The 127,418-nt window shown below is 52.4% G+C and overlaps 4 protein-coding genes across 6 annotated transcripts; 2 read left to right on the forward strand and 2 right to left on the reverse strand.

Moving 5' to 3' along the window:
* The first annotated feature begins 50,329 nt into the window (after positions 1-50,329).
* cldn12 (claudin 12) lies at positions 50,330-54,002 on the forward strand. The gene is made up of 2 exons (XM_059956294.1): positions 50,330-50,511; positions 51,439-54,002. The coding sequence occupies exon 2, from the start codon at positions 51,468-51,470 to the stop codon at positions 52,242-52,244; it is 777 nt and encodes a 258-aa protein (XP_059812277.1). The 5' UTR covers positions 50,330-50,511; positions 51,439-51,467; the 3' UTR covers positions 52,245-54,002.
* A 695-nt stretch (positions 54,003-54,697) lies between these two features.
* LOC132384789 (cyclin-T1-like) lies at positions 54,698-85,706 on the reverse strand. The gene is made up of 9 exons (XM_059956295.1): positions 85,416-85,706; positions 73,231-73,312; positions 69,974-70,102; positions 66,058-66,118; positions 65,582-65,644; positions 61,077-61,122; positions 59,023-59,186; positions 58,276-58,346; positions 54,698-58,098 (listed from the first exon to the last, which is right to left on the reverse strand). Exons 1-9 carry the CDS (start codon positions 85,661-85,663, stop codon positions 57,421-57,423), a joined length of 1,542 nt encoding a protein of 513 aa, XP_059812278.1. The 5' UTR covers positions 85,664-85,706; the 3' UTR covers positions 54,698-57,420.
* Positions 85,707-86,843: 1,137 nt separating this feature from the next.
* On the forward strand, positions 86,844-106,459 carry kansl2 (KAT8 regulatory NSL complex subunit 2). 3 transcript variants are annotated; one of them, XM_059956296.1, is made up of 10 exons: positions 86,844-87,001; positions 90,995-91,279; positions 91,806-91,984; positions 93,797-93,911; positions 94,654-94,817; positions 100,477-100,631; positions 100,888-100,990; positions 101,195-101,448; positions 105,587-105,694; positions 106,031-106,459. In XM_059956296.1, the coding sequence occupies exons 2-10, from the start codon at positions 91,029-91,031 to the stop codon at positions 106,097-106,099; spliced, it is 1,398 nt and encodes a 465-aa protein (XP_059812279.1). In that variant the 5' UTR covers positions 86,844-87,001; positions 90,995-91,028; the 3' UTR covers positions 106,100-106,459. The 3 variants fall into 3 exon arrangements, with proteins under 3 accessions (XP_059812279.1, XP_059812280.1, XP_059812281.1); XM_059956297.1 differs by having other exon boundaries at positions 100,891-100,990; XM_059956298.1 differs by lacking the exon at positions 105,587-105,694.
* A 461-nt stretch (positions 106,460-106,920) lies between these two features.
* On the reverse strand, positions 106,921-116,404 carry tegt (testis enhanced gene transcript (BAX inhibitor 1)). The gene is made up of 10 exons (XM_059956299.1): positions 116,272-116,404; positions 115,686-115,798; positions 115,392-115,500; positions 114,415-114,535; positions 113,540-113,588; positions 112,996-113,093; positions 110,196-110,275; positions 109,950-110,050; positions 109,543-109,618; positions 106,921-107,678 (listed from the first exon to the last, which is right to left on the reverse strand). The coding sequence occupies exons 2-10, from the start codon at positions 115,739-115,741 to the stop codon at positions 107,649-107,651; spliced, it is 720 nt and encodes a 239-aa protein (XP_059812282.1). The 5' UTR covers positions 115,742-115,798; positions 116,272-116,404; the 3' UTR covers positions 106,921-107,648.
* Between the last annotated feature and the right edge of the window lie 11,014 nt (positions 116,405-127,418).

Consider the following 127,418-nt stretch of genomic DNA (forward strand, 5'->3'; position numbering starts at 1 on the left):
ACGTGAACTGTGAACGGTGCTCCCGGTGCATGTGTCATGTTGGGATAGGGAGACGGGAACTGTGCACGGTGCTCCCGGTGTGGGTCTGACCTAGATATAGGGAGAATGGATGCTTTCAATGTGCTCCCGTTGTCAGTCTGACCCAGGGATAGGGAGACGGGAACTGTCCACGGTGCTCCCGGTGTGGGTCTGACCCAGGGATAGGGAGACGGGAACTGTGCACGGCGCTCCCGGTATGGGTCTGACCCAGGGATAGGGAGACGGGAACTGTGAACGGTGCTCCCGGTGCATGTGTCATGTTGGGATAGGGAGACGGGAACTGTGCATGGTGCTCCTGGCGTGGGTCTGACCCACGGATAGGGAGACGGGAACTGTGTACGGTGCTCCTGGTGTGGGTCTGACCGCGGGATAGGGAGACGTGAACTGTGAACGGTGCTCCCGGTGCATGTGTCATGTTGGGATAGGGAGACGGGAACTGTGCATGGTGCTCCTGGCGTGGGTCTGACCCAGGAATAGGGAGACGGGAACTGTGCACAGTGCTCTCGGTGTGGGTCTGACACAGGAATAGGGAGACGGGAACTGTGCACGGTGCTCCCTGTGTGGATCTGCCCCAGGTATAGGGAGAATGGGACAGTGCACGATAGTCCTGGTGTGGGTCTGACGCAGGGATTCGGAGACTGGAACTGTGCACGGTGCTCCAAGTCTGGGTGTCACCCAAGAACAGGGAGACTGGAACTGTGCACGGTGATCCTATGTGGATCTGAACCAGGGATAGACAGATTGGAACTGTGCACGGTGCTCCCGTTGTGGGTCTCATGCAGTGATAGGGAGATGGGAAATGTGCACGGTTCTCCCGGTGTGGGTTTGGCCCAGGGATAGGGAGATGGGAACAGTGTACGGTGCTCCCGGTGTTGATCGGACCCAGGGATAGGGAGACGGGAACTGTGCATGGTGCTCCCGGTGTGTGGCTGACCCAGGGATAGGGAGATATAAACTTTGCACGGTTCTCCCGGTGTGTGGCTGACCCAGGGATAGGGAGATATAAACTTTGCACTTTTCTCCCGGTGTGGGTTTGGCCCAGGGATAGGGAGATGGGAACAGTGTACGGTGCTCCCGGTGTGGGTCTGACACAGGGATAGGGATACAGGAACTGTGCATGGTGCTCCCGGTGTGGCTCTGACCGAGATATAGGGAGAATGGATCCTTTCAATGTGCTCCCGTTGTCAGTCTGACCCAGGGATAGGGATACGGGAAATATGCACGATGCTCCCGGTGTGGGTACGACCCAGGGATAGGGTGACGGGAACTGTGAACGGTGCTCCCGGTGTCTGTCTGACCCAGTGATAGGGAGAAGCGAACTGTGCACAGTGCTCCCGGTGTGTGTCTGACCCAGGGATTGGGAGACGGGAAATGTGCACGGTGCTCCCGGTGTGGGTCTGACGCAGGGATAGGGATACGGGAACTGTGCACGGTGCTCCCGGTGTGGGTCTGACGCAGGGATAGGGATACGGGAACTGTGCACGGTACTCCAAGTGTGGGTGTCACTCAGGAACAGGGAGACTGGAACTGTGCGCGCTGATCCCGTGTGGAATTGACCCAGGGATCGGAAGATATAAACATTGCACGGTTCTCTCGGTCTGGGTTTGGCCCAGAGATAGGGAGATGGGAACTGCTCACGGTGCTCCCAGTCTGGGACTGACCCAGGGATAGGGAGACGGGAGCTGTGTATGGTGCTCTCGGTGTGCGTTTGACCCAGGGATAGGGAGACAGGAACTCAGCCCGATAGTCCCGGTGTGGGTCTGACACAGGGATACGGGGACGGGAACTGTGCACGGTGGTCCAAGTGTGGGTGTCACCCAGGAACAGGGAGACTGGAACTGCTCCCGGTGCTCCGGGTGAGGATCTAACCCAGGGATAGGGAGACGGGAGCTGTGCATGGTAGTCCCGAAGTGGGTCTGACGCAGTGATAGGGAGTCTGTAAGTGTGCACGGTGATGCTGTGTGGAATAGGAATGATCCAGGGATAGAAACATATAAACTTTGCACGATCCTCCCGGTGTGGGGTTGGCCCAGGGATGGGAGATGGGAACAGTGTACGGTGCTCCCAGTGTGGGTCTGATGCAGGGATAAGGAGATGGGAACTTCTCACGGTGCTCCCACTCTGGGTCCGACACAGGGATAGGGAGACACAAGCTGTGCACGGTGCTCCTATTTAGGGTCCGACCCAGGGATAGAGATACGGGAACTGTGCACGGTGCTCCCGGTGAGGGTCTGACCCAGGGATAGGGAGACGGGAACTGTGCACGGTGCTCCTGGTGACGGCCTGACCCAGGGATAGGGAGACGGGAACTGTGCACGGTGCTCCCTGTGTGGGTCTGACCCAGGTATAGGAAGACTGGGAGAGGGCACGATAGTCCTGGTGTGGGTCTAATGCAGTGATACGGAGACGGGAACTCTGCACTGTGCTCCAAGTCTGCGTGTCACCCAAGAACAGGGAGACTGGAACTGTGCACGGTGATCCTATGTGGATCTGACCCAGAGATACGGACACGGGAACTGTGCGCGGTGATCCTGTGTGGAATTGACACAGGAATAGGAAGATATAAACTTTGCACGATCCTCCCGGTGTGGGTTTGGCCCAGGGATAGGGATATGGGAACAGTGTACGGTGATCCCAGTGTGGCTCTGACCCAGGGATTGGGAGATGGGAACTGCTCACGGTGCTCCCAGTCTGGGTCTGACCCAGGGATAGGGAGACGGGTATTGTGCACGGTGCTTCTGGTGTGTGTACGACCCAGGGATAGAGATACGGGAACTGTGCTCGGTGCTCCCGGTGAGGGTCTGACCAAGGGATAGGGAGACGGGAACTGTGCACGATAGTCCCGGTGTGGGTCTGACGCAGGGATAGGGAGACGGGAACTGTGCACGGTGCTCCAAGTGTGGGTGTCACTCAGGAACAGGAAGACTGGAACTGTGCGCGCTGATCTTGTGTGGAATTGACCCAGGGATAGGAAGATATAAACTTTGCACGGTCCTCCCGGTGCGGGTTTGGCCCAGGGATAGGGAGATGGGAACAGTGTACGGTGCTCCCAGTGTGGCTCTGACCCAGGGATTGGGAGATGGGAACTGCTCACGGTGCTTCCAGTCTGGGTCTGACCCAGGGATTGGGAGATGGGAACTGCTCACGGTGCTTCCAGTCTGGGTCTGACCCAGGGATAGGGAGACACAAACTGTGCACGGTGCTCCTATTGTGATTCCGAACCAGGGATAGGGAGACGGGAACTGCGCACGATGCTCCTGGTGTGGATCTGACCCAGGGATAGACAGATTCGATCTGTGCACGGTGCTCCCGTTGTGGGTCTCATGCAGTGATAGGGAGATGGGAACTGCGCACGGTTCTCTCGGTGTGTGCCTGACCCAGGGATAGGTAGCCGGCAACTGCGCACGATGCTCCTGGTTTTGGATTTTTCCCCGGGATAGGGAGATGGGAACAGTGCACGGTGTTCCAAGTGTGGGTGTCACCCAGGAACACGGAGACTGGAACTGAGCGCGGTGATCCTGTGTGGAATAGTCCCAGGGATAGGAAGATATGAACTTTGCACGGTCCTCCCGGTGTGGGTTTGGCGCAGGGATAGGGACATGGGAACAGTGTTCGGTGCTCCCGGTGTTGATCGGACCCAGGGAGAGAGATACTTGAACTATGCACGGTCCTCCTAGTGTGAGTACGACACACGAATAGAGAGATGGGAACTGTCCACGGTGCTCCCGGTGTGGGTCTGACGCAGGGAAAGGGAGATGGTAACTTCTCACGGTGCTCCCAGTCTGGGTCTGACCCAGGGATAGGGAAAGACAAACTGTGCACGGAGCTCCTATTTTGGGACGACCCAGGGATAGAGATACGGTAACTGTGCACGGTGCTCCCGGTGAGGCTCTGACCCAGGCATAGGGACACGGGAGCTGTGCATGGTAGTCCCGATATGGATCTGACGCAGTGATAGGGAGTCTGTAAGTGTGCACGGTGATCCTGTGTGGAATAGCCCCAGGGATAGGATGATATGAACATTGCACGGTCCTCCCGGTGTGTGCATGACCCAGGGATGGGGAGCCGGGAACTTTGCACGGTGCTCCCGGTGTGGGTCTGACCCAGGGATAGTGAGAAAGGATCTGCGCACAGTGCTCCCGGTGTGGGTCTGACCTAGATATAGGGAGAATGGATGCATTCAATGTGCTCCCGTTGTCAGTCTGACCCAGGGATAGGGAGACGGGAACTGTGCACGGTGCTCCCGGTGTGGGTCTGACACAGGGATAGGGATACAGGAACTGTGCATGGTGCTCCGGTGTGTGTCTGACCCAGGGATAGGGAGACGGGAACTGTGCACGATAGTCTCGGTGTGTGTCTGACCCCGGGATAGGGAGACGGGAACTGTGCAAGGTGCTCCAAGTCTGGGTGTCACCCAAGAACAGGGAGACTGTAACTGTGCACGGTGATCCTATGTGGATCTGACCCAGGGATAGACAGATTCGATCTGTGCACGGTGCTCCCGTTGTGGGTCTCATGCAGTAATTGGGAGATGGGAACTGTGCACGGTTCTCCCGGTGTGTGCCTGACCCAGGGATAGTGAGACGGGGAACTGTGCACGGTGCTCCCGGTGTGTGTCTGACCCAGGGATAGGGAGACGGGATCTGTGCACGGTGCTCCCGGTGTGGCACTGACACAGGGATAGGGAGACGGGAACTGTGCACGGTGCTCCTGGTGTCTGTCTGACCCAGGGATAGGGAGACGGGACCTGTGTACGGTGCTCCCGGTGTGGGTCTGACCCAGGGATAGGGAGACGGGACCTGTGTACGGTGCTGCCGGTGTGTGTCTGACCCAGGATAGGGAGACGGGACCTGTGTACGGTGCTCCCTGTGTGAGTCTGACCCAGGTATAGGGAGACGGGATGTGTGCACGGTGCTCCCTACTCAGGGATACCAACACGGGAACAGTGCGCGGTAATCCTGTGTGGAATTGACCCAGGGATAGGAAGACTTAAACTTTGCACGGTCCTCCCAGTGCGGGTTTGGCCCAGGGATGGGGAGATGGGAACAGTGTACGCTGCTCCCAGTGTGGGTCTGACACAGGGATTGGGAGACACAAACTGGGCACGGTGCTCCTATTTTGGGTCGACCCAGGGATAGAGATACGGGAACTGTGCACGGTGCTCCCGGTGAGGGTCTGACCCAGGGATAGGGAGCCGGGAACTGTGCACGGTGCTCCACGTCTGGGTGTTACCCAAGAACAGGGAGACTGGAACTGTGCACGGTGATCCTATGTAGATCTGACCCAGGGATAGACAGATTCGATCTGTGCACGGTGCTCCCGTTGTGGGTCTCATGCAGTAATAGGGAGATGGGAACTGCGCACGGTTCTCTCGGTGTGTTCCTGTCCCAGGGATAGGGAGACGGGAACTGCACACGATGCTCCTGGTGTTGTATTTTTCCCCGGGATAGGGAGATGGGAACAGTGCACGGTGTTCCAAGTGTGGGTGTCACCCAGGAACACGGAGACTGGAACTGTGCGCGGTGATCCTGTGTGGAATAGTCCCAGGGATAGGAAGATATGAACTTTGCACGGTCCTCCCGGTGTGGGTTTGGCGCAGGGATAGGGACATGGGAACAGTGTTCGGTGCTCCCGGTGTTGATCGGACCCAGGGAGAGAGAGACTTGAACTATGCACGGTCCTCCTGGTGTGGGTACGACACACGGATAGAAAGATGGGAACTGTCCACGGTGCTCCCGGTGTGGGTCTGACCCAGGGATAGGGAGACGGGAACTGTGAACGGTGCTCCCGGTGCATGTGTCATGTTGGGATAGGGAGACGGGAACTGTGCACGGTGCTCCCGGTGTGGGTCTGACCCAGGGATAGGGAGACGGGAACTGTGCACGGCGCTCCCGGTATGGGTCTGACCCAGGGATAGGGAGACGGGAACTGTGAACGGTGCTCCCGGTGCATGTGTCATGTTGGGATAGGGAGACGGGAACTGTGCATGGTGCTCCTGGCGTGGGTCTGACCCACGGATAGGGAGACGGGAACTGTGTACGGTGCTCCTGGTGTGGGTCTGACCGCGGGATAGGGAGACGTGAACTGTGAACGGTGCTCCCGGTGCATGTGTCATGTTGGGATAGGGAGACGGGAACTGTGCATGGTGCTCCTGGCGTGGGTCTGACCCAGGAATAGGGAGACGGGAACTGTGCACAGTGCTCTCGGTGTGGGTCTGACACAGGAATAGGGAGACGGGAACTGTGCACGGTGCTCCCTGTGTGGATCTGCCCCAGGTATAGGGAGAATGGGACAGTGCACGATAGTCCTGGTGTGGGTCTGACGCAGGGATTCGGAGACTGGAACTGTGCACGGTGCTCCAAGTCTGGGTGTCACCCAAGAACAGGGAGACTGGAACTGTGCACGGTGATCCTATGTGGATCTGAACCAGGGATAGACAGATTGGAACTGTGCACGGTGCTCCCGTTGTGGGTCTCATGCAGTGATAGGGAGATGGGAAATGTGCACGGTTCTCCCGGTGTGTGGCTGACCCAGGGATAGGGAGACGGGAACTGTGCGCGCTGATACTGTGTGGAATTGACCCAGGGATAGGGAGATATAAACTTTGCACGGTTCTCCCGGTGTGGGTTTGGCCCAGGGATAGGGAGATGGGAACAGTGTACGGTGCTCCCGGTGTTGATCGGACCCAGGGAGAGAGAGAGACTTGAACTGTGTACGGTGCTCCCGGTGTGGGTCTGACCCAGGGATAGGGAGACGGGAACTGTGCATGGTGCTCCCGGTGTGTGGCTGACCCAGGGATAGGGAGATATAAACTTTGCACGGTTCTCCCGGTGTGTGGCTGATCCAGGGATAGGGAGATATAAACTTTGCACTTTTCTCCCGGTGTGGGTTTGGCCCAGGGATAGGGAGATGGGAACAGTGTACGGTGCTCCCGGTGTGGGTCTGACACAGGGATAGGGATACAGGAACTGTGCATGGTGCTCCCGGTGTGGCTCTGACCGAGATATAGGGAGAATGGATCCTTTCAATGTGCTCCCGTTGTCAGTCTGACCCAGGGATAGGGATACGGGAAATATGCACGATGCTCCCGGTGTGAGTACGACCCAGGGATAGGGTGACGGGAACTGTGAACGGTGCTCCCGGTGTCTGTCTGACCCAGTGATAGGGAGAAGCGAACTGTGCACAGTGCTCCCGGTGTGTGTCTGACCCAGGGATAGGGAGACGGGAAATGTGCACGGTGCTCCCGGTGTGGGTCTGACGCAGGGATAGGGATACGGGAACTGTGCACGGTGCTCCTGGTGTGGGTCTGACCGCGGGATAGGGAGACGTGAACTGTGAACGGTGCTCCCGGTGCATGTGTCATGTTGGGATAGGGAGACGGGAACTGTGCACGGTGCTCCCGGTGTGGGTCTGACCTAGATATAGGGAGAATGGATGCTTTCAATGTGCTCCCGTTGTCAGTCTGACCCAGGGATAGGGAGACGGGAACTGTGCACGGTGCTCCCGGTGTGGGTCTGACCCAGGGATAGGGAGACGGGAACTGTGCACGGCGCTCCCGGTATGGGTCTGACCCAGGGATAGGGAGACGGGAACTGTGAACGGTGCTCCCGGTGCATGTGTCATGTTGGGATAGGGAGACGGGAACTGTGCATGGTGCTCCTGGCGTGGGTCTGACCCACGGATAGGGAGACGGGAACTGTGTACGGTGCTCCTGGTGTGGGTCTGACCGCGGGATAGGGAGACGTGAACTGTGAACGGTGCTCCCGGTGCATGTGTCATGTTGGGATAGGGAGACGGGAACTGTGCATGGTGCTCCTGGCGTGGGTCTGACCCAGGAATAGGGAGACGGGAACTGTGCACAGTGCTCTCGGTGTGGGTCTGACACAGGAATAGGGAGACGGGAACTGTGCACGGTGCTCCCTGTGTGGATCTGCCCCAGGTATAGGGAGAATGGGACAGTGCACGATAGTCCTGGTGTGGGTCTGACGCAGGGATTCGGAGACTGGAACTGTGCACGGTGCTCCAAGTCTGGGTGTCACCCAAGAACAGGGAGACTGGAACTGTGCACGGTGATCCTATGTGGATCTGAACCAGGGATAGACAGATTGGAACTGTGCACGGTGCTCCCGTTGTGGGTCTCATGGAGTGATAGGGAGATGGGAAATGTGCACGGTTCTCCCGGTGTGTGGCTGACCCAGGGATAGGGAGACGGGAACTGTGCGCGCTGATCCTGTGTGGAATTGACCCAGGGATAGGGAGATATAAACTTTGCACGGTTCTCCCGGTGTGGGTTTGGCCCAGGGATAGGGAGATGGGAACAGTGTACGGTGCTCCCGGTGTTGATCGGACCCAGGGAGAGAGAGAGACTTGAACTGTGTACGGTGCTCCCGGTGTGGGTCTGACCCAGGGATAGGGAGACGGGAACTGTGCATGGTGCTCCCGGTGTGTGGCTGACCCAGGGATAGGGAGATATAAACTTTGCACGGTTCTCCCGGTGTGTGGCTGACCCAGGGATAGGGAGATATAAACTTTGCACTTTTCTCCCGGTGTGGGTTTGGCCCAGGGATAGGGAGATGGGAACAGTGTACGGTGCTCCCGGTGTGGGTCTGACACAGGGATAGGGATACAGGAACTGTGCATGGTGCTCCCGGTGTGGCTCTGACCGAGATATAGGGAGAATGGATCCTTTCAATGTGCTCCCGTTGTCAGTCTGACCCAGGGATAGGGATACGGGAAATATGCACGATGCTCCCGGTGTGGGTACGACCCAGGGATAGGGTGACGGGAACTGTGAACGGTGCTCCCGGTGTCTGTCTGACCCAGTGATAGGGAGAAGCGAACTGTGCACAGTGCTCCCGGTGTGTGTCTGACCCAGGGATTGGGAGACGGGAAATGTGCACGGTGCTCCCGGTGTGGGTCTGACGCAGGGATAGGGATACGGGAACTGTGCACGGTACTCCAAGTGTGGGTGTCACTCAGGAACAGGGAGACTGGAACTGTGCGCGCTGATCCTGTGTGGAATTGACCCAGGGATCGGAAGATATAAACATTGCACGGTTCTCTCGGTCTGGGTTTGGCCCAGAGATAGGGAGATGGGAACTGCTCACGGTGCTCCCAGTCTGGGACTGACCCAGGAATAGGGAGACGGGAGCTGTGTATGGTGCTCTCGGTGTGCGTTTGACCCAGGGATAGGGAGACAGGAACTCAGCCCGATAGTCCCGGTGTGGGTCTGACACAGGGATACGGGGACGGGAACTGTGCACGGTGGTCCAAGTGTGGGTGTCACCCAGGAACAGGGAGACTGGAACTGCTCCCGGTGCTCCGGGTGAGGATCTAACCCAGGGATAGGGAGACGGGAGCTGTGCATGGTAGTCCCGAAGTGGGTCTGACGCAGTGATAGGGAGTCTGTAAGTGTGCACGGTGATGCTGTGTGGAATAGGAATGATCCAGGGATAGAAACATATAAACTTTGCACGATCCTCCCGGTGTGGGGTTGGCCCAGGGATGGGAGATGGGAACAGTGTACGGTGCTCCCAGTGTGGGTCTGATGCAGGGATAAGGAGATGGGAACTTCTCACGGTGCTCCCACTCTGGGTCCGACACAGGGATAGGGAGACACAAGCTGTGCACGGTGCTCCTATTTAGGGTCCGACCCAGGGATAGAGATACGGGAACTGTGCACGGTGCTCCCGGTGAGGGTCTGACCCAGGGATAGGGAGACGGGAACTGTGCACGGTGCTCCTGGTGACGGCCTGACCCAGGGATAGGGAGACGGGAACTGTGCACGGTGCTCCCTGTGTGGGTCTGACCCAGGTATAGGAAGACTGGGAGAGGGCACGATAGTCCTGGTGTGGGTCTAATGCAGTGATACGGAGACGGGAACTCTGCACTGTGCTCCAAGTCTGCGTGTCACCCAAGAACAGGGAGACTGGAACTGTGCACGGTGATCCTATGTGGATCTGACCCAGAGATACGGACACGGGAACTGTGCGCGGTGATCCTGTGTGGAATTGACACAGGAATAGGAAGATATAAACTTTGCACGATCCTCCCGGTGTGGGTTTGGCCCAGGGATAGGGATATGGGAACAGTGTACGGTGATCCCAGTGTGGCTCTGACCCAGGGATTGGGAGATGGGAACTGCTCACGGTGCTCCCAGTCTGGGTCTGACCCAGGGATAGGGAGACGGGTATTGTGCACGGTGCTTCTGGTGTGTGTACGACCCAGGGATAGAGATACGGGAACTGTGCTCGGTGCTCCCGGTGAGGGTCTGACCAAGGGATAGGGAGACGGGAACTGTGCACGATAGTCCCGGTGTGGGTCTGACGCAGGGATAGGGAGACGGGAACTGTGCACGGTGCTCCAAGTGTGGGTGTCACTCAGGAACAGGAAGACTGGAACTGTGCGCGCTGATCTTGTGTGGAATTGACCCAGGGATAGGAAGATATAAACTTTGCACGGTCCTCCCGGTGCGGGTTTGGCCCAGGGATAGGGAGATGGGAACAGTGTACGGTGCTCCCAGTGTGGCTCTGACCCAGGGATTGGGAGATGGGAACTGCTCACGGTGCTTCCAGTCTGGGTCTGACCCAGGGATTGGGAGATGGGAACTGCTCACGGTGCTTCCAGTCTGGGTCTGACCCAGGGATAGGGAGACACAAACTGTGCACGGTGCTCCTATTGTGGGTCCGAACCAGGGATAGGGAGACGGGAACTGCTCACGATGCTCCTGGTGTGGATCTGACCCAGGGATAGACAGATTCGATCTGTGCACGGTGCTCCCGTTGTGGGTCTCATGCAGTGATAGGGAGATGGGAACTGCGCACGGTTCTCTCGGTGTGTGCCTGACCCAGGGATAGGTAGCCAGCAACTGCGCACGATGCTCCTGGTTTTGGATTTTTCCCCGGGATAGGGAGATGGGAACAGTGCACGGTGTTCCAAGTGTGGGTGTCACCCAGGAACACGGAGACTGGAACTGAGCGCGGTGATCCTGTGTGGAATAGTCCCAGGGATAGGAAGATATGAACTTTGCACGGTCCTCCCGGTGTGGGTTTGGCGCAGGGATAGGGACATGGGAACAGTGTTCGGTGCTCCCGGTGTTGATCGGACCCAGGGAGAGAGATACTTGAACTATGCACGGTCCTCCTAGTGTGAGTACGACACACGAATAGAGAGATGGGAACTGTCCACGGTGCTCCCGGTGTGGGTCTGACGCAGGGAAAGGGAGATGGTAACTTCTCACGGTGCTCCCAGTCTGGGTCTGACCCAGGGATAGGGAAAGACAAACTGTGCACGGAGCTCCTATTTTGGGACGACCCAGGGATAGAGATACGGTAACTGTGCACGGTGCTCCCGGTGAGGCTCTGACCCAGGCATAGGGACACGGGAGCTGTGCATGGTAGTCCCGATATGGATCTGACGCAGTGATAGGGAGTCTGTAAGTGTGCACGGTGATCCTGTGTGGAATAGCCCCAGGGATAGGATGATATGAACATTGCACGGTCCTCCCGGTGTGTGCATGACCCAGGGATGGGGAGCCGGGAACTTTGCACGGTGCTCCCGGTGTGGGTCTGACCCAGGGATAGTGAGAAAGGATCTGCGCACAGTGCTCCCGGTGTGGGTCTGACCTAGATATAGGGAGAATGGATGCATTCAATGTGCTCCCGTTGTCAGTCTGACCCAGGGATAGGGAGACGGGAACTGTGCACGGTGCTCCCGGTGTGGGTCTGACACAGGGATAGGGATACAGGAACTGTGCATGGTGCTCCGGTGTGTGTCTGACCCAGGGATAGGGAGACGGGAACTGTGCACGATAGTCTCGGTGTGTGTCTGACCCCGGGATAGGGAGACGGGAACTGTGCAAGGTGCTCCAAGTCTGGGTGTCACCCAAGAACAGGGAGACTGTAACTGTGCACGGTGATCCTATGTGGATCTGACCCAGGGATAGACAGATTCGATCTGTGCACGGTTCTCCCGGTGTGTGCCTGACCCAGGGATAGTGAGACGGGGAACTGTGCACGGTGCTCCCGGTGTGTGTCTGACCCAGGGATAGGGAGACGGGATCTGTGCACGGTGCTCCCGGTGTGGCACTGACACAGGGATAGGGAGACGGGAACTGTGCACGGTGCTCCTGGTGTCTGTCTGACCCAGGGATAGGGAGACGGGACCTGTGTACGGTGCTCCCGGTGTGGGTCTGACCCAGGGATAGGGAGACGGGACCTGTGTACGGTGCTGCCGGTGTGGGTCTGACCCAGTGATAGGGAGACGGGACCTGTGTACGGTGCTCCCTGTGTGAGTCTGACCCAGGTATAGGGAGACGGGATGTGTGCACGGTGCTCCCTACTCAGGGATACCAACACGGGAACAGTGCGCGGTAATCCTGTGTGGAATTGACCCAGGGATAGGAAGACTTAAACTTTGCACGGTCCTCCCAGTGCGGGTTTGGCCCAGGGATGGGGAGATGGGAACAGTGTACGCTGCTCCCAGTGTGGGTCTGACACAGGGATTGGGAGACACAAACTGGGCACGGTGCTCCTATTTTGGGTCGACCCAGGGATAGAGATACGGGAACTGTGCACGGTGCTCCCGGTGAGGGTCTGACCCAGGGATAGGGAGCCGGGAACTGTGCACGGTGCTCCACGTCTGGGTGTTACCCAAGAACAGGGAGACTGGAACTGTGCACGGTGATCCTATGTAGATCTGACCCAGGGATAGACAGATTCGATCTGTGCACGGTGCTCCCGTTGTGGGTCTCATGCAGTAATAGGGAGATGGGAACTGCGCACGGTTCTCTCGGTGTGTTCCTGTCCCAGGGATAGGGAGACGGGAACTGCACACGATGCTCCTGGTGTTGTATTTTTCCCCGGGATAGGGAGATGGGAACAGTGCACGGTGTTCCAAGTGTGGGTGTCACCCAGGAACACGGAGACTGGAACTGTGCGCGGTGATCCTGTGTGGAATAGTCCCAGGGATAGGAAGATATGAACTTTGCACGGTCCTCCCGGTGTGGGTTTGGCGCAGAGATAGGGACATGGGAACAGTGTTCGGTGCTCCCGGTGTTGATCGGACCCAGGGAGAGAGAGACTTGAACTATGCACGGTCCTCCTGGTGTGGGTACGACACACGGATAGAAAGATGGGAACTGTCCACGGTGCTCCCGGTGTGGGTCTGACCCAGGGATAGGGAGACGGGAACTGTGCACGATAGTCTCGGTGTGTGCCTGACCCAGGGATAGGGAGCCGGGAACTTTGCACGGTGATCCTGGTGTGGGTATGACCCAGGGATAGGAAGATATGAACTTTCCACTGTCCTCCCCGTGTGGGTCTGTCCCAGGGAGAGGGAGATGGGAACTGTCCACGGTGATCGTGGTGTTGGTCTGACGCAGGGATAGGGAGCCGGGAGCTGTGCACAGTGGTCCCGAAGTGGGAATGACGCAGGGATAGTGAGACAGGAACTGTGCACAGTGCTTCCGGTGTGGGTCAGACCTAGGGATAGGGAGCCGGGAACTGTACACGGTGCTCCTGGTGTGGGTCTGTCCCAGGGAGAGGGAGATGGGAACTGTGCACGGTGATCCTGGTTTGGGTCTGACCCAGGGATAGGGAGACGGGAACTCTGCACGATTGTTCCGGTGTGGGTCTGACGCGGTCATACGGAGACGGGAACTGTGCACGGTTCTCCCGGTGTGTGTATCATGTTGGGATAGGGAGGTGGGAACTGTTCACGGTGCTCCCGTAGAGGGTCTGACCCCAGGAATTGGGAGACGGGCACTATGGACGAAGCTCATGGTGTGGGTACGACACAGAATTAGAGAGACAGGAACTGTGTACGGTTATCCTGTGTGGGTATGACCCAGTGATAGGGATACGGGAACTGTGCACGCTGCTCCCGGTGAGGGTCTGACCCACGGATAGGGAGACGGGAACTGTGCATGGCAGTCCCGATGTGGGTCTGACGCAGGGATAGGGAGTCTGTAACTGTGCACGGTGATCCTGTGTGGAATTGACCCAGGGATAGGAAGATATAAACTTTGCACTGTCCTCCCGGTGTGGGTCTGGCCCAGGGATAGCGAGATGGGAGCAGTGTACGGTGATCCTGGTGTAGGTCTGACCCAGGGATAGGGAGACGGGAGCTGTGCACAGTAGTCCCGAAGTGGGACTGACGCAGGGATACTGAGACAAGAACTGTGTATGGTGCTCCTGGTGTCGGCCTGACCCAGGGATAGGGAGACGGGAACTGTGCACGGTGCTCCCTGAGTGAGTCTGACCAAGGGATAGGGAGACGGGAACTGTGCACAGTGCTCCCGGTGTGGGTCTGACCCAGGTATAGGGAGACTGGGACAGTGCACGATAGTCCGGGTGTGGGTCTGACACAGGGATACGGTGACGGGAACTGTGCACGGTGCTCCAAGTCTGGGTGACACCCAAGAACAGGGAGACTGGAACTGTGCACGGTGATCCTATGTGGATCTGACCCAAAGATACGGACACGGGAACTGTGCGCGGTGATCCTGTGTGGAATTGACACAGGAATAGGAAGATATAAACTTTGCACGGTCCTCCCGGTGCGGGTTTGGCCCAGGGATAGGGATATGGGAACAGTGTACGGTGATCCCGGTGTGTGTCTGACCCAGGGATTGGGATATGGGAACTGTGTACGGTGCTCCCGGTGTGTGTCTGACCCAGGGATAGGGAGACGGGAACTGTGCACAGCGCTCCCGGTGTGGGTCCGACCCAGGGATAGGGAGACGGGAACTGTGCACGGTGCTCCCGGCGAGGGTCTCATGCAGTGACAGGGAGATGGGAACTGCGCACGGTTCTCTCGGTGTGTTCCTGTCCCAGGGATAGGTAGCCGGCAACTGCACACGATGCTCCTGGTTTTGGATTTTTCCCCGGGATAGGGAGATTTGAACAGTGCACGTTGCTCCCAGTCTGGGTCTGACCCAGGGATAGGGAGAGACAAACTGTGCACGGTGCTCCTATTTTGGGTCGACCCAGGTATAGAGATACGGGAACTGTGCACGGTGCTCCCGGTGAGGCTCTGACCAAGGGATAGGGAGACGGGAGCTCTGCATGGTAGTCCCGATGTGGGTCTGACCCAGGGATGGGGAGACGGGAAGTGTGCACGGTGCTCCTGGTGTGGGCCTGACCCAGGGATAGGGATATGGGAACTTTGCACGATGCTCCCGGTGTGTGCCAGACCCAGGCATAGGGAGACGGGAACTGTGCGCGGTGATCCTGTGTGGAATTGACACAGGAATAGGAAGATATAATCTTTGCACGGTCCTCCCGGTGCGGGTTTGGCCCACGGATAGGGAGATGGGAACAGTGTACGGTGATCCCGGTGTGTGTCTGACCCAGGGATTCGGATATGGGAACTGTGTACGGTGTTCCCGGTGTGTGTCTGACCCAGGGATAGGGAGACGGGAACTGTGCACAGCGCTCCCGGCGTGGGTCTGACCCAGGGATAGGGAGACGGGAACGGTGCACGGTGCTCCCTGTGTGGGTCTGACCCAGGGATAGGGAGACAAGAACTGTGCACGGCGCTCCTGGTGTGGGTCTGACCCAGGGATAGGGAGACGGGAACTGTGTACGGTGCTCCCGGTGTGGGTCTGACCCAGGGACAGGGAGACGGGAACTGTGTACGGTGCTCCCGGTGTGGGTCTGACCCAGGGAAAGGGAGACGCGAACTGTGCACGGCGCTCCCGGTGTGGGTCTGACCAAGAGATAGGGAGACGGGAACTGTACACGATAGTCCCGGTGTGTGTCTGACCCAGGGATAGGGTGACGGGAACTGTGCACGGCGCTCCCGGTGTGGGCCTGACCCAGGGATAAGGAGACGGGAACTGTGCACGATAGTCCCGGTGTGGGTCTGACCAAGGGATAAGGAGACGGGAACTGTGCACGATAGTCCCGGTGTGGGTATGACGCAGGGATACGGAGACGGGAACTGTGCACGGCGCTCCCGGTGTGGGTCTGACCCAGGGAAAGGGAGACGGGATCTGTGCACGGTGTTCCCGGTGTGGGTCTGACCCAGGGATAGGGAGACGGGAACTGTGCGCGATGTTCCCGGTGTGGGAATGACCCAGGGATAGGGAGATGGGAACTGTGTCCGGTGCTCCCGGTGTGGGTCTGACCCAGGGATTGGGATATGGGAACTGTGCACGTTGATCCCAGTGTGTGTCTGACCCAGGGATAGAGAGACGGGAACTGTGCACGGCGCTCCCGGTGTGTGTCTGACCCAGGGAAAGGGAGACGGGAACTGTGCACGATGCTCCCGGAGTGGGTCTGACCCAGGGATAGGGAGACGGGAACTGTGCACAGCGCTCCCGGTGTGGGTCTGACCCAGGGATAGAGATACGGGAACTGTGCACGGTACTCCCGGTGAGGGTCTGACCAAGGGATAGGGAGACGGGAACTGTGCACGATAGTCCCGGTGTGGGTCTGACGCAGGGATACGGAGACGGGAACTGTGTACGGTGCTCCCGGTGTGGGTCTGACCCAGGGAAAGGGAGACGGGAACTGTGCACGGCGCTCCCGGTGTGTGTCTGACCCAGGGAAAGGGAGACGGGAACTGTGCACGATAGTCCCGGTGTGTGTCTGACCCAGGGATAGGGTGACGGGAACTGTGCACGGTGCTCCCGGTGTGGGTCTGACCCAGGGATATGGAGACGGGAACTGTGCACGATAGTCCCGGTGTGGGTCTGACCCAGGGATAGGGAGATGGGAACTGTGCATGGTGATTCCGGTGCGGGTCTGACCCAGGGATATGGAGACGGGAACTGTCCACGGCGCTCCCGGTGTGGGTCTGACCCAGGGAAAGGGAGACGGGATCTGTGCACTGTGTTCCCGGTGTGGGTCTGACCCAGGGATAGGGAGACGGGAACTGTGCGCGATGCTCCCGGTGTGGGTCTGACCCAGCGAAAGGGAGACGGGAACTGTGTACGGTGCTCCCGGTGTGGGTCTGACCCAGGGAAAGGGAGACGGGAACTGTGCACGATAGTCCCGGTGTGTGTCTGACCCAGGGATGGGGTGACGGGAACTGTGCACGGTGCTCCCGGTGTGGGTCTGACCCAAGGATATGGAGACGGGAACTGTGCACGGTGCTCCCGGTGTGGGTCTGACCGAGGGATATGTAGACGGGAACAGTGCACGGCGCTCCCGGTGTGGGTCTGACCCAGGGAAAGGGAGACTGGATCTGTGCACGGTGTTCCCGGTGTGGGTCTGACCCAGGGATAGGGAGACGGGAACTGTGCACGATGCTCCCGGTGTGGGTCTGACCCAGGGACTGGGATATGGGAACTGTGCACGGTGATCCCAGTGTGGGTCTGACCCATGGATAGGGAGACGGGAACTGTGCACGGCGCTCCCGGTGTGTGTCTGACCCAGGGAAAGGGAGACGGGAACTGTGCACGATGCTCCCGGAGCGGGTCTGACCCAGGGATAGGGAGACGGGAACTGTGCACAGCGCTCCCGGTGTGGGTCTGACCCAGGGATAGAGATACGGGAACTGTGCACGGTGCTCCCGGTGAGGGTCTGACCAAGGGATAGGGAGACGGGAACTGTGCACGATAGTCCCGGTGTGGGTCTGACGCAGGGATACGGAGACGGGAACTGTGCACGGTGCTCCAAGTGTGGGTCTGACCCAGGAATAGGGAGATGGGAACTGTGCACGGTGCTCCCGGTGTGGGTCTGACCCAGGAATAGGGAGACGGGAACTGTGCACGGTGCTCCCGGTGTGGGACTGACCCAGGGATAGGGAGATGGGAACTGTGCACGGTGCTCCCGGTGTGGGTCTGACCCAGGGATAGGGAGATGGGAACTGTGCACGGTGCTCCCGGTGTGGGTCTGACCCAGGGATAGGGAGATGGGAACTGTGCACGGTGCTCCCGGTGTGTGTCTGACCCAGGGATTGGGATATGGGAACTGTGTACGGTGCTCCCGGTGTGTGTCTGACCCAGGGAAAGGGAGACGGGAACTGTGCATGTTGCTTCCGGTGTGGGTCTGACCCAGGGATAGGGAGACGGGAACTGTGCACGGCGCTCCCGGTGTGGGTCTGACCCAGGGATAGGGAGATGTGAACTGTGCACTGCGCTCCCTGTGTTGGTATGACCCAGGTATAGGGAGACAGGAACTGTGCACGGTGATCCCGGTGTGTGTCTGACCCAGGGATTGGGATATGGGAACTGTGTACGGTGCTCCCGGTGTGTGTCTGACCCAGGGATAGGGAGACGGGAACTGTGCACAGCGCTCCCGGTGTGGGTCTGACCCAGGGATTGGGATATGGGAACTGTGCACGGTGCTCCCGGTGTGGGTTTGACCCAGGGATAGGGAGACGGGAACTGTGCACGGTGCTCCCGGTGTGGGTCTGACCCAGGGATAGGGAGACGGGAACTGTGCACGGTGATCCTGGTGTGGGTCTGACCCAGGGATAGGGAGACGGGAACTGTGCACGGTGCTGCCGGTGTGGGTCTGAACCAGGGATAGGGAGACGGGAACTGTGCACAGCGCTCCCGGTGTGGGTCTGACCAGGGATAGAGAGACGGGAACTGTGCACGGTACTGCCGGTGTGGGTCTGACCTAGGGATAGGGAGACGGGAACTGTGCACAGCGCTCCCGGTGTGGGTCTGACCAGGGATAGAGAGACGGGAACTGTGCACGGTGCTCCTGGTGTGGGTCTGATCCAGGTATAGGGAGACGGGAACTGTGCACGGTGCGCCAGGTGTGGGTGTCACTCAGGAACAGCGACACTGGAACTGCGCGCGCTGATCCTGTGTGGAATTGACCCAGGAATAGGAAGATATGAACTTTGCACGGTCCTCCCGGTGTGGGTTTGGCCCAGGGATAGGGAGATCGGAACAGTGTACGGTGCTCCCAGTGTGGGTCTGACACAGGGATTGGGAGACACAAACTGGGCACGGTGCTCCTATTTTGGGTCGACCCAGGGGTAGAGATACGGGAACTGTGCATGGTGCTCCACGTCTGGGTGTTACCCAAGAACAGGGAGACTGGAACTGTGCACGGTGATCCTATGTGGATCTGACCCAAAGATACGGACACGGGAACTGTGCGCGGTGATCCTGTGTGGAATTGACACAGGAATAGGAAGATATAAACTTTGCACGGTCCTCCCGGTGCGGGTTTGGCCCAGGGATAGGGATATGGGAACAGTGTACGGTGATCCCGGTGTGTGTCTGACCCAGGGATTGGGATATGGGAACTGTGTACGGTGCTCCCGGTGTGTGTCTGACCCAGGGATAGGGAGACGGGAACTGTGCACAGCGCTCCCGGTGTGGGTCCGACCCAGGGATAGGGAGACGGGAATTGTGCACGGTGCTCCCGGCGAGTGTCTCATGCAGTGACAGGGAGATGGGAACTGCGCACGGTTCTCTCGGTGTGTTCCTGTCCCAGGGATAGGTAGCCGGCAACTGCACACGATGCTCCTGGTTTTGGATTTTTCCCCGGGATAGGGAGATTTGAACAGTGCACGTTGCTCCCAGTCTGGGTCTGACCCAGGGATAGGGAGAGACAAACTGTGCACGGTGCTCCTATTTTGGGTCGACCCAGGTATAGAGATACGGGAACTGTGCACGGTGCTCCCGGTGAGGCTCTGACCAAGGGATAGGGAGACGGGAGCTCTGCATGGTAGTCCCGATGTGGGTCTGACCCAGGGATGGGGAGACGGGAAGTGTGCACGGTGCTCCTGGTGTGGGCCTGACCCAGGGATAGGGAGACTGGGACAGTGCACGATAGTCTTGGTGTGGGTCTGACCCAGGGATAGGGAGATGGGAACTGTGCACGGTTCTCCCGGTGTGTGCCAGACCCAGGCATAGGGAGACGGGAACTGTGCGCGGTGATCCTGTGTGGAATTGACACAGGAATAGGAAGATATAATCTTTGCACGGTCCTCCCGGTGCGGGTTTGGCCCACGGATAGGGAGATGGGATCAGTGTACGGTGATCCCGGTGTGTGTCTGACCCAGGGATTGGGATATGGGAACTGTGTACGGTGCTCCCGGTGTGTGTCTGACGCAGGGATAGGGAGACGGGAACTGTGCACAGCGCTCCCGGCGTGGGTCTGACCCAGGGATAGGGAGACGGGAACGGTGCACGATGCTCCTGGTGTCGGCCTGCCCAGGGATAGGGAGACGGGAACTGTGCACGGTGCTCCCTGTGTGGGTCTGACCCAGGGATAGGGAGACAAGAACTGTGCACGGCGCTCCTGGTGTGGGTCTGACCCAGGGATAGGGAGACGTGAACTGTGTACGGTGCTCCCGGTGTGGGTCTGACCCAGGGACAGGGAGACGGGAACTGTGTACGGTGCTCCCGGTGTGGGTCTGACCCAGGGAAAGGGAGACGCGAACTGTGCACGGCGCTCCCGGTGTGGGTCTGACCAAGGGATAGGGAGACGGGAACTGTGCACGATAGTCCCGGTGTGTGTCTGACCCAGGGATAGGGTGACGGGAACTGTGCACGGTGCTCCCTGTGTGGGTCTGACCCAGGGATAAGGAGACGGGAACTGTGCACGATAGTCCCGGTGTGGGTCTGACCCAGGGATATGGAGACGGGACCTGTGTACGGCGCTCCCGGTGTGGGTCTGACCCAGGGAAAGGGAGACGGGAACTGTGCACGATAGTCCCGGTGTGGGTCTGACCCAGGGATATGGAGACGGGAACTGTGCACGGTGCTCCCGGTGTGGGTCTGACCCAGGGATAGGGAGATGGGAACTGAGCACGGTGCTGCCGTTGTGGGTCTGACACAGGGATAGGGAGACGGGAACTGCGCACGGTGCTCCCGGTGAGGGTCTGACCAAGGGATATGGAGACGGGAACTGTGCACGATAGTCCCGGTGTGGGTCTGAAGCAGGGATACGGAGACGGGAACTGTGCACGGTGCGCCAGGTGTGGGTGTCACTCAGGAACAGGGAGACTGGAACTGCGCGCGCTGATCCTGTGTGGAATTGGCCCAGGGATCGGAAGATATGAACTTTGCACGGTCCTCCCGGTGTGTGTTTGGCCCAGGGATAGGGAGATCGGAACAGTGTACGGTGCTCCCAGTGTGGGTCTGACACAGGGATTGGGAGACACAAACTGGGCACGGTGCTCCTATTTTGGGTCGACCCAGGGGTAGAGATACGGGAACTGTGCATGGTGCTCCACGTCTGGGTGTTACCCAAGAACAGGGAGACTGGAACTGTGCACGGTGATCCTATGTAGATCTGACCCAGGGATAGACAGATTCGATCTGTGCACGGTGCTCCCGTTGTGGGACAGGATGGGAACTGTGCATGGTGTTCCAAGTGTGGGTGTCACCCAGGAACACGGAGACTGGAACTGTGCGCGGTGATCCTGTGTGGAATAGTCCCAGGTTTAGTGTTAGGAATAGGAAGATATAAACTTTGCACGGTCCTCCCAGTGCGGGTTTGGCCCAGGGATGGGGAGATGGGAACAGTGTACGCTGCTCCCAGTGTGGGTCTGATGCAGGGATAAGGAGATGGGAACTTCTCACGGTGTACCCAGTCTGGGTCCGACACAGGGATAGGGAGACACAAACTGTGCACGGTGCTCCTATTTTGGGTCGACCCAGGGATAGAGATACGGGAACTGTGCACGGTGCTCCCGGTGAGGGTCTGACCCAGGGATAGGGAGACGGGAGCTCTGTATGGTAGTCCCGATGTGGGTCTGACGCAGTGACAGGGAGTGTGTAACTGTGCACGGTGATGCTGTGTGGGTATGACCCTGGGATACGGAGACGGGAAATGTGCACGGTGATCCTGGTGTGGGACTGCCCACTGATAGAGAAACAGGAACTGTGCACTCTGCTTCTGGTGTGGGTCTCAACCAGGGATAGGGAGACGGGAACTGTGCACGGTGCTCCCATTGTGTCTGTCATGTTGGGATAGGGAGATGGGAACTGTGCATGGTACTCCTGGTGTGGGCCTGACCCAGGGATTGGGATATGGGAACTGTGCACGGTGATCCCAGTGTGGGTCTGACCCAGGGATAGGGAGACGGGAACTGTGCACGATAGTCTCGGTGTGTGTCTGACCCAGGGATTGGGAGACGGGAACTGTGCACGGTGCTCCCGGTGTGGGTCTGACCCAGGGAAAGGGAGACGGGAACTGTGCACGGCGCTCCCGGTGTGGGTCTGACCCAGGGATAGGGAGACGGGAACTGTGCACGGTGTTCCCGGTGTGGGTCTGATCCAGGGAAAGGGAGACGGGAACTGTGCACGGCGCTCCCGGTGTGGGTCTGACCCAGGGATAGGGAGACGGGAACTGTGCACGATAGTCCCGGTGTGGGTCTGACCCAGGGATATGGAGACGGGAACTGTGCACGGCGCTCCCGGTGTGGGTCTGACCCAGGGAAAGGGAGACGGGATCTGTGCACGGTGTTCCCGGTGTGGGTCTGACCCAGGGATATGGAGACGGGAACTGTGCGCGATGTTCCCGGTGTGGGAATGACCCAGGGATAGGGAGATGGGAACTGTGTCCGGTGCTCCCGGTGTGGGTCTGACCCAGGGATAGGGAGATGGGAACTGTGCGCGATGTTCCCGGTGTGGGTCTGACCCAGGGAAAGGGAGATGTGAACTGTGTACGGTGCTCCCGGTGTGTGTCTGACCCAGGGATTGGGATATGGGAACTGTGCACGGTGCTCCCGGTGAGGGTCTGACCCACGGATAGGGAGACGGGAACTGTGCATGGCAGTCCCGATGTGGGTCTGACGCAGGGATAGGGAGTCTGTAACTGTGCACGGTGATCCTGTCTGGAATTGACCCAGGGATAGGAAGATATAAACTTTGCACTGTCCTCCCGGTGTGGGTCTGGCCCAGGGATAGCGAGATGGAAGCAGTGTACGGTGATCCTGGTGTAGGTCTGACCCAGGGATAGGGAGACGGGAGCTGTGCACAGTAGTCCCGAAGTGGGACTGAAGCAGGGATACTGAGACAGGAACTGTGCACGGTGCTCCCTGAGTGGGTCTGACCCAGGTATAGGGAGTCTATGACAGTGCACGATAGTCCTGGTGTGGGTCTGACACAGGGATACGGAGACGGGAACTGTGCACGGTGCTGCAAGTCTGGGTGACACCCAAGAACAGGGAGACTGGAACTGTGCACGGTGATCCTATGTGGATCTGACCCAGAGATACGGACACGGGAACTGTGAGCGGTGATCCTGTGTGGAATTGACACAGGAATAGGAAGATTTAAACTTTGCACGGTCCACCCGGTGCGGGTTTGGCCCAGTGATGGGGAGATGGGAACTGTGTACGGTTCTCCCAGTGTGGGTCTGATGCAGGGATAGGGAGATAGGAACTGCTCACGGTGCTCCCGGTCTGGGTCTGACCCAGGGATATGGAGACGGGAACAGTGTACGGTGATCCCAGTGTGGGTCTGATGCAGGGATAGGGAGATGGGAACTGCTCACGGTGCTCCCGGTCTGGGTCTGACCCAGGGATAGGGAGACGGGAACAGCGTACGGTGATCCCAGTGTGGGTCTGATGCAGGGATAGTGAGATGGGAACTGCTCCCGGTGCTCCCGGTGTGGGTCTGACCAAGGGATAGGGAGACGGGAACTGTGCACAGTGCTCCCGGTGTGGGTCTGACCCAGGTATAGGGAGACTGGGACAGTGCACGATAGTCCTGGTGTGGGTCTGACACAGGGATACGGAGACGGGAACTGTGCACGGTGCTCCAAGTCTGGGTGACACCCAAGAACAGGGAGACTGGAACTGTGCACGGTGATCCTATGTGGATCTGACCCAAAGATACGGACACGGGAACTGTGCGCGGTGATCCTGTGTGGAATTGACCCAGGAATAGGAAGATATGAACTTTGCACGGTCCTCCCGGTGTGGGTTTGGCCCAGGGATCGGGAGATCGGAACAGTGTACGGTGCTCCCAGTGTGGGTCTGACACAGGGATTGGGAGACACAAACTGGGCACGGTGCTCCTATTTTGGGTCGACCCAGGGGTAGAGATACGGGAACTGTGCATGGTGCTCCACGTCTGGGTGTTACCCAAGAACAGGGAGACTGGAACTGTGCACGGTGATCCTATGTGGATCTGACCCAAAGATACGGACACGGGAACTGTGCGCGGTGATCCTGTGTGGAATTGACACAGGAATAGGAAGATATAAACTTTGCACGGTCCTCCCGGTGCGGGTTTGGCCCAGGGATAGGGATATGGGAACAGTGTACGGTGATCCCGGTGTGTGTCTGACCCAGGGATTGGGATATGGGAACTGTGTACGGTGCTCCCGGTGTGTGTCTGACCCAGGGATAGGGAGACGGGAACTGTGCACAGCGCTCCCGGTGTGGGTCCGACCCAGGGATAGGGAGACGGGAACTGTGCACGGTGCTCCCGGCGAGGGTCTCATGCAGTGACAGGGAGATGGGAACTGCGCACGGTTCTCTCGGTGTGTTCCTGTCCCAGGGATAGGTAGCCGGCAACTGCACACGATGCTCCTGGTTTTGGATTTTTCCCCGGGATAGGGAGATTTGAACAGTGCACGTTGCTCCCAGTCTGGGTCTGACCCAGGGATAGGGAGAGACAAACTGTGCACGGTGCTCCTATTTTGGGTCGACCCAGGTATAGAGATACGGGAACTGTGCACGGTGCTCCCGGTGAGGCACTGACCAAGGGATAGGGAGACGGGAACTGTGCACGGTGCTCCTGGTGTGGGCCTGACCCAGGGATAGGGATATGGGAACTTTGCACGATGCTCCCGGTGTGTGCCAGACCCAGGCACAGGGAGACGGGAACTGTGCGCGGTGATCCTGTGTGGAATTGACACAGGAATAGGAAGATATAATCTTTGCACGGTCCTCCCGGTGCGGGTTTGGCCCACGGATAGGGAGATGGGATCAGTGTACGGTGATCCCGGTGTGTGTCTGACCCAGGGATTCGGATATGGGAACTGTGTACGGTGTTCCCGGTGTGTGTCTGACCCAGGGATAGGGAGACGGGAACTGTGCACAGCGCTCCCGGCGTGGGTCTGACCCAGGGATAGGGAGACGGGAACGGTGCACGGTGCTCCCTGTGTGGGTCTGACCCAGGGATAGGGAGACAAGAACTGTGCACGGCGCTCCTGGTGTGGGTCTGACCCAGGGATAGGGAGACGGGAACTGTGTACGGTGCTCCCGGTGTGGGTCTGACCCAGGGACAGGGAGACGGGAACTGTGTACGGTGCTCCCGGTGTGGGTCTGACCCAGGGATAGGGAGACGGGAACTGTGCACGGTGTTCCCGGTGTGGGTCTGACCCAGGGAAAGGGAGACGCGAACTGTGCACGGCGCTCCCGGTGTGGGTCTGACCAAGGGATAGGGAGACGGGAACTGTGCACGATAGTCCCGGTGTGTGTCTGACCCAGGGATAGGGTGACGGGAACTGTGCACGGCGCTCCCGGTGTGGGTCTGACCCAGGGATAAGGAGACGGGAACTGTGCACGATAGTCCCGGTGTGGGTCTGACCAAGGGATAAGGAGACGGGAACTGTGCACGATAGTCCCGGTGTGGGTATGACGCAGGGATACGGAGACGGGAACAGTGCACGGCGCTCCCGGTGTGGGTCTGACCCAGGGAAAGGGAGACGGGATCTGTGCACGGTGTTCCCGGTGTGGGTCTGACCCAGGGATAGGGAGACGGGAACTGTGCGCGATGTTCCCGGTGTGGGAATGACCCAGGGATAGGGAGATGGGAACTGTGTCCGGTGCTCCCGGTGTGGGTCTGACCCAGGGATTGGGATATGGGAACTGTGCACGTTGATCCCAGTGTGTGTCTGACCCAGGGATAGAGAGACGGGAACTGTGCACGGCGCTCCCGGTGTGTGTCTGACCCAGGGAAAGGGAGACGGGAACTGTGCACGATGCTCCCGGAGTGGGTCTGACCCAGGGATAGGGAGACGGGAACTGTGCACAGCGCTCCCGGTGTGGGTCTGACCCAGGGATAGAGATACGGGAACTGTGCACGGTGCTCCCGGTGAGGGTCTGACCAAGGGATAGGGAGACGGGAACTGTGCACGATAGTCCCGGTGTGGGTCTGACGCAGGGATACGGAGACGGGAACTGTGTACGGTGCTCCCGGTGTGGGTCTGACCCAGGGAAAGGGAGACGGGAACTGTGCACGGCGCTCCCGGTGTGTGTCTGACCCAGGGAAAGGGAGACGGGAACTGTGCACGATAGTCCCGGTGTGTGTCTGACCCAGGGATAGGGTGACGGGAACTGTGCACGGTGCTCCCGGTGTGGGTCTGACCCAGGGATACGGAGACGGGAACTGTGCACGATAGTCCCGGTGCGGGTCTGACCCAGGGATATGGAGACGGGAACTGTGCACGGCGCTCCCGGTGTGTGTCTGACCCAGGGAAAGGGAGACGGGAACTGTGTACGGTGCTCCCGGTGTGTGTCTGACCCAGGGATAGGGAGATGGGAACTGTCCACGGCGCTCCCGGTGTGGGTCTGACCCAGGGAAAGGGAGACGGGATCTGTGCACTGTGTTCCCGGTGTGGGTCTGACCCAGGGATAGGGAGACGGGAACTGTGCGCGATGCTCCCGGTGTGGGTCTGACCCAGCGAAAGGGAGACGGGAACTGTGTACGGTGCTCCCGGTGTGGGTCTGACCCAGGGAAAGGGAGACGGGAACTGTGCACGGCGCTCCCGGTGAGGGTCTGACCCAGGGATAGGGAGACGGGAACTGTGCACGATAGTCCCGGTCTGGGTCTGACCCAGGGACAGGGAGACGGGAACTGTGTACGGTGCTCCCGGTGTGGGTCTGACCCAGGGAAAGGGAGACGGGAACTGTGCACGGTGCTCCCGGTGTGGGTCTGACCCAAGGATATGGAGACGGGAACTGTGCACGGTGCTCCCGGTGTGGGTCTGACCGAGGGATATGTAGACGGGAACAGTGCACGGCGCTCCCGGTGTGGGTCTGACCCAGGGAAAGGGTGACTGGATCTGTGCACGGTGTTCCCGGTGTGGGTCTGACCCAGGGATAGGGAGACGGGAACTGTGCACGATGCTCCCGGTGTGGGTCTGACCCAGGGACTGGGATATGGGAACTGTGCACGGTGATCCCAGTGTGGGTCTGACCCATGGATAGGGAGACGGGAACTGTGCACGGCGCTCCCGGTGTGTGTCTGACCCAGGGAAAGGGAGACGGGAACTGTGCACGATGCTCCCGGAGCGGGTCTGACCCAGGGATAGGGAGACGGGAACTGTGCACAGCGCTCCCGGTGTGGGTCTGACCCAGGGATAGAGATACGGGAACTGTGCACGGTGCTCCCGGTGAGGGTCTGACCAAGGGATAGGGAGACGGGAACTGTGCACGATAGTCCCGGTGTGGGTCTGACGCAGGGATACGGAGACGGGAACTGTGCACGGTGCTCCAAGTGTGGGTCTGACCCAGGAATAGGGAGATGGGAACTGTGCACGGTGCTCCCGGTGTGGGTCTGACCCAGGAATAGGGAGACGGGAACTGTGCACGGTGCTCCCGGTGTGGGACTGACCCAGGGATAGGGAGATGGGAACTGTGCACGGTGCTCCCGGTGTGGGTCTGACCCAGGGATAGGGAGATGGGAACTGTGCACGGTGCTCCCGGTGTGGGTCTGACCCAGGGATAGGGAGATGGGAACTGTGCACGGTGCTCCCGGTGTGTGTCTGACCCAGGGATTGGGATATGGGAACTGTGTACGGTGCTCCCGGTGTGTGTCTGACCCAGGGAAAGGGAGACGGGAACTGTGCATGTTGCTTCCGGTGTGGGTCTGACCCAGGGATAGGGAGACGGGAACTGTGCACGGCGCTCCCGGTGTGGGTCTGACCCAGGGATAGGGAGATGTGAACTGTGCACGGCGCTCCCTGTGTTGGTATGACCCAGGTATAGGGAGACAGGAACTGTGCACGGTGATCCCGGTGTGTGTCTGACCCAGGGATTGGGATATGGGAACTGTGTACGGTGCTCCCGGTGTGTGTCTGACCCAGGGATAGGGAGACGGGAACTGTGCACAGCGCTCCCGGTGTGGGTCTGACCCAGGGATTGGGATATGGGAACTGTGCACGGTGCTCCCGGTGTGGGTTTGACCCAGGGATAGGGAGACGGGAACTGTGCACGGTGCTCCCGGTGTGGGTCTGACCCAGGGATAGGGAGACGGGAACTGTGCACGGTGATCCCGGTGTGGGTCTGACCCAGGGATAGGGAGACGGGAACTGTGCACGGTGCTGCCGGTGTGGGTCTGAACCAGGGATAGGGAGACGGGAACTGTGCACAGCGCTCCCGGTGTGGGTCTGACCAGGGATAGAGAGACGGGAACTGTGCACGGTACTGCCGGTGTGGGTCTGACCTAGGGATAGGGAGACGGGAACTGTGCACAGCGCTCCCGGTGTGGGTCTGACCAGGGATAGAGAGACGGGAACTGTGCACGGTACTGCCGTTGTGGGTCTGACACAGGGATAGGGAGACGGGAACTGCGCACGGTGCTCCCGGTGAGGGTCTGACCAAGGGATAGGGAGACGGGAACTGTGCACGATAGTCCCGGTGTGGGTCTGACGCAGGGATAGGGAGACGGGAACTGTGCACGGTGCTCCCGGCGAGGGTCTCATGCAGTGACAGGGAGATGGGAACTGCGCACGGTTCTCTCGGTGTGTTCCTGTCCCAGGGATAGGTAGCCGGCAACTGCACACGATGCTCCTGGTTTTGGATTTTTCCCCGGGATAGGGAGATTTGAACAGTGCACGTTGCTCCCAGTCTGGGTCTGACCCAGGGATAGGGAGAGACAAACTGTGCACGGTGCTCCTATTTTGGGTCGACCCAGGTATAGAGATACGGGAACTGTGCACGGTGCTCCCGGTGAGGCTCTGACCAAGGGATAGGGAGACGGGAGCTCTGCATGGTAGTCCCGATGTGGGTCTGACCCAGGGATGGGGAGACGGGAAGTGTGCACGGTGCTCCTGGTGTGGGCCTGACCCAGGGATAGGGAGACTGGGACAGTGCACGATAGTCTTGGTGTGGGTCTGACCCAGGGATAGGGAGATGGGAACTGTGCACGGTTCTCCCGGTGTGTGCCAGACCCAGGCATAGGGAGACGGGAACTGTGCGCGGTGATCCTGTGTTGAATTGACACAGGAATAGGAAGATATAATCTTTGCACGGTCCTCCCGGTGCGGGTTTGGCCCACGGATAGGGAGATGGGATCAGTGTACGGTGATCCCGGTGTGTGTCTGACCCAGGGATTGGGATATGGGAACTGTGTACGGTGCTCCCGGTGTGTGTCTGACGCAGGGATAGGGAGACGGGAACTGTGCACAGCGCTCCCGGCGTGGGTCTGACCCAGGGATAGGGAGACGGGAACGGTGCACGATGCTCCTGGTGTCGGCCTGCCCAGGGATAGGGAGACGGGAACTGTGCACGGTGCTCCCTGTGTGGGTCTGACCCAGGGATAGGGAGACAAGAACTGTGCACGGCGCTCCTGGTGTGGGTCTGACCCAGGGATAGGGAGACGTGAACTGTGTACGGTGCTCCCGGTGTGGGTCTGACCCAGGGACAGGGAGACGGGAACTGTGTACGGTGCTCCCGGTGTGGGTCTGACCCAGGGAAAGGGAGACGCGAACTGTGCACGGCGCTCCCGGTGTGGGTCTGACCAAGGGATAGGGAGACGGGAACTGTGCACGATAGTCCCGGTGTGTGTCTGACCCAGGGATAGGGTGACGGGAACTGTGCACGGTGCTCCCTGTGTGGGTCTGACCCAGGGATAAGGAGACGGGAACTGTGCACGATAGTCCCGGTGTGGGTCTGACCCAGGGATATGGAGACGGGACCTGTGTACGGCGCTCCCGGTGTGGGTCTGACCCAGGGAAAGGGAGACGGGAACTGTGCACGATAGTCCCGGTGTGGGTCTGACCCAGGGATATGGAGACGGGAACTGTGCACGGTGCTCCCGGTGTGGGTCTGACCCAGGGATAGGGAGATGGGAACTGAGCACGGTGCTGCCGTTGTGGGTCTGACACAGGGATAGGGAGACGGGAACTGCGCACGGTGCTCCCGGTGAGGGTCTGACCAAGGGATATGGAGACGGGAACTGTGCACGATAGTCCCGGTGTGGGTCTGAAGCAGGGATACGGAGACGGGAACTGTGCACGGTGCGCCAGGTGTGGGTGTCACTCAGGAACAGGGAGACTGGAACTGCGCGCGCTGATCCTGTGTGGAATTGGCCCAGGGATCGGAAGATATGAACTTTGCACGGTCCTCCCGGTGTGTGTTTGGCCCAGGGATAGGGAGATCGGAACAGTGTACGGTGCTCCCAGTGTGGGTCTGACACAGGGATTGGGAGACACAAACTGGGCACGGTGCTCCTATTTTGGGTCGACCCAGGGGTAGAGATACGGGAACTGTGCATGGTGCTCCACGTCTGGGTGTTACCCAAGAACAGGGAGACTGGAACTGTGCACGGTGATCCTATGTAGATCTGACCCAGGGATAGACAGATTCGATCTGTGCACGGTGCTCCCGTTGTGGGACAGGATGGGAACTGTGCATGGTGTTCCAAGTGTGGGTGTCACCCAGGAACACGGAGACTGGAACTGTGCGCGGTGATCCTGTGTGGAATAGTCCCAGGTTTAGTGTTAGGAATAGGAAGATATAAACTTTGCACGGTCCTCCCAGTGCGGGTTTGGCCCAGGGATGGGGAGATGGGAACAGTGTACGCTGCTCCCAGTGTGGGTCTGATGCAGGGATAAGGAGATGGGAACTTCTCACGGTGTACCCAGTCTGGGTCCGACACAGGGATAGGGAGACACAAACTGTGCACGGTGCTCCTATTTTGGGTCGACCCAGGGATAGAGATACGGGAACTGTGCACGGTGCTCCCGGTGAGGGTCTGACCCAGGGATAGGGAGACGGGAGCTCTGTATGGTAGTCCCGATGTGGGTCTGACGCAGTGACAGGGAGTGTGTAACTGTGCACGGTGATGCTGTGTGGGTATGACCCTGGGATACGGAGACGGGAAATGTGCACGGTGATCCTGGTGTGGGACTGCCCACTGATAGAGAAACAGGAACTGTGCACTCTGCTTCTGGTGTGGGTCTCAACCAGGGATAGGGAGACGGGAACTGTGCACGGTGCTCCCATTGTGTCTGTCATGTTGGGATAGGGAGATGGGAACTGTGCATGGTACTCCTGGTGTGGGCCTGACCCAGGGATTGGGATATGGGAACTGTGCACGGTGATCCCAGTGTGGGTCTGACCCAGGGATAGGGAGACGGGAACTGTGCACGATAGTCTCGGTGTGTGTCTGACCCAGGGATTGGGAGACGGGAACTGTGCACGGTGCTCCCGGTGTGGGTCTGACCCAGGGAAAGGGAGACGGGAACTGTGCACGGCGCTCCCGGTGTGGGTCTGACCCAGGGATAGGGAGACGGGAACTGTGCACGGTGTTCCCGGTGTGGGTCTGATCCAGGGAAAGGGAGACGGGAACTGTGCACGGCGCTCCCGGTGTGGGTCTGACCCAGGGATAGGGAGACGGGAACTGTGCACGATAGTCCCGGTGTGGGTCTGACCCAGGGATATGGAGACGGGAACTGTGCACGGCGCTCCCGGTGTGGGTCTGACCCAGGGAAAGGGAGACGGGATCTGTGCACGGTGTTCCCGGTGTGGGTCTGACCCAGGGATATGGAGACGGGAACTGTGCGCGATGTTCCCGGTGTGGGAATGACCCAGGGATAGGGAGATGGGAACTGTGTCCGGTGCTCCCGGTGTGGGTCTGACCCAGGGATAGGGAGATGGGAACTGTGCGCGATGTTCCCGGTGTGGGTCTGACCCAGGGAAAGGGAGATGTGAACTGTGTACGGTGCTCCCGGTGTGTGTCTGACCCAGGGATTGGGATATGGGAACTGTGCACGGTGCTCCCGGTGAGGGTCTGACCCACGGATAGGGAGACGGGAACTGTGCATGGCAGTCCCGATGTGGGTCTGACGCAGGGATAGGGAGTCTGTAACTGTGCACGGTGATCCTGTCTGGAATTGACCCAGGGATAGGAAGATATAAACTTTGCACTGTCCTCCCGGTGTGGGTCTGGCCCAGGGATAGCGAGATGGAAGCAGTGTACGGTGATCCTGGTGTAGGTCTGACCCAGGGATAGGGAGACGGGAGCTGTGCACAGTAGTCCCGAAGTGGGACTGAAGCAGGGATACTGAGACAGGAACTGTGCACGGTGCTCCCTGAGTGGGTCTGACCCAGGTATAGGGAGTCTATGACAGTGCACGATAGTCCTGGTGTGGGTCTGACACAGGGATACGGAGACGGGAACTGTGCACGGTGCTGCAAGTCTGGGTGACACCCAAGAACAGGGAGACTGGAACTGTGCACGGTGATCCTATGTGGATCTGACCCAGAGATACGGACACGGGAACTGTGAGCGGTGATCCTGTGTGGAATTGACACAGGAATAGGAAGATTTAAACTTTGCACGGTCCACCCGGTGCGGGTTTGGCCCAGTGATGGGGAGATGGGAACTGTGTACGGTTCTCCCAGTGTGGGTCTGATGCAGGGATAGGGAGATGGGAACTGCTCACGGTGCTCCCGGTCTGGGTCTGACCCAGGGATATGGAGACGGGAACAGTGTACGGTGATCCCAGTGTGGGTCTGATGCAGGGATAGGGAGATGGGAACTGCGCACGGTGCTCCCGGTCTGGGTCTGACCCAGGGATAGGGAGACGGGAACAGCGTACGGTGATCCCAGTGTGGGTCTGATGCAGGGATAGTGAGATGGGAACTGCTCCCGGTGCTCCCGGTGTGGGTCTGACCAAGGGATAGGGAGACGGGAACTGTGCACAGTGCTCCCGGTGTGGGTCTGACCCAGGTATAGGGAGACTGGGACAGTGCACGATAGTCCTGGTGTGGGTCTGACACAGGGATACGGAGACGGGAACTGTGCACGGTGCTCCAAGTCTGGGTGACACCCAAGAACAGGGAGACTGGAACTGTGCACGGTGATCCTATTTGGATCTGACCCAAAGATACGGACACGGGAACTGTGCGCGGTGATCCTGTGTGGAATTGACACAGGAATAGGAAGATATAAACTTTGCACGGTCCTCCCGGTGCGGGTTTGGCCCAGGGATAGGGATATGGGAACAGTGTACGGTGATCCCGGTGTGTGTCTGACCCAGGGATTGGGATATGGGAACTGTGTACGGTGCTCCCGGTGTGTGTCTGACCCAGGGATTGGGATATGGGAACTGTGCACGGTGCTCCCGGTGTGGGTCTGACCCAGGGAAAGGGAGACGGGAACTGTGCACGGCGCTCCCGGTGTGGGTCTGACCCAGGGATAGGGAGACGGGAACTGTGCACGGTGTTCCCGGTGTGGGTCTGATCCAGGGAAAGGGAGACGGGAACTGTGCACGGCGCTCCCGGTGTGGGTCTGACCCAGGGATAGGGAGACGGGAACTGTGCACGGTGCTCCCGGTGTGGGTCTGACCCAGGGATATGGAGACGGGAACTGTGCACGATAGTCCCGGTGCGGGTCTGACCCAGGGATATGGAGACGGGAACTGTCCACGGCGCTCCCGGTGTGGGTCTGACCCAGGGAAAGGGAGACTGGATCTGTGCACGGTGTTCCCGGTGTGGGTCTGACCCAGGGATAGGGAGACGGGAACTGTGCACGATGCTCCCGGTGTGGGTCTGACCCAGCGAAAGGGAGACGGGAACTGTGTACGGTGCTTCCGGTGTGTGTCTAACCCAGGGATTGGGATATGGGAACTGTGCACGGTGATCCCAGTGTGGGTCTGACCCATGGATAGGGAGACGGGAACTGTGCACGGCGCTCCCGGTGTGTGTCTGACCCAGGGAAAGGGAGACGGGAACTGTGCACGATGCTCCCGGAGCGGGTCTGACCCAGGGATAGGGAGACGGGAACTGTGCACAGCGCTCCCGGTGTGGGTCTGACCCAGAGATAGAGATACGGGAACTGTGCACGGTGCTCCCGGTGAGGGTCTGACCAAGGGATAGGGAGACGGGAACTGTGCACGATAGTCCCGGTGTGGGTCTGACGCAGGGATACGGAGACGGGAACTGTGCACGGTGATCCCGGTGTGTGTCTGACCCAGGTATTGGGATATGGGAACTGTGTACGGTGCTCCCGGTGTGTGTCTGACCCAGGGAAAGGGAGACGGGAACTGTGCATGATGCTTCCGGTGTGGGTCTGACCCAGGGATAGGGAGACGGGAACTGTGCACGGCGCTCCCGGTGTGGGTCTGACCCAGGGATAGGGAGATGTGAACTGTGCACGGCGCTCCCTGTGTTGGTATGACCCAGGTATAGGGAGACAGGAACTGTGCACGGTGATCCCGGTGTGTGTCTGACCCAGGGATTGGGATATGGGAACTGTGTACGGTGCTCCCGGTGTGTGTCTGACCCAGGGATAGGGAGACGGGAACTGTGCACAGCGCTCCCGGTGTGGGTCTGACCCAGGGATTGGGATATGGGAACTGTGCACGGTGCTCCCGGTGTGCGTTTGACCCAGGGATAGGGAGACGGGAACTGTGCACGGTGCTCCCGGTGTGGGTCTGACCCAGGGATAGGGAGATGGGAACTGAGCACGGTGCTGCCGTTGTGGGTCTGACACAGGGATAGGGAGACGGGAACTGCGCACGGTGCTCCCGGTGAGGGTCTGACCCAGTGATAGGGAGACGGGAACTGTGCACGATAGTCCCGGTGTGGGTCTGACGCAGGGATACGGAGACGGGAACTGTGCACGGTGCGCCAGGTGTGGGTGTCACTCAGGAACAGGGAGACTGGAACTGCGCGCGCTGATCCTGTGTGGAATTGACCCAGGAATAGGAAGATATGAACTTTGCACGGTCCTCCCGGTGTGTGTTTGGCCCAGGGATAGGGAGATCGGAACAGTGTACGGTGCTCCCAGTGTGGGTCTGACACAGGGATTGGGAGACACAAACTGGGCACGGTGCTCCTATTTTGGGTCGACCCAGGGGTAGAGATACGGGAACTGTGCATGGTGCTCCACGTCTGGGTGTTACCCAAGAACAGGGAGACTGGAACTGTGCACGGTGATCCTATGTAGATCTGACCCAGGGATAGACAGATTCGATCTGTGCACGGTGCTCCCGTTGTGGGACAGGATGGGAACTGTGCATGGTGTTCCAAGTGTGGGTGTCACCCAGGAACACGGAGACTGGAACTGTGCGCGGTGATCCTGTGTGGAATAGTCCCAGGTTTAGTGTTAGGAATAGGAAGATATAAACTTTGCACGGTCCTCCCAGTGCGGGTTTGGCCCAGGGATGGGGAGATGGGAACAGTGTACGCTGCTCCCAGTGTGGGTCTGATGCAGGGATAAAGAGATGGGAACTTCTCACGGTGTACCCAGTCTGGGTCCGACACAGGGATAGGGAGACACAAACTGTGCACGGTGCTCCTATTTTGGGTCGACCCAGGGATAGAGATACGGGAACTGTGCACGGTGCTCCCGGTGAGGGTCTGACCCAGGGATAGGGAGACGGGAGCTCTGTATGGTAGTCCCGATGTGGGTCTGACGCAGTGATAGGGAGTGTGTAACTGTGCACGGTGATGCTGTGTGGGTATGACCCTGGGATACGGAGACGGGAAATGTGCACGGTGATCCTGGTGTGGGACTGCCCACTGATAGAGAAACAGGAACTGTGCACTCTGCTTCTGGTGTGGGTCTCAACCAGGGATAGGGAGACGGGAACTGTGCACGGTGCTCCCATTGTGTCTGTCATGTTGGGATAGGGAGATGGGAACTGTGCATGGTACTCCTGGTGTGGGCCTGACCCAGGGATTGGGATATGGGAACTGTGCACGGTGATCCCAGTGTGGGTCTGACCCAGGGATAGGGAGACGGGAACTGTGCACGATAGTCTCGGTGTGTGTCTGACCCAGGGATTGGGAGACGGGAACTGTGCACGGTGCTCCCGGTGTGGGTCTGACCCAGGGAAAGGGAGACGGGAACTGTGCACGGCGCTCCCGGTGTGGGTCTGACCCAGGGATAGGGAGACGGGAACTGTGCACGGTGTTCCCGGTGTGGGTCTGATCCAGGGAAAGGGAGACGGGAACTGTGCACGGCGCTCCCGGTGTGGGTCTGACCCAGGGATAGGGAGACAGGAACTGTGTACGGTGATCCCGGTGTGGGTCTGACCCAGGGTAAGGGAGACAGGAACTGTGCACGGGGATCCCGGTGTGTGTCTGACCCAGGGATTGGGATATGGGAACTGTGCACGGCGCTCCCGGTGTGGGTCTGACCCAGGGATAGGGAGACAGGAACTGTGTACGGTGATCCCGGTGTGGGTCTGACCCAGGGTAAGGGAGACGGGAACTGTGCACGGTGCTCCTGGTGTGGGACTGACACAGGTATATGCAGACAGGAACTGTGCACGGTGATCCCGGTGTGTGTCTGACCCAGGGATTGGGATATGGGAACTGTGCACGGCGCTCCCGGTGTGGGTCTGACACAGGGATAGGGAGACGGGAACTGCGCACGGTGCTCCCGGTGAGGGTCTGACCAAGCGATAGGGAGACGGGAACTGTGCACGATAGTCCCGGTGTGGGTCTGACGCAGGGATACGGAGACGGGAACTGTGCACGGTGCTCCCAGTGTGGGTCTGACCCAGGGATAAGGAGACGGGAACTGTGCACGGTGCGCCAGGTGTGGGTGTCACTCAGGAACAGCGAGACTGGAACTGTGCGCGCAGATCCTGTGTGGAATTGACCCAGGAATAGGAAGATATGAACTTTGCACGGTCCTCCCGGTGTGTGTTTGGCCCAGGGATAGGGAGATCGGAACAGTGTACGGTGCTCCCAGTGTGGGTCTGACACAGGGATTGGGAGACACAAACTGGGCACGGTGCTCCTATTTTGGGTCGACCCAGGGGTAGAGATACGGGAACTGTGCATGGTGCTCCACGTCTGGGTGTTACCCAAGAACAGGGAGACTGGAACTGTGCACGGTGATCCTATGTAGATCTGACCCAGGGATAGACAGATTCGATCTGTGCACGGTGCTCCCGTTGTGGGACAGGATGGGAACTGTGCATGGTGTTCCAAGTGTGGGTGTCACCCAGGAACACGGAGACTGGAACTGTGCGCGGTGATCCTGTGTGGAATAGTCCCAGGTTTAGGGTTAGGAATAGGAAGATATAAACTTTGCACGGTCCTCCCAGTGCGGGTTTGGCCCAGGGATGGGGAGATGGGAACAGTGTACGCTGCTCCCAGTCTGGGTCCGACACAGGGATAGGGAGACACAAACTGTGCACGGTGCTCCTATTTTGGGTCGACCCAGGGATAGAGATACGGGAACTGTGCACGGTGCTCCCGGTGAGTGTCTGACCCAGGGATAGGGAGACGGGAGCTCTGTATGGTAGTCCCGATGTGGGTCTGACCCAGGGATTGGGATATGGGAACTGTGTACGGTGCTCCCGGTGTGTGTCTGACACAGGGATAGGGAGACGGGAACTGTGCACAGCGCTCCCGGTGTGGGTCTGACCCAGGGATAGGGAGATGTGAACTGTGCACGGCGCTCCCTGTGTTGGTATGACCCAGGTATAGGGAGACAGGAACTGTGCACGGTGATCCCGGTGTGTGTCTGACCCAGGGATTGGGATATGGGAACTGTGTACGGTGCTCCCGGTGTGTGTCTGACCCAGGGATAGGGAGACGGGAACTGTGCACAGCGCTCCCGGTGTGGGTCTGACCCAGGGATAGGGAGACGGGAACTGTGCACGATGATCCCAGTGTGGGTCTGACCCAGGGATAGGGTAACGGGAACTGTGCACGGTGCTCCCGGTGTGGGTCTGACCCAGGGATAAGGAGACGGGAACTGTGCACGATAGTCCCGGTGTGGGTCTGACCCAGGGATATGGAGACGGGAACTGTGCACGGCGCTCCCGGTGTGGGTCTGACCCAGGGAAAGGGAGACGGGATCTGTGCACGGTGTTCCCGGTGTGGGTCTGACCCAGGGATAGGGAGACGGGAACTGTGCGCGATGTTCCCGGTGTGGGAATGACCCAGGGATAGGGAGATGGGAACTGTGTCCGGTGCTCCCGGTGTGGGTCTGACCCAGGGATAGGGAGATGGGAACTGTGCGCGATGTTCCCGGTGTGGGTCTGACCCAGGGAAAGGGAGATGTGAACTGTGTACGGTGCTCCCGGTGTGTGTCTGACCCAGGGATTGGGATATGGGAACTGTGCACGGTGCTCCCGGTGAGGGTCTGACCCACGGATAGGGAGACGGGAACTGTGCATGGCAGTCCCGATGTGGGTCTGACGCAGGGATAGGGAGTCTGTAACTGTGCACGGTGATCCTGTCTGGAATTGACCCAGGGATAGGAAGATATAAACTTTGCACGGTCCTCCCAGTGCGGGTTTGGCCCAGGGATGGGGAGATGGGAACAGTGTACGCTGCTCCCAGTGTGGGTCTGATGCAGGGATAAGGAGATGGGAACTTCTCACGGTGTACCCAGTCTGGGTCCGACACAGGGATAGGGAGACACAAACTGTGCACGGTGCTCCTATTTTGGGTCGACCCAGGGAGAGAGATACGGGAACTGTGCATGGTGATCCTGTTCTGGGTCTGCCCCAGGGACATGGAGACGGGAACTGTGCACGGCGCTCCCGGTGTGGGTCTGACCCAGGGATAGGGAGACGGGAACTGTGCACGGTGCTCCCGGTGTGTGTCTGACCCAGGGATAGGGAGACGGGAACTGTGCACGATAGTCTCGGTGTGTGTCTGACCCAGGGATAGGGAGACGGGAACTGTGCACGGTGCTCCCGGTGTGGGTCTGACCCAGGGATAGGGAGACGGGAACTGTGCACGATAGTCCCGGTGTGGGTCTGACGCAGGGATACGGAGACGGGAACTGTGCACGGTGCGCCAGGTGTGGGTGTCACTCAGGAACAGCGAGACTGGAACTGTGCGCGCAGATCCTGTGTGGAATTGACCCAGGAATAGGAAGATATGAACTTTGCACGATCCTCCCGGTGTGTGTTTGGCCCAGGGATAGGGAGATCGGAACAGTGTACGGTGCTCCCAGTGTGGGTCTGACACAGGGATTGGGAGACACAAACTGGGCACGGTGCTCCTATTTTGGGTCGACCCAGGGGTAGAGATACGGGAACTGTGCATGGTGCTCCACGTCTGGGTGTTACCCAAGAACAGGGAGACTGGAACTGTGCACGGTGATCCTATGTAGATCTGACCCAGGGATAGACAGATTCGATCTGTGCACGGTGCTCCCGTTGTGGGACAGGATGGGAACTGCGCATGGTGTTCCAAGTGTGGGTGTCACCCAGGAACACGGAGACTGGAACTGTGCGCGGTGATCCTGTGTGGAATAGTCCCAGGTTTAGGGTTAGGAATAGGAAGATATAAACTTTGCACGGTCCTCCCAGTGCGGGTTTGGCCCAGGGATGGGGAGATGGGAACAGTGTACGCTGCTCCCAGTCTGGGTCCGACACAGGGATAGGGAGACACAAACTGTGCACGGTGCTCCTATTTTGGGTCGACCCAGGGATAGAGATACGGGAACTGTGCACGGTGCTCCCGGTGAGTGTCTGACCCAGGGATAGGGAGACGGGAGCTCTGTATGGTAGTCCCGATGTGGGTCTGACGCAGTGATAGGGAGTGTGTAACTGTGCACAGTGATGCTGTGTGGGTATGACCCTGGGATACGGAGACGGGAAATGTGCACGGTGATCCTGATGTGGGACTGCCCACTGATAGAGAAACAGGAACTGTGCACTCTGCTTCTGGTGTGGGTCTCAACCAGGGATAGGGAGACGGGAACTGTGCACGGTGCTCCCATTGTGTCTGTCATGTTGGGATAGGGAGATGGGAACTGTGCATGGTACTCCTGGTGTGGGTCTGATCCAGGGAAAGGGAGACGGGAACTGTGCACGGCGCTCCCGGTGTGTGTCTGACCCAGGGATAGGGAGACGGGAACTGTGCACGGTGCTCCCGGTGTGGGTCTGACCCAGGGAAAGGGAGACGGGAACTGTGCACGGCGCTCCCGGTATGGGTCTGACCCAGGGATAGGGAGACGGGAACTGTGCACGGTGTTCCCGGTGTGGGTCTGATCCAGGGAAAGGGAGACGGGAACTGTGCACGGCGCTCCCGGTGTGGGTCTGACCCAGGGATAGGGAGTCGGGAACTGTGCACAGTGCTCCTGTTCTGGGTCTGACCCAGAGATAGGGAGACAGGAACTGTGTACGGTGATCCCGGTGTGGGTCTGACCCAGGGTAAGGGAGACGGGAACTGTGCACGGTGCTCCCGGTGTTGGACTGACCCAGGTATAGGGAGACAGGAACTGTGCACGGTGCTCCCGGTGTGGGTCTGACCCAGGGTAAGGGAGACGGGAACTGTGCACGGTGCTCCTGGTGTGGGACTGACCCAGGTATAGGGAGACAGGAACTGTGCACGGTGATCCCGGTGTGTGTCTGACCCAGGGATTGGGATATGGGAACTGTGCACGGTGCTCCCGGTGTGGGTCTGACCCAGGGATAGGGAGTCGGGAACTGTGCACGGCGCTCCCGGTGTGGGACTGACCCAGGGATAGGGAGACGGGAACTGTGCACGGTGCTCCCGGTGAGGGTCTGACCAAGGGATAGGGAGACGGGAACTGTGCACGATAGTCCCGGTGTGGGTCTGACGCAGGGATACGGAGACGGGAACTGTGCACGGTGCGCCAGGTGTGGGTGTCACTCAGGAACAGCGAGACTGGAACTGTGCGCGCTGATCCTGTGTGGAATTGACCCAGGAATAGGAAGATATGAACTTTGCACGGTCCTCCCGGTGTGTGTTTGGCCCAGGGATAGGGAGATCGGAACAGTGTACGGTGCTCCCAGTGTGGGTCTGACACAGGGATTGGGAGACACAAACTGGGCACGGTGCTCCTATTTTGGGTCGACCCAGGGGTAGAGATACGGGAACTGTGCATGGTGCTCCACGTCTGGGTGTTACCCAAGAACAGGGAGACTGGAACTGTGCACGGTGATCCTATGTAGATCTGACCCAGGGATAGACAGATTCGATCTGTGCACGGTGCTCCCGTTGTGGGACAGGATGGGAACTGTGCATGGTGTTCCAAGTGTGGGTGTCACCCAGGAACACGGAGACTGGAACTGTGCGCGGTGATCCTGTGTGGAATAGTCCCAGGTTTAGGGTTAGGAATAGGAAGATATAAACTTTGCACGGTCCTCCCAGTGCGGGTTTGGCCCAGGGATGGGGAGATGGGAACAGTGTACGCTGCTCCCAGTGTGGGTCTGATGCAGGGATAAGGAGATGGGAACTTCTCACGGTGTACCCAGTCTGGGTCCGACACAGGGATAGGGAGACACAAACTGTGCACGGTGCTCCTATTTTGGGTCGACCCAGGGAGAGAGATACGGGAACTGTGCACGGTGCTCCCGGTGAGGCTCTGACCCAGGGATAGGGAGACGGGAGCTCTGTATGGTAGTCCCGATGTGGGTCTGACGCAGTGATAGGGAGTGTGTAACTGTGCACGGTGATGCTGTGTGGGTATGACCCTGGGATACGGAGACGGGAAATGTGCACGGTGATCCTGGTGTGGGACTGCCCACTGATAGAGAAACAGGAACTGTGCACTCTGCTTCTGGTGTGGGTCTCAACCAGGGATAGGGAGACGGGAACTGTGCACGGTGCTCCCATTGTGTCTGTCATGTTGGGATCGGGAGATGGGAACTGTGCATGGTACTCCTGGTGTGGGCCTGACCCAGGGATTGGGATATGGGAACTGTGCACGGTGATCCCAGTGTGGGTCTGACCCAGGGATAGGGAGACGGGAACTGTGCACGATAGTCTCGGTGTGTGTCTGACCCAGGGATAGGGAGACGGGAACTGTGCACGGTGCTCCCGGTGTGGGACTGACCCAGGTATAGGGAGACAGGAACTGTGCACGGTGATCCCGGTGTGTGTCTGACCCAGGGATTGGGATATGGGAACTGTGCACAGTGCTCCTGTTCTGGGTCTGACCCAGAGATAGGGAGACAGGAACTGTGTACTGTGATCCCGGTGTGGGTCTGACCCAGGGTAAGGGAGACGGGAACTGTGCACGGTGCTGCCGGTGTGGGACTGACCCAGGTATAGGGAGACAGGAACTGTGCACGGTGCTCCCGGTGTGGGTCTGACCCAGGGTAAGGGAGACGGGAACTGTGCACGGTGCTCCTGGTGTGGGACTGACCCAGGTATAGGGAGACGGGAACTGTGCACGGTGCTCCTGGTGTGGGACTGACCCAGGTATAGGGAGACAGGAACTGTGCACGGTGATCCCGGTGTGTGTCTGACCCAGGGATAGGGAGACGGGAACTGTGCACGGTGCTCCTGGTGTGGGACTGACCCAGGTATAGGGAGACAGGAACTGTGCACGGTGATCCCGGTGTGTGTCTGACCCAGGGATTGGGATATTGGAACTGTGCACGGTGCTCCCGGTGTGGGTCTGACCCAGGGAAAGGGAGACGGGAACTGTGCACGATAGTCCTGGTGTGTGTCTGACGCAGGGATACGGAGACGGGAAATGTGCACGGTGCTCCCGGTCTGGATCTGACCCAGGGAAAGGGTGATGGGAACTGTGTACGGTGCTCCTGGTGTGGGACTGACCCAGGTATAGGGAGACAGGAAGTGTGCACGGTGATCCCGGTGTGTGGCTGACCCAGGGATTGGGATATGGGAGCTGTGCACGGTGCTCCCGGTGTGTGTCTGACCAACGGAAACGGAGACGGGAACTGTGCACGGTGATCCTGTTCTGGGTCTGCCCCAGGGACATGGAGACGGGAACTGTGCACGGCGCTCCCGGTGTGGGTCTGACCCAGGGATAGGGAGACGGGAACTGTGCACGGTGCTCCCGGTGTGTGTCTGACCCAGGGATTGGGATATGGGAACTGTGTACGGTGCTCCTGGTGTGTGTCTGACCCAGAGATAGGGAGACGGGAACTGTGCACGGTGCTCCCGGTGTGGGTCTGACCCAGAGATAGGGAGACGGGAACTGTGTACGGTGCTCCCGGAGTGGGTCTGACCCAGGGATAGGGAGACAGGAACTGTGTACGGTGCTCCTGGTGTGTGTCTGACCCACGGAAAGGATTAAACTGGGGTATTGCTGGGAGGCGGAGCCCTGAAAGTCTGGAAGGGCCAATTGCACGCTTTATTTCAATAAATAAATAAATGCAGGTTTTGTGGAAAAGAATGTTATAGGTCCATATCACGCAATATTAATTGGCCTGGCAGAGCGAGCAGTGCAAATGGTGAAACAAGACCTTTCAAAGCAAACACAGGGGGAACCTGATAAAATTCTTTTCGATTATCAGGTTATCCCAGGTGCCTCGCCCACCGAATTAAGCGCACTTCACAAACCGGATTAGATCGCCTGCAGCCAGCCATCCAGGAGCGAATTTGCGACTAGCAGGAGGCCATGAAGCAAAGGTTGTGAATGTTTGGTGCCAATCACACACACGCAGTTTACACACGCGTGTCCCAGAGAGAAAGAAGCCGCCTGGCATTATCGCGGTCGAGTAGCAGAACTTGAGCTGACAAACGGGCGAGTTGTTCGGCGACACTTGGATCACATTTGCCAGTGGTCTCAGGGAAGCTGCTGCAGCGCCCTCTGCTGGGGAAGCCGGCGTCCCTGCACATGAACCAAGAGATTCACCAGGAAAACGTGGAGAGCAGCGCCGCCCAGTGGCGGCCCACAGGGGTGCACAGGCCTGTTTATCAGTACCCAGCAGGATGGACATTTCCTGTTTTATTCTCAGTTTACTTCAGTTATTTCCTTCCTCTGTGGTTCCCATCTACAGGGGGAGGGATCAACCGCATCGTATCGATTACTTTTTCAGTTCTATTTTGTTATTGTTGCCTTCTATTGGCTTTTAAACGCTTCCCAATCTTCTAACTTCACACTGATTTTTGCCTCTCTTTGGCTTTTATGTTGGCTTTGACTTCTCTTGTTAGCCACGGTTGTGTCAACTTTCCTTTGGAATACTTCTTCCTCTTTGGGACGGATATATCCTGTGCTCTCCGAATTGCTTCCAGAAACTCCAGCTGTTACTGCTCTGCCGTAACCAGTGTTTTTTTTCCCAATCAATTCTGACCAACTCCTGTCTCATGCCTCTGTAATTCCCTTTCCCCCACTGTAACACTGATATATCTACTTCAGCTTCTCCCTCTCAAATTGCAGGATGAATTTGATCATATTATGATTATTTGCCCTAAGGTTCTTTTACCTTAAGCTCTCTGGTCAATTCTGGTTCATTACACAACACCCAATCCAGAGTAGCTGATCCTCCAGTGGGCTCAACACGAGCTGCTCCAAAAAGCCGTCTCATAGGCTCTCTAGTTACCCCCCCCCCCCACCTTGAGATCCAGCTCCGACCTGATTTCCCGAATCTACCCACAGATTGAGACCCTATGACTATTGTAGCGTTGCCCTTTTGGAATGCATTTTCTATCTCCCATTGTAATTTGCTGGCCACATCCTTACTACAGTTTGGGGGTCTGTATACAACTCCCATCAGAGTCGTTTTACCCTTGCAATTCCTTAGCTCTATCCGCAATGATTCCACACCTTCTGACCCTATGTCACCTCTTTCTAATGATTTGAATTCATTTTTTACCAACAGACCAACACTGCCCCTCTGCTTTCCTGCCTGTCCTCTTAATACAATGTGTATCCTTGAACGTTAAACTCCCAGCCATAATCTTTCAGCCATGATTCAGCCTACAACATTATACTTGCCAATCTGTAACTGTTCTGCAAGTTCATCTCCCTTATTCAGTATACTGCACGCGTTTGGATACAACAGAAAGTGGTGGATACAGCCCAGTCCATCGTAGGCAAATCTCTCCCCACCACTGAGCACATTTACATGGAGCGCTGGCACAAGAAAGCAGCATCCATCATCAAGGGCCCCCACCATCCAGGTCATGTTCTGTTCTCACTGCTGCCATCAGGGCAGGAGATACAGGAGCCTTAGTTCCCACACCACCAGGTTCAGGAACAGTTATAACCCTACAACTGTCAGGCTCCTAAATTGGTGTGGATAACTTCACTCACCCCAATACTGAGTCCACAACCTATGGACTCACTTTCAAGGACTTGACCACTCTTATAACCATATAACCATATAACAATCACAGCACGGAAACAGACCATCTTGGCCCTCCTAGTCTGTGCCGAACCCTTAATCTCACCTAGTCCCACCTACCCGCACTCAGCCCATAACCCTCCACTCCTTTCCTGTCCATATACCTATCTTGTTCTCAATATTAATCATTTAATTTTTTATTACTTTATTTGTTTTACTCTTGTTGTTTATTATTTGTTCCTATTTCCACATGGGATGTTTGTCAGTCTCTATTATGTATAGCTTTTTCACGAATTCTATTGTTTTTCTTTATTTTCCTGTAAAAAAGTAGTACATTCAGACCGCACATAGCACTAATTCGTTACAATGCTTTATTCGTTGATGCTTCAATCATTTATTGAAATTTTAAAAAATGACAAAAATTCATTCTAAACAACAGTTTAAACTTCTCAAGAGCGAACGCCATTACAGTAAACATTCAATCAGCCAATGAGAGTGTTTTACACTCGCTTTGAGCCACTCACAGCCAATCACATATTAGCTGACACTCTGCCTCCCCCACGTGTGTAAACGTTCTCGATCCCTCACCAATTAATTCTATTTTTTCACCCATAATGTTTGAAAATTGGCCTGCAACTTTCAGTGAGGGCAGTAGATCTAAGATGTCTAGGAAAAGCATTCGCATGGATGTGAAATTGTAAGTGATATGACGTTTGGTATTAGATTAGATTAGATACAACTTTATTGTCACTGTGCCAAGTACAGATACAAAGACAATGAAATGCAGTTAGCATCTAACCAGAAATGCAAAGAATAGTGTTATTTACAAAATAACTGCGAATAAAAACTAAGTGCTACAGCATGCAAATATAAAAGTATTGAGACAGTACAATACAGGTGCAATACTGCTTAGTGCTGTGATGTGAGATTCAGCAGTGTCACAGCCTCAGGGAAGAAGCTCTTCCTGTACCTGCTGGTGCAGGACCGGAGGCTCCTGTAGCGCCTACCAGATGGGAGGAGAGTACCAGGTTGATGTTGGTGCCTCTTTGAAATACGCTGCATTGACAATCAGAACAATTATAAAAAATGCAGACAAGATAAAAGCTTCTTGTAGACACTGTAGAGAGAGAGGAATATTCCCATTGATATATTGGGTAGAGTCCACTACTCTCTGCAGCTTCTTATGTTCCTGGTGCATTTGAATTGTCGTACCAGGCTGTGATGCATCCAATGAGAACACTTTTAACAGTACGAGTGTAGAAGTTTATTAGAGTGTTCGGTGACCAAGTCCAAAGTTATTGTAACTTCAACCACATGCAGTGCCTTGAAAAAGTATGCAGCTCACACAACTATTTTCACATTTGACTGTCTCATTTTCTAAATTTAAAATATATTGAAGTAAGATTTTTTGAGCTAATCTACAAAATATTGTGTATCGTGACAAATCAAAAGAAAAATTCAAAACCTGTCAACAATTTACTAAAAATTAAAAACCAAAATTGTGAGGGTGAAAAAGTACTTATTCCCTTTGTATAATTACTACGCTAACTTTCCTCAGGTGCATATTACCTTACCAACTCACACAATGTTTTGATGTAGAAAATTGGAGGATCACCCGAATGTATTACCCCTCTGTAAGACCCACCACACGGTAGGCTTTTAACAGAGCAAACCAAAGTGAAGACAAAAGAGCGTTCAAGGCAAGTCAGGGGAATGATAATAGAGAAGCATAAATCTGGGGAAGGGTACAAGACCATCTCAAAGGCACTGTAATAGCTGTGAGAGGTGGTTCAACCAAATACTGAGCAAAGGGGGATGAATACTTCTAAACTGCTGACATTTCAATTTTTGATATTTTAGTTTTTTATGCTTTACAATTTTCCCTGTTTTTGGGCTCTACTGTGAAAAAAGGAGCATATGATTCACAAATAATTTTTTTCAGTTAAATTGATCAAAATCCCTGGTTGTAAAACTCAGTTATGTGAACTAAGTGTTTGGGGCTGAATATTATACAAGGCACAGTGCATGTATACTGCCAAATGAAACAATGTTTATCTGGACCCAGTCGCACAACACAGTACGTATAATTCACACACAACACACAAAGTAAAATGACCACAAATAAATTATCAAAGAATACGGTGGATTTACAAGACAATTTAAAATGTAAAGAGCATAATTCATACGTGGTGAGACCTGGGTGGAGGCAGGGAGTTCAGTAGTCTCATGGTCTGGGGCGGTGGGGGGGGGAAGATAAGCTGTTTCCCATCCTTGTCCTAATGCTAAGGTACCTCCTGCCTGATGGTAGAGGGTCAGAGAGATTGTTGGACAGATGGAGGGGTAAGGAACCTCATTCTCCTCAGGAAGTGGAGGAATTGCTGTGCTTTCTTGACCAGAGAGGCGGTGTTGAGGGACCAGGTGAGATCTCTCCCAGAAACTTGGGTCTCCTAACCCTCTCCCCAGAGGAGCCGTGTATGTGCAGTGAGGAGTGGTCATCCTGAACCTCCCTGAAGTCCACAATCATCTCTTTGGTCGTGTCCATGTTGAGACCCAAGTTGTTGTGCTCACACCATTCTACCAGCCACGATATCTCCTCCGTGTGCCATCTTATCATTGTCATTGATAAGGCCAGTCACTGTTGTGTCATCAGTGAACGTGATGATTCTGTTTGAACTGGATCTAGCGGTACAATCATGTGTCAGCAGTGTGAACAGCAGCGGGCTGAGCACCCGGCCCTGGGGGCGGAGGGCAGTGCTCAGTGCGATGGAGTTAGAGATGTTTTTGCCAACACAGACTGACTGTGGTCTTTCGGTCAAGCAGTCCAGGATCCAGTTACAGAGAGAGGTGTTGAAACACAATGCTGACAGTTTACCCACCAGTGTCGTGTTGGCACGTGGCCTAGTGGATAAGGCATCGGTCTAGTGATTCTAGTCACTGGTTCGAGCCTCAGCTGAGGCAGCGTGTTTATGTCCTTGACAAGGCACTTAGACAACTGAATAAATAAGTATAGACTTAGACTGAATAAATAAGTATACTCACTTTGCCCAGTTTTCTGTCCTTGCTTGTATGAAGGTGGCTTACCTGTTTATGCAAGTACTTCTCTGAGATGCTCTGAGACATCTTGGATCGCAGCACCTGGGAGGCAACACACCATCCTGGCATCTCTGTTGTGTCATCAGTGCACTTGATGATTCTGTTTGAACTGGATCTAGTGGTACAATCATATGTCAGCAGTGTGAACAGCAGCGGGCTGAGCACCCGGCCCTGGGGGCGGAGGGCAGTGCTCAGTGCGATGGAGTTAGAGATGTTTTTGCCAACACAGACTGACTGTGGTCTTTCGGTCAAGCAGTCCAGGATCCAGTTACAGAGAGAGGTGTTGAAACACAATGCTGACAGTTTACCCACCAGCTTCTGAGGGATGATCATATTAAACGCCGAGCTGAAGTCAGTATGTGAGACACCATTTTCTAGGTGGGACAGGACAGAACAGAGGACAGAGACCATGGCATCACTAGTGGACTGATTTGAGCGATAAGCAAACTGGAAAGGGTTCAAAGCAGCAGGAAGATGAGATTCAATGTGATAGATAACCAGCCACTCAAAGCATAACATTATTGTTGAGGTCAGTGCTGCAGAGCACATATCCTTTGAAATGATAACACCGAGGAATTTAAAGTTATTGACCCTCTCCACCACTGAGGACTGGCTCCACTCAGCCAGATTTTCAATCTCCCTCCGTTGAGGCTACTGTCTTGGGCACCTGGGATGACAGTGGTCCCCTTGAAGCCTGTGGGGCCAGTGGAGGACTGTTCCAGAGAGATGTTGAAGATGTCTGTTAGAACCTCTTAACTGGGCTACACAGTCCCTCAGCACCCGACGAGCTGTGTTATCAGGCCCCACGGCTTTATGGGGGCTGACCCTGGCTAGGGTCGTCCTCGCATCAGCTGTGGCCAAATCAGCTAGAACCTGCTCCTCGGAGATGGGGGTGCTCTTCCTCACTGGCACAAACTGAGGGTAAAAGACACCCAGCCTATCAGGAGGAAAAGTGTCATTGTTGTTGGTGCATGTGGTAGTCTGTTATGGTCTGAAAACCCTGCCACATATGCCCCGTGTCTCTGGTGTCACAGAAATGGCTGTCTGTGAATAACCCTGTTTTACCTTTCTGACAGTGCAGGAAAGCCACTTGTGTGCTGGACTCAATTAGAAAAATACTACTTCTATTGTAGTGCAAAGTGGTCACAGTGTTTCTGTACTGAGGTGGTGATCAGGGTTGTGCCGGTTGGTTCAGGAACCGAGTGGTTGAAGGGAAGTAGCTGTTCCTGAACCTGGTGGTGTGGGACTTCAGGCTTCTGTACCTCCTGCCCGATGGGAGCTGTGAGAAGATGGGATGGCCCAGATGGTGTAATTAGGAATAATGTGGACGTGCTGGTCTCTCAACCTAGAAGGAGATGTTTGTCACAGAGTGGCGAAGAGCCTTCAGAGGGATGGTAGGAGGTGTGTTCTAGAGTGGACTAGGCATCTTTGCTCAGGGATTTTATTGGGGGGCGGGGAGATAAAAAGAGATTTCCCAGTGTCAACTATTTATACATTTTCATAGATTCTGTCTGACCTGCTGAGTTCCTCCAGCGTTTTGTGTGTTGCTTTAGATTTGTGTGAAAGCGGAGGTGGTATTGGGAGTTGGGGGGGGGGGGTGGAAAGGCGAGCGATCATTGAGAACGGTGTTAGGGATAAGAGGAGGAGTCAAGCACTCCCACGGCACTGCTGGAGAGAGTGGTGGGTGGTACAAATCAGTGAGTTTTTTGGTGGTTGGGGGAGTGAAGACCATCATCCCCAACACTGGCCTCCGAGGGTTCCTGGTAGCACAGCCGGATCACGCCAAACATCGCCACGGAATCGGACTGGGCTTGTGAACCCGAAGTCTCAGCTGGTATCGGGGCGAGTCTGATGTAACGTCACTGACCCAAACACGCCGCTTCCTCAGTACCCTCAACCAATTAGAGACGAGTCCAGCAAGTTCCTCTCTCTCTCCACCCTCCAACCGTGGAACAACCAATCGGGAATCAGAGCACTTCCCATTTCTTCCAATCAGTCAGCCGAACCCCCATTTAGCCAATGTCAGCGCAAGCTCGTAACAGGCTTCAGCTGAGCGACCAATTGGAGAGGGTTGGTGGAGCTTGAGAGGAGCGTAGCTGCCAATCGGAGTGGAGGCCGGGAGCCCAAGAGTTTGACCGACGCGAGTGCAACCCAATCGGTCGTCGCGATTAGGCCCCCGGTTTACGAGCGGGGGCTGGCTGGCGGAGCGTTGGTGACGGGCGGCCTGAGATTGCGGGCCGCGGGGGTGGGCCAACGCTGGAGTTTGCGGTTGAAGACAGAAGGAAAGGTGAGGGTGAGGCTGACTCCGCTGTGTCTGAGGTATCGGGTCCGCTGTCGGTTCGGACGAGGCAGTGGTGGGGTGGTAGAGCGATCCTACCGACTGGGCAACAATTAACGAGCTGAGGGGCCCGGGCGCTGCAGCACGTACGTCCGTGCTACGTGACGTCATGACGCCAGTCAACGAAATGCTAGCTATGCGCCTTGCCTTGTCTTGTGCGCGGTGATGGCTGGGTCAGCCGAGTTGCCTGCTCCCCGGAGCTCCGCTGTTAGTTGGGCAACGGGGCCGCCCTTAGACTTCCTTCTCCTCAGGCAGCAGCCGCCGCCACTCCCCAACCTCCTCGCCTATCTGGCCGCGCCCTGGAGCTCGATGTCCCTCTTGATCAGGTTCTGGGAAATAAACTAATGAAGCAAGACTGCCCAGTCGCCTGGGGTCACTGTGGAGCCTGCTCATCATGCCCCTCCTGTCACTGGACCGGGGTCCGGCGCATATAGTTACTAAGAAATGAGAGGGACACGGGTTTAACTGTCCGCCGTCTGTCTTCACTCCCCTTCCTAAGACCCTGTCCGATCCTTTTGTCTGGGTTCAAGGTCTGAGGGTCCGAACGTGGGTATGAGAATTTGGGATGGTCGACGTTTCGTGTTGAGTAGCGACGGTAGAATGGGAGGGAAGGGGTAGAGGTTGTGTAAGTCTCTGGTCGAAATCCTTCTCGTCATTCCTTATTTTTATCTCGCTATCTAACATTCATTCCCGTCTCCTCAACCCATCATCTCACTAACCTTCGCCACTGTAATACCCACCCTCTGCCACGGTCTCCCTCCGCGCCGCGCTCCCACCGCGTCTCCCCCACCCGCCCCTCTTGCTCTGATCTACCAACCTCTCTCTCTCTCTCTCTTCCCCTGCTGACCCCCCTAACCTCTCCCCTCCTCCCCACAGGTGCCGGCGTCTGGTGGTGTCGCGGCTCCATGGCGTGCCGGGAGGTGCAGGCGGCCACCGGGCTGGCGCTGCTGTGTGGAGTGTGCTCTCTGGGTGGGCTGCTGGCTGCCACACTGCTACCACGCTGGCGGCTTCAGCGCCTGGCCTCGGCCAGCCGGCACCAGCCCAACCTGAGCGTCAGCTCTGGGCTCTGGACCCGCTGCGTGCGGGCACAGGGTGAGGCCCGCTGCACCTTCCGCGATCCCGACTGGTACCGTTCACTTGACCAGCTCGACCTGCGGCTGTTACAGCTGGCACTGCCACTGGCCCTGACTGCCGCTACCGCTGCCGCTCTGCTTGGTGCCCTCGGCCTCTGCCACGCTGCCTGCAGCGGCCGCGCCCCCCGTGCCGGCTTGGCCCGCTGCCTGGTCAACAGCGCTGGCTGCCAGCTGGTGGCTGGCTTACTCGATCTGCTGGCCGCCTGTCTGGTACTAGGTCCCACTGTCTGGCTGCTGCTCCATACTAACCGTCTGAACCGGCGCTACGGGCCGGCCTGGAGCGCCGGGCCCGCTGCCTATTTAGCCCTAGGCAGCGGTGGCGGGCTGGCACTGGCCGGTGGGTTGTTGCTGCTCTGGTACTGTGCCTGCCGCCCACCGCCCGCGCTGCTTTGGCAGCCGCTGGCCCCAACCCCGCTCCCTGCCCAATTTCAGCACTACCCATACCCGCTATCCGCTCCCACTGCCTACTTGGCCGAGCCCTCCGGCCGCCGTTCCCGCCTCTCCACCCTGGAGATCGATATCCCTGTCATCAGGCAGCAGGCATGCTAAAGGGTGGGGGAAGGGGCAGTGGGGGACAGAGATGGGGGTGTTGAGTGATGGGGCTGCTTTGTCCTCCGCCTGTCCTCAGAACCACACATACCCCTCGGATGGGATGTACGCGCAGAGGAAGATCCCCTCACTCGCTCTCTTCCTCACACACCCCTAACACTTTTTGTCTCAAACATGCACATTCACCTGATTACTTCTCACAATATACAGAGAGAGATGCATTCTTATTCATTTACACAGACACACACACACACACAGTCGCAAGGGCCCACAAACACTATCTCACACACAGGATCTCTCGCATGTACACTACATTGTCTCTCTCACACACACTATTGATGACACCCTATAGGACACCCTCTCCTAGGGTTCCCTTTCACTCCATTTCCCCTTTTCCTTCCAAGTCATCTCTCATATACACATTATCAGTTCACCTGCTGTATTCGCCTGCAGCTTGGTGCCAACTGTATTCCCTGACCAAGACATGAAGTATCAAGGCCTCTGAGGGTGCATTTAACCCAGGGAGCACTGCAAGTCGTGGATGATCTAATTGCCTGTGCTGTGAATGTGGATAACTCCTTCCACCTGCTAACTCTGCTCTCATTGCCTATTCATTCATTGTCTGGGTGTGGGCGTCATTCATGAGTACAATCATTTCTCATTTATTCCCCCCCCCCCATAAAGGTGGGGGTGAACCGCCTCAGTCCGTGTTCTGAAGGGGCTCCAATGGTGCCATTGATGGAGGGAGTTCCTGGGATTTTGACCTAGTGACGGAGATCAATTTTTCCTCAGCCAGACAGTGCAAGAGCAGGGCTTGTTTCACTGCGCCCACTGGCCTTGTCCTCCTGGGCGGGAAAGGCAGAGAGTGCAGATGCTGGAACCTGTATCTCATGACTCAGCGGACCAAGCAGCTTCTGCGGAGGGGAAAGGTGCCAGTCGATGTTCTGGGTGGGCAGGGGGTGGTTCGGGGAGGTGCTGTCGGAGTCGTCCCAGGCGAGTAACTGTGGTGAAAACAGTGCAGTGTCCAATGTTGTTCTGCAAGTACTGAATTGTGATGTTCTGATGTATTATAGCAGGCTCAAGGGGAGAGAGAGGAAGGGGAGAGGTGGCGTCCCATTCCCAGTTCACCAGCTGTCAGGGCTGTTGGTGCATTGACATCACATTAGAACTCCATTTCACCTTCCCCCCCCCCCCCCATCTACCTCATTCCCAATCTCTACCCACTTCCACATCATTTTCCCCACTAATCCATCACAACCCCATCCCTTTCTCTTCCTTCCTATCCCACACCATCTCCTCCTTTCCCCCTCACATCTCACCCCTTTCCATGCCATTTCACCATCTTTCCCCTCCCCATCAATCCCACATTACACCCAACTTCATCCCCTCCCATGGGAGTCAACAACTCCCTTTATCGTTTAATGAGTTTCAGTTCCCCAGCCCTTGCTAGTGGGACTGGATGGGTATCTGTGGAGTAATGTAAGGGGAGCGGGGGAGCCCCTGTGACCAGAATGATATCTCTCTTATAAACTCCCTCTCTCTCCCACCACGTTCCTAGATCCTGCCTCTGTTAAATTGGGAATATGCTACTATTTTCCCAGGCTGGGTCGGGGGTGAGGGAAGTGGTGTGGAAACTGCTGGTTCTGAATATTCCTGTGCCCTGTTGTATATACTGTATAATGAACTGTTGAAGAGTTTCAATGTCTGTGCCTATCGGCGGTGGGAGTGCTTTACAATAAAAGTATTCATTTATTCATACACAGGGCTCATTTGTCTCTAAACTTGTCTGACTGTGGGAGCATATTTCATTGGCCTCCAGGGGCTCCTCAGTGATGTACCAGAGTCATAAGGACAGACCCTTCAGACCATCAAGTCTGTGCTTCCCCCCCCCCCCCCATCAACACCAATTCTACTACACATCCACCCACACACAGAGGCAAGATTCACAGTGGCCGATTAACACACCGACCTGCACATCATTGGGGTGCGGGAGGGAACTGGAGCCCCAGGGAGAACATGCAAGCTATGCACAGACACAGCACTGAAGGTGGGATGAAAATCACTGTGGGATGGGTGGTAAGGAGGGAGCACCATGGCAGGGGCATGGTGTAACTGTAATCCACAGGAGGCTCTGGACGGTTCTATCTTGCAGTGTGTTCCTTCCCCCTGTGCGGAGAGAAGATATCTGCTCCCCAGTAGTAAGGAAAACCATCACAGCTACACAAGACGCTTTTATAATATATATATTTATATAACAAAAGTACAGTGAACTGTAACTAAACCTCCGCAATGTGTCACACTATAATTCCCCCCTCCCTACCCCACCCTGCTTAAAGAGGAAAATCATCCTGAGTTACTTTCATAATTCACCATACAAAAATGTATGTACAAGATCGTGGCCCTCGCCTAAGGGAGGGAACCTATAGCCCTGTGGATTAGGGAAAAGAGAACAGGTTGGAGGAAGTGTGGGCAGGTTGGGTGGGGGAGAGAGGCTGGTGGCTGTACAAGTCAACACATGCACCCAGCTATCTGCTTAGGGCTCACTTGTGCTCTTGAAAAGGGGGGGGGATATTATTCTGGGTTCTAATCACTACACCCCCTGTTCACAGGCTTAAAGGAGGGATGGGGGAAGTGGACACTTCCTCTTCCCTTTCCCCCCTCCAGGCTTCAGAGGGTGGGAGTTCACCCACACAGCAGTATTACTATGCACTTTTAACTGGCAGGTTACTTTAAATAATGTAAACAGTATATTCTCTCTTTAAACATGTGTGCGCGCACACACGACTGCTCACCCCATCAGTATGACTGTTCCTTGGTCCCTACCCCTTGGAACAGAGGCCATTTGGACCCTCTCTCGCCTCTTTAATGAGGGGACAGGTGCCCTCCCTGAATCTTTCTGGAGATAGGAGAGATGCTGAGTTCTGAAGCGGATGCATCACATGATGGTTCCAATGGGTCGAACAGCTTAGGTGGGGAGGGAGAAGAAATGCCAAGGCTGCCACAGCATGAGAACAAGCCCTTTGGCTCATCATACTGTACTGAACTAATTATATTAGTCATTGAATGACTAGGGGCCATATGAAAATAGTCATGTTCCTCATTCCCCACACATGCCAACAGTTCAACATTGATGAAGGTAGAACCGTAGATGTAGTGTATATGGATTTTAGCAAGGCATTTGATAAGGTACCCCATGCAAGGCTTATTGAGAAAGTAAGGAGACATGGGATCCAAGGGGGCATTGCTTTGTGGATCCAGAATTGGCATTCCCACAGAAGGCAAAGAGTGGTTGGAGACAGATCACATTCTGCATGGAGGCCAGTGACCAGTGGAGTGTCTCAGGGATCTGTTCTGGGACCCCTTCTCTTTGTGATTTTTATAAATAACCTGGATGAGGAAGTGTAAGGATGGGTTAGTAAATTTGCTGATGACACAAAGGTCGGGGGTGTTGTGGGTAGGGTAGAGGGCTGTCAGAGGTTACAGCGGGACACTGATAGGATGCAAAACTGGGCTGAGAAGTAGCAGATGGAGTTCAAACCAGATAATCGTGAGGTGGTTCATTTTGGTCGGTCAAATATGATGGCAGAATATAGCATTAATGGTAAGGCTCTTGGCAGTTTGGAGGATCAGAGGGATCTTGGGGTCCGAGTCCATAGGACGCTCAAAGCAGCTGCGCAGGTTGACTCTGGTTAAGAAGGCATACAGTGTATTGGCCTTTATCAATCGTGGGATTGAGTTTAAGAGCCAAGAGGTAATGGTGCAGCTATATAGGACCCTGGTCCTTGGAGTACTGTGCTCAATTCTGGTTGCCTCACTACAGGAAGTACATGGAAACCATAGAACGGGTACAGAGGAAATTTACCAGGATGTTGCCTGGATTGGAGAGCATGCCTTATGAGAATAGGTTGAGTGAACTCAGCCTTTTCTTCTTGGAGCGATGGAGGATAAGAGGTGTACAAGATAATGAGAGGCATTGATCGTGTGGATAGTCAGAGACTTTTTCCCAGGGCTGAAATGGCTAGCACTTGAGGGCATAGTTTAAAGGTGCTGGGGAGCAGGTGCAGAGGAGATGTCAGGGGTAAGTTTTTTACAAAGAGAGTGGTAAGTGCGTGGAATGGACTGCTGGCAGCGGTGGTGGAAGCAGAAACAATAGGGTCTTTTAAGAGACTCCTGGATGGATACAAGAAGCTTAGAAAAACAGAGGGCTGTGGGTAAGCCTAGGTAGTTCTAAGGTAAAGATATGTTCAGCACAGCTTTGTGGGTCGAAGGGCCTGTATTGTGCTTTAGGCTTTCTATGTTTCTATGCTTTTGCTTGGGCCCCCCACCCTTTCTTGAGACAAGAGATTCACTGGAATTTGGAGCAACACACAAGGTGCTGGAGGGATTTAGCAGATGAGGCACTATGTGTTTAAGGAGGATGCGGAGAGGGATTATCTACATCTCGGGGTCTAGACCCCAGCAACAGCTTCCTTATGCACCATCTAGATCCAAAACCATTACACCCCACCGATGTTGCTCAGCCCTTGGAAATCTGTCAGCTGCTGTGCCCCTCCCCATATCTCTCTGTCCTTGTGTTCACTTGGGGAGTGGTGCGATGGGCTGAGCAAGCACACTTCCATTCCTGTCTTTGGAAATAATTCAGAAGATGTGTAGCTTTGATGCTTGATGGTTGGGTTGAGTTGTTCTCCGATCTTGGCAAATTACTTGCAAACGTTCCATCACCATATGAGGAGACATTCCTGTCTTTACTTGAGGAATGCAGGGAGCAGATGGAGGAGACACCCCTTCTCTCTCCCTTTCTCCATCCCTGGATTCAATTGGAGAACAGGGATGGAGGCAGAGGATGGAGGGAGACTACCCCCATCCCCCTCTTTGCCTGTACATGGGTTTACTCGCCCTTCTCTCTGTCCCTGTGGAATAGAGTTTAAAGGACCCTGACTCCCTCTCTCCATCGCTGGGTACACAGGTAGGAGGAGGAGGAGGTGGAGAGGGCTCCCACCCCTCACTCTGTCCCTGGGTTCACTTGGAGAGTGATGGGATGGTGTGGAGGGAGAACTACCCCTGACCCTGGTTCACTTGGGGAGAGGGGCAGAACCCACCCACCCCACTTTCTGTCCCTGTGTTCTGACGGTGCTGGAGGCCAGGGGCAAAGGGAGAATACCCCATCCCCACTCCATCATTTGGGGAGAGGGGGCAGGGGTGGAGGGGGCTCGGTGGGCAGTGGGGGAGGGGGCTGGGCTGTTCGGGGCACCCCCTGGGCACTGAGCAGGGACTCGAGCATGTCAAAGGCATCCTGGTAATGCCCGTGACCATTGGTCTCCAGTGGCAGCGATGAGGGAAGAGGTGGGGGTGGGGGAGGGGGATGCGGTGGGGGAGGAGGTCCTGGCATTTTGGAGGGGCGGGGCTGCTTGTGCCTGCTCCCTGCCTCCTCCTCACCACCCCATCCGCTGTGATGCCGGTGACGCTTGTGGCGATGGGCTCCCTCCCTCCTCCTATCTCTCCGCCCTCTCTCCCCTTCGTCCTCCCTCTCCCCACTCTCCGATCCTTCCTCCAGCGCTGGGGTCAGACGCAGCCTTGGGTGGAGGGGCACCGCAGCCCGCTGCCTCTGCTGGGCCAGCTCCTCAGCACGCTTGGCCCGGTACTCAGATAGGCTCACCCGTTGGGGGAGGGTGCCGCCAGGTACAGTGGCATGGGAGGGGCCGACTCGTCCACCTCGCTCATCCACGGGCCCTGCCCCGCCAGCCGGTGGCTCCGGGCAGGTGCCAATGGACGTGTGCACTGATAGGGGGGCAGACCAGGACACCTCCTCTGTCTCCGGATCCTCCAGACGAGGCTTCTTCGCTGCCTGGCTGGCCTGAGAGGGCAGAGATAGCAGACAATGAGGGCTGAAGGCAGAGGACAAGGAGTAGGGACAAGGGCTAGGGCAGTGAGTTTGTAATACACAGGGAGTGTCCGTGGGTCGGTGTACGAGGTACGCGATCGGAGTTCGGGGTACACGGGGACTTCACAGATGCATCTATCACCAACTTACCCGCCAGCTCTTGATGCGTTTCAAGCGACTGGGGGTCTTCTCCAGGATCTGGAGGAACTCGTGCGTCAGTTCTGGAAGATGAAGGCCCCCAGAGTGTGTGTGTGGGGGTAGAACAACATTAACAGAGGGACAAGCTTTAGGAAGAGACATTTACAAACCCTGTCCCTACATCCGAGTGTTGGTTGAGGACTCTGGAAATGTCACTGGGTAGAGAGAGTGGTAACAGGGCCCAGTTTCCCATCAACAGTGAGTATCCAACGCAAGGGATGTCGTGGAGGGAAATTCACTCTGTGTCTCACCCTGGGAGTGTGTGATGGGACAGTGTGGAGGGAGATTCACTCTGTGTTTGACCCCAGGAGTGTGTGATGGGACAGTGTGGAGGGAGATTCACTCTGTGTTTGACCCTGGGAGTGTGTGATGGGACAGTGTGGAGGGAGATTCACTCTGTGTTTGACCCTGGGAGTGTGTGATGGGAGAGTGTGGAGGGAGATTCACTCTGTGTCTGACCCCAGGAGTGTGTGATGGGAGGGTGTGGAGGGAGATTCACTCTGTGTCTGGCCCTGCGATTGTGTGATGGGACGGTGTGGAGGGAGATTCACTATGTGTCTGACCCTGGGAGTGTGTGATGGGAGAGTGTGGAGGGAGATTCACTCTGTGTCTGACCCTGGGAGTGTGTGATGGGACAGTGTGGAGGGAGGTTCGTTCCAGCCAGGGTGTTGTCAGCAGGCTCTGGGGGATAGGACTCACCATCCAGCAGTTCCAGTGTGACGGTGGGGTCAACGTACTCCCACCAATTCTTGCCGTCTGTGGAGACGGGGATCTCCCAGTTGGACCACTTGCAAGCGAGGTGTATGCAGACACAGGCCACCACAGCAGGCTGGTACTGCAGGCAGAAGGTGGTGAGGTGGAGGCTGCAGGGCAGACAGGCCAGCGAGCGTTGAGTGGGTCAGGCGGTGGAGGAGGGGTGAGGTGAGAAGAGAAAGCACAGCGTTAAATCGTCTCGTGGGTGGACTGTACCACGAGCTCAAGAATCAACGGCAGTGGCACAGGGGCTGAGTGCCGAGGGGGAGGCAGGGCAGAGGACACCAAGTGACGGCTGAAAGTTGGAGGATCCCAGTGCTTCCCTTTCGCTGCTACCCAAAGGACTTCTTCCAAGGGCGAGGAGGCAGACAGGAGTCTATGCTGAGGGACTAACACAGAATGCACCATACAAACTTGTATACAGCAAACATACACACACCATATGGACATAAACATGTACACTAAACTTGCATTCCAACACAAGATACACATGTGCACCATACACACACAACACACTGATGCATCGTATACGCACAATTCACTGACACTCAAGATACATACAACTTAAACACAGATCATACAGACACACACAGAAAGAACAACATAAAAACAGGCATAGATTCACACATTGGATGTCAGGGGTGAGTTTTTCTTTACACAGAGTAGTGGGTGTGTGGTATATACAGATACAATAGGGACATTTAGAGACTGAAAGGAAAATGAAGGGCTATGTAGGAGGGAAGGGTTAGATTGAACCTAGAGTAGGTTAAAAGGTTGGCAGAACATCATGGGCCAAAGGGCCTCAGCTGTGCTGTACTGTTCTATGATACAACAAACAATGTTGGCAGTGTGGAGGATCAGAGGGATCTCGGGGTCCGAGTCCATAGGACACTCAAAGCAAGTGCACAGGTTGATTCTGTGGTTAAGAAGGCGTACAGTGCATTGGCCTTCATCCACCGTGGGATTGAGTTTAAGAGCTGAGAGGTAATGTTGCAGCTATATAGGACCCTGGTCAGACCCCACTTGGAGTACTGTGCTCAGTTCTGGTCGCCTCACTACAGGAAGGATGTGGAAACCATAGAAAGGGTGCAGAGGAGATTTACAAGGATGTTGCCTGGATTGGGGAGCATGCCTTTGAGAATAGGTTGAGTGAACTCGGCCTTTTTACCTTGGAGCAATGGAGGATGAGAGGTGACCTGATAGAGGTGTATAAGACGATGAAAGACATTGATCATGTGGATAGTCAGAGGCTTTTTGCCCAGGGCTGAAATGGCTAACACGAGAGGGCACACTTTTAAGGTGCTTGGAAGCAGGTACAGAGGAGATGTCAAGAATAAGTTTTTTATGCACAGAGTGGTGAGTGTGTGGAATGGGCTGCCGGCGACAGTGGTGGAGGTGGATACGATAGGGTCTTTTAAGAGACTCCTGGATAGGTACATGGAGCTTAGAAAAATAATAGAGGGCTATGTGTAACCCTAGGTAATTTCTAAAGAAAGTACATGTTTGGCACAGCATTGTGGGCTGGTATTGTGCTGTAGGTTTTCTATGTTCAATACAGTAAACACAAACATAGCAGAACATACATGTACACCATACACACACAATACAGACATTTTCTGAAGGAGTATTGCAGACACTTGCAGAGATGCACACGCAAACACACTCATGCAGGTACAAGTGCACGAACATGCTGTTGCACAGATGTGCAATATCCGTACACAGATGTGATGGCAGACACAGCTATAATCAGACTTCCATGGATACATGTGGTATGTGGGCACACTAGAAGAAGCACATGGACGCGTATGTGTCACACGGCCTCCGCATTCTCACACTGGTGACCACCTCAGGCAGGCAGCTTCTGCCAGCTTCTCCCTGGGGCAGGAGCAGGTTTGGAGGGAGCGCTAAGAAGGTGGGTGAGTGAAAGGGAGGGAGGAGCAGAAGAGGAGTAAAAGGAAGCTGTTGGGCACTGCGGCTTGAGGGGTGGTGTGAGGAACAACCTGTTGGTAGCCATGAAGTATGATGTCTGTGCCAGATCCTTGCTTGCTGGAGAGAGAGAAAGAGAGAGGGGTGAAGGTTAGTTTTGTATTTTAGTAAGCAACAGCAGCACCATTAACATCATGGGGAACTACCAACCTCTGAGCCAGCAAGAGATGTTGGAGACACCCACCAACAGCTTGGTCAAGGAGCAAGGGTTAGACATTGGAGAGAAAGGGAGGAGTATAAAGGCTGGAAGGTGTTACAGAGAGGAGGGGGTGTAAGGGCTGGAGGAGGTCAGGAGGTCACAGAGATAGGGAAGGTACAGTGGTCAAAGGGGGTCACAGAGAGAGAGGAGTTGGTTGTAGAGATTGGAAAGATGTAAAGCCACAATCACAAGGAAGGTGTGCTGGTGTCTACTTTCTCAGGAAGTTCAGCTTGTTACCAAACACCCTAGCAAAGTTCTACAGATATACTGTTGAAAGTATCCTTACTGGTTACATCACGATGCACAGGAACATAAGAAGCTACAGACAGTAGTGAGCTCTGCCCATTAAATCACATGCACATCCAAGAAAACATCATGCATCATCAAATTTCCCCACCATCCAGGCCCTGCCATCTTCTCACAGCTCCCATTGGGCAGGGGGCAGGGGGGCAGAAGCCTGAAGTCCCACACTATCAGGTTCAGGAACAGCTACTTCCGTTCTACCATCGGTTCTTGAGCCAACCAGCACAACCCTGATCACCACCTCAGTACAGAAACACTGTGACCATTTTGCACTACAATGAACATTTTGTTCTAGTTGTGTTCTTTCTGCCATAATTTATGTCTCCTTGTGAATGCTGTGTTTCTGATTCTCTGTGCCTGTGAAGCTGCTGTAAGTAAGTTTTTCATTGCACCTGTACACAATGACAATGAACTCCACTTTGACTGTTCACCCCCTTTAACTTTTTCCCCAACTTTGAGTATACAGCGGTGATTTCCCAGGAAGATGCCTGGCATGAAATGTTCTGGTTTTGAGGAGAGAATGGAGAGGTTAGGTCTGTTCTCCCTGGACCTGATAGAGATGTGCAAAATTATGAGGAGGACAGATAAGGGTAAAAATCTTTTTGTCATGATCAGGAAGTTTAAAACATGAAGGCATGGGTACAAATTGTGAGAAAGTGTAGAGCAGAGGTTTTATAAGGCATTGGCCAAAATGGATGTTTCCAATAGTGGGAAAACCTAGGACAAGAGGGCACAGCCTCAGAATAGACAGAGGGTGGTGAATCTGTGGAATTCATTGCCACAGATAAATGTGGAGACAAGTCATTGTGTATATTTAAAAGTGGATGATGATAGATTTTTGATTCGTGAGGGTGTCAAAGATGAAGGGGAGAAGGCAGGTGAATTGGGTTGAGAGGGAAAATAGATCAGCCATAATGGAAAGCCAGAGTGGACCCAATGGAACAAATGGCCTAATTCTGCTCCTATGTCTTATGGTCTAATAGAACGTTACAGCACAGTGCAGGCTCTTTGACCCACAATGTCATGCATTTCAATGTGCGTTGAATAAGGTCTGCTTGACTTTCTCTCCTTAGTAAGCATCTCCTGATGAAATTCTGTGGGTAACCACAACAGCAACCACCCAGCCTGTCCCAAGAAAAGCTGCATTTGCCCCTTATTTAAGAGAGCACTAACACACTGCAGCACCAGTGTACTTCAGGCCAGGGAAGAGAAGCATTTATTCAATATGCCCCAGAACAAATACCCACAGAATTTCATCAGGAGATGCTTACTAAGGAGTCGCGCAGACCTTACTCAGTGCGCAACCTTGCCCTAAATCAAGAATATATCAGTAATGACAGCTCAACCACTCCAACCTCATGGAATCACAATCGCTCACAAACCAACAGTGACTTTTAGGAACTTGTCTTAAGAACCTAGGTACCATTAAAGACAACCGACTAAAGCAATGTTGTGTGCTGGATCAACTGTGGAGACTGCAACAGGAACTACGTAGGCCAGACAGGACATAAACTCTCAACTTATTTATGGGAACAGACACTGGTGGTATGGAGACATGATCCATTGCCACTGATGACCAGGAAGACCAAGAAAGACATCACTTTAACTGGGACACCATGGAGGTTCTGGCATGGGCAAATGAGGCAGAGACGAGAATTTTTAGAAGCATGGTTCTCCTTTGATAACTCGGTAAACAGACATATTGAAATAAACACCATCCATGAGCCCCCTAAGAACCAAAGAAAGGTGAGCCAATGGAATTCAAAGGTAAACTGGATAGCCAATCAAGACTGAGGCAAGTGAACATAAATGCGACAGAAACACCAACAACTGCGCACTGAGGATGTCAGCTCAACTGGTAATGAAACATCTACAATCTTTACTGCCAAGCTCAGCAAACATCGCCACAGCAAATGTGATAACTTGAATTCTTTTTCAAGGCTGAGTAAAACCATTTCAGTTGGCAAAGTAAAGTCTTGACTGATAAAATTTTGGAAAACAAGCAAGACTAGTTCAGAAACAAAACCCTCCCTCTCTGGTACTTCCCTCTCTGGTACTTCCCTCTCTCTTCCCTTTTCCCAACCATGATTCCCCTCTCCCTGTCCCCTTCCCAATCCACAATTGAGATGCATATCAGAATCAGGTTTATCATCACTCAGATATGTCATGAAATCAGATTTTCCTTGCAGCAGCAGTACTGTGCAATACATTAAAATTACAAAAGTCTTAGGCGCCCTAGTTATATGTTTCTTTATCCTTATCACCTTATATTAATAAAATACCTTGCAACTTGGGAGTGTTCCTTCTCCCTCGTTGATCCAAACCTTCGAAACCTGTTTATCAATCCCTTACAACATCCTCAAAGTATTCAATCAGGCCCGAGGCATGATCTGCCCCTCACAAAGCCATGTTGATTATCCCTATTCAGATTAAGATTCTTCAAATGCTCATAATTCCTACAACCACTTGCCCACCACTAAAGTAAACTTACTGGTCTATAATTCCCAATTCCCTTTCTTAAACAAGGGAATAACATCATTTGCCACCCTCCAAATCATCTGGTCCTACTACTCCTGTGGCCATTGAGGACGCAAGGATCATTGCCAAAGGCACAGCGATCTCTTTCCTCTGAAGTTATGGGTAATGTTTCCCCCCAGAGGGCGGGGGGGCGGGGTTGGAATCTGGAACACAACATCTAAGGGTTGGTGTAGAAGGGGTAGATAAGTCTTTTCCTCACAGTGAGTGGGAGCGTCTGTTGAGGGGTTTAGAGGGAGCAACGCACTGTCTGCTGGAGGAACTCAGTGGGTTGGGGAGATTCCGTGAGGCTGAAAGGAGCTGAGGAAAGATTTCCTGATGCAGGGTCTCTACTGACAGTCCCTCTCTACCTCACAGATACTGCTCAACTCACTGAGCTCTGGATTCCAGTGTCTGCACTCTCCAAAGGTTTAGAGTGCCTACGAGGGGGGAGTCTTATATCCCAATTGTGGGGAGGGGGGGGCTGGAATCTAAAACAGTCTGAGGTGGGAGTGGAAGCAGAGACTCCCACGACATTGGAGAGTTATCTGGAGTAGCACTGGTATCACCAAGATAGGGAAATTTACGGAGCAAGTGCTTGTGAAATGGGGGTCAGCATGGACACAATGAACCAAATGGCCTGTTTCCTTGCTGTACGACACTACAGCACACCCAGTTCACTTACCTTCTTGTCCCCTTAACATCTTGTTCCCCGAGTTAGCAAATTACATTGCTGAATTAGGCCTTATCTCAAATAACAATGAGTCAGGGTGCAAGAAGGAGACAGAGAGCTTTGTGACATATCATGACAACTTCTCCCTCAATGTTAACAAAAGAACTGGTCAAAAGGGAGAACAGTGCAAACATTCTTGTCTACATCAACAGTGTTGGGATTGAGAGTTTCAAATTCCTAAGTGTGAACCTCAGGAGAACCTCTATTTCCTCAGGAGACCAAAGAAATTCTGCACGTTCTCTTTGATTCCTACCAATTTTTATCAATGCACCACAGAAAGCATTCTATCCAGATGTACAGCAATTGCTCTGCAAGATGGACACAGCTCAGCACATCACAGAAACCAGCCTCGCCTTTATGAAATCTGTCTACATTTCTCACTGCCTCAGTGAAGCAGCCAACATTATCAAAGACCCCACGACATTCTCCCTCCTCCCACCTCCCATTGGGTAGAAGTTATTAAAGCCTGAAAACCTATACCACCAGGCTCAAGGATAGCCTCTACCCCACTTTTATCAGACATCCGAATGGACCTCTTGTACAATAAGATTGTCTCTTGACTTCACAATATACCTTGTTATGATCTTGCACTTTATTGTTCACCTACACTGTACTTTCTCTGTGACTGTGACACTTTATTCTTCATTCTGTTATTGTTTTACCTTGTTCTACCTCAATTCACTGTGTAATGATCTGATCTGAATGGACAGTATAAGACAGGACTTTCACTGTATCACAGTACACGTGACAGTAATATACCAATACCTTACCTCTGACTAGTTGTGTACACTTCACCACATGAGTGTGCGGGTGATCTATGGTGATCTCGAAGCCTGAAAGGGAGAGGAGAGGAGAGGTCACAGCAAGTGCAAGCGGTATCACTGGGGGATATCTGAGGAGGGGGTGGTCACTTCCATCACTGCCAGAACCTGATGTTACAGATTGAGCTCCCTGCACCCCTCCAGATCCTCCTGTGCAGACAGCAGCCCATCCTGGACCCACTGTGGGTGGGAAGCAGAGGTCACAACCCATCAGGAACCTGTTGTACCGAGGAACAGGCTCCTTCAGCCTATAGCACAGAATCAGGAGTTGCTCACTGAAGGATGGGAAGGCCCAACAAAATAAACCTAGAATAAATGTCTCTCATGCCTGGAGCCCCAGGGAGATTATAAACTACAGCTTAGTGCTCCTCCCACTTCTCCACCCTCCCCATGCTCCAATCCACCCTCCTCATTTCCAGACTCACCCAGGGTCTGCAGTATGATGCTCTCTAGGATGACCAGGTCCTGTGCTTCCTGCAGGTAGGCCTGTGACAGAGAGGGCAGCAGGATTACAGGGAGCAGCACTGAGATCTCACAGCCACACCTTTCCACAGCATTCTAGGAGTACCAGCTTTACTCTCACCCACTGATCTGTACTGCTGGCTTCACTCTCCTTCTCTCAGAGGGAGAGAGAGAGAGAGAGAGAGAGAGAGAGAGAGAGAGAGAGAGAGAGAGAAAAAGGTCTGTGCTGATGCTCACACAAAGTACACTGCAGATGTTGTGGTCAAAGCAACACGTACAACACGCTGGAGGGCAGCATCCGTGGAAACGAGCAGTCAACGTTTTGGGCTGAGACCCTTCGTCAAGGATGAAGAGGGAGGGGGCAGGGGCCCTATAAAGAAGGTGGGGGGAGGGTGGGAAGAAGGCTGGTAGGTGCCAGGTGAAAAACCAATCAGAGGAAAGATCAAGGGGTGGGGGAGGGGAAGCAGGGAGGGGATAGGCCGGAGAGGTGAAGAAGGAACATAAGAGGAAAGTACTATGTGTAGTAGAAGAAGGCAGAATCATGAAAGACGTGTTAGGCAGCTGGAGGAGGAGGCAGAGTGAAACTGGGAAGGGGGAAGGGAGGGGGAGGGAATTACCAGAAGTTGGAGAATTCAGTGTTCATGCCAAGGGGCTGGAGACTACCCAGATGGTATATGAAGTGTTGCTCCTCCAACCTGAGTTTGGCCTCATCATGGCAGTAGAGGAGGCCGTTTATGGACATATCCGAATGGGAATGTGAAGGAGAGTTGAAGTGGGTGGCAACTGGGAGATCCTGTCTGTTGTGGCAGACAGAGCGTAGGTGCTTGACGAAGCGGTCCCCCAATCTGCGTCAGGTCTCGCTGATGTAGAGGAGGCCACACCAGGAGCACTGGATGCAATAGCTGACCCCAACAGACTCACAAGTGAAGTGTTGCTTCACCTGGAAGGACTGTTTGGGGCCCTAAATGGTGGTAAGAGAGGAGGTTGTAGGGACAGGTGTAGCACTTATGCTTGCAGGAATAAGTGCCAGGTGAGAGATCTATGGGGAGGGACATGTGGACCAGGGGGTCACGGAGGGAATGATTCCTGCGGAAAGCAGAAAGGGGTACAGAGGGAAAGATGTGCTTAGTGGTGGGATCCTGTTGAAGGTGGCGGAAGTTGCGGAGGATAATATGCTGGATCCAGAGGCTGGTGGAGTGGAAGGTGAGGACAGGGGGAACACAGTCCGTGTTGTGGTGACAGGAGGATGGGGTGAGGGCCAAAGTGCAGGAAATGGAGGAGATGCGGGTGAGGGTATCATTGATGATGGCAGAAGGGAAACCACGATCCTTAGAGAAAGAGGACATTAGAGATGTCCTGGAACAGAAAGCCTCATCCTGGGAGCAGATGAGGCGGAGACGGAGGAACTGGGAATAGGGAATAGCATTTTTGCATGTGGTAGTGTGGGAAGAGGTATAGTTGAGGTAGTTATGAGAGTCAGTGGGTTTATAGAAGTGTCAGTGGACAGTGTATCCAGAGATGGAGACCGAGAGATCAAAAAAGGGGAGAGAAGTGTCCAAGATGGATCAAGTGAATTTGAGGGCTGGGTGGAAGTTAGAGGCAAAGTCAATGAAATTGATGAGCTCAGCATGAGTGCAGGAAGCAGCACCAATGTAGTTGTCAATGTGTCGAAGGAAAAGTTGAAGAGCAGTAACAGTATAGGTTTGGAGCATAGACTTCCACTTAACCAATGAAGAGGCAGGCATAGCTGAGGCCCATAGCTACACCCTTGGTCTGAAGAAAATAGGAAGAGCCAAAAGAGAAGTTATTAAGTGTGAGTACCAGTTCTGTCAACCGGAGGAGTGTGGTGGTGGTGGTGAACTGGTGAGATCTATTGTCCAGAAAGTAGCGGAGAGCTTTGAGGCCTTCTTGATGGGGAATGGAAGTGTATAAGCATTGGACATCCATAGTGAAAATGAAGTTGTCGGGACTGGGGAACTGGAAGTTATTGAAGAGGTGGAGGGCATGGGATGTATCCCGGGTATAGGTGGGGAGGGACTGAACAATGGGTGACAAAATGGAGTCCAGATGGGCAGATACAAGTCTGGTGGGGCAGGAGCAGGCCGAAACTATGGGTTTACTGGGACAGTCAGGCTTGTGGATCTTAGGGAGGAGGTAAAACCGAGCAGTGCGGAGTGTGGGAATTATGAGTTTTTTGGCTGAGGATGGAAGGTCTCCGGAGTTGATAAGGGCGGTGATGGTACAGGAGACAATGGTTTGATGTTTCTTGGTGGGGTCCCGTTCAAGGGGTAAGTAAGAAGAGGGGTCAGAGTGCTCACCCAGCCACTCACACCCCCAGCAGTGACATGATCCTGATGGACAAATGCCAGAAGTACGGCCCTCCAGCGCACAAAGCCAATGATGCAGTGAGGGAATTGGTTTGTGCCAATTTGCACACTCCAGTTCATGCATTCCAAAGCTGCTGTGCTCAGCTTGACACTGCTCAAAGGCACAAAGCTCTGAGTGGACATCTCAGCCAAGAAGTACGGCACCCAAATGGGCTCTTTCCAAATGTACAAAACACCGAAGGACCCATTCCAACGGTGTGATGCTGAAAAGTGCACTCTTCATGAACCTGCCCTGCTCCAGAGTACTGTTTATAAACTGCTGCAGTCTCCAGTTGATTCAATTCACCGGTGCCACACTTGCACAGCTCACTTTTCTAAGGTGGAACACAGAATGGTACAGCATAGGAACAGGCCCTTCAGCCCACCCTCTGTGCCAAATTAAACCTAATCCCCTATGTTAACAAATGATCCATATCCATGTACATTCATGTGTCTGGGAATCTCACGCCTCCATTGTATCTGCCTCCACAACTATCCCTGGCAGCACGTTCCAGGCACCAACTCCCTGTGTAAGAAAATGTCCCCTGCACACCCCCTTAAGACCATAAGACAAAGGAGCAGAATTAGGCCATTCAGCCCATCAAGTTTGCTCCACCATTTGATCTTGGATGATTTATTTCCCTCTCAACCCCATTCTCTTGCCTTTTCCCCATAACTTTTGATGTCTTTACAAAGTACCTATCAACCTCTGCTTTAAATGAATCCCACAGATTCACCACCCTCTGACTAAAGAAATTCCTCCTCATCTCTGTTCTGTGATGTCTTTGAACTTTTGAACTTGCCCCTCTCACCTTAAAACTATACCCTCTATTATTATACATTTACACCCTTGGGAAAAAGATCATGACTATCTATGGGTCTAATAATTTTTTTAAACTTCAATCAGATGTCCACTCAGCCTCCGCCGCACCAGAGAAAATAACATGTTTATAAAAGTTGCCAAAGAAAGACTGTTACAAATGTAGAACTATTCTTGCAGCTGAGTGTATGCATACTCTGAACATTATAGAACACTGAAAAGTACAGGAGTACAGGCCCACAATGTTGTGCCAAACTTTAACCTCCTCCAAGATCTGTTTCCTTCCACATAGTCCACCATTATTTCTATCATCCATGTGACTATCTACGAGCCTCTTAAATGTCCTTAATGTATCAGCCTCACACTAACCACTCTACCTCTGACATCTCCCCTATACATTCCTCCAATCATCTTAAATGAATATCCTCTAGTTTTGGCCATTCCTGTCCTGGGTAAAAGGCACAGTATGCCCACTCTGTCTATACCCCTCATGATCTAATATACCTCTGTCAAGTTGCCTCTCATCCTTCTTCACTCCAAAAAATAGGCCCTAACTCACTCAACTTTTCATATGATGCTTGCTTGCTCCCATTCAATAGTGACACTTCTCAGAGCAGAAGGGATGCCAAAATCCAGGAGCACGTGGGTGTTGAGCCAAGGGTGTCCACCAAACAAGACTCAGCTGGAACCTACCTCACTCTTGACATCAGGTGGGGGTTCCTGTGGGTTCAGGCAGGCGTGCGCCACTTTAATTACATGCTCCAGCTTGCGAGGTTGCTCTTCCACCTTGGCGGCTAAGAAGAGAGTGGCAGGAGCGATGATCTATGCAAAGTACAAGGGAGGGTCAGAGAGTGGCAGCACAATGGATGGAATAGGGACTGTGTGATACAGTGCTGTACATTAACTCTACAGCAATTCTGAGTGATACACAATCCTTTAACTGCTGTACAAAAGATTATGTGTCATAAACTGAATTCATAGTATGAAAGGGACTGTATATAAATGTGTTGTATACCATCTGTATAGATGCCGTGCATGCAACATCATTGGCCGGTAGTTATGCAAAGGATTAAGTGTGACAATGTTGTTCATTATCTGAACACAGGTCTGTATATGTTATCGTACTGTACATTGATCCTAGAAAGGATAAATACATTAACTCTTTGGGAATTGTATGTGATACAGCATTGCACAGTAACTGTATAGGATTGTGTGTGATAGATACAGAACTATACACTACCTGTATGCGATAATGCTACACACTTAACAGTTCATCCGACCTGTGTATGACATGGCCTAACTATACAATACAGGTGTCCCCCGTTTTTTGATCGTTCGCTTTACGACACCTCGCTGTTACGAAAGACCTACATTAGTTACCTGTTTTCGCTAACAGAAGGTGTTTTCACAGCATGAAAAAAGGCAGCGCGCGCTTAACAACCAAGCTCCGCCCCTGGAACTGCATTCTAGCCACCATTGCTTAAACACGTGCCTGTGAGCATCTGTGCTTTATGTTGATTTATTTTGTGCATCCGTTAGCAAGATGAGTTCTAAGGTATCGGAAAAGCCTAAAAGAGCGCGTAAGGGTGTTATACACTTAGCGTAAAACTAGACATAATAAAGCCCTTCGATCGTGCTGAACGAAGTAAGGACATAGTGAGTTTGGCTAAGGAGGCTGGGTTTGTGGAAGTTGACTAAGATGATGTTGAAGAGGTTTTGGCATCCCATGACCAAGAACTGACAGATGAAGAGGAAAGGATAACAATTGAAGCCGAACGCAGTAGTGAACGGCCCAAAAGTGAAGTCATCCAGGAATTGAACGTGAAGCAATTGCAAGAGATATTCGCTGCGATTGGCAGCACTACAATGATTGCAGAAAAGTATGACTTTAATTTTGAAAGGGTACGTAGGTTTAGGGCATATTTTGCAGGATGGTTTGAGTGCTTACAAAGAACTGTATGATAGAAAAATGCATGAGGCTAAGCAGTCAAGCCTACTGTTGTTTTACAAGCCTTCCACATCAGACGACGAAACTAGACCTGCGACATCGAGGCAGGCAGACATAGGTGACCTGCCTGCCCTGATGGAAACAGACGACGATGAGATGACACCCCAGTCTCCTCTACCTCCCACCACCCCAACCTCCAACGACTCAGCCTAACACACCATCATCAGTGTGCTCGCTGTCTTCCCGATTCCGGCAAGTGAAACTGCACTGGATGTACATTATTTCTACTTTATATAAGCTGTGTATTTTTATATGTTATTTGGTATAATTTGGCAGCTTCATAGCTTAAAGTTTACTGGAAAGAGTGTTTCTGCCAAGAGCACTTGCGCCGTGTGTTCTTGCCGTGAGTACTGCCAAGAGCACCTGCACCGAGTGTTCTTGCCACGAGTGCTTCTGCCGGGAGCGCTTGCACCATGTGTTTCTGTCAAGAGCACTTGCGCCGAGTGTTCTTGCCGCGAGCACTGCCAAGAGCGCCTGCACCATGTGTTTCTGTCAAGAGCACTTGCGCTGAGTGTTCTTGCCACGAGTGCTTCTGTCGGGAGTGCTTGCACCGTGTGTTTCTGTCAAGAGCACTTGCGCCGAGTGTTCTTGCCACGTGTGCAGCTGAGAGCGCCTGCACCGTGTGTTTCTGTCAAGAGCACTTGCGCCGTGTGTTCTTGCCGCGAGTACTACCGAGAGCACCTGCACCGTGTGTTTCTGCCGAGAGCGCTTGCACCGTGTGTTTCTGTCAAGAGCACTTGCGCCGTGTGTTCTTGCCACGTGTGCTGCTGAGAGCGCCTGCACTGTGTGTTTCTGTCAAGAGCACTTGCGCCGTGTGTTCTTGCCGCGAGTACTACCGAGAGCGCCTGCACTGTGTGTTTCTGTCAAGAGCACTTGCGCCGTGTGTTCTTGCCGCGAGTACTACCGAGAGCGCCTGCACCGTGTGTTTCTGTCAAGAGCACTTGCGCCGTGTGTTCTTGCCACGTGTGCTGCTGAGAGCGCCTGCACTGTGTGTTTCTGTCAAGAGCACTTGCGCCGTGTGTTCTTGCCGCGAGTACTACCGAGAGCGCCTGCACTGTGTGTTTCTGTCAAGAGCACTTGCGCCGTGTGTTCTTGCCGCGAGTACTACCGAGAGCGCCTGCACCGTGTGTTTCTGTCAAGAGCACTTGCGCCGTGTGTTCTTGCCGCGAGTACTACCGAGAGCACCTGCACCGTGTGTTTCTGTCGAGAGCACTTGCGCCGAGTGTTCTTGCCACGAGTACTACCGAGAGCACTTGTGTGAGATTTTCTTTACGGTGGACAGTGCTGCAATAATTGCAGAAAAGTACTCCTACTTTATATAGCTGTGTATTTATCAGAGCATTCCTGCTTTTACTATATGTTACTGTTATTTTAGGTTTTATGTGTTATTTGGCATGATTTGGTAGGTTATTTTTTGGGTCTGCGAATGCTCGCAAATTTTTCCCATGTAAATAAATGGTAATTGCTTCTTCACTTTATGACATTCCAGCTTACGAACCGTTTCATAGGAACACTCTACTTTCGAATAGTGGGGGAAACCTGGATATAGTGGCATATATCAACTGTACAGTCAGTGATACAGTGCTGAAGTGGATCTATAGGAGAATGTGTGCGTTATGGTGTTGTGCCATACATTAACAGTACAGGGGCCTTCAATGATATGTTACTGAATAATAACTACAGGGCCTGTGGCTATCTATTTATAGCTTATAGGATTTGTGTGCGATATATAGTACTAAAATTCACAAAAAGTTTGTATGTTATACAATGTTACAGATTTATATGTGTGTGATACAGTCATATAGTAACACTGAGGCAGTGTCACACATTCACCGGGGAACAGGACGTGTGATGTAGATATGGACAGCAGGGTTCACAGCTGATAGTTACATCACCCATGTGCTGACATAAATCTGTTCTAAGCCGATGACAGAACACTTACGTTGCGATGAAACTTGGTGAAACACTGCTGCATATAAAACCGGTGCATGTAAACAATTGCCGTGTTGATGGTAAGCTGGGAACTGCGGATACTGCGTTAAGGAGGAAGAACACACTACCCCAACTTCAAGCCTAGTACAGTTATACACAGCAGCAAGCACACAGTTCATAGACTCACGTTAATAAATTTCTAGTAGTTGTAATTGCTCAAGAAACTACATATTTATAGAATTACAATAGTGTTTTCTATGAATGCATCATCATTCATCTCATTTTCCAGCATGAAAAAGTCATGGTACTTCCAAAAGCAAAATCAAAGCATTTACTCTTGCAACGTTCGCTCTTTGATCATATCATCTTTCTTCTCCAATCTCATCTAGATACTTAACTTCAGAAGCATCACAGTTGTTTGCAACCCCTTGCTTACAATTTCCCACCATGACCCTTGTATTTCTTAACCTCTAACCTAAAGTTCTCCTTGCTGCCAGACTTCATTTATGGCCATGTCTTCACTCTGTGAGGGGAGGAAAAAAGGCAGCAATTTGCCCCAGATGTCTCTGAGACATCTGTCTGCCTAGAGCTGGTTCATTTATGGGTACCGGTCTTTTGGAAAAATACAAAGGCTTTGGAAAGGATGCAAGAGAGGAGTACCGGAACTGGAACTCACAATTTATTGAAAACACCAAGACAGGAGGCCATTTGATCCATTGGGTAAAGAGATTCCTAGCCCAGCCCGTACTTTTCCCACTGATTCCATTGTCTTGTTTAAATATGGGAAGGGGATCTCTGCTGCCTCCATGACTAAGTGTTCTGGAGGAAACATTTTATCTCAAACCCCCCCCCCCCCCCAACCCAGTTCCTCCATAGTCAAAAGCGTGGAAATCAGCCCTTTAGCCTAACTGGTCCATGCCAACCAAGAATCCCATCTAAACCAGTCTCATTTGCCAACATTTGGCCCATATCCCTTTGAATCTATGTACCTGTCTAAATGTCTTTTAAATATCGCAATTCTACCTGCCTCAACCACTTCCTTGACAGCCTGTTCCACACACCTGCCACCCTCTCAATGTAAAAGTTGCCTCTCAGGTCCCCTTTAAATCTTTCCCCTCTCACCTGAAACATATATCCTCCAGTTTTAGATTCCCTTACCCTGCATGCCACTCATGGTTTTATATCTATCAGGTCATCCCCTCAGCCTCTTTCGCTCCAGGGAAAACAATCCCAACCTATTCAGTCTCCTCTTATAACTCAAGCTCTCTAATCCTGGTAACATCCTTTCTCCTATGATTTCTGTACATCATACACCTTTATGTCATCCTTCCTACAGCCATTGCGTGGAGCATATTGTGTGCTGCTTCCTGCTGAATTTGTTCCACACATCCCTACTTCTGCAACTGAAAACTGACTTGTACCTTTCTCTTTATGGAGGAACATCAACCTGCTGAGTTCCTCCAGCAATTAGTTGTTTTTGGGGGCAGATTTCAGCAGCTGCAGTCTCTGCCTGCATTCTTCTCTTTCTGACAAAGGCTTGCAGACCCAAACAACTGCTTCTTTCCACGGGCGCTACCTGATCTGTTGTGTTTTTCCAGGATTTTCTGTTAGTTTCACATTTACAGCCCTCACCATCTGAAACATACCCTCTTCTCATTATTACCTTCAAGGAAGAGGTAGAGGAGCCTGATGACGCGCACTCATCATGTTAGGAAACAGCTTCTTCTCCTCTGCCATCAGATTTCCAAATAGTCTATGACACCATGAACACTACCTTGCTATTCCTCTTATACACTATTTATGTTTTTAGTGTAAATTGCGGTATTTTTTCAATATCTTGCACTGTACTGTTGCCACAAAAAAAAGTTCATGATATATGTCAGTGTTAATAAACCTGATCCTAATCTGTAGTTGTTCATTGATATTGAGACTGTGATCTCAAGTACTAGACATCACAGCCAGGGGGAACATCAAACACATATTGACACCCCATCTGTCCATCATCCCTCATTGCACCGATCACATACTAGCCTCTACCTCCCTCCCTCCACCCAGAAGGGCTGTTAAGAAGGTATATGGTGTGTTGGCCTTTATTAGTCGGAAGACTGAGTTCAAGAGCTATGAGATAAGCTCTGGTTAGACCACTCTTGGGGTATTGTGTTCAGTAGTTGTCGCCTTATTTTAAGAAGGATATGGAAGCTTTAGAGAGGGTGCAGAGATTCATCAGGATGCTGGTTGGATTAGAGACCATGTCTTATGAGGATAGGTTGAGTGAGCTAAGGATTTTCTCTTGAGAGCAACAGAAGCTGAGAGGTGACTTGATAGAGGTGTACAAGATAATAAGAGACATAGGTTGAGCAGACAGCCAGAGCCTTTTACCCAAAAGGCTAACACAAGGGCATAATTTTAAGGTGATTGGAGGAAAGTATTAGGGGGATGTCAAAGGTAAGTTATTTTACAGAGTGTGGTGAATGCATTGGATTCAATTGGATTGGGGTGGTGGTAGAAGCGGATCCATTAGGGACATTTAAGTGACTCTTAGATAGGCACATGGATGAAAGGAAAATGGAGGGCTATGTAGGAGGGAAGAGAGTAGGTTAAAAGGTCAGCACAATATCGTAGGCTAAAGAGCCTGTACTGTGCTGTAATGTTCTTTATTCCTATGCTCACCCTCTCAGTCCTAATGCAGGATCTCAATCCAAAACATCAACTATTCCTTTCCCTCCACAAATGCTGCCTGAACCAATGAGTTCCTCCAGCAGTTTGATTTAACACAGAACATAGACATAGAATAGTACAGCACATTACAGGCCCTTTGGCCCACAATGTTGTGCCGACCCTCAAACCCTGCCTCCCATATAACCCCCCTTAAATTCCTCTATATACCTGTTTAGTTCTCTCTTAAACTTCACTAGTGTATCTGCCTCCACCACCGACTCAGGCAGTGCATTCCACACACCAATCGCTCTCTGAGTGAAAAACCTTCCTCTAATATCCCCCTTGAACTTTCCTCCCCTTACCTTAAAGCCATGTACTAAGCAGTGGTGCCCTGGGGAAGAGGCACTGGCTGTCCACTCTGTCTATTCCTCTTAATATCTTGTACACCTCTATCATATCTCCTCTCATCCTCCTTCTCTCCAAAGAGTAAAGCCCTAGCTCCCTTAATCTCCGATGATAATCCATACTCTCTAAACCAGGTAGCATCCTGGTAAATCTCCTCTGTACCCTTTCCAATGCTTCCACATCCTTCCTATAGTGAGGCGACCAGAACTGGACACAGTACTCCAAGTGTCGCCTAACTAGAGTTTTATAGAGCTGCATTTCTTAACTACCCTATCTACCTGTGAGGCAACTTTCACGGATCTGTGGACATGTAGCCCCAGATCCCTCTGCTCCTCCACACTACCAAGTATCCTGCCATTTACTTTGTACTCTGCCTTGAGCTTGTCCTTCCAAAGTGTACCACCTCACACTTCTCCGGGTTGAACTCCATCTGCCACTTCTCAGCCCACTTCTGCATCCTATCAATGTCTCCCTGCAATCTTTGACAATCCTCTACACTATCTACACCACCACCTACCTTTGTGTCGTCTGCAAACTTGCCAACCCACCCTTCTATCCCCTCATCCAGGTCGTTAATAAAAATCACGAAAAGTAGAGGTCCCAGAACTTTAAGATCAACGTGTTATTTTTCAGGAAGATCATCTCCCTTTTTCAGCTCAGCAGAGAACAGGCTCGGTTTACTTAACCTCTGCTCACAGGAGAAAACCTCTATCCCAATCTGAACCTTCATTGCACTCCCTCCCTTGCACGTCTATACTGTGGTAAGTGCAGAGGACAGACTGGTACATAATATTTGAGACAGACACCCATAGTGGCACAGCTAGAGAAGCTGCTCCCTCCTAGCCTCAGCAGGCTGGCTTTGATCCCAGACCACAGAGCTGTCTGTGTGGAGCAGTCATGGTCTGTGACTCTGTGGGTTTCCTCTAACAACCCAAAAATGTTCAGCTGGTAGGTTAATATGCTGCTGTAAATTATGCTTAGTGTGCAGGTGAATATCAAATCTGGGTGGAGCTGATGTGGGCATGGAAGAATAGGGTAGAATATTTTTACAATTAATGTAAAAATTTGTGGTTTGTTGGTCAGACACTGTGGGCTGAAGAAGAGCCTGTTTCCATGCTGTATCTTCCTATGACACCATGTGGTATTACCAGGGAGAAGGAGAGGGAGAGAGGGGGAAGAGGAGAGGGGGGTGGCAGAGGAGAGAGAAGGGAGGAGAAAGGAAAGAGGAGGGAGAGACCAAGTGTACTTACTTGCAGGGATTCACATCCCTCTGAAAACTAGCACATTTCGATCTCACATCTACTCTGATTCCTTTCTATTCCCTGAGGACAGCATCACAAGGATACAATCAAGGATCTTCAGTGTACAAGCTCAGGACAGTAAAAGTTGGGACCACAAGCATCGGTTCCAAGCAGGAAACATTCATTGACTTCTGGGTGAGAATTAATAACTCGTGGGCAAACATAAAGCTTGGTTGGTTCATACCTTGGCTTAATCTCCACCCAGGACCAGGTATAATGGAAAACCTCTTACCTAGCTTCTGCTGAAGCAATGTAATAAACATTAAGCTACAGTCAGAAATTTGCAGACTACACCAAGACTTGGGGCATATTGGACAGTGAGGAAGGCAATCAAAAGACTTGGGAATACAGATCCATAATTCCTTGAAAGTGCCGTCACAGGAAAACAGGGTGGTAAAGAGACTTTATGGCACATTGCCTTCATAAGTCATGGCACTGAGTACAGGAGTTGTAATGTAATGTTGAAGTTGTACAAGATGCTGGTGAGGCCAAATTTGGAATATTGTGTGTAGTTCTGGTCAACTACCTACAGGAAAGATATGATAAGATTGAAAAAATGCAGAGAAAATTTAGAAGGATGTTGCCAGGATTTAATTGACCCGAGTTACAGGGAAAGGTTGAATAGGCTACAATTTTATTCATTGGAACTCAGGAACATAAGACACAGGAGCAGGAGTCTGCCATCTAGGCTAACAAGCCTGTCCACCATTCACTAAGACCATGACCGTGTCTTAAATATATTTAATGATGTAGCCTTTAGTTTCCCTGGGCAGAGAATTCCAGATTCACTACTCTCTAGAAAAAGCACTTCCTCCTCATCTCCATTATAAATCTATTTACCTGAATCCTGAGACCATGTCCTGTTATTCTAGTCTCACTCACCAGTGGAAACAGCTTTTCTGCTTCTATCGGATATATCTTTTTCATAATTTTATATGTTTCTATAAGATTCCTTCTCATTCCAGTGTGTATGGTCTCAGGAGACTCAATCTCTTCACATCTCCAGAATCAACTTGGTGAATTTCCTCTGCACTGTCTCCAAAGCCACTATATTACCAGAACTGCATGCAGTATTCCAAGTGTGGCCTCACTAGCATCCTGTACAGCTGCAGCATAACCAACCCCACTAAATTCAATCCCTCTAGCAATGAAGGCCAACATTGAACTAGCCCTATTGATAGCCTGTTGGATCTGGAAACCAACCTTCTGTGATTCATGCACAAGCATGAATCTCTCTACACAATAGCATGCTGCAATCATTTAATAATCTGATCTTCTATTTTCTCTTCCAAAGTGGATGACATTGCATTTACCAATGTTTTATTCCACCTGCCAGACCCTTGCCAATCACTTAACCTATCTATATCTCTCTGCAGACTCTCCACATTCTCTACAATTTGCTTCTCCACTCAGTTTAGTATCATCAGCAAACTTAAAGAAACATCGAAAACCTACAGCACAATACAGGCACTTCAGCCCACTTTAGAAATTACCTAGGATTACCCATAGCCCTCTTATTTTTCTAAGCTCCATGTGTCTATCCAGGAATCTCTTAAAATACCCTATCATATCTACCTCCACCATCGTCGCTGGCAGCCCATTCCGCGTACTCACGACTCTATGTGTAAAAAACTTACCCCTGACATCTCCTCTGTACCTACTTCCAAGCACCTTAAAACTGTGCCCTCTCGTGTTAGCCATTTCAGCCCTGGGAAAAAGCTCTTAAGCTCAATCCCCCAATTGATGAAGGCCAATGCACTGTATGCCTTCTTAACTACAGAGTTGACCTGCGCAGCAGCTTTGACTGTCCTATGGACTCAGATCCCAAGATCCCTCTGATCCTCCACACTGCCAAGAGTCTTACCATTAACACTATATTTGCCATCATATTTGACCTACCAAAATAAACCACCTCACACTTATCTGGGTTGAACTCCATCTGCCACTTCATAGTCCAGTTTTGCATCCTATCAATGTCCCACTATAACCTCTGACAGCACTCCACACTATTCACAACACCTCCAACCTTTGTGTCATCAGCAAATATACTAACCCATCCCTCCACTTCATTATACAAGTTATTTATAAAAATCACGAAGAGAAGGGGTCCCAGAACAGATCCCTGAGACACACCATTGGTCACCGACCTCTAGCAGAATATGACCCTTCTACAACTACTCTTTGCCTTCTGTGGACAAGCCAATTCTGGATCCACAAGCAATGATCCCCTTGGATCCCATGCCTCCTTACCTTCTCAATAAGCCTTGCATGGGGTACCTTATCGAATGCCTTGCTGAAATCCATATACACTACAATTACTGCTCTACCCTCATCAATGTGTTTAGTTACATCCTCAAAAAATTCAATCAGGCTCGTAAGGCACGACCTCCCTTTGACAAAACCATTCTGACTAATCCTAGTCATATTATGCCTCTCCAAATGTTCATAAATCCTGCCTCTCAGGACCTTCTCCATCAGCTTACCAACCACTGAAGTAAGACTCACTGGTCTATAATTTCCTGGGCTATCTCTACTCTCTTTCTTGAATAAAGGAACAACATCCGCAACCCTCCAGAACCTCTTCTGTCCCCATTGATGACGCAAAGATCATTACCAGAGGCTCAGTAATTTCCTCGCTTGTCTCCCACATTAGCCTGGAGTACATCTCATCCGGTCCCGGAGACTTATCCAACTTGATGCTTTCCAGAAGCTCCAGCACATACTCTTTATTAATGTCTATACGCTCAAGCTTTTCAATCCACTGTAAGGCATCCCTACAATCGCCAAGATCCTTTTCCATAGTGAATACTGAAGTAAAGTATTCATTAAGTACCTCCACTATCTCCTCTGGTTCCATACACACTTTCCCACTATCACACTTGATTGGTCCTATTCTCTCACATCTTATCCTCTTGCTCTTCACATACTTGTAGAATGCCTTGGGGTTTTCCTTAATCCTGTTTGCCGAGGCCTTCGCATGGCCCCTTCTGGCTCTCCTAATTTCATTCTTCAGCTCCTTCCTGCTAGCCTCATAATCTTCTCTATCATTACCTAGTTTTTTAAACCTTTCGTAAGCTTTTCTTCTTGACGAGATTTTCAACAGCCTTTGTACACCACAGTTCCTGTACCCTACCATCCTTTCCGTCTCATTGGAATGTACCTATGCAGAACACCACACAGGTATCCCCTAAACATTTGCCACATTTCTGCCGTATATTTCCCTATGAACATCTGTTCCTAATTTATGCTACCACATTCCTGCCTGACAGCCTCATATTTCTCCTTACTCCAATTAAATGCTTTCCTAACTTGCCTGTTCCTATCCCTCTCCAATGCCATGGTAAAGGAGATAGAATTGTGATCACTATCTCCAAAATAATCTCCCACTGAGACCTGACACCTGACCAGTTTCATTTCCCAATACCAGATCAAGTACAGCCTCTCCTCTTGGGCTTATCTACATATTGTGTCAAGAAACCTTCCTGAACACACCTAACAAACTCCACCCCATCTAAGCCCCTTGCTCTAGGGAGATGCCAATCAATATTTGGGAAATTAAAATCTCTCACCATGACAACCCTGTCATTAATACACCTTTCCAGAATCTGTCTCCCTATCTGCTCCTCAATGTCCCTGTTACTATTCAGTGGTCTATAAAAAACAACCAGTAGAGTTATTGACCCCTTCCTGTTCCTAACTTTCACCCAGAGACTCTGTAGACAATCCATCCATGACTTCCTCCTTTTCTGCAGTTGTGACACTATCTCTGATCAGCAGTGCCACACCCCCACCTCTTTTGTCTTCCTCCCTGTCCTTTTTGAAACATCTAAAGCCTGGCACTCTAAGTAACCATTCCTACCCATGAGCCATCCAAGTCTTTGTAATGGCACAACATCAAATACTGATCCACTTTGTTCATGATGCTTCTTGCATTAAAATACACATCTCAAACCATCAGTCTGAGCACATCCCTTCTCTATCACCTGCCCATCTTCCCTCTCACACTGTCTTCAAGCTTTCTCTATTTGTGAGCCAACCGTCTCTTCAGTTCGGTTCCCACCCCCCACCAATTCTCGTTTAAACTCTCCCCGATAGCCTTAGCAAACCTCCCTAGCAGAATATAGGTCCCCCTCAGATTCAAGTGTAACCCATCCTTTTTGTACAAGTCACGCCTGCCCCAAAAGAGGTCTCAGTGATCCAAAAATCTGAATCCCTACCCCTGCTCCAATCCCTTAGCCACACATTTATCTTCCACCTCACTCTGTTCCTATACTCACTGACGCGTGGCACAGACAATAATCCTGAGATTACTACCTTTGAGGTCCTGCTTCTCAGCTTCCTCCCTAACTCCCTGTAGTAATTTTTCAGGACCTTTTCCTACGTATATCATTGGTACCAATATGTACCACGACCTCTGGCTGTTCTCCTTTCCACTGCAGGATATTGTGGACGCGATCTGAAACATCCCAGACCCTGGCACCTGGGAGGCAAACTACCATCCATGCTTCTTTACCGCGTCCACAGAATCGCCTGTCCGACCCCCTAACTATAGAGTCCCCCTATTACTGCTGCAATCCTCTTCCTTTCCCTACCCTTCTGAGTCACAGGGCCAGACTCTGTGCCAGAGGTACGGCCATTGTTGCTTCCCCCAGGCAGACCGTCCCCAACAGTACTCAAGCAGAAGTATTATTGTTAAGGGGTACAGCCACTGGGGTACTCTCTAGTATCTGACTCCTGCCCTTCCCTCTCCTGACTGTTACCCACTTATCGGTTTCCCGAGGCCCCAGTGTGACTACTTGCCTATAGCTCCTCTCTACCACCTCCTCACTTCCCCTGACCAGACAAAGGTCATTGAGCTGCAGCTCCAATTCCCTAACACGGTTTCTAAGGAGCTGCAGTTCCACGCACCTGGTGCAGATATGGCCATCTGGGAGGCTGGGAGTCTCCTGGACTTCCCACATCTGACACCCAGTACAGAACACCAGCCTCACACACATACGTCCTGTTTCTATTCTACACAAGTAACATACCTTGCCTCGAACTGTTATCGCTGAAGCCCCATTGAGCCAAACCCCTGCTACTTTGTCTACCTCTACTCCAACGCCCGCTCTAAAAGCTGTCTTCTTTTTAAATTCTTCCCGCTACACTCAGTCTCATCTTCCAGATCAATAATGTATATTGTTACGGGCCTGGCATGGACTCCTACAGCATACCACTCGCCATAGAAACAACCATTTGTCCCAACTCTGCCTTCTACTGGTTAACCAATCCTCTCCCCGCGCTAATACATTACCCTCAACTTCATGCATCCTTACTTTATAGCTAAGTCTCATGTGGCATCTTATTGAATGATCTCAGGAAATCCAAATATACAATATCCATGTGTACCCCTCTATCCACTGCAATCAATATATTTTCAAAGAACTCCAGTAAGTTTGTCAAACAGGACCTGCCCTTTTTGAATCCATGCTGCACCTGCCTGGTGAACCACTTCTAATTTTTTTTTCCCTAAATGATAACCCAGCATTTTCCTGAATAGATTTTAAGCTAACTGGCCATTTGCCTGCATCCTTTTTAAAAACTTTGCCATGACATTTACTGTTTTCCATTTTGCCAGAACCTGCCCAGAAAATTTTGGTAAATTATCAGATATATCTACTATAACTTTCATTTCTTTCTGTGCCCTGGGATTGATTCCTTTAGAACCAGGGAACTTTGCTACCTTTAGAAGAATGAGCAGAGATCTTATAGTTAAGCAAAGAGATAGGTTGAATGCATGCAGGCTTTTGCCAGTCAGGTTGGGTAAAATTAGAACTAGAGAGGTTAGGGTTGAAGGTGAAATATTTAAAGGGGAAGCTGAGGAGGAACCTTTTTTCCCACTCAAGAGGGTGGTGTGAGAGTGGAACAAACTGGCAGAAGCATTAGATATGGGTTCAATTGCAACATTTAAGAGAAGTTTGGATAGGTACATAAAAGAGGAATGGAAGGATATGGTCTGGATGTAGGTAGACTAGACAGGCCAAATCAGCATGGAATGGATGGGACAAAGCACCTGTTTCTGTGATAACTTACTTATGCAGATTACAGAGCAATGTGAATTGTGTTTATTACCCAGGAAAGCAAGATACTGCACAAGCAGCAAATCGATGGAAGTGTTTACGATTTAAGCAGATGAACAAAGGGGATGCAGTCAAGATACAGAAACCCGAGAACCACAAAGCAGAAATTGACTCAGTGGCTTCTTGCTTGGTCCTTGGCAATCATACCCTACAACTCACCCACAGGCTTTTGCCCTCAGAATAAACAATGCCACTAACATTACGAGCCCCGTGAAAGGAAGAGACCAAGGACAGGAGCCTGGATTCAGGGCACTACTTCAAACTGGTGCCCAGGCCTCCCTTCACAAAGCATCCCTGGCCTCTTCCCAAGTTAAAAATGACCATCTAAGCACAGAAACAGGTCATTCATTGCAACTGGACTATACCAACAGTCTAAGATTGGTCCCAATCTCAATTTGGAAACATTCCTCTGAACATTTGCTACTCACGTACCTGTTCAAGAAGTTTTTAAATATTGTTAATGCACCTGCCTCAACCACTTCATCTGTGGCAGCTCATTTTCTGGGTGAAAGAAAAATCTCACCTCTGGCTGCTATTAAACATGACTCCAGATGAAAGGTCTTGACCAAAACATCAACTGCCAAAACCGGGCATTCACCTTAATCACCCCCCATGATTATAACCAATAACAGGTCAATCTTGGTTTCTTACTACTCCAATGAGAAAAGTCCAATCTGCTCAACCTCTCCCAATAACTTAATCCCTCAATTCCTGGTAATGTCTTTGTAAATCCCCTCAGTGCTCTTTCCAGCTGATTGGTATTTACTTATAGTAGGGTGACCAAAACTTAATACTCCAAATGTGGCCTCATCAACATCTTGTACAACTGCAATACAATCTCCCAACTTCTAAGCTCAATGCACTAACAGAAAGCCAAACTTTCTTCACAATTTTGTCTATGACACCTCTTTCAGGGAATCCCATTCCTGTATCTTTGCCTCTTACATGCTAATGAATAAAGTTCCAGCCCACTCAACCCCTCCTCTCTATAATCTTCCATCCCTCCACTCCATTGACATTAACCATTCTTCCCTCCCTTTCCACAGATACTACCTGACCAGTTGAATGTCTCCTGCCTTCTTTTTTGACCCCAGCTTCCCACTCTATTTCCCCGAAGTCTGGGCAACCCAGGCTCAATCTCCACCACACTGCTCAGAATCTATTCATGCTGGCCCCAGCCTCCCTCTGTAACACCGCCCTCATATCCAGGCACTTTACACCCAGAGGATCTGACTTTTTCGGGGGGAGGGGCTACTCTCTCTCATCCCTATACAAGATCCAAGCCCCCATCATCCACCTCACCCCAGGCTCCCTTTTTCCCCAACACTTCATTGAGGCTGCTCTACCCTCAAGAACTGCAAACGGATGATGGTAACCTTGTTTCCCGACTATTCAATGACCGCCACCCCCACCCTCGCCCGAGGGTCCGGTGGGACCCTACTCCCTCTCACCGCGAATCCGTTCCCCAGCCTGTGCTTCTCCTTCCCAAAAGCCCATCCAGATCGATGTTTCCTCTCATATCCCTGTCCCGGGTGATTCCTTCAACAGGGACAATTTCTAGTTTGCCTCTCACCAAGGGGACTAAAGACTAAGAGGAGAGGGAGTTGCTCCTTTCCGTATCCTTGTCCAGAATAATACAGCCCCGGCCCAGCCCATCCCCAGATTCCATCCCTCGCCGCGGCCTAGCGCGCACACACAAGGCCTGAGGATACACGCTGAGCCGCTGGCCCATATCCTGCAGTAGGTTGGCAGTCTGCTGCCGGTACGACAACTCCTTGTCCCAGTCCACGCCGCCCCGTCGCGACGGGCTGTCCTGCAGTTGCTGCCGGCTGAAGCACCAGCGGCTGCCCGGCACTAAGGAACTCGACGCAGCCGCTGCCGCCATTTCCCCCACACGGCGCCGGCGGGGAGGAACGCGGAACGGCCGCGTGCATCCACGTGCATACGTCACAAGAATCATTGTGGGCGAGTACGCGCGCGCCGCCACCACCTTCTCCCTCCCCTACGGCAACAGAACCGCCGCGGGTGAGCAAGCGCGCCCCTTACGTCAACACACGCGCTCCTCCCGCCTGCGCCGAACTCCAATTCGAGCAGAGGGCTCGCCCTATTTCTTTTTTTTAAAAACTTAGGTCTCCCTCTTTCTGCCAGATTAAAAACACACTCGCAAGACCAACTTTGCAGCCCGTTTTATTGTGGTCGCTAACGGTAAACACTCGAGAAAAAAAATAAAAACAACGATGTGTTGAAGTTGGAGAGCTACTCGAATAATCGACACGTCCGTGGCTGCAGCCTCTGCGGGGAATGGGGGAAAGAACGCCGAAGCACCCCTATATATAGACATTGAGTTCCACCTCTGCTCCTGCGCAGTGACGACAGAGACACTCGTGACAGGGTGGGGGGAGGCCATTGTGATATCTGCTCCCTAGTCGGCCGCAATGCGTCAATGGTTTCTTTCTTCAGTATTCTTTATTACTTGAAGCCACACCTTCTGTAAAAACTGAACGCAATTTCTTCGTGATTAAACCAAAGGATTATGCAAACACCGCCTTAAAAGACGGAAAGGTCATCCAATCCCGCCTGACCAAATCGATATGATAGCCAATCCACAACGGGAGTAGGTGGGATATAGTCTGAAAGCTCTTTAGTATTTGAGGGAGCGGGACTGGTGCCTAGCTGCTCGATAGACATGACAAACAACCAATGGGTAGTGCGGAGCGTGGAAGGTCGCTGTTACGGGCGGATAGTATTTATTCCAAAATTAATTCCTGAGGAAACCTTATCGACCTGAAAAGGTTAACTTTTCAGTGGCGCTGCCTACGCAGCTTTTAGTATATTAATCATATTCTATTTTGATCTCAGGTTTTTGGGTATTATTTTTGAACCGCTCCAGATTTTACTGATTGACGTAGATGATAGCCAATAAGAACAAGCGGCGCTGGGCGGCTGTTCTTAATCCATTTATCAGGGAGGTGCCAGTGCATGGAGTAATGATTGAGAGCACCGCCAGTGTTGATTGACCTGAGCATCCAATAGCCGCGAGGGCTGCTCGTTAGATGGACGTGATCAAGCGCGAGGCGCCTTCGTATCAACGTCCGGCGTTGATTGACGGATGTAACATCCAGTAGCTACGAGGAACATTTGGAGTCCGACCAATAGGAAGAGGAAGGGGTGTGATCGAGTCCTTGTTCGGTCGTCCATTGCCAGACTGGAGGTGGCTGAGTTGAGATTGGCGAACGTTGACGGAGTGAGGGCGATGTCGTGCTTCTGTGGAAATATGCCTCTGGGTTCTGGAGGGAAGGTACGGTGGAGGATGGGGAGAAGCCTGCTGGAAAGTCTAGAGAGGGAGGGGTTGATTTTTGGGAGGAATCGGTTGGCGGGATAGTCCCCTTGATGGAGACAAGATGGCGGTGTGGCTTCGAGGTTCAGAGGTCAATGGAATCAAGGCCAACAAAAGTCTCTATCATTCCACCTCCTAGATCGAATATTCGCCCCAAAACATGTCTGCCTCCCGTGTGGTTACGAACTGCCTCCTTGGCCAAACTCCATTCACAGTAATAGCTTACAGACGACTAACCATGTTGAAGCTGAAGTTATTTCACGGCTGGGTATGCCGATCTCAAAACACATCTTCCATGGGATTAGCAGAAATTCAATAGCCATCGTCCCATGGAAGTCCCAACACTAAAACTGCTCTAGATCAGTTCTGGTGTTAAGGGTTTAAAGGCAGTCTCTAGGAGATTTGGCCAACAGAGAGACATTGGATTGTTAGGAAAGCGTATAGAATACTTGCCTTTATTAATCAGCCTAAAATATAACAGCAGAGACGGGCCTGCAGCTTCTCACAAACTGCCTTAAAGGAGGAGTGAATTTGAATCATGTTTTTTCATCACTAACGTGTCCTGATCAAGTGTCTTGCCCTGAAACATCAACTGTTTATTCCTTTACATAGATGCTGCCTGACCAGCTGAGTTCCTCCAGCATTTGTCTGTGTTGCTGAAGATACCCAGCGTAATACATAGCCGATTACCATGCCGATTTTGACTGTTCCTCTTCCCATGCAATTCCTATGCAATTCCCTTTTATCAGTTCATTCATCTCTGCAACATATGTTCCCAGAAGAGTGTTTCCTTTTCTCCACCATTGATGCTGCTCTCACCTGCATTTCCTCCATTTCCTGGACAGCAGTACTCACCCCTTCCCACCACCTTAACAGGGATAGAGTTCCTCTTGTCCTCACCTATCACCCCACGAACATCCACATCCAACAAATCATTCTCTGCCAATTCTGCCATCTTCGGTTTGACTCTGCTATGCTAACAAACGTGTCTTTACACCCACCCACCCACCCACTCTCAACTTTCTGAAGGATCCTGTGATTCCCTTATCCATTCTGACAGAAGGGGAGGGGATAAGAAAGAACAAAATTACCAGTATCTTCCTCCTGGGACATGTCCCTGCAAGTGAGAGAAATGCTACACCTGCCCATTCACCTCCATTCAGGGTCCCCAACAGTGCTGCCAGGTGAGGCAGCACTTCACCTGTTTATCTGTTGGGATCGTCTACTGTATCCCATGCTCCTGATGTAGCCACTTGTGCATTGGTGAGACCCAATGGTCCACTCTCCCCTCCTCTCCAGTCCTTTGCCTTTTGCACTTGTCACTGCCCAGCTTCTCACTTCATCCCTCACCCACTCAGCTTCACCTATCACCTTCCAGCTTGTTCTTCTCCCCCTCCCACCACCTTCTTATTCTGGCATCTTCCCCTTTCCTTTCCAGTCCTAATGAAGGGTGGGGTGGGGGCACAGGATAGCTCCTGTAAGGTGCCAACTCAGGATCTTGCAACTGCTCATGCTTTCCACTTCAAACCCCTCAATGAGGTCTGGTGTGTGTTCTCCAACTTCCCCTTCCTGAAGTCCACAATCAGTTTCTTGGTCTTGATGTTCAGTGTAAGGTTGTTGTTGAGACAACCCTCAACCAGCTGATCCAATTCACTATTTTATGCCACCTGAGATTTTACCTCCAGCCGTGGTATTGGCAAAATTTTAGATTGCATTGTTTGGCTGTATTTGCCTGTGCTCAGAGATAGGGGAGGGTGCAGAGAGTTATCAAAGACTCATCAGGGTTGAGATATTAGATGCTAAGGGTTCTGGTATTATGTGGGCAGATGCCAATGCTGAGGTAAATCATCAGTCTTGGATAGCAGGTGAATGGTACAGTCCCCCCGTCCCCCCCCCCCACTGGTAGGGGGAACCAAAAGTAGAGGGCATAGATTAGGGGCTGACTTCAGCCTATTTTATCATGTACCTCCAAGTACCCTGAAACCTCATCCTTAATAATAGACTCCAATATCTTTCTGACCACTGAGGTCAGGTTAACAGGCCTGTAATCTCCTTTCTTCTTCTTCTCTCAGTTCTGAATGAGTGGAGTGACATTTGCAATTTTCCAGCCCTTCGGAACCATGTCAGAATTTATTGATTATTGAAAGATCATTACTAATGCCTCCATAATCTCTTCAGCTACCTCTTTCAGAACCCTGGAGTGTAGTCTATCTGATCCAGATGACATACCTGCCTCAGAATTTTTTATCATTTTTGCTCTTGTTTTGCACTGCTCATTTACTTTTATATATACAGTCGGCCCTCCTTATCCGCGGGGGATTGGTTCCAGGACCCTTTGCAGATACCAAAATTTGTGGATGCTGAAGTCCCTTATTCAACCTGTCTCAGTGCGGTGGACATTAGGACCCGGCGCCAGAGCTCTGAATCCGCAGTGTTTCTGTTTACAAAAATAATCACGGTCACGATTGAAAATAAAGTGGAAATAATAAAGCGATCGGAAAGAGGTGAAACGCCATCGGTCATTGTAAAAGTGTTAGGCTACGTCGGTCAACGATCAGAACAATTTTAAAGGATAAAGTAAGAAAGGCTCTGCCCCGATGAGAGCTATAATTATTACTAAGCAATGCAGTGGTTTAATTTTTGGGTTTTTGATCCTCCATGTCAACCCGGCACGGTGGAGAGTGCACTCCATAGTGATCTGTCACTAGATCGAGCTTGGAAACTTCCGGAGCCCAGTGCTGAAACATATGTTCTTAAGTGTTTCATATGCATAGAAAGGTAAAGTATATACTATATACTAAGACAAACGTTTGACTAACTGACGCTAAATAACACCAGATGTACCTGTTCCAACTTACTTAGTAAGAGAACTTCCGATTTTTTTCGACCCTGATGCACGATAACCCACGCACATCCTCCCATATACTTTAAATCGTCTTGAGATTACTTATAATACCTAATACAATGAAAATGCTATATAAAATGCTGGTTATACTGCATTGTTTATGGAATAATGACAAGAAAAAATGTCTACATGCTCGAACAACAAGTGCTGGAAGAGCACTTCCAGGTTTTCTCGATTCGTGTTTGGTTGAATTTGTGGATGCGGAATCCGCGGATAAGAAGGGCCGACTGTATATTCCTTAAAGGCTAATTTGCAGGTTGAGTCAATGGTGAGGGAGGAAAATGTAATGTTGAGCATTTAAAAAACATTGGTGAGGCCTCACTTGGAGTATCATGAGTAGTTTTGGGCCCCTTATCTAAGAAAGGATGTGCTGGCATTGGAGAAGGTTCAAAGGAGGTTCATGTAAATGATTCCAGGATTGAAAGGCTTAACATATGAGTAGCATTTGATGGCTCTGGACCTGTAGTCACTGGAATTCAGAAGAATAAGGTCTTATTCTATTCCTGCATCTTATGAGCTTGTATGCCAGTGATATTAAACCTGATTCTGGATACTGAAGGGCCTTGACAGGATGGATACTCAGAGAATGTTAATCAAGGTGGGGGAGTATTTAGAATGGTGGGGTGGGGGTGCAGGTACGCAGTAACAGGGTAATTAATGGTCCATTTTAGACAGGTTGGGAGGAATTTCTTATATTATCTCTTATTATTTGGGTAAGCAGAATCACTGAAGATGTTCAAGGTCCCAAGACAGATGGATCTTTACTCTGCAGAGAAGCTGTGGGGACTGATGGGAAGGAACAAAGCTGAGGTCAATGTGTGGCCACCTACAACATTGACAAGTGATGAACCAGGCTGCTTTTGGGGTTCTTGTAAACCTCTTGAGTGAACAAAGGTGTCTTGTTTGATAATCTCTTTCTGTTTCCTAACACACCCCCACCATCAGCATTTATGCAGGACCGAACTGTCCTTCCGAGGACCTCTGTCATTGAGGGAGTTGAGCCCTGTCTGGAAAAAGGAGCATGAACCAACTACTGTTGTGTTTTACAGGTGTCAACGTGGGCCTAAGGGAGGTTCCGTGGCCATGAACAGAATCCGGATCCATGTGCTGCCTTCCACGCGGGGGCGTCTCACCCCTATCCCCAGGGTGCAAGAGACCCTGGCCTGCTCCTTCTCTCACCGCCCATGCTCACAGCCCCGATTGGAGGGCCAGGAGTTCTGTCTCAAGCACATCCTTGAGGACAAGAACGCTCCCTTCAAGCAGTGCAGTTACGTCTCATCCAAAAATAGCAGGAGGTGCCCAAATGCAGCACCCAAACCAGAGAAGAAAGATGGGTAGGTGGTAGCCTTGGCTTCTGGGACCTCGTGCTGGGAAAAGCACTATGATTATTTCCCAGAGGGGTTGGGTGGTGTTGGTGATGATCCCTTGCATATGCTGCTGCCCTCTTGGGCAAGAGGTGATGAGTTTGGGAGGGGTTATTGGAGCAGCCCAGACGAATGTCTGCACGCTGCAGCTATTGACTGCCAGTGGTTAAGGGGGCTGGGAGGTAAGTGGGATGGCGTGCTGCTTTGTCCCGGGTGAGGTCGAGTTTCTCACCCCAGTGATATGTAGAGAGTTCCATCACACTCCTGACATGTAGACAGCAGAAAGGCCTTGAGGTGTCGGGGGGTCTTGGGTGCCAGTTATACAGGATTCCTCGCCTGCTCTTTGTAGCCATGGTGTTGATGAGGAGCAAGGAAATGTTTCCTGGTGGTCCCTCTTTCCTAGCCACTTACTAGGGCTTGGGCTAGGTCAGGAGCTTTGGGCTTGCGCATTGCCCGCTAACCATCTGTCCTCTTCTGCTCCACTCTCCCTTTGCAGGGTCGTTTTCTGTACAGAGCATGCCCGAAGGAATGCATTGGCCATGAGGGTCCCATCGAAGAAGCCCAGCTCCAGCCCCTCACCTGAGGTGCTGCTTGCCCAGCTCAGCAGCTACCTGAAGAGTGATCTGGGCTCCCAGGGACCAGACAGCAGCCAGAGCGAGGCCAGCAAGATACTTGGTACAGGTTCCAGTGGCCGTGGGAGAGGGAAGGGCGCGGACAGAGCATTCATTACAAGAGGACAGAATTGCAGAGAAATTACTTTAGTCAGAGGATGGTAAATCTGTGGAATTTGTTGCCACAGGTGGCTGTGGAGGCAGAGATAGATGGGTTCTTGATTAGCCAGGGGAGTGGGGATGACTGGAAGAATTGGATCAGCCCATGATTGAATGGAGCAGACTCAATGGGCTGAATGGCCTACTTCTGCTATATCTTACGGTCTTATGGACTGGAATATGAAAGCAAGGATGTAATGTTGAGTCTTTCTAAAGGTATCGGTCAGACTGCACATGGACTATTGTGAGCAGTTTTGGGCCCCTTAACTAAGAAAGGATGTGTGGGCATTGGAGAGGATCCAAAGGAGATTTACAAGTTATCCCAGGAATGAAAGGGTTAACGTATGAAAGCTGTTTGATGGTTTTGGTCTCATACGAGCTGGAGCTTAGAGGAACTGAGTGGGGACTTCTCATTGAAACCTACTGAATATTGAAAGGCCTAGGCATGATGGAATGGCGGATGGGGCTTGATGTGTTGAGTCGCCTAATTCTGGTCTTATGTTTTATGGGCCCTGAAACAGTAGCTTTGCAAGAACAACCCTCTCCCTCCTTCCCTGCTTATTTCCCCAATATAGTGACTTGTTAGCAGTGAGTACAACCCTGCTGTGGTCTCTGAGTTCTGTAGCTTCATTTCTCTTCTTCTCTGTACTGAACAACTGACCATTTAGTCTGGGACTGGGACTCCTGTACCTCCTACGAGAGGGAACATCAACTCCATGCCTGCCTTGTTAAACCCCATAGTATTATCTCCTCCTTTGAAACCCCAGAGAATACAGGACCTAGTCTCCTCACAGAACAGACTCTCGGTCCCAGGGATGGATCTGGTGCAATCTCTACCCCATGCCCTCTGCCCCCAAGACACTTCATCAGGACTGGAAAGGAAGGGGGGAAGATGTCAGAATATTTTTTTCCTCTCCCTTCCCTCTCTCATTTCTCACGGCCTCTTGCTACTTCTCTTCACCTGCTTATCACATCCCCCTAGTGCCTCTTCCTTCCATGGTCCACTCTCCTCTCAGATTCCTTCTTCTCCAGACGTTTACCTTTCCCACCCACCTGGCTTCACCTATTACCTTCTAGCTCGTTCTCCTTCCCTCCCCCCCCCCCCCCAACCTTTTATTCTGGCCTCTTTCCCCTTCCTTTCCAGTCCTGAAGAAGGGTCTCATCCTGAAACATCGACTGTTTATTCACTTTCATAGATGCCTCCTGATCTACTGAGTTCCTCCAGCATTTTGTGTGTGTTTCCAGCATCTGCAGAATCTATTATGTTTCAGGCACTGATGAGGCTGCACCCAGAACTGTGTTGTAGAAAGAGTTTGGGTGGGATATAGCACAGCACAGTGTGAGGGCTAGGCAGGCCTGTGACTTGAGTTTTGGAGTGTAGGAGACTGAAGTGTTACCTTACAGTTGTATAAAACCACAAGACTTTTTCAGGGATGGGGATCCAAAAGCTACCACTGTAGCAGCAAAATGGGAGGTTATTCCTTGAGCTTCAGGAATGAGAGATGTTTAAAACCAGTATTTTTCAAGTTGGGACTGAGAGTCTAGATCCAAGATGTGGGCTCACAGTGAAGGGTGGGATGTGTTGGGGCAGAGGCAGACAGGTCTCACTTGAGGGAGTGAGAGATGAGGATGGATGAGATAAAGGCAAGACAGGGTAGTGGGGAGCCCAACCAGCATTCACCCTGCTTCTGATGCCCTCCTGTCCATCCACCTACAGATGAGGACAGTTGGAGTGAGGGGGAGCCCGAGACAGTGCTTCTGGACCAGACATGGAGGGGCGACCCGGACAGTGAGGCCGACAGCATCGACAGTGACCAGGAGGACCCTCTAAAGTGAGTGAATGAGTGAGAGCCAACCATGCGCTGACCCTGAGGCTGCCATCAATCGAGATCCAACTTGTCCTCAGAGTGAGTCGACCTAGTACAGGCCCAATATGAAGGAAGAGAGGCTCTTCACATTCTCTCACCTTCTCTGGGCCAAGCTGCTTCTTATTCTACCCACCATGTCCTAGTTCACTGCACCCACTCACATCCTCTTTGACATTACTGCCTTGCACCCAGCATTTTGTTAAAACTGCAGGTTCTCCATCTGACTATGAGACAGAAAGACATCAACACCAATATCACCAGTACTTAGAACTACAATACTACGTTTATTAAGACAGAACAGAGCTAGCATTAAGATACTTATCTAGGCGTGCACAGGCCCTTCTCACTGCAGCACACCTCCTGTTCTGCTGATCCACAGCACCCCTTTTCTTAGTAAAACCCCATGAAAACTACCCTCCCCCCAGATCACTCTATAGCCTTTCCACTGATACAAGATGCTGCAGTAAGTGAAGTGAACCCCATCTTAAACCACCCAGTTAGAATCAGTCATCACTTGTCACCACTTTTAATGAGTCCCAGCCCTATGTTCACCATGTTCAATGGCTGTCCCTACAGTATTACATTCTCATGGTATATTCCCATAATAGTGATTAGAGACCCAGTAGACATTTCTGTTACATTTAAGGACACGGTGGTGATGAGACATTCCACTAGCACAAAGATTAACCTGTTACAATTCACCTAGGCATGCAGGAGTGTACACAGCGGAGGAGGTGGCACTGGTGATGCGGGAGAAGCTGATCCGCCTGCAGTCTCTCTACATTGACCAGTTCAAACGACTCCAACACCTGCTGAAGGAGAAGAGGCGACGTTACCTGCACTCCTGCAAGCCTGATCTTGAGGCTGCCGGTGAGTCAGAGCAGAGCATGGGCTGTGGAGGAAGCATAGAGCTCATGAAGGTGGAGGCAGTTTTGGATGTGTACAGCTGGGTGATGTCTGGGACAGGCTACACTGTGGTACCTTCTCAGTGACTGGTGAATGTGTACAGAGAGGGGTGCTGGACATCATTTGAGGTTTTGGACCATTGTTGGGGCACCATTGTTAGAGTGGTTCTTTGAGGCTTCAGCAAGGAGAGGCTTTTCTGAGAGAAGGTGAAAAAGCTGTAGGTAGGGTTTTCCCTTTGTTATTTTCCCTTTATTACAAAGTTAGACAGTAGGGATGCCAGGCAGAATTAGTTCAATGCTGTCCCTGGCTACTACACTTGCAAGAAGTCCAGCCAGCTGTAGCTTATAACACTGTGTTAGAAGGTGATTTGGGAGGGTGAGGGGGTGAAGAGCAGGCCATATAGAGAGGTAATTACACCCTAGGTGCAGGACACAAGAAATTGGATGACAGTCCGGAAGAGGACAGTACCGCTGTGGCCACCGCCCTCAACAATAAATACACTGTTGGGAGAGGGGAGTGGGTAACATAACAGGGGAAAGTCACAGTGGTCAGGTCTCTGGACTGAGTATGGCTCTGTGACTCAGAAGTAGGGGAAGAAGAAGCAAACTGTGGTGAAAGGGGGTTCATGAGGGGATCAGAAAGGAGGTTCCATGGACAAGAACAAGATTCCGGGATGGTTTGTTGCCAGAGTTCAGGACATCTTGGATCAAGTCCTCAGCATTCTTCAGTGGAAGGCTAACCAGCCAGAAGTCATGGTCTATACAAGTATCACTCAATGACATGGGTAGGAAGAGTGCCAAGGTTCTGCAAAGTGAGTTCAGGGAGTTAGGTGCTAACTAAAGGACAGACCTCCAGGGTTGTAATTTTCAGTTTGCAAACTGTGCCACAAAATAGTAATGCCAGAAATAGGAAGATCATGAAATGTAACATGTGGCTAAGGAGTTGGTGTAGGTGGGAGAGCATCAGATTTTTGGGTCGTTCGGCTCTCTTCCAGGAAAGGTAGGACTTACACAGAAGAGGCAGTTTGCACCTGAACCGGAGGTGGGGCTGATACCCTAGCAGGAAGGTTTGCTAGTGCTGCATAGTGGGATTTAAACTAGAGTTGCAAGGGGGTGGGAACCAGAGTGCAAGAACAGATAGGAGAGAGGTTGTGGAGACACGTTGCTAAAACTTCAGACAAAATCAGGAATCAAAAGGTTGAGCATGGTGCAACTAATGTTTTCAGCGGTGTATATTTCAATGCAAGAAGTATCATAGGAAAGACAGATGCGCTCAGGCCGTGGATCAACATAAGGAATCATGGTAATGTAGCCATTAGTCAGACTTGGTTACAGGAGGGGCAGGACTGGCTGCTCAGTATTCCAGAGTTCCATTGTTTTAGGCGTGACTAAGCAGAAAGGATTAAAGGGGAAGGGGTGGCATTACTTGTTAAGGAAAATGTCACAGTTGTCTTCAGTCAGGACACACTGGAGAACTTGTGTAATGAGGCTTTATGGGTGGAACTGAGGAATAAGAAAGGTATGATTGCGTTAATAGGGCTATATTATAGACCACCTGACAGTCTGAAGAATTTTAGAGGAACATATTTGTAGAGAGATTGCAGACTGTTGCAATTGTTATAGTAGGTGATTTTAACTTTCCATATATTGACTGGGACTCCCGTATTGTAAGAAGACTAGATGGGATAGAGTTTGTCAGATGTGTTCAGGAAAGCTTCTTTTAGTCAGCACCTAGAAGTCCCAATGAGAGAGTGTGTGATATTTGATCTATTAGGGAATGAGACAGGACAGGTGACAGATGTTTGTGTAGGGGAACACTTTGTTTCTAGTGATCATAATGCCATTAGCTTCAAAGCAAATATAGAAAAAGATAAGTCTGGTGTGTGGGTTGAGATTCTAAATTGAAGAAAGGCCAATCTTCATGATATCAGAAAGGAACTGGCGAGTGTGGTTTTCTGGCAAAGGTGTACTTGCTAAGTGGAAAGCCTTAAGGTTGAAATTTTGTAAGTACAAAGCTTGTATGTTCCCATCCGAATGAAAGGTAAAGATAATACGTTCAGGGAACATTGATTTTCGAGATATATTGAGGCCCTCATTAAGAAATCAAGAGGTGCGTAGCAGGTATAGGCAGGTAGGACTAAATGAGGTCTTACATGAAATGTAAGAGAATACTTAAAGAAATCAGGGGGCTGAAAGAAGGCATGAGGTTGCCCTAACAGACAAGGTTAAAGAGAGTCCTGAGGAATTCTACAGATCCGTAAAGAGCAAAAAGATTGCAAGGGGCAAAATTTGTCCTCTGGAAGATCAGAATGGAAATCTATTTGTGGAGCCAAAAGAGGTTGGAGAGATGTTAAAAGGATTTTTTGATCTGTATTTACTTGGAAGATAGACAGAGTCTATAAAAGTGAGGCAAAGCAGCAGGGAGGTAATGGATCCAATACAGATTAGGAAAGAGGTGTTTGTTGTCCTTGAGGCAAATTAGGGTGGTGTAGCGGTGTGCTACACGCAGCGCTAAAATTACGACACGGAGTCGGTAACTGCAGTCGAAGGAAAAAACTTTATTCGAAAACTTCAGCCTCACTTTTAAGCCTCTGTCAACCGGCCCCCCATGGCGCAGAGGCTCCAAAGCTCTGTGCTCGCAAACCCCCGTAGGCTATCTAATTGTGAGTCGGTTCGGATACGCTAGGAAATAGGTCGCCACAGTGGATAAATCCCCAGGGCCTGACAAGGTGTCCCCATGGATCCCAGGGGAGGCAAGTGCAGAAATTGCAGGAGCCCTAGCAGAGATAGTTAAATCATCCTCAGTAACAGGTGAGGTACTAGAGGGCTAATGTTGTTCCGCTGTTTAAGAAAGACTAAAAATACAACACAGAATTATAGGCCAGTGGGCCTGACATCAGTGGTGGGAAAGTTATTGGAAGGTTTCTATGGGACTGCATATGAGTATTTGGACAGACAGGAATTGATTAGGGATAGTCAGCATTGCTTTATCACAAGGGTTTTTCAAGGAAGTTACCAGGAAAGTTGATTTAAGGCAAGGCAGTGGATGTTGCCTGTGTGGACCTTAGCAAGGCATGCTGGAAGTTCCAGGTGTTGGGGCAGAAGTGGGTGAGGCCTTTAGGTTCAACTCAGGGAATAACTGTCAAACACAGAGTCTCTGCTCACTGAGCTTGAGAAAATCTGCAGCCGAGTAAGCCCAGAATACTGCGTGGAGCCGCTGTTATACATTGTCAACACATACAGATAAGGGTAGACTGAGAAGCTTCTCATGGAACAAACACTTCTTTGTTCACATGTTATTTTCACAGAACGACTTGTCAAGCTGCCAATAAGTCAGTTAGGTTCTAGCCCTTTTAATTCTGCATTTCATTTCTCAATGAGACATAATTTCTTTAGCCAGAGAGTGATGAATCTGTAGAATTTGTTGCCACAGGTGGCTTTGGAGGCCAAGTCATTGGGTATATTTAAGGCAGAGGTTGATAGATTCTTGATTGGTCAGGGCATGAAGGGAAAATGGATTAGCCATGATGAAATGGCGGAGCAGACTCGATGGGGCAAATGGTTTAATTCTGCTCCTATAGATTATATAACAATTACAGCACGGAAACAGGCCATCTCGGCCCTTCTAGTCTGTGCCGAATGCTTACTCTCACCTAGTCCCACTGACCCACACTCAGCCCATAACTCTCCATTCCTTTCCTGTCCACATACCTATCCAATTTTACTTTAAATGACAATACCGAACCTGCCTCTACCACTTCTACTGGAAGTTCGTTCCACACAGCTACCACTCTCTGAGTAAAGAAATTGGTGTGTCATTATAGTCATATCTGACAAGTTTCCACCTTGGAGATTGGTCAGGAAGGTTCAGTCGCTTGGCATTCAAGATGAGGTAATAAATTGGATTAGACTTTGGCTTTGTGGGAGAAGCCAGAGTGGTAGTAGATGGTTTTCCCTCTTACTGGAGGCTTGTGAATAGTGATGTGCCGCAGGGATTAGTGCTGGGTCTATATCAACGATCTGATGATGATGTGAGTAACTGGATCAGCAAATTTGTGGATGGCACTAAGATCGGCGGGATCTGGACCAGTTGGAAAAATGGCAGATGGAATTCAATACAGAAAAGTGCAAGGTGTTGCTTTGTCATTTTTAAGCCATTCCTGTGTAGTTTTGGCTTTATGCTTGGGGTCATTGTCTTGCTGGAAAACAAATCTTCTCCCAAGTTGGAGTTCTCTTGCAGACTGCGTCAGTTTTCCTCCAGGATTTCCCTGTATTTTGCTGCATTCATTTTACCCTCTACCTTCACAAGCCTTCCAGAGTCTGCTGCAGTGAAGCATCCCCACAGCACGATGCAGCCACCACCGTGCTTCACGGTAGGGATGGTGTGTCTTTGATGTGTGGTGTTTGGCTAACGGCAAGCATAGCGTTTAGTCTGATGGCCAGAAAGCTTAATTCCTCCAGCATTTTGTGTGTGGGCCTTAATTTTGCTCTCATCAGACCATAGAACTTTCTTCCAGCTGACTTCAGAGTTTTCCACATGCCTTCTGGCAAACTCTAGCTGAGATTTCATGTGAGTTTTTTCAACAGTGGCTGTCTCTTTGCCACTCTCCAATCTCAGCCACTGAAGCTTGTAACTCCTCCAGAGCTGTCACAGATCTTTTGGTGGCCTCCCTCACTAGTCCCCTTCTTGCACAGTCATTCAGTTTTTGAGGACAGCCTGCTCCCTGCAGATTTACAGCTGTGCCATATTCTTTCCATTTCTTGATTGACTTAATTTTATTCTAAGGGATATTCAGTGACTTGGAAATTTTCTTGTATTCATCTCCTGACTTGTGCTTTTCAATAACGTTTTTGCGGGGTTACTTGGTGTGTTTTTTTGTCTTCATGGTGTAGTTTTTGCCGGAATACGAACTCACCAACAATTGGACCTTCCAGATACAGGTGTATTTTTACTGCAATCAATTGCACACAAGTGATCTCCATTTAACTAATTATGTGACTTCTAAAACCAATTGGCTGCACCAGTGATGATTTGGTGTCATTTTAAAGGAGGGGGGTGAATACTTGTACAATTAATTATTTTGCTTTTTATACTAGGACTTTATTCCTTGGATTGTGAGAGAATGAGGGGAGATTTAATAGCAGTATACAAAATTATGAGGGGTGTAGATAGAGTAAATGCAAACAGGGTATTCCACAAGGGTGGGTTAAACTACAATTAGAGGTCATAGGTTAAGGATGAAAGGTGAGAAGTTTAAGGGGAACACGAGGGGGAACTTCTCAATTAAGAGGGTGGTGAGAATGTGGAACGAGTTGACAAAACAAGTGGTGCATGTGAGCTCAATTTCAACGTTTGCATAGGTACATGGAGGGCTACGGTTCAGGTACAGGTCAATGGGGTTGGGTGGCTTAAATGGTTCGGCATGGACTAGGTGAGGCCAAGGGCCTGTTTCTGTGTTGTGCTTTTCTATGACTATTACCCCCTCAGTGACCAGTGCTGAGGAATAGGTGACTTGGTGTGTGGTTGAGGAGGTTGGGGGGGTGGAATGGGACTGATGGTGTAACCCAGTGTCTGTCTATCTCTCTCCCCCTCTCCCCCTCTCTCCCCCCATTGCTGGAGGTAGGTGGTAGTCCGGAGGCCATGCTGACGAAAGAGCGGGTGGACCTGCGTAAGCTGAGGGCCTTGCGACGGTATCGCCGGCGATATGGGCTGGAGGCACTGCTGCACCGGCAACTGAAGGAGAGGCGGGTGATGGCCAGTGAGGGGGGCCCACACCAGGTCTGAGGGCGGATGAGGGGTTTGGTTGGGGATTGGGTGTGCCGGGGGTGAGGGGTCAGGGCGGGGGATTGGGAGTGAGGTTAGGGTGATTGGGTGGATGAGGGACAGGACATGAGAAGTTGAGGGTGAGGGATCAGGGTGGGTATTGGGTGTGGTGGTTCAGTTTTGGGTGCATCAATTGCTGGGAGGGCTTTAGGGTGAGCGGGCAGATGCGGTGGACTTTGTCCCACTGACCAGTGTTTTCTCTCTTCCCCAGCAGGCACAGCCCAGCGCCCGCCAGACCCTGCGCTGTGTGGTGGTAACAGATGGGCTCCGGTGTCCTGCTCCCTCTCTTCCACTCAGTAGGCACTGCCTTAACCGTATCCTTCCTCACAAACCCTCACTGGAGGTGTGGCTATGTGATCCCTCTGTTTAGGGATGGGTCCTGTGTTTGGGGTCTCTGGTTTGGTCTCCAGGTCACATTGGGGAAACTAGATGCTCTTCTCTGTCAACCCTGTGGTGGGATGGGGAAGGTGGCACAGAAGAAACCCCCCAGAATGCTATTCGCCTTAACCTGCTGTCAGATATCTGTCAAGACCCCAGCCAGGTGCTGTTCCAGCCATGCGCGGGGGTGAAGGAGGTGCCCTGCACAAAGCCTGTGCCCCTGAGCCAGGCAGAGCAGCCCTGCTGCCCCCTACATCTGCAGGTGCCCCCGCAAATGTACCAGCCTGAACCTGCCCTCTGTGCCTCCCAGCAGCTGCAGAGCGGGCCAGCCGACCTGTACCTGAGTGCAGCCGAGCTCCAGCCATCCGAGGTGCTGCCACTGGAGTTCAGCGAGGTGAGCCCAGGATGGTGGGGGGTGGGGTGCCTGGGAATTCTGGGCACGAATGTCCACTTTCTGAAATGCTGCCTGGGTGCAATTTGGGTCCTCCCTCCAAGGTGAGAGAATTCAACATTTGTCTCCTTCATCCCTCGGGCAACATAGGAGTTATTTCCCTCCTCAGACCACTCATGTGAAGGTGTTTCTGCAATGCTGTCAGAGAAGGAGTTCCCAGGATGTAAATGGGGAAAGAACAGTCAATATATTTCTCAGCATCCCCTGCCCTTGCCCTTCTGGGCCCATTGTGTATCAGTGATGGAAGGAGAGGCTGACTGATGAAGCTAGTCTGTCCAGGGGTCAGACAGGGAGAGTCGCTCACCACAGGAAACCTGACCTGAACTATGTTAACCGAGAATATTGTAACACACAAAACACTGGAGGAACTCAGCAGGTTAGGCAGCATCTATGGAGAGGAATAAATGGTTGACATTTTGGGCCAAAGCCCTTCATCAGAGCATGGTCTCGGACTGAAACCTCAACTGTTTATTAATTTCCATAGATACTGCCTAAACCTCTGAGCTCCTGCAGCATTTTGTGTGTGTTGCTCTCAATTTCCAGCAACTGCAGAATCTCATGTTCAGAATTTTGTAGGAGCCTTTACTGGGCATCTTGGTCTCGCGTAGAGATGGGAAAGGGGACTGGCTGGATGTACAGTGAGTGGTGGGGAGAGCATGGTGTGTATGTCAGTATGTGATGTGTTGAAGGGGAAGAGGTGCCTGAATGTACAGGAACGGGTAGACTCCAATGTATGTCTTGTGTAATACTGTCGTAACACAGTCCAGGGTGTGTTGGAGGGGAAGGGATGAGTAGGTGAGTGTGAGGGGTGTGATCCCACAGTAACTGGTAGGTGGGAGGGGAGGGGATGACTGGATATACAGCACGTTAATCATGTATAGGTGAGTGTGTGAGGGGTGTGATCTCACATTACTTGGTGTGTGAAAGGAGTGCAGGAGGCGACTGGATTTATGGGGAGATTAACATAGAACAGTAGAACACACAATGTGCCTAACCATTTAAATTAAGAATCAGATGGCTAACTAAATAAATCCCTTCTGCTTACACAATGTCCATATCCTTTCATTTCCCTCACATTCATGTACCATGAAACATCTCTTAGAAGTCTACAGTTGCAAGAAAGTTTGTGAACCCTTTGCAACTACCTGGTTTTCTGCATTAATTATTCAAATTCTGATCTTCATTGAGTCACAATAATGGACAAACATAATCTGCCTAAACTAATGACACAAACTTTTCATGTCTTTTTGAACACATTGGGGGTTAATCATTCACAATCCAGGCTGGAAAAAGGTATGTGAACCCTTGTATTTAATAACCTCCTTACACATCAATAACCTCCACTGGACATTTCCTGAGGCTGGTGATCAGACTTGATCACAACAACAAGGAAGTCATTGTGATCAAGTTTCAGTTCATCAATATTCCTGGGATACCTTGCATGAGCAGCCACAACACATGCCACAACATCTCAATTGGGTTAAGGTCTGGACTCTGACTTGGCCATTACAAAACACAAATGTTGTTCTTTTTAAACCGTTCTGCTGTTGATTTACTCTTGTTTTTCAGACCATTGTCTTGTTGCGTCATCCAACTTCTATTAAGGTTCAGGTGGCATTCCCCTGTAAAATGTCTTGATACAATTGTGAATTCATTGTTCCCCTCAACAATTGCAAGCTGTCCAGACCCTGAAGCAGCAAAGGAGCTCCAAAACTATGATGTTTCTTCAACAATGCTTCACGGTTGGGATGGTGTGCAGTGCCCTTTTTCCTCTAAACATAGCAGTGTGCATTTCTGTGAAAAGCATTGTGGAACATCCAGGTGATCTTTTGCAAATTTGAGATGTGCAGCAATTTTTTTTCTTTTTTTGAAGTGCAGTAGTTTTCACTGTGGTGTCCTTCCGTGAACACCATTCCTGTTGAGTTTTTTTTTTCTTATAGTGGGCACATGAACAGTGACTTTAGCAAGTTCTAGAGATTTCTGCAGGTCTTTTGCTGTTACCCTGGAGTTCTTTTTCACCTCCTTCAGCATTGCACGTTGTGCTCTTGGTGTGATCTTTGCAGGATGTCCACTCCTAGGGAGAATAGCAACAGTACTGTGTTTCTTCCATTTGTAGACAGTTTATCTTACTGTGGTCTGATGAACACTCTGGTCTTTAGAAATGCCTTTGTAGCCTTTTCCAGCTTCATGCATCTCTACAATTCATCTAAGGTCCTCTGAAACTTGTTTTGATGGAGGCACGGTGCACATAAAGAGATCTTTCTTGTGAAGAGCAGGCTCATTCAGTAACCTGACGTTGTGTCTTTTTTTAGGGCAGGGCACCTCTACAACCCACACCTCCAAGCTCATCTCATTGACTGGAGCACCTGACTCCAAATAGCTTTGTAGAAGGCATTACTCCAGAGGTTCACAGACTTTTTTGAACCTGGACTATAGTTGTTTAAATGATGTACTCTGTATTGACAAGAAAAGTACAATTGTTTGAGTCTTATTAGTTTAGGCAGGTTGTGTTTGTCTATTATTGTGACTGAGATTGAGATCATACTGCATTTTATGAGTATTTAATGCAGAAAACCAGGTAATTGCAAAGGGTTATCACACCACCCCACACAGCCACCCTTACATCTCCTTTGAACTTGCCTCCTTTCGCCTTAAGTGCATATCCTCTGGTATTGGACATTTCAACCCTGGGGGAAAAGATACTGTGTGTTTACTCTATTTATGCATCTGATAATTTTCTAAGCCTCTATCAGATCTCGCCTCAGCCTCCACCTCTCAGGCAGATTTGTCCAACCTCTGGCACATTAGCAAATGCCCTCTAATCCAGGCAGCATCCTGATGAACCTCTTCCAAAGCCTTGACATTCCTCCTATAATGGGGAGACGAACTGTATGCAATACTCCAGATGATTTGCTTTTAAAGCTGCAACATAACTTACTGACTTTTGAACCCTGCTACAACAAATAAAGGCAAGCATTGCATATGACTATTTCTCCACCCTATCAACCTGTGCAGCCACTTTGAGGGAGCTGTGAACGTGGACCCCAAGAGCCCTCTGCTCATCAACACTGTTAAGGATCTTGCCCTTAACAGTGTACTGTCTCTTTGCATCTGACCTACCAAGGTGCAACACTTCACATTTGGCCAGGTTAAACTCCATCTGCCGTTTCTCCAACCCTATCTGCAACTGATCTATGTCCTGTTTTATTCTTTGTCCGTCATCTACACTATCCGCAACACCACCCATCTTCATATTATCTGCAAACTAACTTATCCAGTTATATTTTCATTCAGGTTATTTATATACTGAACATCACAAACAGCAGAGGTCTCAGTACAGATCCCTGTGGAACACCACTAATCACAGACCTCCAGTCCCTTCAACACTACTCTCTGCCTTCTACAGGCAAGCCAGTTCTTAATTCAAATGGCCAATTCACTGCAGTTCCCGTGCATCTTAATTTTCTGGATGAGCTTCGCATGAGGGGCCTTGCACTCAAATCCACAGAGAGGGTCTTCTGTAAGGTGTTGGAATGTGAAGGGCACATCCAATGACACAGAGCATTAATGGGGCTTTGATGTTGAAGGATTTGGTATCCCAAACTCCCAGCAGCACCAGGCTCTGAATCAAGACCACCGGTTTGTTGTAGCCGGTGGTTTCAAACAGTAAGCCGACAGTGAACTCTCCCTGGGGTCTTTGGGTTTACTTACAATTCCAGCCAGATCATCAGGGAGAGACACAAGGTCATGTGGACTGGGCTGTTGCCTGTCTGCACCTTCAACATTCCTAGTGGCTGTGGACATTTTCACTGCAAACTCCTTAGATCAGAGCCAAAGGGACCTTAGCCAAAGGTTTGGTGCAGTGAGGGAGATGGGGAGGCGTAGGTCCAAAGCTTGGGGACCTGGGTAACTGAAGGAGGAAAGGGAGGTTGAGTTGAGAGGATTACATGGATAAGGGGTTTAGGGGCTGGAGGGGGTCACAGACAGGAGGGTTGTCAGGTACTTAAGAGGTTATGGGAGGGGTATTGGGGTGGGACTAGGGTGAGTCTTCCTCTCTTAACAGTGTTACTATCCACTATAGGACTGCCTGGACGTGGTGGGTGACAGTCTACAGTGCCCGCCCTCACCGCTGTTTGACCCTGCCCAGGGCACCAGAACCCAGTCAACAGATGAGTCAGACTTGGCAGAGGTCAGTGTGGACATGGGTTAGCCCCATGGGGGGTGGGGGCACTCTTTGACCCACTAAGACTGGCCACTGAATTTAACCCTGCATTGAGTACCTTAACGTTACTATTCATCGCCGTCGCTCCCCATGAGAACCAAATGGCCCCCCTGCCTCCTGACCCATGTAGCAGCATGGAGGGGCCAAATGGTCACTTGTGTGCTTCCTGTAGGTGCCCAGCTTCAGCAGTGGCCAAAGCTTGCCTCCTGTCCCATCACCTGTCCACCCTTCACTTCCCCTATGTGTGACCAATTTGCCTCCTGTACCTTCATCTCTCACCACCTGTCTCTCTTCACCCCACAGGCTACCTTGCAGACGGTCTCTCAGACCCACAGCACCAGAGACCACAATGGTACCAGGGATATCAGCTGAACAGCAAGCAAGACCCAATGGTGGGGGCTACTAACTTGAGGCTGCTACCTCCTGTATCTCTACAGGATGGTGACCTGCAGGGTGGGGATCTTTCCCTGGGCACATGCTGGGAGGGTATTATGCTTCTAACACCTGGTGTGGGGTCACACTGTGGAAGAGGTCATGTCCCAGTGCTCCTGTTTCTATCACCTTTCCCCTCCCCCCTCCACCACATTTTATCATTGTGCATTTGCCACCCTTCAGCTATTGTCCTGATACCTCTCCCTTCCCACCATTGGGGATGTTTGTAGCAATGTGGCAAAGCATTGACCAAAGAGGTGGCAGTGTGATCACTGGTTCCATTAAAGGCTTTCAAATAGATGTTTGTTTGTGTCACATTCTTGCCAGAGTGAACTCAGCACCTCACGTACCCAACAAGCACCAGGACTGGGTTGGTAGAGTGAACCACAGGAGTGGGTTATTGAAGGGATCCAGAAAGAACAAAGTGCTCCATGCAGTCCCAGCACACACTCCTAGGCTCAGAAGTACTCACTGGACCCCATAGAGAATAATTGGGGCAACCATCTTCAATCACCCAGAGACATAGGGCAATGTGGATCTTGGTGTTCATTATGGAACTAAGCAGAGAGATTTGGGAGGGGAGGTATGGCAGAAAGTGGAAGAGCAATCAGAACACTCCCCACTGCCATACTCCTCTCTTCCTTCCCCATATCCCCCTCTTGCCTCACCTGTCACATTGGCTCAAGCCAGTGGACAACCGAGTGACCAATTGAAGAGATGATTTACAAACTTTTATAAACCAAAGAAAAGCCAAAAGTCACTACAAGGCAAAATCGTCCATTTATTAGAAACCAGTGTAGTAATTAAGTTTTAAAATCCAGTCTTCAGAGCAAACTGCAGATGTCACAGCAACTGATGGCTCATGGGAGGGTCAGGTGAGAAAGTTGTACATCATGGCACCTCTAGAGTGGTTAAAAGTCTAATGGGGGTGTATCTAAACATGCAAAGGGTGGGGTGTAGAGAAATGGCACCTCTACAGCAGTTGAAGTCACACAAGGAGGGGGAGGGGTGGAAAGTAATGAGGGTAAGTGGAATAATAAAATGGGGGAATTGGAGATGGACAGATGAATAGAGGGGTCAGTTATAGGGAGGGAAGGGGGTAAGCAGCAATGATGCAACTTGAACTTGCACAGCTCCCTGGTCAGACTGAGATCACAGTTTGTCTGGAGAGAGCAGGATGTTCTGAAGCAGATAAAAGGGCAGATAGTGAATGGTTGAAGGGTTGTCAGGGCTGGGATTGCCCAATACCTGGTCCCAGACCCTCATGAACAGGCCCCTGTGGAGCAAGGAGGGAGGGTGAAGACTGCTGGACCCACCACTCCGGCAGGTGCAGAGGTGTAACACGGTGCTGGAAGAGATGGGAGAAACAAGGATAGGGCAAGGCTGAGGAAGGAACAGGCAGCACATCCACCTTAAGCATCTCAATCATTCTGTTTAATGTTGCAGGAAAGGGGAGGGGGAGGAGAGGGAAGGTGCTGTTTTATTCACTTCACTTGGAGTCATTCCTTTTCTTCTTCTCCTGGAAAAGACAAACCACAGGGTTGGTGTTTGTATGCCTGTGTAACAAACAGGTCAAGCTCCACAGAACCCCACTGGTCAAACTTTGCCCTAATGCCTCTACCAAGCTGATGTTGAGGGACAGAAACAGACCCTTCAGCCCACACTGGCCTCCTTGCCCAACTACACTAACACTTTTCCCCACATAAGCAGACTCTTCCATGAGATCAGAAGGCATTTGGTAAGGTGCCACACGAGACTGCTTAACAAGATAAAATCCTGTGGTGTTACAGGAAATATTCTGGCACAGATAAAGGAAAAGCTGACAAGCAGGAGGCAGTGGGAATTTAAAAAAACGGCCTTTTCTGGTTGGCAGCTAGTGATGTTCCTCAAGGGGTCAATATTGGGACCGCTACTTTTCACATTGTTTCTCAATGATTTGGATAATGGAATTGATGGCTTTGTGACAAAGTTTACATATGATATGAAGACAGGTGGAGGGGTAGGTAGTGCTGAGCATGCAATGCAATTGCAGCAGGACTTGGACAAACTGGCAGAATCGGAAAAAAGAGGCAGGTGGAAGGCAGTGTTGGGAAACGTATGATAATACATTTTGGTGAAAGGAACAATCGTCTGGACTATTATCCAAAAGGGGAGAAGGTTCAAACATCAGAGGTGCAAAGGAACTTAGGAGTCATCCTGCAAGACTTCCAGGTTAATTTACAGGTAGAGTCTGTGGTAAAGAAGGCAAATGCAATGCTGGCATTTATTTCAATGTGAATAGAATATAAAAGCAAGGAGATAATGCTGAGGCTTTTAAGACATTAGTCAGGCCACAATTGTAATATTGTCAACTGTTTTGCGCCCCATATCTCAGGATGTGTTGTCATTAGAGAGGGTCCAGAGGAGGTTCACAAGGATTATTCTGGGAATGAAGGGGTTAACATATGAGGAGTGTTTGGGCCTGTACTCACTGGAATTCAGAAGAATGCAGGGGACCTGATTGAAACCTACTGAATGTTGACAGGAAACATCATCTCCACATCCATCCTATGAGGGTGATCTAGAACTAGAAGGCACAGCCTCAAAATAGAGGGGTGGCCTTTTAGAACAGAGGTAAGGAGAATTTTTTTTTAAGCCAGAGAGTGGTGAATCTGTGGAATGCTCTGCCACAGACTGTGGCGGAGGCCAGATCTGTGCGTATATTTAAGGCAGAAGTTGATAGTTTTCCAATTGATCAGGGCATCAACTGATATGGCGAGAAGGCAGCTGTATGGGGTTAAGGGTTAAGTAGGATCCCAGATCAGCCATGATGGAATGGTGGACTCAATGGGACGAATGGCCTAATTCTGCTCCTCTGTCTTACAGTCTTTTATGTTCCCAAATTTTTATGCCATGGACCCCAAGCTGGGAACCCGTGTTAGACCATTTGCCTCATCAACACTGCTCTACCATTCCATTATGGCTGAATTATCCCTCTCGACTCTATTCTCCAGTCTTCTTCCCATAACCTTTTGACACCCTTACTAATCAATAATCTATCAACCTCTGCTTTAAATACAACTAATGACTTGGCCTGCACAGCCACCTATGAAAATGAATTCCACAGATCCACCACCCCCCAGCTAAAGAAATTCCTCATCTCTGTTCTAAAGGGATGTCCTTCTATTCTGAGGCTGTATCCTCTGATCCTATATTCCCCCACTGTAGGTAATATCCTCTCCACATCCACTCTCGGCCTTTTAATTTTGATAGGTTCCATTTCCTGCCATTCAGTTGCCGTTTAAATGCTGTTTAATTTACACCCCAAAACTTTAAAGCTCTTATCAATGCCCGTATCATTGGGACACATTTAGAGCAAGTTAGGTGGGAGGTCGAGGTCTCACCTTCTCATTCATGCCAAGTATCAACATGAGCTTTCTGAAAACTGCAATGAAGTCCAAGAACAGGTCCACACAGTGCCTGGGAGGGAGGGAGGCAGGCAGTTAAATGAGAGCAATTGACACCCCACTGACTTACACCCACATTCAGACAGCTTGGTCACAAAACCAAATCTGGATTCCACTTCAGTCAGTGCAGCACACACCTCAGAGATAGGCACACGCACAATACAAACACACACCCTGGGCACAAAACACACATAGACATTGGAGTACACACCGTAGACATGACACACACACATGCAGCAAACACATGTGTAAAGAACCGATACACCACACTTGACACACTCAAATCAGACAAACACTCCTGACCCAGCATCCTACAAATACAAGACCAACAGGATGACACTCACCATATGTAGTCCTTGTCCCCACGTTCTGCTTTCTCAATGATGAGCTGGGTGTCAAACAGGATAAAGCCACAGAAGACCAGGAGGCCAATGTACAGCTGTGCCTGGGAACAGAATCAGGGCTTGTTTCAATGGCAATGGAGTGATGGGGGGGGGGGGGTGTTCCCCAACCACTGACCTCCCTCCAAAACTTCAGGCCCCATGAACTGTCCAACCCCCAACCTCAAACCAACCCAGAGCTGCTTGTACCTGGAACAACAGGACCGATCCAAAGAAGAGGTTAACCAGTGGCATGAAGCAAAGGACAGTGAGGAGCGACATCAGGGTACCTGGCAGCAAGAAAGGACCCAGATTAGAGCAGGATGGCAAGTTATTCCACCATCCCCACACTAAACCAGTGTAGAACAGGTTCCGCCCCACCCACCAGTAACTGGGCTATGATAACTTGTATACTGCCATCAAACACACTTTTACTTGAGCACAAGGAGGGCAGCTCATAGAACAAGATAGCACAGTACAATCCACGATGTGCTGACCTTTTAACCTATTCTAAGACCAATCTAACCCTTCCCACCCAAATAATCCTCTGTTTTCTTTCATCCATGTACCTATCTAGGAGTCTCTTAAATGCCCCTAATGTATCTGCCTCTATCACCGTATATTCAGCATACCCACCACTGTGTGTGTAAAAAAAAAAGAAAATTACCTCTGATATCTCCCCCTCTACAACAATCACCTTAAAATTAGCTGTTTCCACCCTGGGGAAAAAGGAGCTGGCTAACTCTACTCTATGTACACCTCTCATCCTTCCTTGTTCCAGAAAAAAAACCTCCATAGATATATATAAAATTCTCCAGCTTACACCATGGGAAATGCTCTCTAGTTTAGGAAGCACCCTGGTAAATCTCAGCACCCCCTCTAAAGTTTCCACACACTTCATATAATGAGGCAATTAAAATTGAACGCAATACTCCTAATGTGGTCTAACCAGGGTTTTAATCAAGCTGCAACATTACCTCACAGCGCTTGAACTCAATCCCAATTAATGAAGGCTAACACGCTGCACGCGCTCTTAACCACCGTAACTACTTACAAGGCATCTTGGAGGGATTTATGGATGTAGATCCCAAGATCCCTCTGTACCTCCACACTGCTAAGGATCCTGTCATTAACCCTGTAATCTGCCTTCAAGTTTGACCTTGCTGTGTGAATCACTTCTTCACACTTTACTGAATTGTATTCCATCTGCCCTTTCTGAACCCAGCTCTGTATCCTGTCAATATCCCATGTAACCTATGATAACCTTCTACACTATCTACACCACCATCCTTGTCATCTGCAACGTACTAACCTACTCTTCTACTTTCTTGTGGAAGTCATTTATAAAAATCATAGGCTCAACCCGTCACTAAATTGTTCTGCAGTTACAGTTCAAAACTATCCATTTTTAGCAATTGATCCAATCGAAACTGTGCATTTATGAATTCCTTTATTTGTACAATTAAAGTTCAGGTGAAAGCTGTGGGCATGACCAACGGGACAGAGAACAAGGTGACACATCACAGTTGGTCCTTCACTAGACAGAGTACAAGAGTTAGGAGATGTTGCAGATGGACAAGGCCACCTTTGGAGTCCTGTGTACAGTTCTGGTTACCCTGTGACCAGAGGATGTCATTAAGCTGGAGAAGGTGCAGAAAAGGTTCACCAGGATGTTACATAATTAGAGGGCTTGAGTTGGGAGGAGAGACTGGACAGGCTGGGACTGTTTTCCCTGGAGCAAAGGAGGTTGAGGGGGAACTTGATAAAGGTTTATGAAACTATGAGGGACATAGATAGGTGCTTACATAGAACAGTAGAGCACAGAACAGATCCTTTGGCCCACAATATGCCAGCCTCTTAACCTACTCCAAGATCAATCTAACCGTTCCCTTCTAAATAGCCCTCCATTTTTCTATCATCCATGTGCCTATCTAAGAACCTCTTACATCTCCCTGATGTATCTGCTTCTACCACCACCTCCGTAATGTGTTCCACATACTCGGCACTCTCAAAGAAGACCTGCCTCTGATATCCCTCCTATATTTTCCATTTTCTGTGCCTTGTGACCCTGTGACTATGATCACCTGGCCTGTCCAGGAGGTGGGCAGACCCACATCCATTACCCACCACTAAAAATAATCTTCATTACAGGTTGCTGTCATGACACATAGTCCAAAGGTTTACAAGAATGATTTTGGGAATGGAAGGGTTAATGTATGAAGAGCATATGATGGCTCCAGGTTTGTACTCTTTGAGGAATGAGTGGGAATCTCATTGAATGCTACCAAATCTTGAAAGGCCCAGGTAGAGTGGATGTAGAGAGGATGTTTCCTATAGTGGATGTAGAGAGGATGTTTCCTATAGTGGAGGAGTCTAGGACCAAAGGGCATAGCTTCAGAATACAAAGATGTCCATTTAGAACAGAGATGGAGGAATTTCTTTAGCCAGAGGGTGGTGAATCTGTGGAATTCACAGGTGGCTGGGGAAGTCAACTCATTGGGTATATTTAAGGTAGAGGTTGATAGGCTCTTGATTAGTAAGGTTGTCAAAGGTTAGGGGAAAAAAAGCAGGAGAATGGGGTTGAGAAGGAAAATAAATCAGCCATGAAAAATGGTAATACAGACTTGCTGGGCCAAATGGTGTGATTCTGCTTCTATGTCTTGAGAATCACACACAGCTGGGATTGAGAAAGGAATCAATCTCCCTCACAGCTGGGTCCTCACCACCAACCACTGTGACTCACTGACCCAGATTTGACTCTCAGCTCTGGTGGGGCAGTCCAGGCACGGAGACAGCACACCACTGTATGGCACCAATGAGGTGCTACATGATTTCAGACAGAGACGAGGAGTCATTGTGGTGCACTCTGGATATTCCCAACCTCACAGAGGTCAGTCAATGTGCGGGACAATTGTTTGTAGGGGTTAGGGGTTAGGGAAAAGGATCACACCTGCCACGGATAGACAGCGCTTAAGCATAGCACTGGTGAAGACACAACAGAAGCACTCACCTCCCAGAAAGAGGTAACTGCGCCGCTGGGCATACAGGGCACTGAGTGTGAAGCAGCAGAAGACCAACGCAGATACCATGAAGGCAGTTGGGATGATGCTGTAAAGGCAAGCAACACACTGAGGACTGCGTTCAAAGCCCAAGGTGACAGGCAGTCGATGCTCCAAAAGCCATTCATGGTCACACCACTCCGTGTCTCCTGACCCACACCCCAGTCCCAGCACCCCTCTCCATCTCTCCTGACCCACACCCCAGTCCCAGTCCCCTGACCCACACCCCAGTCCCAGCACCCCTCTCCATCTCTCCTGACCCACACCCCTCTCCCAGTCCCCTGACCCACACCCCAGTCCCAGCACCCCTCTCCATCTCTCCTGACCCACACCCCTCTCCCAGTCCCCTGACCCACACCCCAGACCCTGCACCCCTCTCCATGTCTCCTGACCCACAACCTCAGTCCCTACACCCTCTCCCAGTCTCCTGACCCTCACCCCAACCCAGAGGCATTACCCATCCCTGGGCTTGACACAATCACTCAAGAGACTTACGATGGGTTGACCGAAATGACAAAATCCATCAGCGGGCCGAGACCAGTACCTGAAATGGGGGGGGCAGGGAAGGGAAGAGAGAGGGGAGACGATGAAATAGTCGAGCAACAGAATTCATTGTGCTTAACAATTATCACTAAGTAACCACCAGTGTCGAGAACAGCCGTCAGACCGTCAACCCAGTTACGCAAGGACAACTCCAAGCGCTGCCCAGACCTGTGTTAAAAGTATTTCAAGGTCTGTTCACACAACAACCCTCCCCACCCCCAATCCTGTCAGCACAGCAGGGATCCATGTACAGCCTGCTCGGGAGCCACATAGGATCTGACACTCCACAGCACGTTGGTGAGACACAATAAATCCACATCAAGCCTCCACTGGAAAATCTGTGAACTCGTCCCTCCACTGCACCACTTCCAGTCTCTGTGACACCCTCTCTCTCCTACGTTTATCCTTGCCTCTGCAAAGTCCTCCCTCCTCTACGTCCCACATACCTATCACCCCTCCCCATCCATTTAACCTTCACCTGCCCCAAACCCCTCCCTGTCTCTGTAACCCCATCTCTGCCCATGCACTTTCCCACCTCTTCATCCTCCTTCAGCTGCCCCATGCCTTGATATCTCGACATTTTCGCTGCCTTGCTTTCTGCAAAAAGGACTCTCCCTTGAACCTCTTTACCTTCCAACTTTGGGTCTCATGTCCTGTCTCCCGATTTCCTAACTCAATAGAAATTCTGTCTGATTCCTCCTCCTTTTGGGGGGGGGGGGGGCGAGAAGAGGATCCACCCCTTTTTACCTGTGGCACAGGTGGTATTCCCCACCCACCAACGCATTCCCCGCCAGGCGCGAGCAAGGATTTGTGCTTCAGGCAATTACCTGTGAAGAAGGCGAAGGCAGACAGGATGCACAACCGCCGCTTTTCGTTCTCCGGGCTGTGAGGGGTGAATGCCAGCCAGATGATGAGGCCCAGGGAGATCAGCGTAGAGAGCATCCCACCCTGTAACAGCCACATCTCTGTCAGGTAACCCTTCACCGATTCTGGGGCTGTCTCACCCCCACCCCCACCCTAAAGCACCCACCAGAGGGAGGTCCCATGTGAACCTGGCTGGTACTGGGATCAACCCACCTGGTCCTGGCAGTGAGAAGGAGGCAGGAGCCACAGACACCATGCTGATCATTGCTGCAGCTTACAACAGAAGAAGTAAATCAAGAGCCCCCAGGGAGGGGAGCATCTCAACAGTACCAGAGACAGCAGTGGGACGGGGGGTTGAGAGGCCAGAGACCCCAGTGTTTTGGGGAGGGAGGATCCTGAAAGAGTGTGCAGGTTTTAGAGAGGGTGTCCTGATGGAGGAAGCAGAGACCCAGGGCATTGGGGAAGGAGGGGAGAATGGACATTGTTTTATTGCTGGAGAAGGAACAACATGACCGAGCGTCCTGTGTCATTCCACTCTGTGTGATGAACCATTGGTTTATCTCTGGGAGAAGGATTATTTAGACTGTGCCCCAGCAGATGGTCATAGCACAATACAACGGCACTGGAGGAACTCAGCAAACCAAGACAGCATCAGTAGAAGAAAGTTGGAGAGTTGATATTGTCCATTTCCCTCCACAGATGCTGCCTGACCCACCAAGTTCCTCCAGCACCTGTTGTATAGCTCCAGGTTCCAGCATCTACAGTCTCTAGTGTCTCCACGATCAGGGCCATTTCTGGGAGAAGGACTAGAGCAAAAGCCCAGTTGGAACGACTATCGATTCCTCTCCCAGCGAGGAACCAAGCTGACCAGGAGTGACCAGGAATGATCAGTGGGAGAGGGAAAGTAAAACAAATGTTGTGTCCCCCACCCCACCTTTACCTGGAAGAGCCTGGTAACCACATGGACATAGGCTCCAGCTGCTGCCAGGAACATGCAGATGGCCAGGCAGCAGTAGACTTTCTTCAGGTGTTGCTGTGTGGAGTACGATCTGCAAGGGAGCAGTAGGACAGGTATAATGCATTTCACATATTGGGCAGCACCAACACCAACAACTCTGGGATATAGTCCCATCCCACTATTAATCTGAACTGTCTCTAATTTTCTCCCACACCCCACCGTCACCGTCACCGCCACACCACCCCGCTCACTCTGACCATCCTGAGTACCACTTACATCTGGGAGAACTTGAAAAGGCTGTCCAAGTTCAGGGTTCTGTCGAAGACATTCATCTTGCACTGGATTTACCCAAGCCGATTGCTCAGTCTAGACTTCTGAGATGGGGGCACCTGTGGGGGAGAACAGATGGGAAAAGTTAGGAACACGGACCATGTGCTACTCCTCACCCCTCTGTCCACTTACACCATACAGGTGTAACACTCCCCAAGCAGACCCAAGGCCACAGACTGGGAGGCATCGCAACTTCACACACCCCACCCCCCCTAACACACAAAAAATATCTACAGAGCAAACACAGAACAGGCCCTTCAGCCAAGCAGAACTAATTAAGCTAATTGTCTCTCATCCCTTCTAATAGTGATCCATTTTCCAGAGTCTGGCCTCAGGAGGGCAAGATCCAGAGCTTCACACTCAGCCACCTCCCCCCACCCTAGAATCTGTTCTCAATCTTCAATGGCAGTTACTGAGCAGTTCTCCTCCTCCTCAACGTCAGTTTTCGAACCCCCTTGTGGGTTCCTTCCCCACCCGCAGCTCGAAGAAACTGATCAGAGCTTATCAAAGAAAAGATTTACAAAATAATTACGGTAGTCAGGGTCTTCGGTTCCAGGGTAGGTAAGCCGGGACCTAAAGGTCACAGGATTCCGCTGAGAGAGGAGTATAGGTATGATTGCTTCACTTTCAGCGAGGTGGGCTGTTAAACTGGACAGAATGCAGAAAAAAATTCAAGAGGGCGTTACTGGGACTGGAGGGGTTGGATTATAAGGAGAGACTGGATAGGCTACACCCCTCCCCCCACTCCATTTGAGTGTAGGAATGGGGCTGAGGGGTGACTTAACAAAGGTTTATAAACTCAAAAGAGTTTTCACTGACAAATAACAGACACTTCAGGAATGTATACTTAGCCTACTGCTTTACACTCATGACTGTACAGCTAGATACAGCTCAAACGCCATCTATAAAATTCACCGATAAGACCACTGCCGTCAGCAGAATCTGAGATGGCTGTGAGAGGTGCACAGGAGTGAGATGAATTCGGCTAGTTGAGTAGTGTCCTAACAACAACCTTGCACTCAACATTAGCAAGACCAAGGAATTTATTGTGGACTTCAGGAAGGAGAATTTGGGAGAACACACATCAGTACTTAATGAGGAGTCAGCTGCGGAAAAAGTGAGCAGGTTCAAATTCCTGGGAGGCAGCATCTCAGAGAATCTATCCCAGGCCCAACATATTAATGCAATCACAAAGAAGGCATGACTGCAGCTATGTTTCATTAGGAGCTTGAGGAGATTTGGTATGTACTATGGAGAGCATCCTAACTTGTTGCATTACCGTCGGGTATAGAAGTTCCAATGCACAAGATTGCAAGAGGGAAAAGAGAGTTGTATACTCAGCCACTTCATCATGAACACAACCCTCCCCTCAAGAAGGCAGCATCCAACATTAAGGACCCTCACTCCATTCTGCGACATGCCCTCTTTTCATTACTACCATTAGGGTGAAAACAGAAGCCTGAAGATGCACATTCAACGATTCAAGAACAGCTTCTTATCCTCTACCATCAGATTTCTGAATGCTCCATGAACTACCTCACTATTCCTATTTTGCACTGTACTGCTGGCACAAAAAAAAACAAATTTCATAACATATGTCAGTAATAATAAACCTGATTCTGATTAGTTAAGGTGGATAGTCAGTCTTCCCACCCGCACCCCCCCCCCCAAGAAGTGGTGTCCAAAACCAGAAGGCATAGGTTCAAGGTGAGAAGGGAAAGAATTTAAAGGGGACCCATGGAGTAAACTTTTCCACACAGAGGGTGGTGGGTGCATGGAACGAGCTGCAAGATGAGGTGATAGAGATGCGTACAAAGGTACTGGGACTAAAGCAAGGTAAGGGGGAATATGGACCAAGTGTAGTAAAGTACCATAGTCAGCATGGATGAGAGGGGCTGAAGGGCTTGTTTCTCTGTTGTACAATTCAATGTGCTTAGAACAGAGAGGCCAGCCATTTGGCCCTTCAAGCCCTGCTCTCCCGTCTCACAATGCCCAGGAATAATCTACCTCAGCACCATTTAGGGTCAAAAGTCAAAGCACTACAGCACAGAAAACAGGCCCATCTGGTCCAAGATAAACTTTTTTTGCCTAGCCCCATCTACCCACACCTCCATACCCTTTTCTTCCAAACTGCTCTTAAATGTTACAATTGAACTCATCCACCACTTCCACAGGCAGCTCATTCCACATTCACATCACCCCAAGTGAAGTAATTCCCCTCAAATATTTCACCTTTCTCCCCAAGCCTATGAGTTCTAGCTCTTGTCTCACTTACCCTCAGTGGAAAAAACCAGCTTGCATTCATCCAATCTATACCCTTCATAATTTTGTACACCTTTATAAGATCTCCCCTCACTCTCCTATACTCCAAGGAATTTCCTGCACTATCTCCATATTCCTCAATATACATAGGTCTAGTCATCAACTACAATGTTACAACTATATAGGACCCTGGCCAGACCCCACAGAGTACTGTGCTCAGCTCTGGTCGCCTCACTATAGGAAGGATGTGGAAACCATAGAAAGGGTGCAGAGGAGATTTACAAGAATGGGGAGAGAGTGAGTGAACTCGGCCTTTTCTCCTTGGAGCGGTGGAGGATGAGAGGCGACCTGATAGAGGTGTATAAAATAATGAGAGGCATTGATCGTGTAGATAGTCAGAGGCTTTTTCCCAGGGCTGAAATGGCTAGCATGAGGGGGCACAGTTTTAAGGTGCTTGGAAGTAGATACAGAGGAGATGTCAGGGTTAAGTTGTCGTACACAGGGAGTGGCGAGTGTGTGGAATGGGCTCCCAGTAACGGTGGTAGAGGCGGATACGATAGGGTATTTTAAGAGACTTCTAGATAGGTACATGAAGCTTAGAAAAATAGAGGGCTAAGGGTAACCCTGGGTAATTTCTAAAGTAAGTACAAGTTCAGCACATGTGTTGTAGGTTTCCTATGTTTCTATCTATGGTTTGAATGAACTCAGTGACTGAGCCCCACTAAGCCCTGGACAAGAGTTCCAAAGATTCACTGCACTCCATCCCCATCTCTGGGGGACGAAAATTCTCCACATCTCTGCCCTTCAGTCTGAGAATGGGACTTCCCAGCGGGGAAATACCCTCCCCACACCCAGCCTGCAGGGCTCCGTGACACTTTTAAATGAGATAGAGGCTGAGGGGAGACCAAGGAGTTTTTAAAATAAGGCAGGATAAACAGAATCCTTTCCCAAGAGTTACAAACACCAGAGGACAGACATTAAGTGGGGAGGGAGGCATGGAGTTTAAAGGAGATGCAAGAAGTATGTATATACATACACATCCATTTAGAACAGAAATGAGAAGGAATGTGTTGAGAAGGAGAGGCTGGTGAGCTGTGGAATTCATTACCATAGATGGTTGTGGAGGCTAAGTCATATTTACAGCAGAGCTAGATAGGTTTTTGACTAATCAGGGCGTCAAAGATTATGAGGAGAAGGCAAGAGAATGTGGTTAAGGGAAAAATTGTCAGCCATGATGGAATGGCAGAGCAGACTTGATGGACCAAATAGTCTAATTCTGCTCCTATGTCTTATGGTTTACCAGTGGTGGTGTTGGAAGCATGCAGTTTGCTGGAGTTAATGAAGGGAATGGAGGGATATGGATGATACACAGGAGGATATTCAGTATAGACTGGCATCATGATCAACACAACATTGTGGGCCAAATGCCCTGTCCTGTTCTATATTCTAAAGTACAATTAATGTATCTATATTAAGAATAAAATATATTTTTAATTAACAAATCCCCTGGAAACCTCTTCATAGCCTCCAACCACCTATTCAGGAAACACAATAGACCATGAATATAGTGCACACATCCGAAATTCACCCCTACAAAACTGACTAATCACTGTGGAAAAGTGTGAGGTATAGAACTTAAAATTCGCTCTTTTGTATTCAAAGTGTTGAACTAGTTTACCCAGGGCAAGGTTCACAATGGGAGGCCATTTGAGATTTGCATTAAAACTGAAATCAATCTCTTCTACTGATAAGAGTCAGAGTAATACAACACGGAAACAGGCACTTTGGGCCAACTTCTCTATACTGGCCAAGGTGCTTGCATTTCACTCATATCCCCTCAATTTTTACCTACAATGCAATATCCATCTCTAGATATTTAAGAATTCTTTTTTTTCTTCTTCTGCCTCCAACACATGCAGGACTCTCTTGCCGACAGACCACGCACCCACAGTAATGTTGAGGGGAAGTATTTCTCAAGGGAGCAAATCTCCACTTATGACATAGGAAGCAACAGGGAGACTGTTTTCTAGAAAGACAACCCCTCTGTAACACTGCTACTGCGGTTTCCCGTCAGTCACAGCCTTCCAACCCACTGCCTCTGTTTGACCTGCGTCTGCACAGCTCTGTGGAGAGAAAGCACAGGAAGGAGCGTGGTCACTTGTAAAGCTCTGGAAGATTATAAATAGCAAAGCCGAGTGCTGACCAAGCAGAGATTTGGTGGCAGCAAACAGATGGGGTGGGCAGTGACCTCCCAGTGCACCTGCCACTGGGTCAGTGACCCTGCATGATGATGCAGAGGCATGAGAAGAAAGAATGACTTTCCCCACAGCTCGAGAAATGTCCCCATATCCCACAAGCACATAAAGCAATGGCGGTCTGGGTGTCCTGCATCGCTACAGAATGTGATTAGGAACGTTAGCTCTGAGACTATAGGGGATGGGTAACTTTCCACAATGTGTTGGCGAGCCCACAGATCCACTCCCAGAATGTACTCACATTGGGAGACAGAAACAATTCACCAGGAGAAAAGGGGTTATCCTCTGAGGAAAGGCTGGGGATGTGGGGGAGGGTTTCAGAGCTCAGGGTCCCAGACAGCTGAAGGAGGGGAGAAAAGGGAGCCAGGGACGTGTAGGGAGCTCCAGAGCTCAGGAACCTGGACACCTGAAGGAGGGGCACAAACACATATATGGGGAGGGGCGGCACACAGAGAGGAGACGGAGAGATATTGGGAGACAGTTCCTGAGTCAGATAGGTCACAACAGGTTAGCAATAAAAGCTGGCTGAGATCCGAGGTTAAAGGACTCAGAACCAGTAATGCGGACAGGCAAGAGCAAAAGAGGGATCTGAATTCCAGAGGAGCAGGCTGTCAAGACCATCTCAGAGTGAAGTGAATGAGTGTGCCGGGGGTGAATTGCTGGCTACTCTTGACCATATTACTCCTCACTGCATCAACCCCAATAAGTGGGAGACCACAGAGTAAAATCTTCTGATGGGCACCATCTCCTATAATAAACAGAAGTGTCCGAAGTAGAACAGTCTGATGGGTACACATGAAGCTCTTCGAAGACCCATTATTGCAAGACTCTCCCTGGTTACTCCAGCTGGGAACCTATGAGAAACCAAGTCAGCAGGGGGAATATGTAGGACTCATTCCTATAGGAAGAGACTGGGAGTAAATAGCAGGGATGGTTGAAGAACATGACCAGGGGACAGAAGTGGTGGGAGGAGAGGGGAGATGAGAGGAGGCACTGGGACCAGTACAGGTCAAAATGATAGGCCTGTAACTATTGCCTACGTGTCTTGCAACCAAAAGTACAGCCGTGAGCTAACAGCCACACCCTCCTTATCTCTGCTGTGCAAGATTCCTGTTTATGTTAATGGTGACACAACTGACACAAAGATGACTGCTGGCTTCCCCTTCAGGTGAAGAGCACCATACAAACCCCGGAACTTGAGGGACCCTTGAAAACATGGGAGGGGCATTGGGTGATAGCTTTTCACTCTGTTTCACGCTCCTGCGCTAATCCCTCATCTCCAGTGTCAAAATTCTCACCAAGATTCACTGCTCTCTGGGTGAAGGAAGTTCCCCTTCCTCCAGATGCCAAATTCCCCTCCATCTCAGTTGCTTAATCCTCAAACCTCTGCTGCCCCAGAAGTCTGCTGTAACTTTACCAAGGTCCCACAGAGCTGATGGTTCCCCAGGGTTAGTTCCTCTGTGTGCCCAAGTCACAGTGACCTGCCGAGCAGCCAGAGGGTCAAGGAGCGGCCAGCAGTAAACTCTCAATGGCAATCATTAACCTAGTGCTCCATATTTACAGGCCTATTACACAGAACAAACTGTGCAGTGCCATTACCAAACCATACCTGACATCAAGGTGACCACTTCTATGGGTGGGGGGTTTGTAGGGAATGGGGCAGTAGAAGGGGGAAGGACGGAGGCAGGGAGGGAGAGAGACAGAAGTGCAAGGAAAGAGGGAGGGCGACAGAGAGGGAGAGACAGTGGAAGGGCAAAGCAGCGATACACCTTTGCCCCATCACCAACAGTTCAACACTGAAGGCTCAAACACATCTGAAAGCTGCCACAGGTTACACAGACTGAGCAGGAATTTCAGACAATGTAACCAACCAGGCACCAGTCAGTGATTAACAGACCTGCAGCATCTGTCCAACTCAACAACCTAATCCCAGACCCTGCTGTGTAAACCGGGATTTACCTCTGCCTGTGTTCCACCAACCCCTCAACTATTCCCGACTTTCCCACAATGAGTTAGTGCCGCAGAGCATCTGGCTGGATAGGCCAGGGAAAGTGTGATCCATCCCTAGTCCATCCACCCATGCAGAGGAGCATGGCTGAAAAACTGCAGGACATGCAGTGATGCACCCTGCACCCCACCAGACAGGTTGCTGGGACCTGGGACAGACTGCAGCAATAGCAGATCCAGCAGGAACTTGAGAGAAGGGAATTGAAAAGTGCCAGATGGCTGTGGGGAAGAGCAAAGACAAATGGAACACCACATCCAACAATCTAAACTTGGGTACTGTGTGTGTGGGTGAGGGCACACGAGTCATCCTAGCTGTCGGGGGGGTAAGGGGGTAGAAGGGGGGTCCCCGGCTGTCGGGGGGGGGTTAGAAAGAGGGGCCCCAGCTGTCAGGGAGATGAGGGAGTAGAAAGGGGGGCCCAGGCTGTCTGGGAAGCGATGAAGGGATAGAAAGAGGAGCCACGGCTGTCAAGGGATGAGGGGGTAGAAAGGGGGCCCCGGCTGTCAAGGGATGAGGGGGTAGAAAGGGGGCCCCGGCTGTCGGGGGAGGGATGAGGGGGAAGAAAGGGGGCCCCGGCTGTCGGGGGAGGGATGAGGGGGAAGAAAGGGGGCCCCGGCTGTCGGGGGATGAGGGGTAGAAAGGGGGGCCCCAGTTGTCTGGGGAGGGATGAGGGGGTAGAAAGGGGGCCCCGGTTGTCTGGGGAGGGATGAGGGGGTAGAAAGGGGGCCCCGGTTGTCTGGGGAGGGATGAGGGGGTAGAAAGGGGGCCCCGGTTGTCTGGGGAGGGATGAGGGGGTAGAAAGGGGGCCCCGGTTGTCTGGGGAGGGATGAGGGGGTAGAAAGGGGGCCCCGGTTGTCTGGGGAGGGATGAGGGGGTAGAAAGGGGGCCCCGGCTGTCAGGGGATGAGGGGGTAGAAAGGGGGGCCCCGGTTGTCTGGGGAGGGATGAGGGGGTAGAAAGGGGGCCCCGGTTGTCTGGGGAGGGATGAGGGGGTAGAAAGGGGGCCCCGGCTGTCAGGGGATGAGGGGGTAGAAAGGGGGGCCCCGGCTGTCAGAGGGGGTGAGGGGAATGAAAGGGGGGCCCCGGCTGTTGGAGGGGCGTGAGGGGGATGAAAGGGGGGCCCCGGCTGTCTGGGGAGGGATGAGGGGGTAGAAAGGGGGGCCCCGGCTGTCAGAGGGGGTGAGGGGAATGAAAGGGGGGACCCCAGCTGTCAAGGGATGAGGGGGTAGAAAGGGGGCCCCGGCTGTCAGGGGATGAGGGGGTAGAAAGGGGGGCCCCGGTTGTCTGGGGAGGGATGAGGGGGTAGAAAAGGGGGCCCCGGCTGTCAGAGGGCGTGAGGGGGATGAAAGGGGGGCCCCGGCTGTCTGGGGAGGGATGAGGGGGTAGAAAGGGGGGCCCCGGCTGTCGGAGGGGGTGAGGGGGATGAAAGGGGGGCCCCGGCTGTTGGAGGGGGTGAGGGGAATGAAAGGGGGGCCCCGGCTGTTGGAGGGCGTGAGGGGGATGAAAGGGGGGCCCCGGCTGTTGGAGGGGCGTGAGGGGGATGAAAGGGGGGCCCCGGCTGTTGGAGGGCGTGAGGGGGATGAAAGGGGGGCCCCGGCTGTTGGAGGGGCGTGAGGGGGATGAAAGGGGGGCCCCGGCTGTTGGAGGGGGTGAGGGGGATGAAAGGGGGCCCCGGTTGTCTGGGGAGGGATGAGGGGGTAGAAAGGGGGCCCCGGTTGTCGGAGGGGGTGAGGGGGATGAAAGGGGGGCCCCGGCTGTCGGAGGGGGTGAGGGGGATGAAAGGGGGCCCGGGCTGTCGGGGAATGAAAGGGGGACCCCAGCTGTCAAGGGATGAGGGGGTAGAAAGGGGGCCCCGGTTGTCGGAGGGGATGAGGGGGTAGAAAGGGGGCCCCGGCTGTCGGAGGGGGTGAGGGGGATGAAAGGGGGGCCCCGGCTGTCGGAGGGGGTGAGGGGGTAGAAAGGGGGGCCCCGGTTGTCTGGGGAGGGATGAGGGGGTAGAAAGGGGGCCCCGGCTGTCAGGGGATGAGGGGGTAGAAAGGGGGGCCCCGGTTGTCTGGGGAGGGATGAGGGGGTAGAAAGGGGGCCCCGGTTGTTGGAGGGGGTGAGGGAGATGAAAGGGGGGCCCCGGCTGTTGGAGGGGCGTGAGGGGGATGAAAGGGGGGCCCCGGCTGTCTGGGGAGGGATGAGGGGGTAGAAAGGGGGGCCCCGGCTGTCAGAGGGGGTGAGGGGAATGAAAGGGGGGCCCCGGCTGTTGGAGGGGCGTGAGGGGGATGAAAGGGGGGCCCCGGCTGTCTGGGGAGGGATGAGGGGGTAGAAAGGGGGGCCCCGGCTGTCAGAGGGGGTGAGGGGAATGAAAGGGGGGCCCCGGCTGTTGGAGGGGCGTGAGGGGGATGAAAGGGGGGCCCCGGCTGTCTGGGGAGGGATGAGGGGGTAGAAAGGGGGCCCCGGTTGTTGGAGGGGGTGAGGGGAATGAAAGGGGGGCCCCGGCTGTTGGAGGGGCGTGAGGGGGATGAAAGGGGGGCCCCGGTTGTCTGGGGAGGGATGAGGGGGTAGAAAGGGGGCCCCAGTTGTCTGGGGAGGGATGAGGGGGTAGAAAGGGGGGCCCCGGCTGTTGGAGGGGCGTGAGGGGGTAGAAAGGGGGCCCCGGCTGTCTGGGGAGGGATGAGGGGGTAGAAAGGGGGGCCCCGGCTGTTGGAGGGGCGTGAGGGGGATGAAAGGGGGGCCCCGGCTGTCTGGGGAGGGATGAGGGGGTAGAAAGGGGGGCCCCGGCTGTCAGAGGGGGTGAGGGGAATGAAAGGGGGGACCCCAGCTGTCAAGGGATGAGGGGGTAGAAAGGGGGCCCCGGCTGTCGGAGGGGGTGAGGGGGATGAAAGGGGGGCCCCGGCTGTCGGAGGGGGTGAGGGGATGAAAGGGGGCCCCGGCTGTCGGGGATGAAAGGGGGCCCCAGCTGTCGGAGGGGGTGAGGGGGATGAAAGGGTGGCCCCGGCTGTCGGAGGGGGTGAGGGGATGAAAGGGGGCCCCGGCTGTCGGAGGGGGTGAGGGGGATGAAAGGGGCCCCGGCTGTCGGAGGGGGTGAGGGGGATGAAAGGGTGGCCCCGGCTGTCGGAGGGGGTGAGGAGGTAGAAAGGGGGCCCCGGTTGTCTGGGAGGGATGAGGGGGTAGAAAGGGGGCCCCGGCTGTCATGGGATGAGGGGGTAGAAAGGGGGGCCCCGGTTGTCTGGGGAGGGATGAGGGGGTAGAAAGGGGGCCCCGGTTGTCGGAGGGGGTGAGGAGATGAAAGGGGGGCCCCGGCTGTCGGAGGGGGTGAGGGGATGAAAGGGGGCCCCGGCTGTCGGGGAATGAAAGGGGGGACCCCAGCTGTCAAGGGATGAGGGGGTAGAAAGGGGGCCCCGGCTGTCGGAGGGGGTGAGGGGGATGAAAGGGGGGCCCCGGCTGTCGGAGGGGTGAGGGGGTAGAAAGGGGGCCCCGGTTGTCTGGGGAGGGATGAGGGGGTAGAAAGGGGGCCCCGGCTGTCAGGGGATGAGGGGGTAGAAAGGGGGCCCCGGTTGTCTGGGGAGGATGAGGGGGTAGAAAGGGGGCCCCGGTTGTCTGGGAGGGATGAGGGGGTAGAAAGGGGGCCCCGGTTGTCTGGGGAGGGATGAGGGGGTAGAAAGGGGGCCCGGTTGTCTGGGAGGGATGAGGGGGTAGAAAGGGGGCCCCAGTTGTCTGGGAGGGATGAGGGGTAGAAAGGGGGCCCCGGCTGTCAGAGGGGGTGAGGGGAATGAAAGGGGGCCCCGGCTGTTGGAGGGGCGTGAGGGGGATGAAAGGGGGGCCCCGGCTGTCTGGGGAGGGATGAGGGGGTAGAAAGGGGGCCCCGGCTGTCAGAGGGGTGAGGGGAATGAAAGGGGGGCCCCGGCTGTTGGAGGGGCGTGAGGGGGATGAAAGGGGGGCCCCGGTTGTCTGGGGAGGGATGAGGGGGTAGAAAGGGGGCCCCAGTTGTCTGGGGAGGGATGAGGGGGTAGAAAGGGGGCCCCGGCTGTTGGAGGGGCGTGAGGGGGTAGAAAGGGGGCCCGGGCTGTCTGGGGAGGGATGAGGGGGTAGAAAGGGGGGCCCCGGCTGTTGGAGGGGCGTGAGGGGATGAAAGGGGGCCCCGGCTGTCGGAGGGGGTGAGGGGTAGAAAGGGGGCCCCGGCTGTCTGGGGAGGGATGAGGGGGTAGAAAGGGGGGCCCCGGCTGTTGGAGGGGCGTGAGGGGGATGAAAGGGGGCCCCGGCTGTCGGAGGGGGTGAGGGGGTAGAAAGGGGGGCCCCGGCTGTCAGAGGGGGTGAGGGGAATGAAAGGGGGCCGCAGCTGTCAAGGGATGAGGGGGTAGAAAGGGGGCCCCGGCTGTCAGAGGGGGTGAGGGGAATGAAAGGGGGGACCCCAGCTGTCAAGGATGAGGGCGTAGAAAGGGGGCCCCGGCTGTCGGAGGGGGTGAGGGGGATGAAAGGGGGGCCCCGGCTGTCGGAGGGGGTGAGGGGATGAAAGGGGGGCCCGGCTGTCGGAAGGGGTGAGGGGATGAAAGGGGGGCCCCGCTGTCGGAGGGCGGTGAGGGGGATGAAAGGGGGGCCCCGGCTGTCGGAGGGGGTGAGGGGATGAAAGGGGGGCCCCGGCTGTCGGAGGGGGTGAGGGGGATGAAAGGGGGCCCCGGCTGTCGGAGGGGGTGAGGGGGATGAAAGGGGGGCCCCGGCTGTCGGAGGGGGTGAGGGGATGAAAGGGGGGCCCCAGCTGTCGGAGGGGGTGAGGGGGATGAAAGGGGGGCCCCGGCTGTCGGAGGGGGTGAGGGGATGAAAGGGGGGCCCCGGCTGTCGGAGGGGGTGAGGGGGATGAAAGGGGGGCCCCGGCTGTCGGAGGGGGTGAGGGGGATGAAAGGGGGGCCCCGGCTGTCGGAGGGGGTGAGGGGGATGAAAGGGGGGCCCCGGCTGTCGGGGGATGAAAGGGGGCCCCGGCTGTCGGAGGGGGTGAGGGGGATGAAAGGGTGGCCCCGGCTGTCGGAGGGGGTGAGGAGGTAGAAAGGGGGGCCCCGGCTGTCTAGGGAGGGATGAGGGGGTAGAAAGGGGGGCCCCGGCTGTCGGAGGGGGTGAGGGGGTAGAAAGGGGGGCCTCGGCTGTCGGAGGGGGTGAGGGGGTAGAAAGGGGGGCC

This window comes from Hypanus sabinus, chromosome X1 (assembly GCF_030144855.1).
Source record: "Hypanus sabinus isolate sHypSab1 chromosome X1, sHypSab1.hap1, whole genome shotgun sequence".
Classification (NCBI taxonomy): Eukaryota; Metazoa; Chordata; class Chondrichthyes; order Myliobatiformes; family Dasyatidae; genus Hypanus; species Hypanus sabinus.

Excerpts from the sequence above, each read along its gene's own strand:
- cldn12 (XM_059956294.1), top strand. The coding sequence starts at position 51,468 with ATGGCGTGCCGGGAGGTGCAGGCGGCCACCGGGCTGGCGCTGCTGTGT.
- kansl2 (XM_059956296.1), top strand. The coding sequence starts at position 91,029 with ATGAACAGAATCCGGATCCATGTGCTGCCTTCCACGCGGGGGCGTCTC. Across the intron at positions 91,280-91,805 it reads AAACCAGAGAAGAAAGATGG|GGTCGTTTTCTGTACAGAGC; the intron begins GTAGGTGGTAGC and ends CTCCCTTTGCAG. Across the intron at positions 105,695-106,030 it reads ATGAGTCAGACTTGGCAGAG|GCTACCTTGCAGACGGTCTC; the intron begins GTCAGTGTGGAC and ends TTCACCCCACAG.
- LOC132384789 (XM_059956295.1), bottom strand. The coding sequence starts at position 85,663 with ATGATTCTTGTGACGTATGCACGTGGATGCACGCGGCCGTTCCGCGTT. Across the intron at positions 65,645-66,057 it reads CATCATACTGCAGACCCTGG|GCTTCGAGATCACCATAGAT; the intron begins GTGAGTCTGGAA and ends TCTCCCTTTCAG. Across the intron at positions 59,187-61,076 it reads TACTTCATGGCTACCAACAG|CCTCCACCTCACCACCTTCT; the intron begins GTTGTTCCTCAC and ends TCTGCCCTGCAG.
- tegt (XM_059956299.1), bottom strand. The coding sequence starts at position 115,741 with ATGAATGTCTTCGACAGAACCCTGAACTTGGACAGCCTTTTCAAGTTC. Across the intron at positions 109,619-109,949 it reads GGGGACAAGGACTACATATG|GCACTGTGTGGACCTGTTCT; the intron begins GTGAGTGTCATC and ends CCTCCCTCCCAG. Across the intron at positions 107,679-109,542 it reads TACTTGGCATGAATGAGAAG|GAGAAGAAGAAAAGGAATGA; the intron begins GTGAGACCTCGA and ends TGTCTTTTCCAG.